Here is a 144179-nt window from a genome sequence, read left to right on the forward strand (position 1 = left end):
GGGAGGCTAATCTGATATTTACTTCCACTCATGCAAATGCACTTCATACCTTAAAGCCATGAAAGAGAAAGGAACTATGGGCCAGGAGAACCCTAGGATATTTGTGCTATTTTGTTAATTTGTTGCAGGATATTCTACAAGATCTGTTCTACTGGGTACACAACAGGCACTGATAACAACTTCCTCAAAAAGGTTACACAAGCCATTCTGGTATGCACCAGTAGTAGCTATACCATAATTGAATGTACATCAATATCACTATATGAGAATACTGTATAAACAAGAAACTGAATTGGTATCTCACAAATAACATATTACTTCTAAGAATATGTAAATGCAAGATCCCAAAGTGTAATAATGAGTTTGAGCTCAGGCTAAGAATGCAAAAAGCCCAACAAAACATGCTTCTTCTCTTAAAACATAACTAGTAAATTTTATGTCAACCTCAAGTTAAATTTTATTGAAACTAGGCTGAATTAGAACACATTTCCAAGCCCATTATATTTATGTAAGATGTTGAAGCATGCAATGTGCCAATGACTGCTGTTTGAAACCTAGTATGAATTCTGTATGTTCTTTGCACCCTATTTTAATATAAATTAACAACAGCACTGTAATCACTAATCTTGTTATACGATGTGATTACAAAGGTCGCCAGGAAAAGGAAAATAAGAAAAAAGAGAGAGATAAGGAATCATATGAAATACCTCTCCAATTGAAACTGAGTAATGCAAGTGCCTATAATGTTACACGAGGCGATAATAAAATTTCCATCAACCAAATAATCTTCAGCATCCTATAAAGCTTCCACTTTGAATAGATGTTCTCACTTCTCAGCATTGGTTGATGAGTATTCAAACGCAATCAGTTTGGACTTATGTATCCAACTGTGAGGTCATATTGAGTAATTAGCCACTTGCTTATCAACAATAATTTAGTGATCTACAGCTTCTATAGAAGACAGTCATTTGGATCCTCCTCGTCAGAATCAAATTCAACCTGCAAGTGAAATGTTACAGATTAACAACCACTTTAATATCTGAGAGGTTGAAGCTGACCTTAATATTCAATTGAAGGCATAATTGAACACAGCTTTTGTAAGTGAATTTAATTGATTTACTTGAAGATTCAAATCAACAATTGAAGTCCATGAAGTAATAAGAAGCAATAACAAAACCATCAGCTAAGGTATCGGTATTAATTATTAAATGGTCATATAAATATAAAAAAAAAACGTACATTTTCATCTTTAAACCATTTCCCATGACCATCACGCTTCCAACCTGCTTCGATAAACTTGAGCTCTCTCTCCCGGCGCTCCCTCAAATCCAACTGGTGTTGTGCAACCATTACGTTATTTGATTCTAGCAATGGAACTGAGCTACTTTCACCAAGTGCCGATTCTGCATTTGTGGCACCCTCCCAGTTGAAATTCACATTACAACTTCCATTTCTGGACTTCTGCGGAGGATTCGTGTTGCTAATTATCTCAGAAGTGGCCTTCCTTGTTTGTTGAATCAGAGGTTTACTTGCTAATCGGACTTTTTGGGCATAAGTACTAGAGTTGTCAAACCTGGTAGGGGATTCCGAAAATGCTATTCTCTTGTTGATCTCATATTGTCTTGACAATTCCTTTTCCTTCAGACGTGAATCGGCAGCACGATGGCGCGATCCCTTGCGGTGCATCTGCAAAATAACACGGAAACCAGCTTACTGTAATTGTGATTGCCCAAGGTGCGCCACAAAATTTATCATGGAACATTACACAGCAACCAAAAGCATGTTAAAATAGATTGATAAGTTGACAATGTATCTGACTGAGGCTTCAATCATGTTATCGGCCATCTTTCCTACACAAATTCACCTCATTCAAGAATCAAGTAATCTAATTTCCAGAATAAAAACCCATTGTAAAGCAGAAAATGACAAAACATTTCTTTTAGAACCAAACACACCAACAAAGAATACCAGATTAGAAAATATGGACAGTGTTTCAAACTATATTCAAAACGATAATTAAAATAGAAATCTGTTTGGTATCACTGAAACTCCAGACATGAATCATGATCACTGTCTCGCTTACCCACCCAGATTTGCCAAATTATAGGGTTCTTCTACTAACTGAAAAGCACATGAAAACAAAACATGCTTTTCAGGACCAAATGCCCCAATTAAAAAGCTAGAACAAACTCTGGATATTATTGCAAAATACATCCGAAATCATGAAAGAAAATTTTTTATTAGGGTTTACGGCAGCCTCAACATTCTACATCAATTACAATCGAGACCAGGAGATCACCAATTAACGCCATTAATTTCGCAGACGTCAGTTTGTAAATCTACGAATAACAAATAAATTTTAAACAAAACAGAAGAAGTAATGAAATTCAAAAGAGTTGGGAATACTTACGGAGAGCATAAGAGGATTGTCGAGAATGGGATTGTGTAAGCAGACAAAGCAAGCAAATTTTCCGCTCGAGAGCTTCCTGTAGGAGGACGCGTCGACGCCTTCTACGATGAGATCGTCCACTCTCCTCTTCCTCTGTTGAGCCTCTCTTGCCCAACTGTCTCCTCCGAACACACTCATCCTTTCACTTCTCTCCTTTCGTTCTGATTCTGTCACTTCTGGGCGGTTTGTTTCAGACTTTCAGTCTGTTCTCTTGATCATGGGCCAAATGTATCAACAGATGGGCTTCCAGCTTGAGGGTCAAGCCCAACCCGGCCCAACTTCAAAGTACACGACGTCGTTTTAATTTTGGTGTTGCTGCAGAATTTAAATTTAGAAAGGAAAACACGAACACAGGCGGTGAGAATTCACAGAAAGGGAGAGGGAGAGATGGGTCCAGCGAAGACGGTGCGTACGATATCTCAGGAGGCGTTCGATGAGGTGGTGAGGGAGAACATGGAGGACCTTGGAATGGACCCTACCGAAGCGCTCCAGGACGCCATCGACACTCTCACTCTCCAGGGCGTAGATCTCTCCGGGATTGTGACTTGTGTTCCAGGAGAAGGTGGTGTCCGAGACAATCCAGTGATTCAGTGCTTGGACAGATTGAAGCAAGTCGACTCTACTATTAGTGCTACTTCTAAGGATCGGATCGCCGATAGCAATCTGGATGAGTTGGTAGAATTGCTTGATAAGCTCAGCCAGTTGTGCTCCCTTGACGGATCTGGAAATTCTGCCATAGCCACTAAGAATGGAGGCGTTGAATTACTTTGCTCCCTTTGCTCTAAGATCCCAATGAAGTCCGAACTGGTTCTGGCCTCGGCCTTGAAGTCACTGGCATCGGCAATTCATGGTACGAGAGAATGTATCTGTATGAAAATTTGATTAAGTTTGTTTTGCATGTTGTGATGATTATGTTCAATTTGTGGTGTCAATGTTCTGTGGTTTGCGGGTTTTGTTGGATTAGTTTCTCATATAGATCTATCTGCTATGTTTTTGGCGTATGAATTTTTAAGCTACCAAATGATTAGGATTCAACTTTTTGAAGCTTTATGTAATGATGCAAAATGTGAATTTCATGTACGCCGCACATGTTACTTTAACCAGTAGAAGTGTTTCTGGCCTTTGTCTTAACATAGTTCTCTAAATTTGTTAATCATCTGCAGATGTTCAAAGTACAGAAATATTTCGAAAAAGTGGTGGACCGGCAATTGTCATTGGTATCCTAAAGGATGGAAGTCAAACTGTAGAGATCTTGAATTGTGGTTTTGCCATTGTTGCTGCAGCTGCAACCGGCAATGAAGTTCTAAAAGAGTTATTTATGGAACTGAAAGTTGATGAGCTTATTTTGGATGCACTGAACAGACAGAACCAAGATAGCATCCAAAGTGTATATGATGCTATACGTGTTCTGTTGACACCTGATGACAATCGTGTGGTGGCTTCCCAAGTAAGTATCGTAAATGCTAACCATGCAATGTTCATTATATTCCTTGTATTGTATATATAGGCGACCTTAGCAGGCCTGCAGGGTATGACATACAAATTTATTAAACTATTTACTGCTTAAATGTGCCTTTATAAAACTATGGTTCTTGTTGGGTGACAAATTGTCACTGACAATTCTTCTTTTGAGGATGAGTATTGAAGCCTGGTAGTTGTTTCAAGGCCTCACAATTTTATTAATCATCATGTTTTGACAGTTTTTCATACTTTCCAATTTAAGTGTCCTCTTTCCACTTCCTCGAAGCAATTGTGATTTGTGACTTCTTTGCAAATTTTAGGTTTTTGGTTATGCGCGAAGATTTGGAAAAATTGGAGTTGCAGTAGCTCTTGTGGACTCACTACGTTTAGGGCTTGCCTCACCTAGCCTAGTATCTGCAAGCATCGCTTTAAAGGCTGTTGCCGTCAATGTAAGTTTATTCGAAATCTGGTGAGATGTTAACATTCCAGCAATGTTACAATTATTTTTAGATTTGTAATTTATGTGTTAGTGAGAGAACATGTTTGAGAGTTATTGATCCTTGTAAAGTTCTTGTAGATCTTGTATAATTTTTACAATTTAATGTGTAAACAATGTATGAATTTTTATGTGGTATGAAAACAATTACATCCCACCTTCAACGTCCACCTTCTATTATATTCTTGGAATTTTCTTTTCTTTTATTTATCATCTCTGGGAATATTTTTCACTTCACTGCAGGACGAAATATGCAAGTCAATAGCCGAAAATGGTGGTATTGATGCGGTTCTCAGGTGTATTGATGACAGTGGTGACCAAGGCAATGAAATTGTAGCCAAATCATGCTGTTCTTTGTTATCCAAGGTACAAAGTTGAATAAAATAGCTGCTCTGAGTTTGATAGTGTAGAGAATGAGAGAAAGTTCTTTATTTTATCTGTGCCCGTCATTATTCCATGTAAATTCTATTTATCACCATCTACTTTTTATATTGCTTGGTTATCTAACCAACTTGGAGGTACACTAGAGACAAGTCCTGGATGCTCGCTCTAATCTGTATTTGGGTTTCAATGGGTTTGAGATTTTAAATTGATTTTATTTCAGTTCATCATCACTCTAAAAAGTTAAAATTAATGGGCATTGAGTTTTATGACTGTGTACCACAGTGTGTTGAGTTTTGTTTAAATTCAAGCATCTAGGGCTTCAGTTCGGAGGATCCTTAATCACTTGCCCTCAGCTGATACATTGTATTCCCAGCAATTTCAATTATGACCACCACAAACATGTTGCAAATCTGACGTGCTTTTTCCTGTAAATGTAACTGACAATTACTGGTTTTTGAGCATTTAAGAATTCGTATTTGTTTCTTCTTCCATCAGTTGGCAGGAAGTGACACAAATAAGAGTGCTATTGTTGAAAAGGCTGGTCTTGACAGGCTAATCAGACTCTCAGCCAGATTCTCTGATGACCCTTCTGTCCTGCAAGAGGTGAGGAACCTGCAGATATTAATTCCATGATCACTCGTGTTTTTCTTTGCTGCTATGTGAAGAATAACAAATTGATCCCTTGCAAGTGAGCATTATTCGCTTTACAACTCTGTGCCACTTCAAATGCTACCTGCAGTGTATACAAAAAACTACTACAATTTTTTTGTTCACCTTTTGTCTACGGAAATATGATTCTTCAGTAGGTTCAGTAGGTTGTGTCCACATGTAGGATGCTCATGATGTTTGTTCAGTGCCACTTCAAATGCTACCTACAGTGTAAAAAAAACTACTACAATTTTTTTGTTCCCCTTTTGTCTATGGAAATATGATGTAGGTTCAGTAGGTTGTGCCCACATGTAGGATGCTCATGATGTTTGTTCAGCTGTATTGGAAAAATCCAGCGAGCTTGATCTGTTTTTTTATTGGACATTTTATATCAGCTGTATAAATGCAATTCCAGTACAAAAATTAGAGTTGTTGTTTTGAAACTTTCATCATGTTATTAGGTTATGTCCATCATTGCTGTAATCTCATTGAGATCTCCAGACAATGCTGCCCGTGCCATGGAGGCTGGAGCCGGAGATCTTGCTATTCAAGCCATGCAGAACTTTCCTGCTGCACAGCAAATGCAAAGGAGTGCCTGTATAATGATCCGGAATCTTGCTGTCAGAAACCAAGAAAACAGGCAAGGCTTGTTCTTAAACATCTACTGTGTGTCTGTATCTCATCTTTCTGGAATTCTTATTGGCATCCCCATTAGCATATGCACTATCCTTTGAGTTGCTTGAAATGCTTTCTATCGTGAGACCATATTTTCTCAACCACTTCTTGAATGACAGAACCATTATGCTCAACAATGGCATTGAAAAGATAATCAGGAACGCAAAGGAAAATCATCAAAGCTGCAAGGATGCTGCTTCTGATGCCCTGAGGGACTTGGGTCTCAATAACTACAATTCATAGCTTACGCCAAAACTTGTAACTACTAATATCTTTTGGCTTTTGCATCACATATCTCCTATGGGATCACCCTTTTTATGTCCATTGACTGCTTGACTGGAGTTGATTTTTAAAGTTTGATATACCATATCATATCTAGTGTGTTGAATGGTTGCAGACAGTTGAAAGTTGAAAGTAGGGCTGTTCAAAAAAAACCACCAAAATCGAAACCGAAATGACTGATCGGTTTTTTATAATACAAAGTTACACATTTCTCCACTAAAAATCAAACCGAACCGACAAAAAACCAACCACGAACACCCTTGGTTGAAAGTACCCAAATGAATAGTGTTTTTTTTTTTTTTTTTTTACTTTTCATAAAAAAAACAGTTGATGCTCTGCTCTAAAAAAGCTCTTGGAAATACCACATTGGAAAGATCTCTCAAAACACAGGCAAAACATTATTACAATTGACTTACAATAAATCAGAGTTTCAAGGAAAGAACTGAGAAATCATAAAAGCCATTAGAAAAAAGAACAAATTGTGGTGGTGGGGATAGGGGACACCGTAAAGGAATGATGGCGCCAAAACCATATTTGAAATGTGATTGACAAAAAATTCCAACATCAAAGCACAAAATATTCAGTATGCATAAAATAGTCTCTGAGTCACCAAGCAAAAGCAAAAGCATAAGAATTAAGTCCAAAATTTTGTCTATTTTATAGACAGTCATTAAACCGCGGCGATCATTTCAAACAAAATGTCATTTCAGCAGCGAATTCATCAGCCCTATCTGGTTCTGAATTTCCAAAGCTATAATCCAGTTAAAACTTGTATCAAAATTGGTTCAAGCCTCCAAATCTCAACGGTTCAATTTTGTACTGCGGGTTCCACAGCTTGAAGCAAACCCTGAAAAGAGGATTAGCGGAAAATCAGAAACACATAAAACATGAAGCCTACGGTAAACTAAATGTTATTCTCATGCTTGACCGGCTCATGAATGATATCCAATCAACCAGAATATAAAGCAAAATTCACCACTTATGAAGAGGAAAAAAAATTATTTAAGAATTTTTGCATATCAAATGCCAAAAAAAGAGAGAAGAAAACATATTTTTAGGCTTTGGCATGCAGTTAAGAAATCAACCTAGCCTGGATGTTGAGAAAGGGGAAAAAATCGATATGCCAATGCTAAAGTCTAAACATATAGGTACATATCTATGAAAAAGTTGGCAGAACGAGTAATTAGTAAATTCAATCAGTTTAACTCTCCAACCCATAATCAGTCTTCACCTAATCAGATGCTTTCTTTCTTCGTATGGTTTTATTTTTCTCCTCAATCAATAGCGCAAAAATTGCAGGGATTTTATTCAATTTCTGCAAAGTGTTTTGCTTGATCAAAATCCTTATTTATCGTTCATTCTAATTACCAACTTTGTCTCACATATTAACCATTTATCTCGAACTGAATTTACACATCAGAGGAGTTACTTATGCAATTGTGATGGCAAATATCAGGTTATATTCTAGAAAGGTATCAGGCACATGACTCCTTCAATTAGTGCATGCTCCGGGGCTTGCAAAGGCTTAAAGCAATACCTCACCCCCCCTCAAAATGATAGGCTCGTAAAGTTGGAAAGCCAGAACCATTTCACATTGGGATACAAGTTGCCTGTAACCGAGTAAACAAGCCAGGAAGTGATTCATAGTATCAAGCAATTGAAAAAAATGATTTTCAAGGGAATTCGACTTACCAACTGCTAACAAGTGCTATTGGAACATTTTACGATATCGCTTCTTCTCCTCATCATGTCTATTGGAAATCTGTAACAAGTTTTCTGTTTGTTACCCAGACAAGCAAAGGAAACAGAACTCTCAAGAAGTTAAAAGCATAATCTACCAACCTTCTTCTTAGCAGCAGCAAACTCTTTTTTTATTCCACCTAACACAGACAAGTTGCAAAGTATGCTCTTAGAAAATCTCATACATTACAACGGTAAGAGGATAAAACTCACTCAGTCATACACACATACATGCACGCAAATATAATATAACAAATAAGAATGCAACATGAAAGTTGTGTTTTTCAGTGTTTGCACCATGAAAGCTATCAAATTGATGAGTTAATGCTCATAAAGTCCACAATACGGAAACTTAGTATGAGGAGATTTGCCCTAAAGAAAAAACAAAATGAACCCACGAAGGTCTATTCGTGCTCAGATATTAAATGATCAAATTTGTTAAAATTTACCAAGCATCAGAGCTGCAACTTATAGAAACAGCAAAAGCTTCAATGTTTTAAGTTATTGGCAAAGGCCTCAGTCAAAGTTGTCACTTACCATTACTTGGCTCCAATTCCAATGCCTTTTTGAAGCTTTCAACTGCAGCATCAACATCATTTAATGCCATGTATGCCTGATAAATAAGGACAGTTGGCAACTTGGCATTAGTATTGGAATAGAAGATGGAATACCACTCAACAAAATTCATGAATAGCTACGAGAAAATTTTTTTTAAAAAAGATCTTAACAAATAGAGGCCAGAACAACTGCCAAATAATCATTGAACACAAAAATTAGGGCACTTCAATGTAAAGACAGCAGAATTTTTATCCGCTTAAGCATGCCTGAACTTGAACAAGAATCTTCCAAATGAGGAAGAAAAACAAAGCAAACGCTCAAGTTGAAAATCTGAGAGCAATTAGAACCAAACAAGCATCTGTTTTTTTTTTACAAAATAAAATATCTTAATACCTAATATATGGAAAAACTAATATGCTCTTATTGAAATCCGGATCAACAGGAGATACTAACCTGCCCTTGACGAAACAAAGCTTTAACATTGTTTTCACCATCACGTATTGCAAAATCTGTATCTAGTAAAGCTCCTTTAAGATCCCCCAGCTTTAATTTACAAGCCTATAGCAACATATCTCAAACAATTACTATATAGCGAAAGAGAAAAAGAAAAAAAAAAAAAAAAGGAGGAAAGTTATGCTTCTGGCTTATTATATATACCTATATACTTTTTCTATTAGAAAGGCAAAACTATAGGCCTGTTTTAGCATGTTTCCAAGGTAACTAGTTAGATTGACTTTAGAAATGTTACCCAATTTAGACGGTAGACACCAAGGGATTGTGACCATATGGAGGATGGTTTCAAAATGAAGTGGGCACAAGTGTCATTGCAGATTGACTGGAATTTCTATTCTCAAGGACAGGGCGCTAGGTAAAAAAATTATGGTGTAAAGATAAATTTGCTAGACTCGGAATCTTTTACATGTGAAAATGGAGAGGAAGGGAACTTAATAAGAAAGGGCCCTCTCCTTGGTCAAGTCTTAGCAATGAAGTATATTACAAATGACTTATATGATGACAATCCATGACTATGTCCAAAGGTGAAATTCTTAAAAAAGAAAAAAGTTCAAGGGGAGGAATTCAATCATATCCCATCAAGAAATATGACAAAAGAAACCTAGCAAATATGAGAGAAAATTCTCGCATCAACTCAAGTTGTTTAAATTTATCATAATTTTACTTTTAGGTTTTGTGACAATTTTAATCTCAAGATTTGCTTGTCAGTCCTTCAAACATCATGACATCATATTCGATCTTTTCATTAAATGAAGCAAATTCTAGCTTATTCTCCTCACATGAGTTTCTAGATATCAGAAACCAACATGCTCATAAATTTGAGCTAATCATTAACAGACACATCAAATGATGTGGAAAAATTAATTTAAAAGAAATTGAGAAAAATATACTTACAGAGCTATTGGTGAATATAAGCGACTTAGTCTGTCTCAAACAAGAACTCTTCTCTGCACAGTCAAGGGTGGAGGTTTCGGATATTAAAATCAGATAAATTGACACCTCAAAATTTGGTGAGAGTAGCATCACCTAACAATAAAAGTAAAGGTAAACAACACCCGTGCAAGAGACTTCCGCAGTGGGTAAGATCGGGAACATGCAAGATATATGCAAACCTTACCCCACATAATATGTGAAGAGACTGTTTCTAGGAATTGAACCTGTGACCTCTAGGTTGCATTCCTACAACTCTACCACTGAGCCACAGGATCACCTAACAATATGCAATTAAAATAATCTACACACTAATGACAAGGTCCACCTTCATCAATCCCTTCCTTTTCCCAGCAGATATCCAGATAGCGCAAAGCCTTCCTGTACTTTCTAAGAGCCATTTTGTAGTCCTGTTTCTGCAAACGAACAAAAAACCAAACAACAACTTATATCCCTGCTAAAAAAATTTCATCCAAAACTTTTACAAGGCATATCTAGGTAGGTCAATAGAGTAGTAAACATTTAAGATTATAACAAATAATATGGCACCCATTACCTTGAAATGATCATTTCCATGAGCCTTGATAGATTCTACAGCCTCCATCCACCAAGAGAGGTCGTTAGAACTCTCATCTAGGTCAGCAGGCCAATCCGGATATTCATCACCATCTTTAAAGAAATTACTGATTCCATCATCTGTCCCCTGTGGAATTTCTCCACAATCAGCAATTACTACATCCACACTGGGACAATCACCATCGCCACCTGTAACGTGCTCAATTGAGCGAACAACTCCCATTCCTTTAACAACCTTCCCAAACACAACGTGTTTTCCATCAAGATGAGAAGTGCGGGTTGTTGTGATGAAAAATTGAGACCCATTAGTGTTAGGGCCAGAGTTGGCCATGGATAACATGCCTTTCCTTTCATGTTTAAGCTCAAAATTTTCATCCTCAAATTTCAATCCATATATAGATTCTCCCCCAGTACCATCTCCAGCAGATATATCTCCACCTTGCACCATAAACCCTTTAATCACGCGATGAAAGCGGCATCCCTATCACAAAAACATAAATAAACGGCTATAACCATATACTAAAGTGAGCCTCCAAAAGGCAGTTAAGACCATTATATACTAAAGTAAGGCTCCAAAAGGCAGTTAAGACCATCTGAGAAATTCAAAAAGGCAGAAATTCCTGCTTGTCTAGATAAAGAAAAACAACTTTTTTTTAACAAATGAACAAACCGAAGAATTTCTCTAAAAGGAGATCAAGGTCAAGAAGAAGCACATCTGACAAAATGAGAAAAGTAAAGAAGGCACAACTTTTGTCAATAACAAACGAGAAAGGAAAGCAACACGAATTGATGAACAATAAAGCAAAGGTCAAGGATATCACAGTCTTTTCATGGCCCAAATGAAAAACCCACCTTGAACCCCAGATACAGACATATACATACACATGTATGCCTAAAAACAATACAGTTACATGAGCATATACACAGTCACATGCATACATAAACATTAAAAAGATACAAAATTTGAAGTCAATATAGCAATATACATGTATAGATATAGATAGAAAAACCTTGTAATGGAGGGGGACACCAGTATTGGGGCCAATGCCCTTCTCGCCAGTGCAAAGAGCCCTGAAATTCTCGGTGGTTTTGGGAACGACGTCGTTATAGAGCTCCACAACTATCCGTCCTTCAAGTTCCCCTCCGATGCTGATGTCCAAGAAGCACCTCTTCCTCTCCATCGCTCTCTCTCTCTGTCTCTCTCTTTCTCTTTACTGAAGTTTCCACTTCCTCTGCCTCACAAGAAGATACAGACGGACGGGAAGCCTAGCCGCGTTGTGTTTATATTTGATTTGAAAAAAAGTTAGGTCAGGACTTAGGTCCCTCGTTCGAGTTTGGTGCTCGACTGTTTGACCCTTCATTTTCTTAGATGCCCTTTTAATTTATTTATTTTCTTTACAAACCCGGTCGGTTTCGATCGATTTTCTTTTTCGGTTTTTTGACACAAATTTAACTGACCAAATGGTCAATTTTTTGTTAGTATTTTGACTATTTTCGGTTCTGTATGGTTTTTAGTGGAGAAGTGTATATTTAAAAAAAATCAATCAATCGGTTCGGTTACGATCAGTTTCGATTTTAACATTTTTTAACCAACCCTACTTTTTTGTTTTGTAGTATTTTTTCTTTATTTTTACAATTTCTTCGTTTTATAATTATAGTACAAGTACAACTAATCGTTTATGTACAATTAAATTACAACTAGTTAAAATAGTAGCCAAATATGTTTTTAATTTGATAAATCACGATTTTTTATTATTATCATTGGTGGGGTTTACCATGAGTAGGATCGGTTGATTATCGACCGATGATCCAACCGACCTTAACTTAAATCCAAAACCATTACTGACCCTACTTTGTGATCGGGTAATGGTTGTCGACCAACATTGTTGGTTGGTCGATGGGTACATCCAATCTTTTTGTTTGATAGATTACATTATACGCAATACTGATACTGATACAGTATACACGTTACACTTACTGCTTTTAACAGTAGAAATACTTGACTCAAGAAAAATAAACTTAAAAAGGATTTTTTTTGAAGAAAGAATAAATATTTTATAATCACTAATCTGTACAACAAAGTGATAAACCTCAAACTCAAATTGACAGGTTCTATTTCAGTCTAGGGCACATATTGTAAAGAGAGTGAGAGAGGTTCGTGCTTGGCCTTGGCTGTTGGCTTGACTCTTGCTTTGCTTGAGCCTTGATTCCATGGCTTGGGCTTGGGCTTGGTCTAGTTTGAGTATTTTGGAATGAGAATGTTTCTTATTGCTGGGTTTAGCCTAATTTGTGTCCATATTTGTTAAGAAATTATTTAATATTTAATTTTGGCAATTACCAAATCGACCCATCTCTACATTGGTCGGATAAAATTATCGGCTCGACTGTGTGAATCAGTTGATGGTTGACAATCGATTGGCTGGTAATGGCCAGTAAAACTGACCCATGATAAGCCCTAATTATTGGCTAAGAGTGGGGGCACCCCAAATTTTGAAAAGAAAATATACTTCGATTTTTTTATGGTACAAAAAATATATTTGACCTAATAATAATGAAACAATACATAACAATAATAGAAACCTTCATATTATCCATTCTATTATTGTTAATATTAAACAACAATACATGACAATATTTATTTCATCTTTTACATGGTCTTTAACTAGCTTTCATCAATTTTACTATGTATTTATGTTAACCTTTTGAGTTATTTTATGAGCCCAAATATCAGAGATAAATGTACATCGATAAATATCATTTTAATGAGTTGCATTATTGTAAAAAGGTCTTGAATTTTTTTTTTAATGTTAGCCACCCGAATCACTTCATGACTCTGCCCCTACTTAAGAGGATGCTTGAATGTTAGCGAAATTTCAATTTTGAAAAGAGTACACTATTTTTAGTTTAAAGTTTGAGGGGTTAATACAATTTTTGATCACTGAAAGATGAGGCATTTTCCAATTTGGTCACTAAAAATTGAAATGTTTCAAGTTGGTCATCTAAAGCTTTTATTTGTTTCAATATAGTAACTCGGTCAGATTTCACAATTTTTGGGCAATAAAAATGCTTATGTGGCATATATAATTAGTAAACTGTCCAAAGAAAAATAAGATAGATCCATAATTTTTGAGCTCCATAATATTCATAATCTATGTGGCATGCCAACTAAGCATGCCACATAGATTACTTGTCAAAAACTCTATATTTCACATTCATTTCCCCGCTTCTCTCTCATGAAGCAATTTTTTTTACTTTTTTTTTTTGCAGCTTTTTCTTCTCTTTTTTCTCTCTGCATCATTCAACATTCTCTCTCATTCTTTTTGCTCCTCTATCCTCTAAGATTTCATCCCTTGTTTTGTTTCTCTCTCCTCTAAAATTTCATCTTAATGTTGCAACAATCGACGAGATTAAGTAACGGTGGTTTCTGGCGATTACACAAGCTGTGACGATGTAGAGTTGTTGGTTGTTTGATTGTTGTTGGTGTATCTTCTCCCAGTGGGTTATTACGCTGTGCAATTGGCAATGCATTTAGCCCATCGCAATTCTCAGTTGCGTATTACACTGTGCATTTGATAGTGCATTTATCTCAAATGAGTATTACATTGAGCAATTGACATTGTATTTATGCTAACACTGCTATTACAAAAGAAACACTATATTTTATTTCATTTTCATAATGTAATAAGGCACCATGATTAATTACATTGTCCGAACACTCTATTGTTACCAGAGAAACTTGATAAAAAATTATCATTATTTCACCACTCTACATGCTACATAACGATGACATAACAAATTCTAACAATGAAACCGAGTAATAGACTATATCATGACATTAGACTTCATTGTCACCAAATAAACTTGAACTCAATACCCCATCTTGATAAATTACATTTCTTCTTGATAGTGTAATTAATTTGGGATAGTGTAATAACGCACTGGAGCATACTTTCGTCATGGGTCTCCATTTCTGGTGGCCGTTTAGGTTGATGAAGGGTTGGGCTAGGTGCTCCCGACCTAGGGAAGTCCGTTGGTGGTTTCGGGTTGACAAACAGACACCGAAATCAACTAGATCGGTTTTTTTGTCCGGCAAGTACCCGTAGCTTCAAGGTGAATTTCTTGCAAAACCAGTGACTATTGACGGAAAGTGGTGGTTGGGATTTGCTACTGGTGGTCAGACGCTTCTTTTGACGGCAGTGGCGGTTATATTGATGGCTGAACGTCGGAGATCCGTTGTTGGCGGTGAGAGAAGGAGAGGAAATGTCTCTAGAGAGAGAGGAGATGGAGAGAGAGAGAGAGGAGAGAGAAAAAGAGGTTTGATTCTGAGTGGAGAGAGAAGACTAGATTTGTTTTGATATAAGATTTTTTGAAATTTGAAAATACCCAATCAGCTATCCACTCAGCTAGACATTGAGCATGTCATGTCATTATGACCCCTTATGTACACTAATCCTATGTATGAGTATCACTACCGTGGTCCAAAATTATAAAAATCTGACTGAATTACCATATTGAAACAAAATAAAAATTTTAGCTGATAAACTTGAAACATTTGAACTTTGAGTAACCAAATTGAAAAATACCTCATCTTTCAGTGATCAAAAGTTGTATTAACTCAAAGTTTGAGTATTGGTGTAAAGCATGAATAAAATGGGGCAATTTCATGAATGTAAAGAATTGGGTGGCTAAAACATGAAAATATTTGAAACTCAAGGGAGGGAATGTAATAAAAAAAATCTCCGAATTTATAGTGTTACGACCTGTGCAAAGAAGGTATACGGAACGCAAATCATGGAGGAACACGAGGGGCATGTATGGTGGAGTGTCCTTTCGGCCGTCGTTCGTGCGTGCATGCGTGTCTTGGTCTGCCTCAAGAGTCAAGATCTTGTCCTCATAATTGTGTTTTTTTCACCATTACTCGACACAATAACACAACCAGAGTTGAAATTTGGAACTACTTGTTGAAAGTTAGAAAGTATATGTAGGGGTGGATAAAAATTCTACTCCAGATCGGACAATATTACATGTTTACAACGTATTTATGTAATTTATATTGAATTTCGTAAGTATTTAATTGACCCCATTCGAATAATTTATGATTGAACTTAATTTAATCCGACAGAATTTTGTCACCCCTAAATATATGAGTCTTTTTTTTGATTTTTATTTTTATGAATACTATTGATTTTCTTATTTAGTTTTCTTTTGACAGGTGGACATGATAAACCCATCACAAAGAGGGGAAAAAAAAAAGAGTCAAACCTCTCAGAGTTTCACCCAGGCAATAATTTGATTAAGAGTAACTATGCGACAGGAAAACGACATGGCTCCAACAAAATTGTCTGGGGAGAAGAAATGGCCATGAATTTTTAAGATTATTATTCTCTTTTGACAATTTATGAAATGTCTATTAATTTATATCCAATTACTATCCTTATGAAATTAATCCCTTTTTCATCTTCTTAGCCGACTCTGTCTCCTCCCTTCCTCTACCTACTCTGTACTGTTAACCTTCGCATTTGCGGTGCCCACTCAAAAATCTCTCCTCTAAAAATACAACTTTTGGTCACTGAAAGATGAGGCATTTTTCAATTTGGTCACTCAAAATTGAAATGTTTCAAGTTGGTTATCTAAAGTTTTTATTTGTTTCAATATAGTAACTCGGTTAGATTTCACAATTTATGGGCAATAAAACTGTTTATGTGGCATATATAAATAATAAATTATCCAAAGAAAAATGAGATAGATTGTCGCAACCGGGGTCACGACGCGGACCAGCGTTGGAGGATGAAAAATGTTTAGAGTCGCCATCAATTGATTTAAGGTGCAATTGGACACCATAAAGACCTGCGAACCAGAGAAAAAGGGTAGGGGATCGATTGAGTGTGGGGAAGGTGTTAGGCACCCCACAACTCCCGTTTGAAAACGGTTACCCGGATTAACTTAATGGCTATCTCTTGGAAACTTGCTCTTTAGAAGATATAATTGTTTTGAGAAAAAGTTTGTATGAAAAATACTATCAACTTATGATAGTTTTGGAAAAAGGGTTTGAAATAACACTATCAACTTATGATAGTTTTTGAAAAAAGGTTTGGAATATTACTATCAACTTAGGATAGTTTTGGAAAAAAAGTTTGAAATAACATTATCAATTTATGATAGTGTTTGAAAAGAAGGTTTGGAATATTACTATCAACTTTTTTAGAAAAAAAAAAGTTCGAATTATTACTATCAACTTATGATAGGTTTAATGAAAATACCCTACCAACTTTTGGTAGGTGAAATTTTAAATAACAACTTATGGTATAAATAATTATTTAGGAAAGTGTCATCTATCAATTTAACCTATTATTGCCAATTTATGACAAATTCATAAGTGAAATCAAATAAGACCCACAATCCAAATAAAGGGAATCAACTTATGATTTCCTTAATTGAAATGACCTACATTCAATTTTAAACTCATATACTCATAATAAATAAATAAATGTCCAAATAATTAATGTCCAAGTCATACATGTCAATGTGAATGAGATTCCTAACATACGGGTCAAATATACATACATAAAATAAAAAATAAAGAATAACCCAAATAAAATCCTAAAATTACTCAAGCTCTAATTAATCCCGACCCAAATGGAGTCCAACTCGATCCAAATGAAACCAAGCCCGGTCCACATTTAAAAATGAACGAAAGAATAGTCAACGTTAGATGCTCAAATACAATCAAGATTTTAATTAAAATTAAACTCACCTTTCATGGGATTCACACGTAAATATTAAATCTCCTATTATATGCATATAAAATTCTCTAAATCAGACGTGAACCGACTTCAAGGCAGAATTCTTTTTCTAACCAAACAACAAACTAATCAATATACACAATTATATGAAAACCAACAATCTAGCCGAGACATACAAGTCTTCTAACAAGTCCAAAGTAGCTTTAATATTCAGATTTATATTCCAATAACAAACAAGCCAATCGATCCAGAGAAATTAGAAGCAGACGAGCATATGGAGGTCCAATACAAATTCCTTTCTCATACACCACAAACACCAGCAGATACCACAAACACCACACAGAGTCCAACCAGCATATTATAACTTATTTCATCATTACTAATCTCACATGGTAGAGCATCGAACCACATACAAAACAAAATCAAAAGTGACATATTATCTTCGGTGTAAAACAGAACCATGCTAACAAACGGTAACTCACGAACAAACGGTAATACACAAACTGCAAATCACAGCAAAAGTTATTGGAGGATAACACAGGAGATAGTACGGAAGATGACGAAGAACTTAAACCATGCTAGCAGAAGAAACAAACAATACCAAAGCATAGTAAAACTATCAAACCATCATAGCTACTTTTAGTCCCCCTCCCTCGACTTTCTCTCCTTTTCCTCCCAAAACCCTTTTTTCTTTTCCAATTGTCTTGTGCGGCTACTCCCTCTCTCAATTCTTCCTCTCTCAAACGTGTGTCTATCATCCTCCCTTAGCTCCCTTATATAATGCCGTATCACCTCACACAAAAACCCTATTTCTACTTTTTTACCAAAAAGTCCCCTTAAACCTTATTTTCTTTTCTCTTTAGAAACCCTAAGAAAATTACCCTTTTTGTATTTTTCATTCCTTTTGCAAAACCTTAAAAAAGTTGTCACCTTTTCCTTTTTAAGGTTTTATTTCCCAAAATCTTTTAATTTCTTTTTTTTTTTAGATAATTTATAGGGTTTAGTTGCATTGGGCTTAAGGTTGAATTTTTATGGGCTTATGGTCTAGAAACGAGCTTTTGAATATCCGTGGGCTTGTGGGTCCAAAAGTGGCTTCTTGAATTTTTATGAATTTGCGGTCTTAAGAACGGGCTTTTTCATTTTTTGTGTTTTTCTATTTTTTATTTTTCTGGCCGGACGAAAACCAGTTACTACATAGATCCATAATTTTTGAGCTCCATAATATCCATAATCTATGTGGCATGCCAAGTAAGCATGCCACATAGACTACTTGTCAGAAACCTATATCTCACATTCATTTTCCCGCTTCTCTCTCGTGAAGCAATTTTTTTTACTTTTTTTTTTAGCATTTTCTTCTCTCTTTTCTCTCTCTTTCTTCTCTCAACATCATTCTCTCTCATTCTCTCTGCTCCTCTCTCCTCTAAGATTTCATCCCTCTTTTGCTTCTCTCTCCTCTAAAATTTCATCTCAATGTTGCAACAATCGACAAGATTAAGTAACGGTGGTTTCCCACGATTACACAAGCTATGAAGACGTAGAGCTGCTGGTGGTTTGATTGTTGTTGGTGTATCTTCTCCCAGTGAGTTATTATGCTGTGCAATTGGCCCAGCGCAATTCTCAGTTGTGTATTACACTATGCATTTGACAGTGCATTTATCTCAGACGAGTATTATATTGTGCAATTGACAGTGTATTTATGCTAGCACTTTGTTGTTACAAAAGAAACCCTGTGTTTTATTTCATTTTCACAGTGCAATACGGCATCATGATTAATTACATTGTCCCAACACTCTATTGTTACCAAAGAAACTTGATAAAGGATTATCATTATTTCACCACTCTACATGCTACATAACGATGACATAACAAATTCAAACAATGAAACCTAGTAATAGACTATATCATGACATTAGACTTTACTATCACAAAATAAACTTGAACTCAGCACCCCATCTTGATAAATTACATTTTTTCTTGATAGTGTAATTAATTTGGGACAGTGTAATAACGCACTGGATCATACCTTTGTCGTGGGTCTCCATTTCCAATGGTCGTTTCGGTCGATGAAAGGCTCGGCTAGGTGCTCCCGACCTAGGGAAGTCCGTTGGTGGTTTCAGGTTGACAAACCGAAATCGAAATCAACTAGATCGATGTTTTTTGTCCGACGAGTACCCGCAGCTTCAAGGCATATTTCAGGCAAAACCAGTGACGATTGAAGGACAGTGGTGACTGGGCTTTGCTATTGGTGGTCGGGTGCTTCTTTTGGCGGTAGGGACGATAATATTGGTGGCCGGACGCCGGAGATTCGTTGTTGATCGTGAGAGAATGAGAGGAAATGTCTCTAGAGAGAGAGGAGATGGAGAGAGAAAAAGAGGTTTGATTCTCAAAAGAAGAGTGGAGAGAGAAAACTAGATTTATTTTGATACAAGATTTTTTGAAATTTGAAAATATACCTAGTCAGCTATCCACTCAACTACACAGTCAGCATACCATGTCATTATGACCCCTTATGTACACTAATCCTATGTATGAGTATCACTACCGTTGTTCAAAATTATAAAAATCTGACCGAGTTATCATATTGAAACAAATAAAAATTTTAGATGACAAACTTGAAACATTTGAACTTTGAGTGATTAAATTGAAAAATATCTCATCTTTCAGTGACTAAATTGAAACATTTGAACTTTAAGTGACTAAATTGAAAAATATCTCATCTTTGAGTGACTAAATTAAAACATTTGAACTTTGAGTGACTAAATTGAAAAAACATTTGAACCAGAGTTGAAATTTGGAACTACTTGTTGGAAGTTAGAAAGTATATCTAGGGGTGAAAAAAATTCGGTTCCAGATCGGACAATATCACGTGTTTACAAAGTATTTATATAACCCATATTGAATTTCGTAAGTATTAATTAATTGACCACACTCGAATTAGGTGATACTTGAACTCAGATTTCAGATATATAACTTATGATCGAACTTAATTTAATCCGATAGAGTTTTACTACCCCTAAATATATGCGTCTTTTTTTTTTAATGTATACTATTGATTTTCTTATTAGTTTTCTTAATTTGAAAATTTTGGTTTGTGTGTCTAGATTATAAGGACGCTTTGCATACTTTGGTTTAGATGCTTCGGCTAGCTTCACTGTTTATATTAGAGCTTCACTGTGTTAGTGAATTACCATTAAGTTTTTCTCATGTTACCTGCTACCTAATATTTGTGGAAAAGGTCAGCATGACAATGCATTTTGTATTTGCTATTGCTTGTCAGAAGCCATGTTGTTGAAACTAAATCAACTATACAGTGACAAGGATATTTGGTGTTTAGGATTGGATACCTCATCAATGGAAACTGGAAAGGAGATTGGCTAATTGGCAGAATTGGTGGTCAAGGATGAAACACTTGTTTGTTAAAAATTTTTCTATTTATCCACTTATTTTTTTTTGTCTCTTTACTTTATAAAAATGTATGTATTGGAATATTGGGTCGGGTTCCCACTATAAATAAGAGGGGTTGTAGAGGGTTAGATATACGTTTTCAGAAACACAAAATTCTCTTGTTTTCTCTCTCTCATCATACTCCATTATTGGTGAGATTGAGCATTTACTTTCTTTTGCAATTCTAAGGGTTTTTGTGCTGTGGATATTTCGGATCTAGTCTAGTACTGTATCCGAGACCTGGGCAATCCTGATGTACAAGAAGATCAATTCCGCAGGTGGATTTCTTGTATTGGTATTCTTTATTATTCTACATTGGTATCGGAGCAAAAACGGTTGAGCCTAACCAGGTTTTTTACAGCACTTTAAATTTTGATGTTTGATATTTGTTTAGAGAAAATCATGTTAGGATTTATTTTTGAAAATTCATGTTAATATGTGCATGTTTCTCTAAAATTGTGTTATAAATATCAAACATTGTTTAAATTGTATGAAATTTTTACTGTAAATACTTTGACATGTTATGTGATCACTGTATAAATTTCGTACAGTAAAAAGCTGTGTAGAAAGATATATTGCAAACCCAAGTTCTTTGTACCCAAAACTTGTAAAATTCTTATAAAATCATGTAGATCGAATTAGATATTGATACTAGTATGTGTAGAAAGATAATTTTATTAGCTTTTCAATGACATATAGTATGCTAATTTTGGATCTCTGTATAATTGGTTATGATTTTTTGAAATTTTGTTTCAAATCTGTTATTTTTGAAGAAAAAATTCAGATCTGGGTCTGGAAGCGAGTGGGTTTCACCCACGATCCAGACGGGGTTAGGTGAAAATTTTTTTTCCAGATTTAAAAAAAAAACTATGACTCGGGCTCACGCGTCTAGCAGTCTCACAGGAGCGTGCATGTCCCACAAACCTCCAAATTTTATGAATTTTTTTAAAATTCTTAAAATTTAATTTTCTATAATTTTTTCATAATTTTTGGAGTACGATAGATTATATTTTGACTCATTTTTGGATGCACGTGACGGGGTATTGTAAGTGGCAGAGTGGCCTAGCTCCACGATCCACTGAGATTCAGCCCTATGTCGCTCCGATTCGTCCCTCTCCACTTATTCCAAATCAAACGAATTCCTCCCTCAGCCATATACTTATCTCGCTTTTCAAATAAATTGGACTGAGGTTAGGGATTATCAAGTCATGCGTCACTAAGGCATGACTTGCGTGCAACCAAGGTCAAGTCACTAAAAATCTCAACAAGTCATGAAGGCATGACGTGACACCAAGTCCCAAAATATACACCAAGACATGGCATGCCACCAAGTCCCAAAAAATAGACCAATGCATGGGGTGCCACCAAGGCCCTAAGAATACAATGTTGGGGCATGACGTGCCACCAAGTCCATAAGAATACACCAAGGCATGGCTTGCCACCAAGTCACCGAAAAAATAGCACCAACTTATATCAATCTCACTTGAACATTTGAAATTCCTTGCCACAAAGTCACCGAAACCACTCAAGTGGCAAAAGGCGTGCCCCAGCCTCTAAAACGGTGAAATCGGCTTCAAGGCATTGTTGCAAGCATTCTAGAATGCACGAGACGTATAGCATGCATTGGTACGCGAAACAAGAGAACGTTGCCTTTGTAACGTGAGAACTTTTAAGTTTGGAAAAAAATGGTGACAAGGCATGCCATAGCCCACGAAACGTGGAAAACGACTCCAAGGCATGCCATGGCCGTTGGAACGTGAGAACTTTGAAGTTTGGAAAAAATGGCACCAAGGCATGCCATAGCCATTGGAACGTGAGAACTTTGAAAATTTTGAAGGTTTTGAAAAAATTGTGCCAAGGTCGTTGGAACGTCCAAAATGGCACTGAGGCATGCCAAAGTCATTGGAACGCGAGAACTTTCAATGTTGCAAAAAATGGTGCCAAGGCATGCCATAGTCGTTGGAACCTCCAAAATGGCACCAAGGCATGCCAACGCCGTTTGGAACGTGAGAACTTTAAAAATTTTGAAGATTGAAAAAATTTGTGCCTAGAAGGCATGCCATAACGCACAATGACACCAAGGCATGCCAAAGTCGTTGGAACGTGTGAACTCCCAGCACGCGTAGTGCAAGCCTTGCGTTGGATGAGAGTTTTGCGCTGATGGGATAAAATGGGGGTGACTACACTTTTTCAGAAATCCATATCTCTTACTGTCAGTCTGAGAAATGGACTTAAGGCATATATATATATTATATAGAGGGTATTGAGGTTAACCTTTAGAAAAATGCATAGTTAGGTGTAAGGGGTGGTGGGTTGCCCTTATTCCACACATCCTTAATCGTTGTTAAAATTCTAACATTACAATCCCATGCACGACTCTCGTAGCTAAGTCCACAAGCAGAAATAACCAGAATGGAGAGCAGGGGATGTCCTCTATTTGATGAACTGAAGTGTTTGAGCCACCTATCAAAATATTCAAAGGATGGGATGGTTTTATTTTCGGGTCCTACTATATCATGTGGGGGAACCTTGTCACTGTAGAGCAGAGGATGTTTATGTCCTCAGAACACTTGCAATGGTGTTATTTTGTCTGGGCCAACAAATATGTATGGGGTTTTGTGTTTTGCTGATGTGGTTGTATTGAGTTTTGTGTTTTGTTGATGTGGCTATATTGGGAGATGTGTTTTATATTGAAAGATTGTATTTTGGTGTAGTATTATTGGGGACAACATGGAGGGCATGAGAATTTGTTGGCCACCATGTTGGGTGGGAAGGAAAATGTATAAGAATTTGTGTTTTGTCGATGTGGTTATATTGGGAGATGTGTTTTGTTGATGTGGTTGTATTGAGAGACGTGTTTGCCTTGACTTTTTATGTAATAGAAGTGGGACCCAATATAAATTTTTGCTGGGCTAGTAAATTAACACTACTGAAGTTGCTCTCATTATACTGTTGAACACCACATACATGGGTTAAAATAGGACCATCTTAAAAAAATTGAAAAGAAAAACTTAAAACCATACATTAACAAGACTTGAACCATACATTAAATGATTCTTTTAAAGATCAAATTTTGGGCAGGCTCTTTGGATCCTGGCCACCACATGGGAAATGGTCCAATGAGCATTTAAAAAAAAAAATCAGGTGGATCCAACAACCGAGCAAAAAGTTATGCCCTTACAAAGTTTTGACCCATGAGACTGGATCCGGACCCGCGTCTCGACCAGTTCATCAAAACGACGCCGTTTTTGTCGACCCACAAAATAGGAATAACTATAATGGGCCCGCCGCAACACGAGGGCTTCCATACCTCACTAACCCAATGCCTCCTAAAACCCTCTTCGCAAACAAGCCCAAGTCTAAAACCCACCCTAAGAAAATTCATAACCCCCCATCTCGTCCTTCTGTCTGTCTTACGGGCTCACTGCTGTTTCTGGAAGTCTTCTCTCCTCTGTGTGATTCTCAGCTATGTTCCTTATTGCTTCAAAGTTAGCTTCCTCCATCAGGTGAATACTACTTTATCAGTTTATTGTCGATTTCACCTCCATTAATTTCGCAGTTTTAACTTCTCCCTCTTTGTTGGTTTGTCCTTGTAGCGACTGATATTTATTTCTCCTTGCTTTTTTTTTTCGACAGTTCGTCTACTTCGAAGAAACTGGTAATAACTGTTGCCTTTTCTATCATTCATTTCTAATTCAAGTTTGCAGTGCAAGTCTCTATTATATTTGTATGTCTCTTTTTTCCGTAATGGAAGGTTAAATGTTCCCGATTTTTATTACATTTTCACGGTAATACAATCTTCCTAGCAAGTGGATCTGCTTTGTTGATTTAGTGCTTCTGGGATTTCTTCTTTGGGGTGATTCATGATCATATGCTTTCGCAAATGAGAGAAGTGATTCCTGATGCGTTACTCTTTTTTGTTGGCCGTGTGAATTATGAAGGTCTGTGGCAGGGTCATATGCAGTAGAAATTATGCTGTGAAGGATATCAGTTTTGGGGTTGGGGCTCGTGCAACTATGCTTCAGGGTGTCAATGAGGTTGCAGAAGCTGTAAAAGTCACAATGGGACCGAAGGTAGTTGAGTTATTATTGGTTTGTTGTTTCTTTTGTCTTCCTTTGTTTTACTGAGAATTTGTGGTGAACACCTTAATGGAGTGAACTTATTAGAAATTCTTGTCTTCTGGAGCTTTATATTTTCTAACAGGTTGGAGGTGCTAGTGAGGCAGAGGTTGGAGAAAGGAAAGATAGAGTAACTGATGCTCTAAATGCTACTAGAGCAGCCGTGGAAGAAGGAATTGTAGCAGGTAAAAGTGATGTTTATCATTTGGAGGTTTTGAATAAGCACTCGCAATTACAACATAATATGTTTCATAGGTGGTGGTGTTGCTCTATTGTATGCCTCAAAGATTCTAACAAGCCTTCAAACTGAAAATGAAGACCTGAAAAGGGGTGTCCAGATAATTCAGAATGCTCTCAAGGTTTTGCGGACTTTAAAATTTTTGTTTGCATTTTCTCAAGTGTGTATATTTTATATGAAATTTTAATTGTGATGTTAACCTTTTGTCTTAGGCACCTACATTAACAATAGCTTCGAATGCTGGTTTTGATGGCACTCTGGTTCTGGAAAAACTACTGAAGCAAGATGATCACAATTGGGGATTTGATGCTGCAAGAGGTTTGTTCTCCAAATCTTGCATCATATGCTATGTTAGCAACTTTCTTTGACCTTCTTTAATTTGTGCACATGCATATATGATCCACTTCTTATGTTTTTAGTTTTTTTTGGCCCTTGATAGATTAAAGAATAAAACTGCCTCATACCAGCCTTGGTTAGAATTAGAATTTGGAAATTCATTCTTCAGAAAATTTCAATTTGCATAACTCCCCATTTAGCAAGAATCCAATGCTTATTCAAATTTTTGAACTCCATAGTATAGAACATGACTTAATTATTTAAATCGTACATATTGCCAATTGCTTCCTTGCATTGAGCACTTGAAATTCATACGTACTTTGTTTAGTTGACCAACTTGGCACTATCCTTCCAATTGTTGAATTGGTGACATTTTCTCTAAAACAGGTGAATATGTTGACATGGTGAAGGTTGGAGTTATTGATTCTCTCAAAGTTGTTAGAACGGCCTTGGTAGATGCTGCCAGGTGAAGATCAAATTCTTTTTATGTCAAGAGATGTGATTTCTTCCTATGCTAAACTTTCTGCTGTTATATTGCAGTGTTTCTATGCTTTTGACAACAACAAAGGCAACTGTTGTGGACCATCAGGATGCTAAACAACCTCCTAGTGGCATGCCGGCAATGGATGATATGGGCTATTGAGTTTATCGACTTAAAACTCTATATTCTTTGTACTGTAGGCAGCTGATGCATTGTCAGCAATACGACTGAATGTCGAGGTTAGTCAGAATTTTGACAGTTAAAAGTGAGGATGCAATGCTTTATTTGGGTATGATTTATTTCCCCTCAATTAGGTAAGCTGTTAGTTTGGGGGTGTGACATTCGAAACCACCACCTCTAATGAGGTGAAGTTGGCTTTAAACCTCTCAACTAAGGGGTTGGATTCCATGTCAGAAATTATATATAGATTATGGTCGCCAAGGTGAAGTTGAACTTTCAATATGGAAAAATTGAAATGGTTTTCACCAGTTGGAATTTGACTTGAGTTTGTCAATTTAAATGATTTCCAACCAACTTATCCACTCTACAGGTGGATAAGTATCACAGTATCACAGAAACCCTTAAATTAAAAACATATTTAGTATTTATTTTATGTGCTAAGTATCACAGAAACCCTTAAACTTATCAAAAAGAGTCAATTCAGTCTTTGTGTTTTTTTTTGCCAAATAAGCCCTTCAACTTCAATAGACGGTTCATGTTTGCTTTTCCATCAGTTTGTTGCTAAAAAGAGCTTAAATGGACTCCATTTGTTGACATGTCTTTTAATTTGTTAAAAAATAGTAATATGTGTATTTACTAACATGGCATATTAGAAAAAAACTAAAAAAAAGACGAAGGAAAAAATTCAAAACCCTCACAACCTCATTGTACATAAACAGTCACCGTATCTCTTCTTCCTCACCAAGTAATTCTCTCATTGAGTTCTTCAATTTTCTTGTTCTATAAGTTCTTCTTACATCGGCTTCTTCGTCGAATCGTCACATGATTTCATTTCAATATGGTACATCGATTTTGGGGCTTTCGATTTTAGGTGTTGTCGATCCAACTTGACTTTCAATTTACAAATCTGAGTGAGGTCATTGGAGATGGAAGGTGGTTGTGGGAGATGGGTTTTCTTCGTTGTTTCCCAGTACGCTTGAATTCTGGGTCGAGTTGTCTCTCTAAGGTTGTCAGTAATGGGGGTATTGAAGAGTGAGGTCATCGGAAATGGATGTTCAGGTTTTTATAGAAGATGACATATTTTGATGGAAGCTGGATATCTATTATTTTGTTGGTTCGAATAGGGGTCGTTTGATCATTTTTCTTAAAATGCAGGGGTTTAATTGAACCATAAAGAATACTTTAAGGGCTTCATAGATCCTAAAATAATATTTCAAAAACTAGTGAAAATTATTAAACTCACTAGTTATACATAAATTATACTAATAGTGCTCCACGGACTTCTTTGGACCGTCTGTTAAAGTCTAGGAGTTGATTTGACACAAAAAAAGAAGAATCACGGGGGTTGAATTTACCCCTTTTTAGTAAGTTTAAATGTTCATGTGATATTTATTCCTTATTTTATCAATCATTCTTGCGGTTCGTTACTATATGTCAAGCAATCTATTAATTTTGATGGATGTTGACTTTAGACTTGTAAATGAATCTTTATTGTATCCAACAGGATATAGTCATATTCGGATATATTAGGTTAAGTTAAATCAAAACCTAATATGTAACCACAAGGGGGGCATTGTTCTTAGTGAGAATCGAACTCATGATCTTTTAAATTTTTACAGTTTAACCCTAGAGAGATTCAATTTAAGGTAGTTCCTACCTAACCATCGCCAATTTGAAAGAATAGACAAGGCAAGCATGGCTTCTTAGAATATGATCCTTAACTTGTCAAATATGCATGGTCATCATGAAATATAACGTAATTGCAATATACGGACGAAGATTAGCTTTACAGTCCAAAAACTTACTTTTACTAGATAACTATATATTAGGGTAACTTACAAAACAAAACCACAAATTATATTTTTTTGCATACATATTTATGCTTATAATGATTTTATTTATGCTTATAATGATTTTATTTATGATTGATATGAAGCCCCGATTGAACATAAACAAGAGCTTTTAAAACACACTACTTGAGCACAACATCTGCAATGGATATCAAAGATGGTCATATGAGAAAATCAGAACTTCCCTAGGACACTCATGCCTTGAGCCTCTTCTCATAAAATTCAAGGAACTCTTTTGGATCAATCTTTGTTGCCTTGTAGACATCGATCTTGTTCAACTCCTGCACAAAGGGAGATTTATACCCTTTTTCAATGTTTTAACTACAGGTTTTGCTCATACAAAAGCAGCAGTAGTATAAGTAAAGTAATGCTTGTAAGCTATTGAACAAAATCCATCAAATACAATGATGAGCGTGTATATATATATATTGTTCTACCTCAAGGGCAGAGCAGCAGGTTGAAATTTTACTCATTGCTTTGCACATAATGTAGCTTAATTAAAAGTTTGTCAATGCAAGCATCAATTTATAATCGCACCGGATAATCCAGTCATCCTACAAACATCATAGAAAGGTTTGTAATTTACCTCGAACCACACACCAAGTTTAGGCCTCCCAGAAGTAAAATCATAATCGAATACGGTTCTAAGCACGATGTCAAATCTCTCCACAAATGTTATGTAGGCTATATCCACCTGTAGGACAACAGTTTTCATTTATAAATCAGGGAGAAAACAGCTTAATTCATCTGGAAAAACATAGTTTAATACATATTAATAGTTACCAGACTCAATTGGCCAAGGAAGAATGGACCATCCTCAAATTTGTGAAGAGCATTTTCCAAGTAATCGAAAGAAGCAGCTGCCCATGCACAAATGTTAAATGATTATTTTGTCAGTTGATTGTCCATACACATGACAAATACTGTCAACTTGGAAGTTTCAAGACAAACCAGATTCTTTTACTGGGTCTCCCCTGAATGCAGTGAACACATCTTTGTTTATTTTATCAGTGTAGGATAACAGCTCTTCCCCAAACTCTTTCTTCGCAGGATCCTGCGACAACTCTCACACTATTAATTAACATCTCACATCTCACATCTCAGCCCCCGCCCCGCCCCCGCCCCCGCCCCTCCTCCCCACGACACACACAATCATGTTAGCGATACAGTATATATATACTTACCTCAGGGAAGAGCTTAGGTCCTTCAAAATTGCTGTCAATGTATTTCAGCAAATCTATACTCTCTCCAATGACTTTTCCATTGTGTTCCAATGCTGGCACCTATCCCAAAAGAAAGATTGAAGAAAAATGTTCTTCAAGTTACTGAAAGGAATACGCTTTCGTAGCTCCGTTAATGATCATAAAACCTAGATAACATATGAACATTCATAGATGACAATGAGCAATTCAACTAGCCAGAAGTTCCCCATGGAATTAGGTAAAATAAAACAGATCTCCTAATGGAACTAAAAAGGACAAGTTACCTACTCCAAACATCATTAGAAAGTTGCTGGAAGTTGTATAAAATTCTGAATAATATTCCATTTCCATCTTTTTAACTTAAAAGAAGGAAAAGTGCTTCTCCCATGAGAGTGAATCCATACCAGCGGCTTTTGCTCATGAACAATAGGCTCATCATACAACTTTTTGAAGGATCCACAAATTGTAAACCATGCTATAATCATCATTAATTTATCTAGAAAAAAGTTTACTATTCCTTGATTCAGGGTATTCAGCTGCACGTACAGTAATCACCAGAGTCACTTGGGCATAAAACAAAATCAGCCCTTTTCTGTTACCTTATTGACAGGGTACACTTTCTCCTTGTACCAAGCAGGTCTGTCTTGGAGGTTTAGAGGAACCAACTCAATTTTCTCTTGCAACCCCTGAAATGGAAATTAAAAAAGAAATTACACATAATTCTGGTTGATGGGTCTTAAAAGGACAGGTAGAGTAGAGAGAATCAAGGCTAGGAAACCAACTTTGTAGTCTCTGATTATCCAAGTTCGCTGTGCATACGGGCACGAGTAATTGGTATACAACCTTTGCAACACAAATAAGAAGAAAAATCAAACAGAGTGTATTAATAGACAAAGGGACAACAGCAAAGCAGGGCGTAGGAAAGTGAAACCCTACCTTGTAGTTCCATCAAAGAGGGGAGGCTGTGGCGAAGACGAATCCAAAGGTTTAGGAAGAATCTTGCTCACGTCTCTGTAAATTATAAAAACAGAATGAACAACAAGTAACTTGAAAACCCCAAGTACTCAGAGAAATTGATCATTACGCAGAAGCCATTGTCGGCAGTGGGTCGTCTGGTCACTGGTGCTGGGAAGAGATTACTAGAGAGAGAAGCGATCGTCTGAGATGCAATGTAGCGGGCGATTTGGCTCTAATTATAGAGGGACCCTACAACTTTTTTCAAGCTGGCCTGCAAACTTACGCCAGCCCTGACGATAGGTTTGGTGTCATTTGACCATTTCAGGCTTTCAGCCCTTCTAGAAGAACCGGTATTTGTGATGGGAATCTAATCTGACGCCATTCAGGGCTTGATTAGTTTAATTTTCATTTTTCCAATCCAAGTAACCCCTGAGTCATATAGTTTGCTCCTATGTATGTATGTATGTATGTTGTCCCATATAACCTCCAAGTGCAATCATTCGCTTAGACAGACGGCTTTGATTTTCGTTCTTGTTTGTAACATGTTACAAAAACAGTGTTAGAATGTAACAAAAACACTCTTTTGTTTGTGTGATTAAGGTTACAATGTACCTGGACACACTCCAGATTCATTGAACATGGTCACTCGTTAGGACAAATCATGAGACTATGCTTAAAAGGAAAGTTTTTTTTTTGTTCTTCCTATTTAGCCCCCTCACACATTTTAAATCCCCATGTATTATCCGCTCAAAATATCTTCCCAGAACAACCGCTTGTTTGGCAAGGCGTCTGGGTCACCGTTATCGCTGTATCGATAACTTTATGATTTTATTTTTTGCAATAATAACATGATGATGTTATTGTTTAAAACAGTAACATAGAAACAACAATATGAAAGAAAGTCTCAAATTCAGATGATTTCGGTGACAGTTTGCTATATCATCACAGCAGTTAGACTCCCTTCATTGAGACGCATAATGTCCAGTCAGATTTTGTCCAAAATGGACACTGTAAAGGGTGACCCAAAATTGGTACGTTTTACTCGTGTAATGTTATTATTTCAAAGAGTAACATACGATCTTAAATCTGTAATAATATTGAAATATTATTATTACAGATCTGACAAGACGTGTGGGTCAGTGTTATCGCTGTGCGATCCGTTGATGTCCACCGCCTTGTCAAATGACAAGGCGTTTACAACGGAACCGTTGTGCATATGACAGCGATTCTGTTGCCAGCGAAGAAGCTCTCGATTGGAGCTTCTTAGCAAGCGTTTGACATTTTTTTATTTTTTCTTGAAAATAATTAATGTGGGGTCCACATAATTAAAAGAAAATCTGTTTGCCGTGGTCCCATTTGGTTAATACTAATATATAAAATTAACATGGCCCATTTAAATAAAAGGAAAATTAATATATTATAGTATTATTAACGTGTATGACATTTAGAAAATTCAGTTACAATTTTTTTTATTTTTAAATTATTTTACAAATTAACTTTTTTTTATTAATATATACATTATAGTATTATTAACTTATTTAGGTCAATTAAAAAAACTTAGACTATAATATTATTAACTACTCCAATAATCATTTTAATTTTAAAATATTTATAATATTATAATTAAAATTAGTTTTAATAATAAATTATATTTATTAGACTAAATTTAATAACAAAATTTAATATAAAAATCATAAAATCTAATATTATAATACTTTAATTCAACAGCTTTTTCGTTGGCGTCAGTTTTTATTTTACCAAACACCTCACAACATATTTCACAGCTTTAAACTCAGTTTTTTTTTCCACAGCTTTCTCATTAGCATTGAAAATCAATCCAATTGCTTTACCAAACGGACCTCTGATCACGACGCAATAGCAGCGACATTATTATATCGTTAAAAAAAACACCAGATCCATAAAACAAAAAAAACCAGATGACGTATTGCAAACCGAAAGGTATTTTGCTACTGATATGGATTTAATTGCAAGCACACAAATCGCACAAATAATAAAGAGATGAGTAAATTATCTTTTCCACTAGGGATGTGTTGGCAATCAAGATCAATGTCAAACTAGTAACAACTATGCAAATTGGGGAAACAGATTCGAGATTGATTTTGTTTTTAAACTAAACTAAAGCAAAAGAACAAAGACAAATCAAACACAAGTATGAAATCAAGGAAGGAAAGCACTAGGGTACTTAACGCCACCTCACCTATCCAATTCAATTCTCTTGGTCCCTTAATCCCTAATTCCTCTTTTATACTTCCTCAAACTCTTATGTCGTTTTCAAAACAAGTTGGGGTCGTTTTGGCTTAAAAAAAGTGAATTCGGAACTTTTTCGCGAAACTACGCGTGCTGTGAATAGTACCTCTGATCGATAGCGAATATTTCCGATCGATCGGAAATACAGTCTGCCTCCACGAGTTTTTTAGTGTTTTGGCAGGTCCGATCGATCGGGAATGGCTCCGATCGATCGGAAATCAGTTCTGGAGTCCAAATCTTCATTTTGCACTCTTTTCCTCCCTTTTTTGCCTTGGCACCTACAATATACAAATATAGTTTTCTTAGGCAATATCAACTCTTAATTAACTCAAAATGGGATGAACTTATGTGTAAAGGATGCAAAAATGTATGTATATATTCGGCACATCAAACACCCCCACACTTAACCTTTGCTCGTCCTCGAGCAAATTGAGAATGAATAAAGGAGGGAAAGTGTATTTTCCGTTAAGCTCAAATGAAAAATAAAACAACTAAGACCTACTCTAAATAAGCAACTAATCTATGCCACTTTCGTAGCGCTCACGATGACACTTAGCATGTGCCACAAGTCATTAAACCCTTAGGTGCCCCTAGTAGGAGGAGTTGTGTCTCCTGAGGGTTTACCAGAATGATACCCACAAACATTAAACAACTTCAATGCCAAAATTCATGTCATCAACAAGAGTATAAAATGGATTCTCAATTGCAAACTTATCCACACTAACAAACCAAACATTATGGCATTCAAACCAATAAAAGCATTCCTTCAAGAATCTTATCTCATCCACTTTGCTTGTAATTTCAAGAAATGATGCACATAATGGATTTCACTTGATATTTGGCTTCAAAGTGACATAAACAATGACCATGAAGTCTTCCAAGAACAATAAAAATCAAAGAGCAAATACAATGAGCATTTATTCAAACTTCATTCTTATTCACATTTCTTTTTCTTTTTCTTCTCAAAGGTGACTTGTGCAATGTTCAACCTCCTTAAGCTTTCTAAATGACCCATGTAACGAGCTTTCGACCAATGACTCCCAATCCAGTTGGCTTAGGGCAATAGGTAACAAGACACCCTAACGGATCTAATTACCCGAGTCAAAAAGGCTACGAGGTTAAACTAGTCACCAAGGTACTCTAACATCCATTTCCCACACTTAACCTTTGCTCGTCCTCGAGCAAATTGAGAATGAATAAAGGAGGGAAAGTGTATTTTCCGTTAAGCTCAAATGAAAAATAAAACAACTAAGACCTACTCTAAATAAGCAACTAATCTATGCCACTTTCGTAGCGCTCACGATGACACTTAGCATGTGCCACAAGCCATTAAACCCCTAGGTGCCCCTAGTAGGAGGAGTTGTGTCTCCTGAGGGTTTACCAGAATGATACCCACAAACATTAAACAACTTCAATGCCAAAATTCATGTCATCAACAAGAGTATAAAATGGATTCTCAATTGCAAACTTATCCACACTAACAAACCAAACATTATGGCATTTAAACCAATAAAAGCATTCCTTCAAGAATCTTATCTCATCCACTTTGCTTGTAATTTCAAGAAATGATGCACATAATGGATTTCACTTGATATTTGGCTTCAAAGTGACATAAACAATGGCCATGAAGTCTTCCAAGAACAATAAAAATCAAAGAGCAAATACAATGAGCATTTATTCAAACTTCATTCTTATTCACATTTCTTTTTCTTTTTCTTCTCAAAGGTGACTTGTGCAATGTTCAACCTCCTTAAGCTTTCTAAATGACCCATGTAACGAGCTTTCGACCAATGACTCCCAATCCAGTTGGCTTAGGGCAATAGGTGTTAAGACACCCTAACGGATCTAATTACCCGAGTCAAAAAGGCTACGAGGTTAAACTAGTCACCAAGGTACTCTAACATCCATTTCCTACCTTTTTACGCGAAACTCATTGCTTGCTAGGCAAGAGACCCGGTTACTCAGTAGAAAACTTATGAAAGAAACCACTTATTCATAAACATAATTTTTTTTTTCTTTTTTCTGGTGTTTTTTTATTGCTCAAGTAGTGCTACTTAGAATCAAATTGATCTCAAACAACCACAAATGCCAAAGTCAAGTCATATTTCACACCCCACAATCAAGTGTTCCATATTCACAAAAGCACAATGGATAAAACAATTTTCAAGATAGGAAAACTCAATTGGAAAGAATGTCCATAACAAGATCCATCAATGCTTCAAAGATCACAAAATTCATCCAAATACACTCAAGAATGACATGGCATAAGGCATTTGAAGTCAAAAATTTTATTTTTTTACAAAAACTAGAAACCTAAATTCCCACCCCCACACTTAAAATATGCAATATCCTCAATGCATGGAATAGGTGAAAATAGAAATAAAAGGATAGAGATAGAACAATAAAACCTGGGTTGCCTCCCAAAAGCGCTTGGTTTAAAGTCTTCAGCCCGACTTCCCTTTGTGAATTCAACCGGGATCCTTGAGGGTTGTGGTGTAGACTCCCCTTGATGGCTTCTTAGGATTGACATTTGATTGCTTAGGTGCCATGCAAGGAGCATAAGCTTTCATCACCACCATTTCCTTAGGATATGCATTTTTCTTCATTTTCTTGGTCTTTCTCTTCTTCTTTTTCTTCCTCTTCTTTTTCTTCTCCTTGAGATCTTCCACTTGAGACTTTTGCACTTCAATTTCAGCTTGGGTGGTTGCCTTGGGAATTTCATACTTCACTTTGGAGTCTTGGCCTAGTAGAACTTGAATCGGAATATAATGAGCTTCATTCTCAATAGTCTCGGGAATGACCATGTCAATATGCTCCACTTGGAGGCATTGTTGAGAGACCTCCTCGTGCCTTCTATTTCCAAGCACCTTAAAAGTGATTTGGTCACCTCCCGCACCTCTTAAAGTAAGCTTCCCTTTTTCAACATCAATCAAAGCTCTTCCGGTGCTCAAGAATGGCCTTCCCAAGATTATGGGAGTAGTAGGATTGACCTCCATATCCAAGATAAAAAAATCCACCGGGAACATAAGATCACCCACCTTCACTAAGACATCCTCTACTATGCCAAGCGGGTATTTGATTGATCTATCCGCCATTTGTAAGGACACCGTGGTTGGACTAATCTCTTTCACTCCAATTTGCTTCGCAATTGACAATGGCATCAAATTGATGCTAGCTCCAAGATCACATAAAGATCTTTCAATCAAGGTGTTTCCAATGGTGCACGGGATTGTGAAACTTCCCGGATCATCTTGCTTAATTGGGAGCTTCCTTTGCACAATGACACTACACTCTTCGGTCAATTGTATCTTTTCATGCTCCTTCAATCTCCGTTTCTTGGATAAGATCTCCTTCATAAACTTGGCATAGCAAGGAATTTGCTCTAAAGCTTCGGCAAAGGGGATGTTCACTTGAAGCTTCTTGAATACCTCCAAAAATTTAGAGAATTGATCATCATTCTTCTTAGTGCTCTTCAATCTTTAAGGAAATGGAATTGGAGGCACATAAGGTTTGACTGGAGGTGCGGGGAGAGAACTATCAGGCCAATCCAACTCAACTGCATATCGTGTTTGTATATTTGGATCATCTTCTGACTTTTCAGCTTTTTCTAGGATTGGCCGATCGATCGGGATGGGGTTCGATCGATCGAAAATGCCCCCTGGACACTTTTCATCTTCCTTTTCCCTTGTTTTGCTGCACGCCCCCTTTTCCTGCAAAATTTTCGCCTTTTCGGCATCAAGATCATCAACATTTTGAACTACCTTACCAGTCCGAAGAGTGATTGCCATGCATTGCTCTTTGTCCTTCCCTTTTTGATTCAATTCCGGTTGCCTTGGCAAGGTACCTCTTTCTCTAAATGACAAATTGTTAGCTATTTGCCCCATTTGTACCTCAAGATTCTGGATGGAAGTTCCATAGTTTTGCATCAAAGTTGCTTGAGCTTGTAGAGTGGCATCGGTTTTGCTTATGTATTGCTCCGTTCTTGTCATAAATTGGGAGGTATGAGTTGTAAGTGTATCTAGGCCTCCGGCTAGCTTTGAGAACATCTCATCAATATCCCTCTTCTTCTCTTGGGGTTGCACTAGATGTTGAGGATTTTGCACATTTTGAGTATTGCTCCAAGAGAAGTTGGGGTGATTCCTATATCCCAGATTGTAGAAGTTGGAATAAGGATCATTGCGGGGTTGATTGAAGTTGCCTCCACCAATGGCATTCACTTTCTCACCAGAGTTAGAAGAAGAAGCAATAAGACACTCCCCCGTAGGATGGCGTCCACAAGAATAATCGCAAGAAATGTAGGAGGGTGTGTTGTGCATAGCATGTACTCCTTGAGCTTGATTTAGTGTCAATGCCTGAATCTTCTTTGCCATAATAACCAAGGTAGACATAACTTCATCATCTCTACAATTTCCCCCTTGCTTTGGATTCCCCCTCATCGAGGACCAAGAGTTAGTGGTCTTGGCCACTTTATCAAGTAATTCCCGAGCCTCCTCTTGATTTTTGGTCATAAAATAACCTCCCGCAGCCGCATCAATAGTCTCCTTAGTATGCATGCACAACCCATTATAGAAAGCTTGGTACACCACCCATTTCAGAAGTCCATGGTTTGGGCAACTTCTAATAATGCCTTTAAAGCGCTCCCAAGCCTCATAAAATGATTCAATATCCTTTTGGGCAAAGGACATGATATCCGCCCTAATTTGCACCGCTTTGCCCGGAGGAAAGAATTTCATCAAGAATTGTTCCGCCATCTCATCTCAAGTGATGATAGAATTGGGAGGCAAGGACATCAACCACCCTTTAGCCTTGTCCCTCAAAGAAAATGGGAATAACCTCAACAAGATAGCATCCTTAGAAGCTCCGTTAATCCCAAAAGTAGTGCACACATGCAAGAAAGAACGAAGATGGACATTGGGCTCTTCATTAGGAAGACCATAGAAAACCACCGAATTAGAGATAATGTTGATGATAGTCGGCTTGATCTCAAAATTAGTAGCATTGATAGGAGGATAGCGGATGCTTGAAGGATTTGTGTCCCAAGTAGGCCTAGCACAATCCTCAAGAGAGCGAGGATCAAATTGCCTAGGAGGGTTTTCAACCGCTTCACCACCATTTCTTCCATTAGCACCTCCACCATTACCATTACCATCATTCACATTTAAAGCTCTACCAAGATCACCAACATTCCCCCTTCCTTGATTGTCTTCCATGCCTTCCATTTTATTATTAATAAGCTCCCATCTAAGATTGTGAAGAGTCCTTTCAATCTCCAAATCAATAGCAATTAATTCCGGATTAATAGAACGTCTTCCCAAGCTCATACAAGAGAAAGAATTTCTGCAGAAAAATAAAAACCAATTAACACAATTGAAAACCTAATTTGACACGAAAAACAATTGCCTCAATCCCCGGCAACGGCGCCAAAAACTTGATATGGATTTAATTGTAAGCGCACAAATCGCACAAGTAATAAAGAGATGAGTAAATTATCGTTTCCACTAGGGATGTGTTGGCAATCAAGATCAATGTCAAACTAGTAACAACTATGCAAATTGGGGAAACGGATTCGAGATTGATTTTGTTTTTAAACTAAACTAAAGCAAAAGAACAAAGACAAATCAGACACAAGTATGAAATCAAGGATGGAAAGCACTAGGGTACTTAATGCCACCTCACCTATCCAATTCAATTCCCTTGGTCCCTTAATCCCTAATTCCTCTTTTATACTTCCCCAAACTCTTATGTCGTTTTCAAAACAAGTTGGGGTCGTTTTGGCTTAAAAACAAGTGAATTCGGAAATTTTTCGCGAAACTACGCGTGCTGTGAATAGTACCTATGTTAAAGGGTGAGGAGGTCGGGTGTTCGACTCTCACCAACAACCTACCTTACGAGGTGATGGGTTGGGGGTAGTGGCCTATGGTGCCTGTGATGCTGTGTCGGCGTGTGCAGGCGTGCCCGAGTCTGGGTCTGGCACGTGGCGCAGTTGTCACATAAAAACTGCCTTTTTATAAATTTCCCTGTTGCGCAGCCACGGCTGTAGCGCATACCAGGTACTTTCCAGGATCCATGGTCCAGACAGCCCAACCCATCACCCCCTCGAAACCACGGTTTCGGCAAGGTAGGTTGTTGGTGGGATTCGAACACATCACCTCCCACCCTTTGACATAGGCCCCTCAGGCACGCTATGCCACCAACTAAGCCATGGCTTAGTTGGTAGCATGGCGTGTCGTTGACTCCTATGTTAAAGGGTGGGAGGTCGAAGGTTCGACTCCTATCAACAACCTACCTGTGTCGGCATGTGCAGGCGTGCCCGTGTCTGGGTCTGGCATGTGGCGCAGGGGAGGGGTTGGGCTGTCTGGACCATGGATCCTGGAGAGTACCTCCTGCGGTGCGTCCGGGGGGGAAATTTATAAAAAGGCAGTTTTTATGTAACGGCCCATCCCGAAGGATCCAGCCGGGCCCATGGACCGCTACCCCCAACCCCTCTCCTGTGCCACGTGCCAGACCCAGTCACGGGCACGCCTGCACACGCCGACACAGGTGGGTTGTTGCTAGGTTTCGAACCCTCCACCTAACCTTTAACATAGGGTCCGAAGACCAACTATGCCACCAACTAAGCCATGGCTTAGTTGGTGGCATAGTTGGTCTTCGGACCCTATGTTAAAGGTTAGTTGGTGGCATAGTTGGTCGTCGGACCCTATGTTAAAGGTTAGGTGGAGGGTTCGAAACCTAGCAACAACCCACCTGTGTCGGCGTGTGCAGGCGTGCCCGTGACTGGGTCTGGCACGTGGCACAGGAGAGGGGTTGGGGGTAGCGGTCCATGGGCCCGGCTGGATCCTTCGGGATGGGCCGTTACAATTTTTCTGTCACAAGGACTCTAAGTTCATCATGTTATTACTTTATGTGGATTACATGGCCCTAGGAGGAAATAATATAGAATTCATAAAGACTGTTTGGAAATACATACAAATTATTTTAAGATCAAAGACCCAGGAGAACTTAGATACTTTCTAGGATTTGAAATTAACATAAGCAAAAATGGTTTGATTGTTTGTCAAAGAAAATATACAATGGATTTACAAATTTATTTAATGTTAAAATTAGCCATCTCCCACTGATGTGAATGTTAAACTTATTGAAACTTATGGTGAGTTATTAGAGGAACCTTTACATTATAGGAGGATTATAGGAAAACTGATGTACTTGACCTTAACAAGGCCATACATTACATATGCAATGAATAGCTTAAATCAATTCATGACAAAACCTACTGTCCAAAGAAACTATGAATAAAGGCCTTTTATATGCTAGCACTAACAAAATGCAGGTTCAGACTTATCGTGATGCGGATTGGGCTATATTCATAGCCCCAAAGAGATCAGTCACGGGATAATCAAACAGCGATTCAAGAAGCAACACACAACATCAAGGTCTTCTACAGAAGCAAAGTACAGGGCAGTTGCAGCTGCCATAAATGAGCTCATCTGGCTTCACAATCTCTTCAAAGAATTGAAGATTTTAGTTGCCCTGCCCATGACTCTTCGCAGCGACAATCAAACAACGATTCACATCACCAATAACCCAGTCTTCCATGAGAGGACTAAGCACATTGAACTGGACTTACATTTCACTCGCAACAATATTTAAGAAGGATTATTAAGGTTAACATACCTCAAGACAGATGGTTTTGCAACAAGATTTAAGAAGGATTATTGTCTTTAAGCCATCTCCAACAAGTTCAACATGATCAATTAAGTAGAACATTCTCAACTTAGGGGGCTGTTAGACATTGAGATGGTTTTGGTCTCCATCTCTGATATCTCGAAGTCTCTGGAGTTTGTGTTTCTTTAAGCATATGGTGCAGCCCAAGTTATTTGGGCTCATGGGCTTCAAGTCTTATTGTTTCATTATTGGGCTTATTTAGTTCTTTATCATATTGTTTAGGGAAGCTTTAGTCACACCCCGATTTTTATTAAGTGTAACCCGACTTTGTTGACTTTGCTTTGACTTTTTCTTTTTTGAAGGCATGCTCTTTACACCCCACCCCTCACTATCTCTTTCTTCTTTCTCACGAGCACCCATAACCAACCATGGTGTCGTCGCTGTCCAAGCACCAATTGGGTAACCATTACCACCAAATTGAAGCCCAAGCCACCACGAACTAAACTCGACCAAACCCGATGAGTTTTGTCCACCGTAATTGCCGACATCACGTTCGAAAGTCTATGGCCACCACGAGAAAAGTCGTCCGATCTGGACAATCTGGCCACTGTTGGAGGAAACTGACACCACCTTTGGACTCCTCATGACAAGAGGCTTCCATTCCAACCATTTTTCGGTGAAGACATTGTCGGAAATTGATGACCCAAGTTTGATCCCAAACAAGCCATTTTTGGACGATTTTGGTCTCAAATACCGACTCTGGGATAACTATGAGCTGAAATTTCACGTTTCCAACAAGCTTCAACTCGAGAATGACCCCAATAGATGATAATATGGCAGGCAATGGCAGATCTGATTACAGGGTGTATTTGTACAATGTCTCAGATTTATGTAGTTTGGGCGTATTTATAAAAGTTCAGAGCTTTTATGGGTTACTATTAACAAGGGGTGTATTTAGTAAAAATCGGGGTGTGACTTGAGCTCCCCTATTGTTTATTATGAGCATCCAAGCCCATCTTTCTTTTTTGTTTAATGTTGCCTAAACGACACAATTTTTTTTTTCCTGTTTATGATTTGGCTCCTGTCTTGTCACGTCCGATTTTCACATGGAAAGAGGACGGAGGAAATGATAAAAATATTTCGGGATCTAACGATGGATGTGGCGCAACATTACATAGCAATGGCACCAACTTTTTGAACCAATCCCTAACATGAAAAGTGTCGAAAAGTGGCCCAATAGGTTATAGAAAGCAAACGACCTATGTCGGAAAGGGAACTAAGTAGAATTCAAAGACGACAAAGATAAACCAGATACGACGATCCACAAATGATGCCTGCCAACAAATGATATAATATGTCATCAAGGTATGCTCAATCCCAATGTAATTATTTCAATAAAATAAATGCATTTAAACCAATTACGAGTATCTCAAATCTTGATATTAAAACCATTCTTTAGTCCTACCATGATCCTCTACCAATCTTTCACCGGAAACAGATCACCAGTTATTTAAGTACACCTAGCAGGACATCCGGAGCCTTAACTTAGGTATTGGAGTATACAATTCCATGCACAATTAAATTGAGGCTATGGGTTAGTAGTGATAACCATGTGTACCTGATCATAGATTCCCAAAAGAGATTTCCGGAGAGTCGTCGATAATGGAGCTTAAGATCTGAGCAGATTGTGGGGCAGAGAGTGCCAGCCAAAGACATAGAGCTTAACCTAGTCTCTTTGGTGTGATTATAAAAGAAAGAGAAATGCAGCATTTATTCATGGGAAAAGCAAGTAATTCAGCTAGTATAATTTGTTCAATCACGAAATATTTATGTGAAATTAAATATTCATTAAAGAGAAATAGTTGCATAACGTTTTTTTTTGTTTATAAACACACACTTTAATAGTTTTTAAAAGGTAACAGAATTAATCACATTAAATTGACAAAAAAATTAGGATGTTAACACGAGTATAGTTGTAATATTTTTGGTGACGTGCCTGATAGAATTCTGTTAAATTCTCTTGAATTTTCACATTAAATTTATATTTTTTTTCCAAATTTGTTTCTTTTCTTTGAAATGGAATCTTCACTAATGATCACATTTATTTCAGTGATGATCATGATAGCCTTTAAAATCTTTATATAATGAAAAACATACAATTTAATAATCTTATTAAGGTAACAAAATTATCATGCTAAATTAACAAAATCAAACAAAATAAACCAAAATTAAAAACTTTAAAAGTAAAATAAATTTCATCTGTACACGTCTAATTCTGAGTTTTCAATCTTGCTAGTATGACGCCATAGAATCTCACTAAAATTTCTGTGAGTTTCAGTATTACATTTATGTAATAGATAACATCCCTAAACATTGATAGAATATTCATACATAAATGAAATATTAAATAAAACATTTTAAAAACACAAATGTAATAATAAATGTTTATCCATAAATTTCACAGTTGTTATCATACATAGTATGTTTTTAGGACACACTCCCAACACTCCGTGCTTGTAATCCTAGCAATTTCACCTCTCAGGACTCCTTCGTAACACGTTAACGTAACGGTGAACCAAGAATTGAAGAAACTCTCTCTTAGGATGACGCCGAGAATACAGAGTAAAGGAAGCCATGAAATGACAAAAGGAGGAAGAATCGAAGCTTCACAACGTGAAGCTTTTAAGTGTACAGCCAATTGGAGGGAAGCTCATTCATCAGAAAAGACAAAAGGAAGTATCTCCTTACTTTGAAGAGCATGACCAATAAAATAACACACCCAAATTCCTTCTTAAAAAGAGGAACCACCTTGTGCCCAAAGAGTCAGGCTAGCACTAGTTGATATTATGGGTTTAGTTACCTATATGGTAGCTCCCACGATATCCTCATGACTTTCCCAAAATCATGGAAGGATTTGACCAAATGATAGAAGGACTTGGTTTGCAATTTAAGAGGATTATTATCTTAAGTTAATCATGGGCTTAGTCATACTCAACCCATATATAAGCCCATGTAAGGTTTTGGCCCAACCCATACCTTAGCCCATGTAAGGCTTTCCCACCAACAAACTTGAGTGCCCTTGTGCCCAAGTTCATAAACTCACTCTTGAGTCTTTAATGTGGGATTGGGTTCACGACACCAACTTATACCATTTCATATGCACACTTTTGGGATCAATTTCTCATTCACTCGATAATGATTTTTGTAATGAAAATGTACTAAGTTCATCTTTGTTCGAGATGTACGTACTTAACTGTGAACCCGTCCCTAGGGCTGGGACCGGGTCGGGTCGGTTGATTATCGGCCAATTATCGGCCCGACCCGACCAACCGACTTTGCATAAATATGAAAACCATTATCGGCCCGACCTTTATGGGTCGGGTAATGGTTGACAACCGACAAAGTCGGTTGCTCAATGGGTCGGTTGATGGTAACAACCGACTTTCAACTCATCATATATAAATAATTAAATATGTAATTATCTATTAAGTATTAATTGTATCAAATATAAATTAATAAAATGAGGAAAAAACTAAAAGCATAATTTTATTAATTTAACTAATAATATGGTAATATATATTAATTTAACTAATAATATAGTTAATATTTATACTTTTATATTAATTTTTTAAAATAGTCGGTTGGCCGATAATTATCGACCAACCGACTTTAAGGTATTTTAAAAACCATCAACCGACCCATTTATACATGGGTCGGGTGATATTATCGGCCCGACTTTGTGGGTCGGTTGATGGTTGATTATCGTTTGGCCGATAATGGGTCGGTTGACCGGTAATGGCCGATAAAACCGACCCAGTCCCAGCCCTACCCGTCCTAATTGATATGTGGGTCTCACATTTAATTGTACACAAATTAGGTCCATTACTAAACCAATATCCAACATTTCATCAGTTGTAGATTTATAAATTTGAGAGAATACTATCACAAGGCTTCGTTCGTTTTCCAATAAATCAAATGTATAATTTTCAAGTGTTTGTTACAAAAAAAATTCTCAATATAATATATTTGTGTACTAGGATTTCAAAATCTAAAATATTAATGGTCACCATATCAATATCATAATAAAATTCGCATTGTCTTTTTTATATATTTACTTTTTTTAAATTCACCTAAAATATATATTAAAAAATTAACTATTTTTCCTCAAACAAATTAGGAATTTTTCTAAAATTTGACTCTTTTAGAGACAAACGGGATATTGGTGAGGAGTTGGTCTTTGCTTATATATTTATCTTTTTAAAAATCACCTAAAATATATATTAAAAATTAACTATTTTTCCTCAAAAAAATTAGGAATTTTACTAAAATTTGACTCTTTTAAAGGCAAACAGGATATCGAAAATGATAAGATCCCAACAATTGGTATCTTAATTATTTCAGTTGCTGCGTTGGATGTACAAGATCTAACACTATGTTTGGTACAACATAGGAATGGGAACGCTAACGGGAATAGGAATGAGAACAAGAACGAGAACAGGAACAAAAATTCCTTGCATTCCTATGTTTGGTTAGTTAAGGAATTCCCCAAGGAATATGATTTCCCTATATTTGGATGTAATGATTCAACATGGAATGAGAATAAAAATAATGATTAAATTAATGACTAAACATTCCCTCATTTATATTTAAATGACTAAATATCAGGGTTTGTTTTTGTCTTTTCAATACTAAAACACAATTCCTACTTGTTTGGAATTGGTGGTTCCCTAAGTCGAAAAGGAAAAGTTAAATTCCAAAGTTAGTTGAAATATATCATTCCATTCCCTTGTATATTGTATAACCTGTTAGAGATAAAGATAAAGATAATATTGACAATAGATAGATTTCCTTAACTTGTTATACCAGTATTTGTTACACAACTATACTTGTTATCCTCCTATCACTTGTAATAACTCCACTAAAGAGGTGGAGGATTCAGTTGTACACTTGCTATATATATATATATATATTATGATACAACGAGTCTGGATTTTTCACCCAGAACTCTTCCACATATTTATTTTATCAAACTTGGTATCAGAGCCTTTCATAAGCCAACCCTTTGCCATTTTTTGTTCCTAATGGCTGCTTCCAATTCTTCAGGTTCCAAAACCAACGAAATTCCCATTGCTTTCGCTAACACTACCACTCTTGCTTTACCAAACACTACCCAATTGGTATCAACCAAACTTGATGGTACAAATTATTTGGCATGGATGGCTCAGTTTCTGCCATTGCTACGCATTTACAATCTTATGGGGATCATTGATGGCTCGGATGTTTGTCCTCCCAATGCAAGTTCATTGATGACGTTGCTCATGCATCAGGTGATGTTAATCGTTCTTTTTCAAACTGGCAGACAAAAGATCAATTACTACTCACCTGGATCAATTTTTCCTTGGATTCATCTCTTGCTTCCACCATGTATGGCCTAACTACTGCCAAAGATGTGTGGGCAGCACTAACAGCCATGTTTGCTTCGCCATCTCGTTCTCGAATTTCGCATCTCAAGCGACAATTGCAATATATCCAACAAGGTTCCTAGAACTGTACTACTTATTTGGCTCAGGCCGAACTTCTTGCAGATCAATTAGCAGTTGTTGGAAAGCCCCTTGATGATGAAGATCTGATTTAGTATGTCACAAATGGTTTGAACCCTTCCTTCACTCCTTTTGTTACTTCACTATCTTTTGCCGTGCATAACAGTCCTACGAGCTTTATGGATTTTCAAGTGGAACTGTTGAATCATGAGCTCCTTCTTGATCAACAACAAACTCATCCTTTCACTCTTGAATCTGGATCTATTGCATTCTACAACCACAGGAATGGTCAGCGCAAACCACGCACTTCCACCTCAAACAATCAGTCCTCTCAAACATCTTTCTCTAAGGTAAGTTCACTGCCAAATGTGCCAGGTAATGAAAATCCCCGTGAGAAGTGTCAAATATGCAAAAAATTGGGTCATGCTCTGGATTGCTATAAGAGGATGGACTTTTCATACTAAGGAAGACGATCGCCTAGTGAACTTGCTGACATGGCTGTTGAAGTGAATGACAGATTTATGAATAGTCAATGATTTGTAGATAGTGGAGCCAATACTCACATTACCACATATGCCACAAACATTGCCAATCCGCAGCCATTCAATGGTACTGATGGTGTGTCTGGTGTAGGTAAAGGTCATGCTCTTCCCATATCTCATATTGGTTCATCTCTTATACGTATTGATACATGTTCTTTGACACTTAAAGACATCTATCATTGTCCACAAGCTTCTGCCAATCTACTTTCTATCAATAAATTTTGCTTGGATAATAATGTCTTTTTATTCTAACTGGCTCTGGCTATATTGTGAAGGACATGCAGACAGGAATTGTGCTTCTTCAGGGAAGAAGTGAGAATGGTCTTTATCCTTTAAATTTTCATCAGCTTTCAAGAAATAAAATAAAGGGTCTTACTACCTTTTTTGGTGTTCGAACAACTTCTGTTATTTGGCATTCGCTTCTTGGGCATCCTGTAGCGCCCATTGCTCGTCGTATTTTTACCAGTCAACAACTTCCTGTTTCAGGTTCTCATAAAATTTATGATTTGTGTGAGTCATGTCAACTTGGAAAAAGCAAGCAGTTACCATTTTTTGATTCTACTAGCAAAACGACTAGACCATTGGAATTACTCTACTCGGATGTTTGGACCTCCCCAGTTCCTTCATCAAGTGGGTGTAAATATTATGTAATTTTTGTTGATGACTTTAGTCGTTTTTGCTGGCTTTTTCCAATGATTAATAGATTTGATGTATTCTCCATCTTTGTTAATTTCAAATTGTTAATTAAAAAGCAATTTTCTTGTTGCATTCAACAATTTCAAACAGATAATGGAGGGGAATAAGTCTCACATAAATTTAAAGATTTTTTTACTGCAAATGATATTTTTCATCGGTTGACATGTCCATACACCTCACAGCAAAATGGAATTGTCGAGCGTAAACAACGACACATTGTTGAAACTGGTCTTACTTTGTTAGCACAATCTGGTCTACCTTCTTGTTTTTTGGGTGGACTCATTCCTAACTTCGGTTTATTTGATCAACCGCTTGCCAACACCAGTTCTTGAACATAAGACACCCTATCATATCCTTTATCACAAAGATCCGGACTATAAATTTTTAAAATCATTTGGGTGTCAATGCTTTCCATTATTAAGAGCATATATAGGTCACAAATTATTATTCCGAAGTACTCCATGCATATTTGTTGGGTATTGCTCTCAACAAAAAGGTTATCGGTGTTATGATCCTAAGTCCCAACGAGTTTTTATTTCACGAAGTGTTGTCTTTGATGAAAATAGGTTCCCTGCCAACGAGACGTGCATTCTCACCGACTCTCGTACAAGGACAGTTGCCGCAAATGCTGTCCCACTCATCTCCGCGCCAGCACTTTCCTCAGGTACATCTCTTGATCATTCTAATTCTAGTCTTCATTCACCTTCTCATCACTATACTAGTATAGGTTCAACTCCATCTGACCATGATTCAAGGTCTTTCCATGAGCCAACATGTACTGATAGTCCACCACCACTTCTTCCACAGGTAAGCTTGAACCCTCCACGTAGACTCCACTCTACATGTGACCGAAGATTCGTCTCTAATACCTGACACCTCTCATGACCATTTGCTTACCCATAACAATTTGGACTCATCTTTACCCGAGGACTCCACTTTGCTTGTGCCCAATAATCAATCTTCAATGCATGACCACTTTGACTCTCTTATTCATGACACCTCCTCCTATGCATTTGCGTGACACCTCACCATCCATTTTAGATGTTCATCTACCCACCTCCACTTCCAATTCTCCTATCCACCACATGGTTACATGGTCCCAAACCGGTAATCTTAATGTTGAAATGTTGAGACGGGTTCGCCCAATGTGGGCTTGAGCCAACAATTTACATTGGCCCAATATACAATATATATGGATAAGAGAAATAATCCTATCTAGATAAGAGGTATGGATTAAGGTAGTCATTTTCTATAAGGACTTGTAAAGACTACTCCAATTCATATAGATATTGGAGACTCAGTTCTAAATAAACTAGAACTTTTCTAAGAGTTCTAGTAGGACTCTCAATATCTCCACTATAAATAGGGGGTGTAGAGAGATAGAAAATACTACACCAAAAATTGACTGTTCTTAGTCTTTTTTTCTTCTCTTATGAATATTATATTCTTGGTGATACGAAAGCTTACTTTTACAAATTATTGAGGTATTTGTGCTGTGGATATTTCGGATACAGTCTAGTACCATATCCGAGACCTGGGCGATCCTGTTATACAAGAAGATCAATTCCGCCGGTTGATCTTTTGTTATTCGGCCCTTTTTTTTCTTACATTGGTATCGGAGTTGATAAGGTTGAGCCTAACTAGGTTTTTTTACAGCACTTTTCAATATTGATATTTGTTTAGAGAAAAGCAGGCTAGAGTTTATTTTCTGATTTTTTATTTAGAAAAATCGGGTTAATATATACATGTTTCTCTAAAATTATGTTATAAATATCAAACGTTGTTTAAATTGTATGAAACTTTTACTGTAAATACTTTGGTATTGTTATGTGATTACCGTATAAATTTCGTGCAAAAAGGAACTCTGTAGAAAGATATATTGCCAAGACAAATTTGTGACACCCGAAATCTAATAAATTCATATAAAATCGCACAGATTGAATTAGGAGCAGAGGCTGATATGTGTAGAAAGATAATTTTATTAGCTTTCCAACGACATATTTGGACGTCTCTGATGTGGGATTGAGATTTGAGATGCTGTGTGTACGAAGGTTTCACTTTTCCGGCTCTGCTTATCTCTTCTGAGCCTAAAAGATGCTTTTTGTTTGGACTTATTTGGACCAGTATGACCACTTGGTTTGTATACTGAATCTTTGTCAAATTTCTAATGACTGGGAGATAGATTTTGCGGCAAATCAGCTAGCACATCTTTATGAGATTTCCCTAGATTCATGGAGCTATTTAGCACAATTTATTATTTCTTCACTCCTTTGTTTCTTCCATATTTCTTCTCTTGCTTTTTAGTGTCTCCTTTTCTTTTACATTACTGTCTGATGGTATTACTATTAAACGCTCATTACCACTAATGAATATGACATGTTAAAAAGTATACAAATTGTTTCAAAAAAAAAAAGTGATATATATGTGTGTGTGATTGATGCGATAACTGATTTTTTTTTTACATATATATATAATATAGAGTCATATGCAGGGTTGGTGACCTTAATTGTGTTTGGACTAGCAATGAGAGGTGGCTCAGTTAGCAATCGGTTGAGTTAGGCATATGTGTATCGAAGATTCGATTTCAATGAGAAACACATTTGTCATGGTAGTTCAAAAGAAAAAAATTGTGTTTGGACTAACTAATGGACTGCTTCTCGTTGTTGGCTGGTAGTTTTTACCAGCCATTTCATTCGTTTGAACTCCGCCTAGTTTTGTAGTTTCTCTCCTCATTTTTTTTGATGGAATTGTTCTTGCAATAAATAAAGAATCCTTTGGAGATAACATAATCTCTTATTTGATTTGATCGTGATATTATCTTTAACACAGATGAGACCTAACAATAATTAAAAAACAAAGAAAGGGTCAGTCAAATTTATGCTAAAGAAATTACAATTGGACTTCTCACAACATGGTCACCATTAATCCAAGTATACCACCCGAAGGCATAATTGTCTTTGTGATGCTCCTTAGCAATGGCAGTTGGAGTCACTCGAATGGTGAAATTCTTGTTTTGGCCAATGTGATCAAAGTACAGAACATCAGGAAAGGCTTCCACAGAGATTCCATATGGCTGTTCCACCGTGAAGTAATAAACACACCTTGGATTCCCAACATTAGTGACAGTCCTTGAAACCATTACCATGTCTTTAATATTGGGGAGCGCTAGTGATGGGTAATTGAGATTGTATAGTGGGACTTGATCTTTGGGACACTTGAATGTTGGGTCAAATTTACTCAATCCATTGATATTTTTCAACCCTCCACTACAAAGATAGATGAGATAGTTAGTGTAGGAGCAGTCATATATTAAACCTGGATCTACAGCTTTTACTGGTGAGACCTGACCAGACCCAAGTGTAAAGGGAGTTGCAGCAACACCATTAGAATCAAGTACTAAAGAATCCATGTTGTTTTTCATTGACGCTGCAAGGTGGAATAGACATGAGAAGAACGTACAAGAAAAGTGTTTTCTATTAGGACATAAATGTAAATAAAAATAAAAATACTGATCCATTACATGTAGTCATTATAGCAGATTTTATAGCCGCACTACTCCATTTAGGATGAATTGCTTTCACAAGAGAAGCAATGGCAGCCACATGAGGGGCAGCCATAGATGTCCCATAAATAATATTATACTTGACTCTTCGATGATCACTTAATAACCTTGTAGGAGATGATTTCTCACTCCATGCTGCCAATATATTTAAACCTGGAGCCACTAAGTCAGGCTATATAGAAAGAAGCAAAATTCAGACATAGATATATATATTAGCAAATTGACAAAAAATGAAATGCAAGGAAAGAAGAAGAATACAATCACCTTAAGAATATGAGGATCAACCATACTTGGACCCCTAGCACTGAAGTGTGCTATTGACGGTGCCGGTTTATTGTGCAACAATGTCTTTGCTACTCCTATAGTTGCCTTTGCATTCTCACTGAATTTGATGTATATACCGACTATCAACGTATCGGAAGCCGTTAATGCAATGGCTGGAAGAAGATGAGTTTCGACTATTAATTCTGAACCCATTGTTGGATTATTCTCAAAGATGAAACCAACACCTCCGGCTCTTTTCACCTCAGCGCATTTTTCCACTGTCGAACCTGGTAATCCTGGTCGATTACCACACAATACTATTTTTCCTGTAACTTTTTGGGGTGAAAGAGTACCATCAAGGCATTGTCTGCAACGGAAATTAAAATAATGGATATGATTTGAATAATTATTTTCTTCCTGAAATTCGATGCAAAACGCACATATCAATATGAGTATGAAAATATATTACCCTTTTACATGGTGGGGAACATCGGCATTTTCAACATCTCCTGCGTATACTAATGGGTGCATATCTTCTAATGTGTATGGACTCACGGTTTGCCCCTAATATTTATAATGTTAAATAATAGTCATTGCAAATGACGCCATATGATGGTAATAAAAGAATGATAAGGTAAATATATTCCAGCTAAATAAACTCTCACCGTCAATTCCAATCCGTTTCCTAACGTAAGCGGAGCAAGGAATTTGCGATCTATGCTACTAGCACCCACAGTGATAATCCAAGGTGCCACATTTACCACTGTTCCTGGGGTAGGGCCTGAGTTCCCAGCAGCACACACCACTACAATGTTATTTTGTATGGCATGAAGTGCACCAATTGCAATACCATCTTCATCATAAGGAGTATGTTCAGGCATGCCAATAGAAATACTCAACACATGGACACCATTTGCAATGGCATCATCAATGCCTGCCAGTATGTCAGCTGAAAAACATGTGAACTTTCGTGCTATTGGTTGATTAGGCATAGTCCAACATACTTTGTATACGGCAAGGTGCGCCTTTGGAGCTCCACCAGATGCAGTCCCAACACCAAATCCACCCAATGCTGCCGCACCTTCAACACTTCGCCCAACTGCTATTGAGGCTGTATGTGTTCCATGTCCATCCCAGTCACGCGGTGAACGACTGTCCTCCGAGGCATTTAGTAGGCCGTGATCTTGTTCGAAATTTTTAATGTAGTACCTTGCTCCGATGATTTTCCTAATGATGTATCAACTATGTATGTGGTGAAAAGAAAATCTGAAATATGAATTAAAGACAAACTATATATCCATTGGTCACTGTCAAATTGATCACCTAGAGATTTGAAATGCCAAACTGACCTACTACAATGTGAGGAGTTAAAATCGTCTCCATCTATTGGACAATCTCCCTTCCATGATTCTGGAATAGGGTCCATCCCCTTATCATTGAAACTCTTCGATTCTGGCCATACACCTTTTTCATTAAAGTTGAAAACATCATCTGGTATTGTTTTACTAAACTATAGAAACAAGATGAGTAGAATGAAATGAAAGAAACAATCCATGTTACCGCTATCTATGATCCCAACAATAATATCCTTGCCGTATTTAGATTTCGATAGTAATTCTCTTCCAGAGGTACTTAATTGGTTCCAATCATACATGTTTTCATCTTCTAATCCATCTAACCCTAAGAAACTCCATGATCTTGTAGTCTGCAGTGAGTATTTGTTTGCATCACTACGAAAAACAGATACAACTTCATCTATCTCTATAAAACATCAACATCCTTTGTTAGAAAGTGAGAGAGAAACTAACTTCTTGAAATCCTACACGTTATGTTTACAAACCTGATAGTTTTGAGGTTTCATCTTGTGTAAGTAATGCAGCAAAACCATTGATGCTATGCTTATAGCTATAAATAAGAGAACTTCTTGCTTCTTCTTTAGTTTCCTTCACGGATGAAAGATATAAGAGATGCATCTCTTCTATTTCATCCAATGTTTTGTCTCCTTTGTGTGCTCCAAAGTATACGATGTATACCTGTATGGATAGTCGCAAAAAATGATTGTGATAATTATTCTATAAAACTTTTCTGCAACGTTGTTAAGTAGATGATGTGACAAAATAAGAAACATAGAAGAAAGATACCTGCAGGTTCTTCAGACATGAGGCTAAGAGAGGAAGGAGAATGAGAGAGAAAATAAAAGTCAGCTTCATAGTTTATCTTGGTGCAATATATGATATTATTCTTGAATTTATCACTATATACAGCATCATGTGGCCAGTCACTTGGTTGTATTCTCGTTAACAAGAAGTCATTGTGCTTTGTATACCATGAAAGCATCAATGACATTATTCTTGTTTTTTGGAGTTGTTTTTTTCCAAAAAAAAATATTACCTGCCTGTTTAGCAGGGCGACTCCGCCATGTCAAACAGGCAATTTTCGTCAACGGATCCGCTAGCTAAGGGAGCTTCTTTTGCAGTGGTTTTCACCGTTGCAACTTTTATTTTTTAAAATTTTTTTAATGTGTAGGTCCCATACTTTTTATATAAAGTATTATTATTTAATGATTTAAATCTAATTATTTTTTAATAAAATTTATAAATTAATTATATTTATGCATTTATAATTATTATAACAGTAAAGTTAATATTGAAATAAAATAATTAAAATTTAAAAATAAAAATAAAATATACTTTTAAATTAATAATTATACTTCTAAATTAGTAATTATAATACAGATAAATAGCTTAATTTTTATATAAAAATATTTAATAATGTATACCTAAAAATAATATAAATAAAAAAATATATTTATTTCATTACATTTACTAACAAATTTAATATATAATTTATAAATATAATATTATAATACTTTAATTCAACAGCTGCTAGCATAAGTTTTTAGTTCACAAAACACCTCACAGTATATTTCACAGCTTTAAGCTTAACTTTTTTTCTACAGCATTTTCGCTAGTATTGAAAATCAATTTTTCCGCTCTACCAAACAGAGCTTACATATTTAGGCTCAGTTTGGTAGAGCTGAAAGATTGATTTTCAATGCTAACAGAAATGTTGTAAAAAAAAGCTGAGCTTCTCCGCTTGTGGAGCCGCCCTACCAAACAGGCAATTAGGTACCAAAACAGCATCATGTTTATTCTACTTTGTGTAAATAAAAAAAATCAATAACATCAAATAAAAAGAAATAATGAAAAGGAAAAGATTGAATAGAAGATAAATAAGAGTTCTATCAGTTTAACTATATTAACATAATAAAGTAATAAATACCATTTTTTATAAGCATTATAGTTATTCTATTTTGTGTTACCATCATCAATTCCTTTTTTATTTTGTGTAAATATAAAGTCATTTTAGATATAATAAACATCAAAGAAATAATAAATAATAAAATGTAAAAGATTGAACATAAATTCAATTAGACTTTAAATATATCAAAAGAATATTGCCTCAAAAATAATAGAACATATACTAAATAATAATTAAAAGAAAAAAATCATAATAACCTCAATGTTTGCAACAGAATCCTTAGCCTATTTTTATTGTCAAAATAATGACGATTTTCGTAACAGTGTCAATCGTAAAAAAACGCTATTGATGATATTTTCAAAAGCGTCAAGCGTTTTACAGTAAAAAAAGACCAAATTTTATTATATTATTTAAATATGTAATGGATGCTATTTTGGAAAAAAAAAACTGTATTTTGAGATCTTGAAAACATCAACGACATTGTTCTTGCATTTTGCTATGTTATATAAGAACATGACAAATTATTATAAAAGATTTACGCACGATTAAACTTAAAAAAAACATGGCACCCCCTCTCTATTTTGATGGCACATGAAACAAAAGAAATAACAAGAACAAGAAAAAACAACGAAACAGAACAACACTATCATCTACGAAACAGACATGATCGGAATCATGATTAAATATAAGAAGCCCAAAAATTTAGAATCTTTATAGTCGTAGGCCCATAACAAATTATAAAACTTACGAGTTACTAAACAATCTTAGCTATTCAAGTTTTTACGAAATTGGGCCCTCTAGGCTTGGCCTCTACAGCTATTATAGCCTTTAGCCATTTGGTCACATAATGGTGCGACATAAGATAAACATACTTGCATAGTAGACATCAGAGCAAACAAACAAAAAAGCCGATTTCACCACCAAAATATGAGCCCATACTCGAATTTTCCGTAAGCTACCCTGTCAGCTCAAGTCATTAAGTACAAGCAATTTACAAGTGTTTAAATATCTATATGCTGGTAATGTTTGATGACATATAGCCTTTGTAAACTTTGAACAACTGATGAGAACTAGTCTTCTTCCTTTGCTTCTCATCTTCCTTGATATCTTCAATCAATTAGTTTCTTCTATTTTATAACAATTGCACTTGTGTTTTTGCAAAATCCTTTTTCTAGAGTTGTCTTCTATATCCTACCTTCGTTTATGTCATGGTAGATCCTGAATTTAGCCATCATGCCTCCAGTCCTGAAATCAAGTCTAAGAAATCATTGTAAAGGAGTGGATACTCATCAATACTCAATCAATTTTACAAGCACCAATACATGGTTTTGGTCCGGAGCATTTTTTCTTAACTCTTTTTTTTCCTAACTATTTCTGTGATTCTCCTTAACCACTTTATCTCCTCTGTGGCAAACAATTTCCTTTTCAGCACCCTCACTCATGGAACACCTATTTCAAGACTTCCCCTATCCGTCTATGGCTTGTCGAGGACCCACGTTATGGGTCATGGTTGGGTTACTTGTATCCTCATCAAGAAAATATGTGGAAGGAATTAGGTATCCAGATGGTTCCTCTACCTCTGTACCTCTCAGAAAACAAATCTTTCTCAGGTAGAGGGTGTGGTCAGTTGACGTGTTGAGCAACATCTACTCTATATCTACCTCTATACTATCATCTACCAAGATTTCTTCCTTTACTGAATATCACCAAGCTACTTCACCCATTGGTGCAAATATTGATTGCTACTTTTCTTTTGCAGGGTCCTCCCATGATTCCTCCAAAGGAAACAATGGTCATGATATTGAAGTTGACTCTACTGTATTGGTGCGGACTCATGCTACACTTAAAAAAATTGGAAAGAGTGTAGCCAACAATCTTTTCGTCAAAAGAGCATGTGTTGAACAATGCCATAGATCAGCAAAGAGAACTCGTTTTGCTAGTGGTCCACCCAAGGTTTAGACATCGGAATGTAGTTTTGGGTGTATCTTTTGTTTCTATGAAGATATGGTTGTAACCTGAATGTTCATCCATGAAGGATAGGACTTTATGTTTCACTGCTTGGTCCACCAGCATGTCTACAATAGACATAGGATAATTGTCCTATGGCGTAGCAAGATTCAGGTTCCAAAAATCTATGTAGACTTTGATTTTCCCGATTTTTTTCATTATAAGGATGATGTTAGATAACCATTGCACGTACCTTGCATTCTATTGAACCCAACTTTGTTAAATCTCTCCAACTCAGTTTTTACCAACAAGGCCACTTCGTTTGACATCCATCTAGGAGACTACTTGTGTAGTTTGTAGCCTTCTTTGATCGATAATCAATGCTCTATCAACTCTCTGGAGAGGCATGGCACCTCCTTGTACTCCCATGGAAAGCAATCTTAGAATTCCTCAAGGAGTTGAATCATTTCTTCTTTTATATCTAAGGGTAGACTGATCAACAACGGTCTTGAAGATTATTCAGTGCCAAGATTGATTTCATCCAAAGGATTTTAAATGTCATCTTTCAAGTCATCTAATTTCGCTGTAGTTGCTTTAAGTTTTCTATTTGGATCGCATAATCTTCTGGTTGGTTTTCCTCGAAGACTGATTCTGCTTCATTGACATGGGAGTCCGCTTAGAACAAACTCTCCAGATGTTTTTCTACTAAATAAGAGGTCATCTTCTACATGGTGACCTTCAAGGCCCAGGCCTGTTCAATTTCTATTGGTGGTCTCAACATCATTGACTTCTTATATGATAGGGGTGATTGACCTACAAATTCTTGTCATTAAAGGGCTGAAAATCTGAGTGTGGATCATTTTTACCTCTTCTAGAGATGAATCCTTGTTGAAATTAACTAATTTGGGTTTGTCATGTTTGTCCAGGTCTGTCACTCTGAGATTACCAATGTCTTCGTCATACAGCTTTACTTCTACATAATTTACTGGCGCCAAAAATGGATTCTTGTATTCCCTGATAACTTCTTTTTCCAGAACACCATGCACTGATGCAGAAAGGATGAAACCGCCATTCAAGAGTAGATCTGGTCTCTTCCCAACATGAGATTGTATGTAGAACGCGAGTTGATCACAAAGAATAGAGTAGTTATGGTCTTATTGCCAATAGTGAGTTTCACAGCTAGAATGCCTTAAGTTGTATATATACCTTATACAAAGTCTAATATAGTAGCATTAATGAAAATCAAATCAGACTCTTGCCTATCAATTTTATGCATAGTAGACCAAGGCAATGGGCCTGCTACTGATCCATTATCCACCTGGAGCCTATTCACCAGTATTCCATCCACATGGCCTAGAAGATAGTTTGGCCGTAGGAGCTGAATCATGTTAAGTGTTGGTTTTTTAAACATGGCATGGGATATTGCCTTATCTTCTGAAGTTGTATAATCTTCCTCCTGAATAAACACCAATGCTTGGCTTCCCAAAGACACTATGATATATACGTTTGCTACTAGAATAGCTTCAAGAAGTCCTATATCTTTAGTATGAACATAAGTCATATTACATGCGAGATCCTTGGAATACATCTAGTTTTTAGAAAAGTTTCTATTCTTGCCCCTCGAGCCCTGTTTCTGCTACATAGTAGCCTGACGCTTTAGGAATGTTATCCTCTTTGAGTCAAGTCTGTCTTCTGAGTTTCCTATTGGTATGAACTCTTTTGTTGAAACATAAGCCTCATCTATTGGAAATTGAGTCATTTGCATAAAAAGAGACTGAAAATCGATCCAACCCAAGGTCAAGGATAAGAAGTCACCAGCAACGAATTGCATACCTTTTTCAATGAACTGTTTAGACGGGATCTAGATAGGTCTTTTAAAGGGATGTCGGGAACCCTTGGTAGCGTTCCTCTCCTTTTGTCATTTTTTCTATGATCTCTTCTTCTGAGTCTTGGTGAGGATGGGTCGATCCTTTGGATATTGGACCTTTACCCAAATATATAGAGGAGGAACTGGAGGTTTGACCATGCTAGACTTGGTTTTTGAAAAATGATAATAGACTGACTTATTAATGTATCTCGTAATATCCTTGATCCCCTTCCTGTTGACATCCTACTTAAAGAAGTTAGAACCTTTTGAATTTATCTTTCTTGTACTAAACTTGCCCCCGAGCCTCAAGCTTTTGACTTATGGAAAGAAACCTTCAGTCATTTCCCTGAAGTTAGGATGAATCTTCCTTCTCTAGGAAGAGTCTATTTCTGATCGAGTAGTATGTGCCCACATTCTGAACAAAATCTTGGTCCTCTAAAAGGTTCTACCGGTAGTCGCCTATAAGAAAACTGTTGATTATGCTAGAACTCCTTAGAATTTGGTATCTGTATAGGAGGTACCATGCGTCTATCTATCTAGTACTGGAGTCATTACCTAAGAAAGCAGTAAATATTTGTAAATGAGGAATCTATGTTTGACGCAGACTGGTTGTAGATTACTCTTCATCTTCCTTTCATAGCCTTCATGGTGATCATGGTGGTCTTCATATCCTGTTTTCCTGACATTTCCTTGATATATTATGTCATGGGAGATTGTGGAGAACAGTCTCATTGCTGGTTATTTGAATTGTTGGGTCAAAAATCTTTATAACACAACTTTCTCATGGTAATGGTCATCATGGTGAGTAGGGGTATGAATCGATCGGTTGGGTCGGTTATTTTAAATTGGAACACCTGGGCAAAAATTTCGATTTTTTTGGATATAGAAAACCAATAACCAATGGTCACGCTTATCTTGACATGAAAACTGCCCAACGGTTTTCGGATTTTGGGTCAAACATTTGGGCTTGATACACTAAAGTCATAAATAGTGCAACCTAATACACATCCAATATTCATAATCCAGAAAAGCAAAGAAAGATTGAAATACTAAAGTCCAAAAAGGATTCAAAAATCAATGGTACATATTGCAATTATTATAATAATATATTTAAGTATTTAAGTCATTAGTAATAAGAAATTATTAAGAATAAAAAGATTTATAAATTTATAAGTATAACTGTACATTTGTAAAACTTAAAACAACAACTTTAACTTACTTAACTACATATATATATATATATATAATATTTATAAATATATAATTTCGGTCGGTTTGTCTCGATAAATAAAAAGTCAATGAAATTTTTGGTTATTTTAACTTAGCATAACTGATCGGTTTGTTTTTACTTACATGTATCATATGAACCGCCCAATCGGTCAGTTTGGTAGGGCGTTCGATTTTTTCTTTAATTTTCACAACCCTAATGGTGAGAAATTTCGGGTCGTGCTCCTTCTTTAAGGTTGATGTGGGAATACTGGGAACTTGCATCTTGCTCCACTTTCTTGGATTGTAAGTCTTGTACTTGCGATTGAGGGAAAATGGCTTACAATCGTCATATTATTAGTGCTCCTGTATGCTTGAACGTGGAAATGTTTCTTCTTTTTCTTAGGGTAGGAAGAACATGGATCCGGTCTTTGGTTGACGTGCAGTCGTCGGAAATGTGTTTGACATATTTTAAGGACGTATAGGCTTCAAACACCGGTTCATCCTAAACCTTTTTTGCACTTATCCAGCTAAAATTTCAAGTTACATTTAACACACTGTTTTAAATCAAAATTAAAGCATTTATGACAACGAATCCCTTGTTTGTAACCTTTTAGACATCACTCTTCAGACAATCCCAATTTTTAGTAACTGTCTCCTAAATTTTAGCTCATATAACACTAGATTTACCTACAAAATGAACAAACATTAATTTAAATCTTTTTGTCCTTGTCACGTGTCCATTGGTGGTTTGTTGACCATAGTCAATTGCGGGCTCCATGCTGTCACGTGCAATAGATGACTAGAGGTTATTTTCGGTACAAACAAACTCTTAATACTAAAATGATTATAATTCTACCACTATATTTATAGGGATAATGCTTGAGACCCCCAAAAGACCCCTATTTAATATGGAGTGTTAAATGTGAAGTGGACCATACATGTGTGTTTTTAATCAATGTCTATTTTAATGCAACATAAATTTGGGGGTCACATTTTGGGGGTTTTTAGCATTGCCCATGGCTTTGGTAGCCCAAGGAGCCCAAGTCTAGCTGGCACTCATGTGGCATTGCCATGTCGCTTGCCAAACTGGATAATTTTGAAATTCAAAAACTTCACTTTCTATTATACTAAACCCTACCATCCTCTCACTCTCACGTCTCCTCAACCTCAACCTCCTTGTCTTTCACTCTCTTCCATTTCTCAATCTCTTTCTCTCTCTTAAGATCTTCTCCTCCGGTGGTCGTTTTGATGATAGAGAGCAACCGAGATCTCTCTTAATAAACTTATTTGTATTTTTTGTATAAGTTGTCCTTGCAATGGTTGAAACTGAGAAGAGGATGTCAAGAATCAAAGCATGGGAGGAGAGTGAAAAAAAAAACAAAGATGAGAACAATGAGCTAGTTGTCATTTACATCTCTAAAGATGAAGATGAAGATGATATAATAAGAAAATTGTTTTTGTCATTTCTCGACTCTGTCATTATTTTTTTAGTTTGGCAGAGAGAATATAGATTTTCTTCTGTTATTTTTATCTGTATTAAAGAAGAAAATTTATAGTGTCATTAGAAATGGAACTCTCCCCTTTGTTTTATTGTGTTTTCATATTGACCAAGCATTTATTTTTCATTTCAGGCATTGATCACTAATTTCATATTTCGCTATTCCATTGATTTTAAACAATGGATTTAGCTATTCCATTGATTTAGAACAATGGATTTACCCAAGTGAATAAATGGACAAAGTTGATGTCTCTTTGTTCATGCGTTAGGAAGTATTTTGTATTTTCTATACAACTTGAGATCGAGACTATCATGATTTTGGGCCATCCATGTTTGTCTGCTGAGATTAGCTTAATATGCTGAAGAAAATAAAGAGTGGAGATCAAATAACACTCCATTTGCTAAGAAAATCTAAAGCAAAGAAAATCATTTTGTCTTCCCTCTGATTGGCCTTTGAGATATGTAATTATAGATCTTTTGAATCCGCAACACAATCGACAGATATTGATTTTGATGAATAAACAGATCAGCCATGCATATGACTTTGCTTAAGATCATCACCTTAAAACCAAAAAATGGCGTGAGTCCTTGATCTTTGTTTCCTTTGCACATAAACATGAAGTGTGTTCTTAATTGCATTTCAGCTTTTAAATAAATTTATTTATTTCACTAATTTTAAACAATGAACTTAGATGTTCAACTGGTTCAAAACAACGAATTTAGATATTCCACTTATTCAAACAAATGGATTTAGTTGTTGTTCCACTGGTTCATCACCATGATCGTCAATAATTAAAATGATTTGACGAACAAAACAAGTCAAAATCATCAAGGAAACCACTAAAGCAGTAGTACTAGTACTTGATGAATCCTAGTAACTACATCCCCAATGAATCTCATGATATTGGTGTTGCAGAGTTGTCAAGTTTGCTGCAGTCTTCACCATTATGTCTTTTTAGGAGCATAAATAGCAGCAGGGCTTCTACTCTTCTTCATGTTTTTGGTCATGGGTTTGGCATGAGCTTTTTGTTAATGATATTACCACTAAGTCAGTGGACAAGTTCCTTGAAATTGAAGACATCGGGTTTTATCACGTAAGCTCTGACAGTGAGGGAAAGAGAGAAGAGATAGAGAAAGAGAGACCGTGAGGATGAAGGGGAGGGGAGAGAGAGTGAGTATTTGTGTAAAATTTTCAAAATTCAAAAATTGTCCACATATGTAGGGGTCACCATTTGACCCGCAGCCTAGGCCCGGCCCGAGTCCAACTTAGGCATGAAATTACATTGGGCCTTGGCAGCCCGATCGTATGCCTCGGACGAGCCTAGGCTCCATTTCTGGGGCCGGACTCAGCCCGAAGCCTAACACCTCTAGCCAACTTTGGACTGGCCAGAGCCCAAAGCTCGGCTTGAGCCCAGCCAATAGCACCATACATTATTTTATATATATATATATATATATAATATTATATGTATATATTATATATATTATACATAGCCGGCTCTTTGGGAAGGCCAGACAGGCAGTTGCCTAGAGCCTCTCATAGAGGAGGGGCCTCACTTTTTATTAAGTTGTATAGTTTTTTAGGTGTGTACAGACAGTATAGTGTATTTACCAATTGAATAATTGATACAACAAAAAAAATCCTAATATATTGCTATTTAAGAAAATAAGCCCATTAGCCAAAACACAAAATGACACGCCATCACATATATAAAAATTAAAAAGCATAATTTATTGATCTAGAACTTTGATTGATGTGTAACAAATCAAATCCGAACCGTACAAGTGAGGGTCATAATTGTAAAATAAGAATTAAAGAATTGAAAGAACACCAGTAAAGACCAAAGAGTAAGCAAACCTGTTCCGCACTTCCGCTGTTCTCGTCTTATTGAAAAAGGGTTTTGAGAGAGTCAGAGATTGAAAGAGAAGGGAAGCCTCCGGTGACCAATAAATCACCTATTATATATTTCTATTCTTTTGGGCCTTTTGGCACACTTAATTAGAAATTGGTAAATTGTTATTTGTTTCTCTAAACCCTAATTTCCTTTTTCTTTTTTTTTTGTTAGGTTTGTGTGTCATTGGGAAATCATGACAGGTAAAAGAAAATTCGAATCGGGAAGTTCGAAGAGGAAGAAGAAAGAAAGACAAGATAAACTCACACAATCTCTCACGGGATCTATGAATAGGTATGTAAAACCTATAAATATGCTGTCGAATTTAACTGAGAGTACGACTACTGGTGAAAGTTTTCCTGAGAATGTGATTGTGAATGATGAAAATTTGAACTCCGAGACAATTTTGCACACCAAAAGGCTAGAAGAGTATCAACCTTTTCTTCTTAGATTTAGTTTAGCGTTTTATGATTTCATTTGATGTAATAAATTTATAAGCTTGAATTGCTTAATTTATTGGATATTGGTGATAATTTATGTGTTTTCAAGAACTAATTATATTGCATTTTGGATTAATTAGATATGATGGATTTCATATTTATAAAAAGAAAAATATTTTGGGAGATGAGGGCCTCATTTTCTTAACTTGTCTAGGGCCTCCAAAATGCTAGAGACGGCCCTGATATTATATAAAATATATGTACATATATATATTCCGTCTCACATGAGGGATCCCGCATCCGCTTTAACTTGCGGGACATCCTTTTCCATTCGTTAGATCAATCAAATGGTTACAAATCACCACTACCCTTTAAGGCTTTAAACGTTTTTTTGACCCAGAAAAATAGCAAACTCGATTTTTATCTTTCTCCTTCATCAATCTACAGCTAAATATGAAGACCTGATTTCTTTCTTTCTCCTTCGTCGATCTACAACAAAATATGAAGACCCGATTTCGAATTTCTATCTTTTTCTTTCGTCGATCTACACCATCTTGTGTGTATGGACTCGAATGACCAAAGCAATGACAATCTTCATCAAAACCAGACCCAAATGATCGAAGCAAGGCAGAGTCGACTTACATCTTCGTCAATTTACACCATCTTCATCTTGAGACCCTTTTGTTAGGAATTATTCATCGATTTACATCGTCTGTTTGAGGTGGTGAGGGGTTCTTCGTTCAACGGCAGAGTCTGATTTGTTATGTGCAGTGTTAGGGATTTTGGGCTTCTTTGAGTGATGGAATTTTGAGTATTTTTGCTATTATGAAAATCTTCCTAGTTTAGGGATTTTATGATTTTTGACAATTTTTCTATTAGTTTTTTGTGCGATTGGATTGTGAGTGGGGGGCAGATATTCTTGCAGTTGAATCAGAAAAGTATGATTTTCATGTGATTGTAAGATATCCATAAGAATAGGACTCATTTTTGTTCTTTGATCTATTATTCTTTGCCTGAGTTGTGGAATTGCTTTGCTTTGTTGATATTTCCATGTGATTGGATTGCTGGTATTGCTTTGTGCAGAGTTAAGGACAATCACTAACACCATCAAGAACAATAATTTTGTTTATCAAAAAACATATCAAGAACAACAATTTCTCAATTTGGTTTCACTCTTTGAATCTGAACAGAGATCTTTACTACAAGAATAAGCTGGCGACTAAGAAAAAGACTCGAACTACACAAACAGAGCTCCATAATTCCCAATTTGACAATTGCTATATGACAGATACATCAACCACTATCTGGAATTATATAGATGTTGAAAAGGCTCATGTGTCTTCTAAACAACTCAATTTCTTGATCATATGACCAAGCAGACATCAATATATGAAAACAACCTCTGAAAATAACACTATTGATAATAACAAATTAAAGTAACTAAAACCACAAGTACACAAGTAGTAGTAACTAAATGCAACATAATGTCATAATAACAAGTCCAACAAATTTTCCATGTTCAATACCATTGATACAGACATAAGGGAAGTCCCCTGAGACTTATCTCAACATTCTTTTATATTTTCTGAGAAGCAAAATTCACAGCTCAAGTATGGGATCTTAAATAGCTGTCAAACCATCATCAATCCATTAGGACTTGGAGTTCATGTCTTCCTACAATAAAAGAAACCAAGTTCACCTTATCAATCATTACAACAAATAAATATAAATAAAGAATTCAAGGCATGCATTATAATTTATTGAAAACTCACCCATTATGTAGCATTGGACAATTCCTTTTATCATGTGATTGTCCTGCTAGCCCGCAGCCATTGCAACGTCTAGGGTTATTCTTCACGGACATTTCTTTACCTCCCTTTAACCTCTTTCCACAACCTTGTCCGGCTCTTGATAAACAGGCTCTGAAAGAGCAACACTTGGAATAGATTGTTGTCCATCACTTAAGGACATGGACTTGATCTTGTTGTGAACAGACTCAAACAATTCTATTGCCAATTCACAAGTCTCGCGACTCACAAAAGCATCATCAATTATATTTGATGCAAGTTTATGTAAGGTATTGTGATATACAACTAGTGAAGCATCACAATTGACTCTCTCACCCGCAACATTAAATGGACTCAATGATTTTGCAGCCTTAGTCCATCTACGTAACATATACACATCCAGCAATGGTTTTGCCAATTGAATCCTACTAAACGTAGCCAATATATGCCGACAAACAATGCCACAAGACTCAAATTTCTTGTAACTACAACTCATGTAATTCGTAGCTTTATCCTCTATTACTTTACGTACCCTTCCATCACCTCTCTCATCTCTATGAACATGATACATGCATTTATCTATAATATCATGGTCAACTGCTACAATGTAAGCCATGCTTTGGTACAATTCTTCTTGAAATTTATAAAATATGCTCTGTGTGTATAACTCACTTGTTTTCTTCTCTATTGGGCACATCGTTTTAAGGATAGGGTGCTCGTTGACATCTTTATGATCAAGAGCTAACTCTTGATGTCGTTGGTGTTTCAATGCTCGAGTAAATCTCACCACAAAATCCATCAAAGTGTTTTTCTTAGACACAAATTTTTTGAAAAATGAGTGACAACCTTCCACTCGTTGACTACTGGACATGCCTACAAGAAAATAAGCAAGAATTCCATCAATAAAGCCAGCAGAGAATGTTCACATGCAATAAGTAGAAAAGCAAATCATTATACCTGCAGAGAATGTTCCATTAACATAAGCAGGAATCCACTTATGTCGAATATCGTACAACCCTTTCAACCACTCATTGCCAGAAAAACCACTGTGCTGAATCACCCTAGACCATGCCACTTCAAATTCATCTGGACTCTCAGACTCCCATATGCATTTATGGAACTCCGTGTAGTGTTCTTTCCACTTTATTGCATCTAACTTCTCTGAAAACTTGCTCAAGATATGCCACATACAATATCTATGCACAGTGTGGGGAAATAACTCACCAATAGCTCTAGTCATAGCGGGATCTTGATCAGTTATAATCATTTTCGGAGCACCTGCTGGCATAGCGGCCAATAATTGTTGCAAAAGCCTTAAGAAAGATTCTGTTGTTTCGTCACTTAAAAATGCACATGCTAAGAGTATGGTACGCCCATGATGATTCACTCCAACAAATGGTGCAAATATCATACTATAACGATTGGTGTTATAAGTGGTGTCAAAAACCACAACATCCCCAAACGCAGCATATGCTCTTCTGCATCCTGAATCAGCCCAAAAACAATGAGTGACCTTGCTTTCAACATCCATTTTAAAGGTGAAAAAGAATTCAGGATTCTTGTCCTTTTCTGCCTGAAAATACTCATATAACATTTGAGCATCATGTCCTGCATACGACTTCACTTCGTCTCGTCGAGCATTGTAAAAATCTTTCTCGATGCACCCAATATTTTCTATACCTCCAGCTTGTACCTCCAAAATACTAATTTGTTGATGTATGGGGATATTCGCAGCAGCAAATTGTTGTGTTAGTGCCTTTTTTGCATTTGACATGGAACGATGAGACCGTAACATATGCACCTTCCTTGGTGTTGTAAGTATATGATTATGGATCGCATGAAATTGGGTAACAACAAAAACTGGCTTAGAAGTTGACTTCACAACAATCATCTTTGCCTTACATCCTTCTCTAGTTAAACCACGTTTCCTAATACAATTAGATTTTGAACTTCCTTCTTCCCGAATCCCTTCTTTGAAGCAAACGAATTCCCTTCTAATAAATTCATTAGATTTGTTCCTCTTCGTAGAAGACAATCGAACACTAAAACCAGCCTCCCTAGCATATTCATTGTAATAGTTTTGAGATTCGTCAAATGATTCGAACTCTTGTCCAACTTTTGGAATTTTTTCGCACACTACATTAGGAACATAAGTCTGCATATTCGATGAGGAAGAACCTACATCTCCTTGTGATACATCAACAAATTCAGAATCCATGACCATGTATAAATGTGAAATGCAGCTACCTCTGTTTAAAAAAATTTATATCAGAGGACCTAGAGCTGTAGATAAGTGCTGTGTGAAAATCAAATGTGGAGATAAAAAACCAACAATAGGAACAAGGGAAGACAACAAATGAAACCTTGAAACACAACAACATTGATAACCCCCAAGATGGCAACAAACAAGATTCCATAATGTACCTGGATATGTTGTTGCGAAACTTGCTGTTGTAGAACGGCAGATCGAGAGTGAGAGAGACAGCCGCTTGAGTGAGAGAGACAAGCAGATCAGATGGGCTTTGGGCAGATCGAGAGTGAGAGAGACGGCCGCTTGAGTGAGAGAGACTGGCAGATCGAGAGTGAGAGAGACGATGGGTTAGGGGATAAACATAAAAGCTTATATGGACCGTAAGATTGATCTAACGGTAGAAAATTGTGTCCCGCAAATAACTGAGCAACGGGATCCCTCATGTGAGACGGATTGTATATATATATATAGATAGTGCACTGCCTGTGCACTGTCTCTCTATTATACATACAGGCAGTGCATTGTCTGTATATGTCGATTATATATATAGACAGTGCAATATATATAATTTATATGGATGGCAAAAAAAATCGATCCGAGCACTATCCGCAGGGTATCCGATCCGTGTAAAACTCGAAAACCGATCCTATAGGTTTTGGAAATGGTTTTGGTTTTGGTTTTGGTTTTCAAACCCGTCATGGTTTAGGGTCGGGTTTGGTTTTTGATGCCGGGTTTAGGGTATCCGAACCGTTTAATAAAAAGATCCATTATAGTAATAATATTATAAATCATCTATAAAGGTATACTATTAGGATACTAAATTATAACATGATAAAACATATTAAAACGTATATATTTATAGAAACATACTAATAAACCTATAAATTAGACTCATTTGAATTATAAAATCATAATTAATATAAATCATACTCAATATTAATTTATATTAACATAATCATCAAAGAAAAAAATAAAAATATTAAAAGTTAAATGGTAAACGGGTACCCGATGGTAAACGGTTCCGGGTTTGGAAATTTAAATGGTTTTGGAACGATTTTGGTATAGAATATCTTAAATGGAAACGGTTTTGATATTTCCTAATTGAGAGGGTACCCGACCCGTTGCCTTCGCTATACATATACATACACACATATATATATATATATATCACAACTGCAAATCTATTATGTATATAGACCATGCAGCTGATATATGATATATAATACATATATAAATATTAAATAGTCAAAGTCGGGTCAGACTCGTCCCAAAGGCCCGACTCGAGCTTGGGCCTCATTTTGATGGCCAAACCCTGGCCGGCTTGAAACCCGATGCCGACCCCTACACATATGATTGTTGACATGGGCATGCCGCATGGGATTGGACTGCCTGGGCTACTACCTAGCGGTATTGTTGTCCTAAAATATATATACACATAAATCAGATACAATATTAATTATAATTTATACTTTTATTCACACTTGCAACCCTTTTAAGTTTTAACTAGTTTAACTAGTTAAAATAAATTCTAAATCATAAATATTTGCTTCTTCCTCGTCCCCCAATTTATAATTTTAAAAATAAGTGTTCTGATTCTTCTGAATGATGTCGAAATTCCCCATAAAAATCGACCAAAAAAAATGAACAAAAAGAAGAGGAAGAGATGAACAAAAATTAGACAAAATTTCAAAGAATTCACTGCACATACATAAACACTGACAAGTATAACCAAAGAATCAAGATTGGTTTGTTGTAGTTCCATGTCCATGTGAATTCTTTCGCTCTTGCTCTTGTACGTGTTGTTTCTGTTCATGTTCTGTTTCTTGACTTTCTTCTTTAATCTCTTGTTGGGTCTGCTCCACCGGAGCCTCCTCAGCAGCAGCACCACCACCACCATCAGCTGCCGCTCTTCGGGCCAGGGTAGGATTCAAGTCAACCCTCCCTTCAATGCAAGAGGAGCAATTTCGCTCTAGCCAGCCCTCAAAATCGTACTCTCCATGACCGAAAACTGGGCGACCCGAACAGAGCCTTCCAATCATACCCGCTATGACTCCGAGTATTGTGATTACGGCAAGAACAGCAATTAAGGGTCCAACCGACCCGCGACCCGTATGGGCTGTGTAGGCAGATTGCTGGGAGACGTCAGTCGGCAGCGGCTGTAGTTGGTCTACGGGTGAAGACATGTAGAATCAGTCCAATTTGTGTGTATATATGTGGGTCTTGTTGAGGGTTTTTGATGGGTTTGATGGACTTTTGGGGTATTGGGAGGTGTTTGGGGAGTGAGAAAATTAACAGGTGTTGCTAGAAACTTGTATTTGAATTTCATAAGCTGGTTTTAATGACCAACTCAAAAATGGGTTTTAATCAAAAAAAAATTTTAAAAAAAAAGGAAAAAAGTCAGTGAGATTTTGTGTGGTGTGATTAGCGAGGAAAAGTTTAGGACTCGAAGAAAATGCAACTGTGTTGAAAGGTATGAAAATTCAAATTATTTGGGTGATAACCTAATGTTGAATCTTTTTGAGGTGAAACCGTATAAAGTTAGAAGAAGGTCGTGAGTATGATAGTTATTGAAAACCATACATTTGTTACTATGTGTTGGTATCCTATCCGGATGAGAACCCTTACCCTATTTAAATTTTAATAGTTTAAACTTTAAACATTAGGAACATTTGATAAAATTAGAAGGATGCAAAGATTTCATTTGGTAGCTACATGTTAAATGTGTTTTTCAAGCATTTAGGTTTAAGTTTTCTTAATGATCTTGAAATGTGTTTACTTGGGTGAAGATCATTTTCATGGTTGATGATCCAACCATTCACCCCTCTTTCTTCTATTCTTTTTTCCTACTTTTATTACTGAGTATTGACAGAAAATGATATATCACAGCACCCATCAAAAAAAACTAAACTGTATAGATGGCATAACAGAAGAGGCAAAGTCATTAATCATTTTAAAGTTGTTTTGTAGGCACTGGATAGGAACGCTTTCTATGAACAAAAGGTCAAAAAGCTAAACCATTCAAGTGGAGGGGAAAAAAAAAAAAAAAAAAGCTTAAAAAATTTGTCTACAGCCACTATCTAAGCCAAACAGAGTATATATATCTCTGAGACTCTCAGTGATGTTGCTCATTATGATAATGATAGTTCATCAAACAATATATATATGTATGTATGTATGTATATCTTGGCAGATCCAACTGTATTAAAAGATGGCATGTTTGGGGAGAAGACAGAGATGTGTTAATGGTGGGATTTGTAGAAAGATATCATGATAAGGCATCTATACAGCTTTTCTTTATCATCCTTTATTGAATCCAAGCACTCCTTGTCGGCTTCTTTTTTTGAATCTAAGTGCTTTCTCAAATCTCAAAAGTAGACCTTTTCATTTATTTATCATATCATCTTCCCAGTTTCAAAGTGTAAAGAAAACAAATCATAAAATTACAATGCAACAAGTCCTTCAGTATTTGTGGGGTTTTGGATTCTCAAAATACTGAGAAAACCAGAGCAAAGTGCACTAAAACCTGGTATCTAATAGACTATCATAAAATGGCATCATGCCCTGCATTCAGATATGTGATTAAACAATGATGCGGAGGAAGAGGATTTTCACAAACATAAGGTACAGAAGTTCCATACATAGGCACTAACCCAGATTTACATTACTTTAGTTAGTTTACAGACCCACATTTCTTCCTAATTTGACCATCTTTCCCTGTAAGTATCCCAACATTACCAAGCCTCATCATTGATGCTGCAAAATCGCTGGCGAAAAGATACGGGTACATGCTATATGACTGGACTAGTGCAGCAGTATTTGGATCCCCCATCAAGGCTTGATCAGATCCAAGAACTCCTCTGTTGTTCACAAGGCTAGTGTAGTACAAATTGTCAAACCTGTAAACACTTGTAGAGTCGAGAGGAGCAAGATTGCTGTTCGATGAATCTTCCTTAGGACACATGCTTTGCAGGTTTGTGAGGGCTGAAGTCTCAAGTGTAGGGTCAGGCTGGCCACTTTCCTTAAAGTTGAAAAGCCTCCCCTTGAAGGTGAAGCATTGAGCAAATCCAATGGTATGTGCACCTATGATAGACAATAAGTAACTTTGTAACTATGCACAAAATATATAATTGGAAATTGGAACTTAAGATTTGGGGTGATGAATTCACGCTGAGATTAAATCTATTGCATTATGTTTTTCCTAACAACTGAGCAAGAGTACAACACTATGTTCTAGTAGAATATGCATGCACCAACTCAATATATATACTGTAGATGACATGGTTTTCAAAAAATTGAATTTCAACTAGGGCATCAAATTCAATCTACAACAAAATCATAATAAAAAAATTATAGTTTACTATAAAAGCATCTTAGCTAAAGTACAAATACTCCGGAAAATCTGCCCTATGACTCGAGAAATAGAATTGAGTAGAAAGAGTGACTACGAAGAACCTGAGAGGACTACAACATCCTTCATGTCAAGACCCTTGGAAGTGAACTTTGCAGTGATGTTCTCTAGAGGCTCAATAGGAGACGGCAATTGGTCATTAGCTGCCTTCTCACTTGCAGTTACTCCATCTCGTCGGCCTAAGGGAATGGGCCAGGAAGGCCCTCCTGACTGAACAGGGAAATAGAGGGGAGAGAAGGAAGATAATTTAGAAAACATTTGATAGAACAAAAGGTTGCCAGGTGTTTTACGTACCAAAACAACAGCTTCTTTTGCAGCTAGAGTCAATATATCAGTACACGAAACAGTTAATGGACAAGCTTTTTCAACATCAGTTTTGATGCTGTCAATGACTTCATATCCTCGTGCCGAGTTACGGTTGGGGAAAGCATTCTTCTCCCCCTTGAAGCCATTTGAGTCATCAAGAAGTATGGAAGCATCGCAACCCTATACCAGAGGAAATTGCTGTAAGACCCTCTAGTTAACTGCTCTCCACTAATGCAAAGTTTAGTGAACAATGATCAGCATTATTCAACAAGAATCATCGTCAATAACAATTGTCAACAATCAGCGATGTTCAATAATAAATATCTTAATTCTCCTTAAGCTCCCAGTAGTTAGCATCTAGGGCTATAGCATAGTCAGTATAACCAAAAAGGTTACCAAAAATAAAACATTTTTCTGCAGAACAAAAGCAGATGATAACAAATACAAGTTTGTTAAACTAATAAACTATCTATATCACATCATAATTAGCAGTAATAAAGTATCTATATCACATAATATTAGGTTTCTACCAAGTGATAACAAGATGGGATTGAAACATATAGAAAATGCCATATTACATGAGCTGGGATTCCAGCATCAGGGTAGGGTGTGTTTATGGGTGTTACGCTTGTCTAAAACTTAGGACGAGGGGACCCAGCATAATATTCTAAAATATTCAAAGCATAAAAAAAATGTTCTTGTTATCTAGCTTATCCAACAATCATCTTCAGTATCTAAAAAGGGTGCCCTGGACCTAACTTTATATACCTAGGTTTCAACCCAAAAGACTAACCTAATAGGATATTGCCCAACCAATACAGGTCTCATGTGAGATCAACACACTCAATATTAGTGACCCTTTTAGGGACACATGCCATGTCAGAATGTCAGATAGAGATCTTATACCCTGTCAAAGTATATTCCGTAGATTTTTGTTTTCTCTTGCCTTCTTGGAATTAAGAGTAACATAAGGAGACATGAAACTGATTGTGAGAAGAAAGGAAGCAGAATTCAAAGAAATCACGTCTTTTGGCTTAGTTGTTGACAACCTTGGGGTTTATATTCCAATAAGTATGACAGCAGTTTGCACTGTGAAAATTCAGAATCTAGACAAAAAAAATATGACAGATTGAGAAGTAATACATTCACGAAACAATCATGAAAGTGTAACCGGAGAAGGGAGGCAGCCATCCTGTTGTCATTCTTGAAAGCTGCCCAAACACCATACTTAACAATCATAGGCAAATGGGGGCACGATTTATCATAGAAACTGTAATCAAGCTGGCTGTAATCAAGCTGGTTATAAGGGTATGGAAAAGGAGCAACACAGCAAAACAAAGACAATACTAAAAAAAAAGGAGTGACAGAGTATGATAAGGTTTTGGGATCCATAGCTTGACTATATGAACAAGTTATAATTCAGAGCTAATCATGATGACCGCTGCTGGGCCTTGGGTGATTTATAAGCAAAGGCAGGGGAAGATCAGAATGGGCTCATTGGCTAAGCTCAGAAAGTGGGAAAACCACCATGGCCGCTTAAGCCTAATTGCCACTCATGGGTCCATAAATTAGCAGTAATTCAGAAGTGGCAGGCACCTTATGACATCATCCATTAACCTATCGTGATTTACTTTTTACAGATAATTAAGGAAAAGGAACATTACTGACATAAACTAATGCCTTCTGTATCAAAATGTCAAAATTGAAAAGTAATAGTCTTTAAAGCAACTATACATAGTCTAATTCTTGATACATTTGATCAAGGCTTCCTCAAAAAACTTTTTGCATTTAATAACATGATGGTTTTGGACAGCTTTTTGTTGAACACTTTCACACACTTTGCTAGAATATAATTTGAGTGGAAACTGAAAGACAATGAACCAAACTATAATTTCAGATAATATAGTTGCTGTCCACTTACTTTCAGAAATAATTTCTTATGCTTTTCTCGCAATGTGATAGCTATGTAAGAAAAGAAGTGTCACTAATGAAGGAACCAATAAACTTACCCTATTGATGCACTTACATTTGAACTTGAAGACTTGAAAGTACATTAACCAATATGGAGTGTACAGATGGACAGCCAATAGCATCATAAAATAGTCTTATAAAGCTATAAGCAATGAGAATTACATTCCACATAAAATAGACAAACGATAGAATGCATTAAATTAAGCAAGATTGATACAGGCTAGCTCATGATTGGCCTTTCATATATCAGTTTGATCATCACCAATATTGAAATGCTGAATTAAATATGACATTTCAAGAATATATACTCAATTAGTCTTTGGAATCATGTCTAAGTCCAGAGTCAACAGGTTCTAGAGCTTAATATCAGTAGTTTCTATTGCAGTCATAACCCAAGAATGTCTTCCTACTTCCCTGGGAGATTAGGTTGTTGAAGAAAATGCACCATTTTGATAGTATATTGGGAGAGTACTGATTTGCAATAAACTTTGAAAAAATATTCCAAATTCTAACATCCATTAAGATAATTCTATACCAAGTGCTTTAAATTATTTTATTTCACAAGTGAGGATGATTAACTGATTAAGGATTGAAAAATGATTCACGTGCTCAAAGACTGTATAGACCATGACTAGGATCTCACGATAAGATGGCATTCAAATGACTTCTAAGCAGGTCAACTTGCAAAAGATAAGGCACAGAGATAATTTACAAAGTTTCATCAAGTATTATAGTGGAGATACAAGTGTAACTTTAAGTCAGGCTGATTAAAGATATTTCTACCAGCACTATCCATAGTATAATATAGTAGCACTTTGTAGTGCAGCCATTTTTAGGAAAAAAAATATTTTCAGATAATGGTAAGAAGAGCTGCACTACTTATTCGTTATAATAACCAAATAAATCTAACTAAAAGGTAAACAACAACAGCGCACAAGAGTCCCGCGATGCGTCTCAACGTTTATTAGTAACTTACGGAAGTTCCTATCAACTTATTTTTTTTTGGTAATTGAAGTTTCTATCAACCACGAAGCTTAAGAAGAATACGGAATTTAAGTATGAACATAAAAGAAAATTCATATCAATCATACAAGTTTTGTGCAGATATATCCATTAGATCACATGAATAGTATAATTGCGGGCTTTTTATGATTCTGTGATACCAGAGGAGAATGTACATGATGAACGCAGAACATACATCCTCATGGATTAGTGAACAGCGAAACCATGGAGACTATTGTACTCATATGAGTTTTCTCAATTAATATAAGAAATAATAGATGCATATTTTAGTCTCATGCTTGACTAGATTTCATTCAAAAGGCATTCATAGATTGGTAAAAGTTTGTATAGATAGAAAAAAGTTGCAAGCTGACTACTCGTGCAGTCCCAAGGCTCAAAAAAAAATCTCAATCATGCAAAAGATTAAGAAGAAACTAAAATGGGCAGTCTAGAGGAGTTGTGGGAACATAAAATCAACATCATACCACAAGCCTGATGCCTGCCAGAACCCGAATCATCAGGTGTCGCAATCCAGCCCACCTTGATCCACACGCACCACCCTAAGCCCGACGCCTGTCTGAAGTAACATTGATAGGCATCCAAATCCAATACACCCACTCAGATGCGAACCCTCGTCCACACGCGACGCCACCATGGCTGTGGCCAGTCGAAAATTCCATAGTCTAATTTCACACACAGGGAGTCGAAGTTCAAACACTCCAAACTTGGTGGACATGCAAAGATCGTGCTCCGAGTACCAATTTAAAGCTTGAAAAAACAAATCAGACACTACGAATAAAAAATTTATGCAGACCCAAATTGAAATTGGATCAAATCAAATCCATTACAGGAATGTTTTCTTTAATGCTTGTACACAATCCACAGGCAACAAGTACTGACCAGTTTCAGAAGGATTGTATCCAAATTTTCTCGCCAGGAACTGGAAATTTCTGCGGTCAATTCAGCAGGTGTAGGGCCAACTATTACGAAGAAATCTCTATTGTTTCAAACTTTCAATGACTGGAAAGCTGTTTGCCTGTTTCGTAACTTTCGTTCGCCCTCCATAGAAGTCCTGTGATTATGGGCCTAGCCTCAAACTAACATTGGCAAACTCTTATGAGCTAACACCCAACCGGCCAACTCCTCTCAGCTCTCACATTATGAAATAAATGGGCCCGGCCCACTTGATCAAAGTTCAGGGTTTTGTCAGCCTCACTGTAACATTGCCTGTCCATAGTCCATATATATATATATATATATAAGATTCAGGTAATGGTAACCACCTAACGTCCTGAGCTCACACATAGTGCTTGTGTTCTCTTGCATCCTCCTCTTATTTCAAAACTTGGTGCTAGTCTTCTTGGGTTTTGCCAAGAATACTGATATATGGAAAGCCAATAAGCCATTGAGTACATTTATAATGCAAAGCTGGTAAGGACTGGACTGGGATATTGTGATATGTTAGGCTAGCAAAATGGTCCTAATCTCTCTATGTAAACAGCATTTACATGGAGAGATTAGACCCATGACAGTCCATTGGGCTGATTTTATTCCCACAAGTGTGCTAGAAACTGAAATGCAAAATGTTCTTTCTTTCCTCTAATAAAAAGTGCCTTAAAAAACACAAAACAGAGAGATTACAACAATAAAGCAACTGAACGTTTATCGACTATGTAGGAAAATTCCAATCTTGACAAGATATTCCTGCAAAAAATTCACTAAAATATGACCATCAAGACAAAAAAAAAAGGACACATAACAGACTATGATCTTGATTACTAAAACAGATTGTACAGTAACAACGAGGACGGTGTCAAGCCTGAATCACCAATAACTCGCAAATCATGTCAATCGAGCGAACACATGGTATTTCCATGTACGGACTTGGTAGGAATTGAATCTATAACCTCCTAAGAGGAAAGACTCTCACCTAACCAGTTAGACTATGAATAATATTCCTTATAGAAAGAGCTTACCTTTCAATCATTTTCACACCAAACGATGCATACCATGTATATTTAAAATGTGGACCTATCAACGTGGGGTCTCCTTCATAATTCATATCGTCTACAAGATTCTTCTCTCTATTATTTTGCTTGTGAGGGTGACTGTTTTGTCATGCACCTCCATGTAAGGATTACAATTGATTGTGTTTTTTTAAGTGGGATATGATATGACTTGATTAGGTTGAAAGAAAAGAAAAAATGTTTGGACTTACTTTTGATCAATTTGACTAATTGAGAGTTTTTCTTTTTGGAGAAATTGTATGAATTTGGGAGATCTTAAGTTTGATTATCAATGGGATTAATATTCTTTTGGTCACGCATTAAATTTTGACCTAACTTATCATTTATTTAACAAAAGAAATGTTCATGTTCTCGATTACCTAAAAAAAATTTGTTTGGAGAATAGATAATTGGGTCAAGTAGTCTAACACCGACAAACTTCTCTCTTTTTTTTTGTCCTCTAATTAGTTGTAAATCTTTCTTAAACAAGATATTAAGATCCTCTTTGAATTCACTTTTTAAAAGAATAATATTTTACATTGGAACCTTTTCTTTTTTTTTCATTACTTGATTTAGAAGATATGGAATCTAGAATTTGGTGGGGTGTCAAAATCATGTTTGGTAAGCCTTTCGTTTCAATCCAAAGTTCCAAAGAGACCCAATATAGGAATGATAAACTAAATCCCCTTTATGCGAAATGCATGCGGAATAATAATGTCAACTGTATTAACATATATCGATAAATTCAGTTTTTTACCATCAAGAACGCGTTTTCTTGGAAGGAAAACATCTCGTAATAATTCGTAGTTAAGCATCCCTCTACGAGAGCACTATTATGATAGACGATCTCCTGGGAAAGTAAAGTCGTGCGGATCCAATGTATCTACGAGAATCCGAAAACCCAAAACAAACAATATAGTTGATGTGTATTACATTGAAAATTCTAGTAAACAGCTTATTTACATATGCATTATTGCATATGTACATTGATTGATTGAGATTGGACATAATATCACAAGGAATATATAGAAAAATACCATTACCATTGTTATCTTCAAGATAAGTAAGGATCTTATCCTGTCATTTTATAGTACTAATCAAACACTACTATCACCAGCCAATATCAACATCACATTGATATAATTATCAATGTCTCTGTCCATCCCATCCCTCACAATCAAATACTAACAATTACAGTCCAGAACCTAACCTGCCATTAAAAGACATGAGGAGAGACCTAAATGGCAGCATCACACAAACAGAGAGATTGTTATCTTTAAAAGAGAATATGCCCTGCTTCCTCTCTCTTTTTATCTGTACTGTATGAATAGATAGGAGAAAGGTGTAAGATCAGTAAGTTTAGTTGAAAAGGCTTGACAGATCAAATAGGTACCTAAAGGAAGGAATCTTCATAGAATGGCTCATATCAAGACCATCAATTCAAAAGAGAAACAGAAGCTCTCTCTCACAAGTAATTCAATGGGGAATAGGAGATTTGGTCCTTCCATTCAAAAACATGGTTCATCATACTCTCCAGATAGTTCTAGTTCTTATATCAATGCCGATTTTAAAAAAAAAAAAAAAAACGAAATTTATGAAGGAAAGCTAATTCTGCAAAAATTTCACATCCTCACTCACTCTCTCTTGCTCTCTCATTTTTATATAATATGTATTATTTCTCTAGTCACATAATCCTGCCATGTATACTCTTTATCTGCAAAAAATCATGTGAATGAACTCTCTATACATCGACTTTTTCGGGTTTGTGAACATTAGCTCTCCAGCTATAGCTCTCAGATTTTTCATCTTCATCATCATCCATGCTGTCATCTCCTGTGAAGTTCCTAGTGTTCATAGCAAGCTGGAGGGGACCTTCGGGAGAACCCGACTGTGAAACCTTTGAGGAGTCACCACACTGCTCTTGTTTGGACATCCATAAACCCCCTAAAACAACTACAGATTGGTTTGCAGGGGCAGTTGAACCAGTAGATGGCACTCTTCGACCATGAAGACGGAATTTCTGTAAGGAAGAAAAATTTTCGGTCAATCATTGCGAGAACAACAGAAAATTAGAAAAGAACAATCATTATTATTTTTTTTGACAAGAATGAAGCTAAAAAGAATTGCTCCAACAATGTGATGATTCGCATAATCAGTACAACAAGGATAGAAGAGGTGGTGGAAATCTAAGTAAAAACACACCTGCAAATGACTCTTGACTTCATCATTGGTCAAGCCATCAACTTCCATAAGTTCTCGAATCTGCTTTGGAGTAGCTGCTGCAGAGAACCATAAATTCATGTTAGGTTTTGATGGTAAGAGTAAATTGAAAAGTTCAACAACAGCTAATCATCCAAAAGGTTCATTAATTCAAGCTTAACTATACCCACAAATTCATTAGCAATAAACAATACAATTCTCCTAATTTCTTATCCTCACTGTCTCAACAATTCCAACCAAACAACAGGTAAAACTTCTCCGCAATATATGTCTTGACATAGAGGAAAACACTACAAGGCATCAAAAACTTCTCATCTTTACGTTCCACTTTTGGTTAACACTTTCTATTGACACATGGCATATACATCAGCAACTAAGCACATTTATGCTATGCAAGATCCCAATTTTCTATCAGAAAATTAAAAAGACATTGTCATTGAACTTTCTTTGAAACGGAAATCCATTTCATTGACTAACCATGTGAGCCCCCAAGTTGCTGCAAGGCATTTACAAACCGGCGATGCAACTCAGGTGACCAGCACCTCCTTTGCTTCCTAGAGGTCTGCTGCTGTGGTGGTCGTGGTCCATTTCGAGAATTTGTCTGCAAATAGGGGGCAGAAGAGGTGATTGTTCTGCTACAATTGACTCTTGTCCCCAAAGAACTTAACTCCTCTCTGGGACTCTTGATTCCTGGGGTTGACAGAGAAAGCCCTTGTACTGGAAATTTCTCCTTACCATCCTCCTTACCAACCAAAACATTGCAGGACTTAAATGGCATAAAAGACCTTGCACCTCCCCTGTTCTTACAGCCATCAAATTGATCCTCTTTCGCAAAAGGACTCCCTCCCTTGTTTCTCTGGTACAAATCAAAGAGCATATAGATAAGTTTCAGCATTACATTCAAATACAGATCATTTCCATTATTAGCAAGTCATGAAATAAATTGGTCAAAAACTTTTGACAAAATGATTGAAGCTTAGGCTGCTTTCTTTGCTTGCTTAATCAGTCGTATAAGTACCTTTGTTTCTGATTTGGGATTCTCTCTGGGATCACATATATCAGGGTTCCAAAGCTGAACAGTGCTCATCCAGTTTTTCTTGTCTTTGGAGTCCTTTTCTCTTTTGATTGCATTATCAGGTTGGTCATCAGAACTATCCTTCTTCAACGGAATGAATTCTTCCAACACTGGTTGGATATTTGTTGCAGTACATTGTATTGACTCCTCCTTCAAAGTAAAAATTGCTGCAACCATAACCATATAACAATCAAAAAACACAAACACATAAACAAGGACAACACCAAAACCCTCCCATTGATCAGAATCATCAAGCACCAACAAGAACTATCAAGCAAACAAACAAGCAAAAGAAACCCATTGATCCAAATCACCAAAAAGCCAAACAACCCATTTGTCAAAACCTCTAAGAGAAACAAACCCATCAGTCAAAATCATCCAAAACAAAAGAATTCATCTCCTCAGAACACTGAACACCCATTACATAATCAAAGTTTTTTGCCATTAAATATTTCATTTAAAAAAACGAACCATCATTCAAGAGCAGCATGCAAAGAGGAAGCTCGCGCTTAAACGCATGGATCTTCTTCATTTCTTCCTCCAATCCCTTGACAAATTCATCAAGCCTCGACACCCTGTCCGAAACGTTTCCGATCACGGACACCTCCTTGAGGAAATCACTGATCGTTTTGGGTACAAAAGTGGGTCTTAAATCCAAGCTCAGTTCCGGCGGAAGCGAACCCATTTGCAATAGATCCTTAATTCCTCCCCTATATATATGAAAAAATATCTCTCTCCCTCTCAGACTCAGATTCTTCTCCTTCCTCAATTTCCTCTGTTTGTAGAAGACAATCTAACAACCAGAACTGTGAAACGAAACGAAACAAGGGAGTGATGAGAAACGAAGAGATCTGTATATATAGAGAAATAGATAGATTGATAGGTATATAAATATATGTGTGTGTACAGTGAGGAAGGCAAGAAGTGATGGGAGAGAAAAAGTAAAAAAGTGGGGGTTTTTTTTTTTTTTGTTGAATAGTGAATAAAAAACGCGAAGATTCTGTTTGTGGCTTTTGGGTTATAAAAATCAATCTCGTGTCACCGCATATTTTATTTTGTCCCTTCAATTTGGATAAATTCACTTATTTTCTTTTCTAGATTTTACCTTTTATTTTATTTTAAATTTTCTGTTGAGAATAGTTTTTTTTTGAAATACCACAAAAAATTATGTTTATAGTTAAAATCGAACCTTGGACACACATATGTTTATGGTTGAAATTGAACCTTGAACACACATATGTTTAATCAAATCGATTGTCAACCAAGCCAACTCTCGTTGATTCAAGTATGCAAAGATTTATCAACTTCTCAAACTCTCTCAATTTTTCAAAACTTTCTTCACCAGCAATCATATTAGAGGAGATAGTTCCACCTCCTCCCCTTTGTTTTCTTTCTTTCTCACGGGGCAGTCATATTTGCCGAATAATTTGAGTTCTCTACGTGTTCTATCTGTGATATTTCTCGATTGACAATATTAATGCGACAATAAAGAAGAAGATGATGGTCGATCTCTTTCGATCTACACCTAGATATGCTTATGTTTCCAGATCTGCTTTGATGGTGCCTGAAATTGTCAGATCTGTCTTGGACACTGCTTCAAACTTATGGATATGGTTATACAAATGTAAGTTTGTTGTTGCAATCCCACCTCAGTTGTGAAGAAAAGAGTCATATGTTTATTTTGCATGTTTTCGTTAGTTTCTCTAGAGTCGAATGCTCTACTCGGTGTAGTACCATCTGTGTCCGTTGATATCGGTGGTGTTTATTTTGTTTCGTTTGTTGTTGGGTCTTGTCTTGATGAGTTTCGTATATCGATTGATGTGGTAGTCTGTATTGATTTTTAACTAATACACCTTTTGACCTTTTCAATAAAAAAAAATATGCAAAGATTTTAGGAAAATCTTAATTATGTTTATTTGATTTGGTTTTGACTTTCAAAAAACAACATACATTGAAAAACCTAAAGTGGAGATGACCTTTTTCGGTCCATAAGTGATAATTTTAAAAAATTGGTAAAAATTTCTAAACAAAACAGTAAAATATCTTGAATAAATTAATTTGACTAACAACAAAAATCCTCCTTTGTCAATATTTACGTGTTAAAAAAAGTGATTTATAGTCAAATAATGGAGAAGTATTTTATATAATAACATTCTCTTTTTCTTTTTTCTTCTTCAATGGTTTTTTGGGTCAATAAGAAATAATTAGTTTCTTTTACAAGAACAACTAGGCCACCAAGATAGAATGTGACCAAGGCATGTCTACACTCATTGGGATTCTTACACGTGTAATGTGTGAGTATATATATATATACCTTTTTATACAACATTTGGCTTTACACATTCTATCGATATCTATTAAGGGATCAAAAGCGATAGGGATTCCAATAAAAAACATCTCAGTAGTGGATGTGTCATACTCTGATTCAATCACAAGGTTTTGTGGGCCCTACATTTACAATAATCAAGGGACAAGATCCACTATTGAGATAACTATGATGTTTTTTACTGGGATCCCTAACATTTTTGTTAACGGATTCTTATGTGCTCATATTTCAAAGGGAATCGCCGTTTTTGACCTTATTTAGTGGATCACAATAGAGGGAATTTGATCTCTTTTTGTTGTTTTCATATATAATCCAATCTCTTGTTAGTGCGTCACATCTAAGGCATCTAGGGTTTTTTTTTGCACTATATGTAATCTAAAGTTGGTTAGGGAATTTTATTGCTTCTTGAAAGTGACAACATGTACCTCGAAATAATTACCAGCCGTTGATGAAAATATTTGTATATTATTGTAAGTTGACACGTGTCCCTCGAGATGGAGGCTAGGCAATTTTTATAAACCCTTATAAAAGAGAAGTTAGGAGATGTTCAACATTTTAAAACAAATGAAACACCTTCCAACTTACTTTTCTCCTATATAAGTGTGTCAAGTCTTAAAGCCAATAACCTTTCAGTCTTGTTGGTTAAGTCGAATATATTCAAATGGGGTGATATTCAAATTCGAGTTCCCACCCCTCCTTACCAACCCAAAAAAAAGTGTGTCAAGTCTTAAACGGTTACCAGCCCAACGACTCCCATCTTCAAAGCATAATGTAATAAAAAACATCATACAACATAATATACTTGATACTTGTAATACGAAATAATAAGGAATTGAAAATCGAAACTTTGCGAGAGCCTCATATCAGAGTTCGAATCCTCGCACAGCTATTATCATATTTTTCTTATAAAAGAAATTAAGGGGTTTGTTTGCATTTTCTTTGTGTAAAAATAAAGAAATTTGATTTAAAAAAATGAAAACTAATACAAAACACTAGAGACAAACAACTAATTTGCAATATTATAGACTATTAATATCATTGTTGTTCAAGGGTCCATGGACAACATTCAAATTATTGCAAATTGAACCAAATTGAATGAGGGTCCAATAATGCTAATATTTGCTACAAAAATTTCTAAAAACACAAGACAACCACCATCTACACATTTTTTAGAATGAGATAATCACATGTTTTGGCTCCGCGTTTTGAAATTAAACTTAAATAAGCTCTTTCTCCTTGAGCATTAGTTTGGTGAGAATTACAAGTTCAATTTTCCACATTAATACCATACAATTTATCAAAAAAAAATTAAACCAACTCCCTCACATAATGTTGGTCTCATATGATTTGTTTATTGTAATTGAGAATTTCTTTTTTTTTAACTGAAAATGATATCATACAAGTTTATCTTTTTAACATTAGATATGAGTATAAAATCAGATTATTATGTTCCTCGGGCATAGACGTTTCTCAACTGATATGGACATAATGATATTACTCTCAATAGAAATCGAATCGAAGAGCTTCCAAATATATACGGTTAGACGGATAGAGATTTATCATGTGATTGAGAAATGCTGAACACCAACTTCAAAATGGTTGGTGAGTAGTCGGTTGTCAAAACACTAGGAAATTAATTAAGCAACAAAAATAGTAGATGAGCTTAGAGATAAGGAATCTTAGAGATGTGTGGGTCCCAAAATTCGATCTTGCCTGAGATTTCAGTTTCTTTCTTAAACATAGACTACTAGAAGATGCCTTCAATTCCCCACCTTTCTTCATTTTCTATATTTATTATTTTATTTTTAAAAAAAAGGACAAGCATTGACAGCCATTAGATTCCAACTTCCTCTTCTTCCATACAACCAAGAATCTTTCAAAAACAATGGGAATTGGGAATTGGGAATAGTATCCTCCTTCTAATTTTTTATTTAATATTTTACATTTTATTCTTTTTTTAAAAAAAATTTAATTTTATGACAAATATGAAATGGTGCATGGAGTAGTCTGGCTTTTAGACTGGATCCACTCCGGGTTCCCGCATATCCACAGCTTTTGTCTGATCAAAGAATCTATGCATCAGCTTCTCTAGCTGTTGCCAATAATACCCTTTACCATTGCTGTCAATTTATTTCAAAATATACATTTTTTTTTTAATTTTAACCCATTTGGTCAATCTCATCAATTGCCATGTATTTTGTTCACTTTTTCTTTAAGATAGGAAGTCCATGTAAATTTAGAGTGGTTGGATTGTCTCATTCTCTGAAAAAGTCTTTGATATATTGGGTTGTATAAATTAGATTTTGGACTCCGCAATTCTATGAGTATATAATTTATATTTATTGACGGATAAAAAATCGGACAAGTTTTAAATATTAAAAAATAAAATTTGGTGTGATGTGATGTGATGTGACATATCTATCAAACCATTGAATTCAAATTATAAACTATTCGATTTTAAAGAAATTATGGAGCCCCATATTTAGGTGAACCGGTGAAGAATATAGAATCCAACTTGAACCTAACAATTGGAATGATTTATCTCTAAATTGTTTACTTTAACAGTCGCGTTAGGTAGCCTATATAGTGATAGTCCATGGGAGTGTAAGTCTCTTAAACGAAATTTTAAAACGTTTTAACTCTCAAAATTCATGTTAGATTTTTTTTTAAAAAAATTACGTATTCATAATCAGTGCATAAAGCTCTTTCTAACAAGTTCCATTGTCGATGAGTTTTAACGGTAAATCTTAATTCCATTGTTTTTTTCAATAGATTTTGAATTCAGAACTAAAACAATGAATTCGAAACTATGCTTTAAAAAACAATGGAATCTATATTAAAACAATAAATTTTGGACAATGAATTCTGGGATAAAAGAGTGCAATAAAGTTATTCCATTGATTAAATCAATGGAATAAATCTGTTGGGTTTCCATGGTGTACATGTCATTTTCATTACTTTAATTATGACTAATGCACATAATTATTATTTGCATGGAAAAAAATCCAAAAAACTTGTGGGAGCACGATCAATCAATTTTATTATGGAGAGAACCCTATATAGATATGTTCAATGTATCCAAACTTAAGATCTAGAAATGACAACATATATATATATATATAAGACATGCTAGGTTAAATGATTATAGGGAAAATTGGTAATAAGCGCCTCACTTAAAAGTTTTATTCCAATAAAGACACTTTTAAAAGTTTTATTCCATAAAATTCATAAAGTTTAAAACATTATTTCATAAAGGATAAAATGCTAAAATATATGGTTTTATTACCTAAAATACCATCATCTTCATCCTCAAACATGCCACACTCCTCCTACATGTGATTTATCTCTGACCTCCGTCGGAAGCTTCGTCTTCTCCGCCGTCGGAAGTTTCGTCTCCACCCCTCATGACTTATTCGACAATTATATGGCATTTTTAAGTTATATTTCATCCATTTTTTTTGTATTGAAACTAGATCTACTCATGCTCATCACGAAGCTTGTAGATCTTGTTGTTTTTCTTCGATATGTCATTCAATCATTATTTTATGGTATTTTCTATGGTGATTTTCGTGGTTTTTAAGTTTTGATTTGAGATCTACAGACCGCAAGTGATATGTTATCGGTTTCGATTAATTTGATATCTGTCATATGCTATATGTTTTGCCAAATGTTATCTGTCTTGTTAAAATGTTATATGTCTTTAATGAAATGTTATCTGTTTGAAGTTTAAAAAGGACGAAAACATATCACGTGACATATCAGAACATATTCGAAACAGATATATTTGCATATTCAGATTCGATTTCAGAATAATATTGATAGATATAAAACAGATATAATATTGACAGATACAAAACATATATAATATCATATACTGAAAATAGAACAATGCCTTTTCATGTTCATTCTCTATTTCTCTCTCTAGATCAAAACTTTACTTTGAAGATCCGTCTCTACCGAAAGTGAAAGAAGAATAAAGAGCCCTGATCTCGATCTTAGTCACAAGGAGGAAGAAAAAGAAGAGAAATGTCGATCTATGTCGCAAGCAAAAGAAGAAGAGTCGATCAAGGAAGAAGAGAGCAGAAGTAGCGAAGAAAGAAGAAAGAGAGAGGCGTCGAAGGAAGGAAGAAGAGAAGCGCTGAAGAAGGAAGAAGGAAAGAACAACGTGTTTACAATAGGAAAGACATTTTAGTCACCTAACAACATTTGTACTTTTTTCTAAAATTTTTCCTGGTTTGTCCTTGGTGGGATGTAAATATTGTTTTTGTCCTTCTACCTAATTTCCCCATGATTATATAACACAAACTTAATCAATAAAAAATTTACATAAAATACACAACTAATCATCAAAACGGCTGCTAAGCTAATTAAACCTAATCACATAGGGTATAAGTAGAGGGGCATTTGAGTCAGCTTGTAAACTTCATTATAAGTAGTCAAAGGGAATAAGATTCTCTTAATGATGGCATGGAATTGAACCCACTTCATTAGCTTCATACACACAAAAGGGGGGGACTTGACCAATTTTAATAATAATAATATATGATGATGCCCAAACCAAACAAAACGTACCAACCATCTCTCTCTCTCTCATAGTCATACACATGATTCTCTTTATGGAATCCAAGAACTAATTGGTATCATGTGTTTTCATACACTTTATCGATCCTCCAAAATAAACTATATTCTTACACTAATTACTTTTGTCAAATTATTAGGTTTTCCATGCCTTGGTAATATATGCCAATAATATCCCAATACCCTTTTGTATATTTCATAGGGTAATATTGTCAATTCATGCCACTTTTAACTCAACCGTTGTCAAGACTACAATCCCACATCGGTCTTTCATAATCCAATCTAGTGGTTTATAAACAAAGTTCATATTCTCTCACATTAACAACGCGTTTAATTAATGAAAGGTAAACTCAATTTCTCTCAAAAAACATTCTAACTTTATGCAATTAACTCTTTCGAAATAGACAATTTTGTTTGAACGTGTAAATAGGGCCAATGTGTTCCACCCACTTGTAGTAAAAACTTGATGTGGGTTTGCATCGAAATTCACAAAAAGAAATTCAGTGAATGAATGTACCAATATATATATATATATGCATATCACTTTCAACTTTCAGGAAAAATTGAGTTGAGATACCTTATACAAGAATAAGAGCTTTCGAACAAGACATACATATATATTCCACAAAGCAAATTTCACGTGATGACATGCTTCATATATGTTTCATGGCATTGATTGTATGGTCCTCCCTTATCATGGTGGAGTACTATTTGGGTATCCTTGTCAACAAGGAATCTTTTTTTTTTTTTTTTTGATAATGGAGAGTTTGATGCTCTTGTTTGTCATTTAGGGTTTGGTGAGTGGTTTTAATTATTCCAACATCATCATCATTTCCTCATCTTTCTTTCAAGGAGTGATAGAAAGTCTGTTAAAACTTCTATTTCGGTGTAAATATTTCTTTATTGGGGATCCTTAAACCAATAGATGAAAGGGGCTTCTTTTTTTTTAATGGAGAGCCGATTCGAACTCTGATTATCATGGTGATACACACCATCCTTACTACTTCAATTAGTGGCTCTGGTGTAGATTAGAGCGACCTTTTTGAAACGGAGACGTGGATTTGAACCTTGGTTATTAGGGTGATACACACTATCCTTATCACTCCAACTAATAGTTAGGGTGTAGATTAAAGCCGCCTTTTTGAAACAGGGATGTGGATTTGAACCTTGATCATTAGGGTGATACACACTATCCTTATCACTCCAACTAATAGTTAGGGTGTAGATTAAACCGCCTTTTTGAAACGGGGATGTGGATTTGAACCTTGATCATCAAGGTGATACACACCATCCTTATCACTCCAACTAATGACTCGGGTGTTAAGTTAGACACTAATGATGGTGTTAGAAATTCCAATAGGGAAATAAACCGAATAATATAAAAAAATAGAAGACATGATCATCTTTTGGTGTGGAAATCTTGCTTGCATTTCTTGAGAGAGAGAGCACCAAACAATTAAATCATGAGTTTGGTAACATGCCATCCATCTCCACCTCCTTCCTTATACATACTTGTTGATAGGCATCATCTACAGTATAATGATAATTGTTCACAAAATGTTACAATCACACATCTACCACTACTCCTGTAATATGGACCAACAAAAGATTACTTTAAAATTCATCATATATATATATATATATATACATATATAACTACTGTATACATTCAATTGACATTGTACTTCAAAAAAACAGTGAAGTCAAGTAACTTTTCTTAAAAGAAAGAAAAGAAATATGGGTTAATACTAATATCTCGTATCAAATTGACATAATCCAATTAAGTGGTATATGAGTAAAAATCTAAAGTCTTGAGGCCACATATATGGTACCCGTTAAGAAGTTAGGTCATATGTTCGACCAAAGAGAATAGAGAAAAATATCTTTGTGTGAGTTTAGTATTGTCGTTGCACACTCCGATTCTCCAAAAACACCTTTTTTTTTTTTTTTTTTAACTTAAGAATCTCAAAAAATAAATTTGAGCGGATTTTCAACCGTATCTGAATGCCACACACCTGGCTTTTTTTTTTTTTTTTTTTTTTCTTTTTGGGTTATAAAAAATAATGAGGGTAAAAATATGAAACGTGGCTGAGGTGGAGAATCGTAGTGGGGACAGGGGAATCAATTCGCCGCATACGGAACGGCGGTGCTTTTAACAATTTCTGTCCGCATATGGTGGGTCCCACTCCAAAAGATTCTCTTTCTTTTTCACAAAAAGGTGCCGTTTCTCTCTCACAAATGTCTCCTTCCTTCCCTTTCCTTTCCCAACCCATCCACGCCCTTTCTTTTTTATGCATTGACGTTTCTACCCTTCTCACAAAACAAAACAAATATGTCTTTTTTGCACACTTTGTCCTCTCCCAAATCTCCACCACTCATCTGAGGATATAACAAAAGATCCACACCGACCGACCACTGTAAATGGTTTCTCCCATGTGCTAAGATTTAAGAATATATCATCAGATTCAGACCTTGACTTATACATCAATGGACTGCAAACAAGTCTTCATGACCAAACTAACAACAAGTTTCAAGCACCCGAACCGCTAATTAGAGTGGTAAAGATAATGTGTATAAAACTGATGATGATGGTTTAAATCCCTTCCTCCATTTAAAAAAAAAAACAAGAACTTTCAACTTTGACATTCATCCAAAGTAACAAGAAGTCCTTCACATGCTCACAGAAAAGGTTTTACAAATGCATAACCTCCACTTATTACTTGATATTCTCCTTCACGCCAGCCAAATAATCAATGGTCATAATGCCTCGGCAGGGAAAAAAATATATACTCAAATGCACACATTTCTCACATTTCTACCCATACCAGGCGATGAAATAAGTTATTCTGAAATAAGTTAAAAGAGGCACAGCAGATAGAGTCTAAAAGCAGTGTACCACTGTCACATGAATCAGAGTTATTCTTCAATCTATGCTCTTATCCAAAAACCCAGAAGTTGATGGCTTGAATTAAATCAGTATCCTCACAAGGAACGCTTGCTCCTGTACCTGTCTTCTAACAGTGCATCAATCATTTTCCACATATAGGAACCATTACTGACTAGATAATAATTCTCTGTAATGTAAACCACACACAAGGCAACCTTCATACCACATTCGTTCAAACACAAAGCATTGGAAAGTAAGAATCTGATGCTCCACTTAGAGTGACCCAAAACAATTTGGATGATCAAAATATTAATTAAAAGGTCTTTTAAAGGCTAATAAAAAAAAATTAAAAGCATTTTATAAGCAGGACGACCAGATAAGATAGTTGGTTTGGCAAGCACACACCACCCCATTGCTGCTTTGCGTTATCCAAAACTCAAAATCTTTCACTTCCAACTAGGGTTCAAAAGACTAACAGTGGGCTACGCACTATGAAAAGCTAAATAGAAATTTTCATTCACCTTTTACTTTTATGTGCAGCATTGCGGTAAATTCTGTTAGAATAGCCATTTATTGAATTTCTTCATGAAAATGGCTCAAACATGTTATCAAGGAATATAATGAAACATGCAATTTGTTTATTGCTTAAATCACTGCAATAGTATATGCAAAAAACTTAATGTGCTTATATCTGATGTAAAGGAAAGCACCCATATCACTAAAATTGTTTCTGTTATGGTCAACACTTACATTAATGTAAAATAAGCTGTATGCAAATATCGCCACAAAGCATCAACTTGATGAAAAATGTGATGAAGCAAAGTGAGCTTCTCGTCTAATGCGAACCATGTAATAATAGAAGAATTTTCTAACCTAAAACCTTTGAAGATTGAAGAACTTCGGATCTACTTTGATGATAAGACAAGTGCTACACATGCTTTGAGTCTCTAAAGTTATATGGATTAGTCAAGCAGTGGCCAGCATGCATTGACAAACAGAACTTGCAATTATTTTAAATAAGTTGCTTTTGCAACAGACATATGTACAGATGCCTTTTTGGCACCGTCCAAGCTTTATAACACTCATGCACTTAGAACAGGATGATGTTAAAATCTATTCTACATTCAAATAAATGTCTAAAGCCCACCAGTTGGATAGCACAAAGGATACCATCACAAAAGATATGAGGGGGCATAAGCATGCAAGAGAAATAAATTATGTTGCAACAGATTAAACAGTTTTGTTGACCTTGTGGTCCCTGTCCAACCAGTGCAAAGCAGACTTCCTTTCATTTAACCACAAGTGGCCTTTCCACTCCTGATTTCCTTTTTAAAGTTTAAAAGTAATGGCACAAGAAAGCCTTAAACATGTAAAAAAGATTCAGTAAATAATAAAAAGGGAAAAGAGGAAGAATGAACTGCTATGGGACTAGCAGCACAAACAGCTAGAGACTTCTCAAAATCATCCTATTTCCTTTATTTTTTTAGAATGCCTTTTCAATTAGGCACAGAGGCTACCATACTACAGAATGCAGAGGAACTAGAAGCAAAATTGCCAAGATCCAAGCGGCTTACACTAAAAATATGCAGACACGCAAAGTTCCGTTTTGCATAAATGAGCAGACTGTAGAAGCTTTATACTGAGAATCCACTGAAGAAGTCAACTTCAAAAAGCTCTCTTAGCATACATTCTCATACTTTTATCCTCTATCACATGGGTCCTATACTCCTATAGAAACAAGCAGAATCTTTCAAAAAAAATAGAAACAAGCAGAAGCTGCGGTAAGACATACAATACTAAAAAGATGATGAAGATTATGCAATGCTGAAACGTACTAAGAACATCTGTGTCAAGTACCTCAGACAATTCCAGAGAAGAGTAAAATTCTAAAAGAAATGAGAGGATAACCTACTCAGTCATAATATAAAACACTATGTACAGTGAAAACCAGCACAAATACTAGACCATCACTAAAAATTCAATTTTAGATTTCAGGAATAGATATCATTCAATTTCGGACATCCTGCAAGCTTCAACAATAGTCATTAGACAAACTAATGAGACCTTCATATTTTAAACCTGTTTTCGCTACAAATTGAAAATTCTAAAAAGAAAATAAAAGCATTCAGTTAAAAAGCTACAAGGAAACATCAGATACTAAGTACGAAGCTACTACTTGAAACTCACCTAGTATTAAAAGTAGGATCAAACCCAATTTTTTTGTAAGTTTTGATCAGCCCATTTCAACATGGATTTGACCCATGTTCAGAGTTGCTAATAGGCTTGAAGCTTTTTACATGCTAATATACCATATGAGTCATTATAGCCAACACTATCATTGTACCTTAAATGCCTAGAACCTATCAGCTTCTTCTATTTATTCAAAAAATTTCCTCTCTAATTCATTTGTGAATGATGACGTATCAACAATGGCACTAAGCCTGCAAAAAATATTTTTGAGCACATTCAAAGAGCCTGTCACTATACATGCTTAACAGATCAAACACGTTACAGCTACAAACTTGCAGGTAAGTTGAAGAGCACCCCTAGTTCATAACAATGGGCCTGCAGATAATCTTTTTTTATATACTCCGACATTCTTTGTGCAACATCAAGCGAACACTATGTGCCATCACCACAGTATCTACAAGAATAGAGACTTGCAAAATTCTAACAAAACAAACAAAAGATGGTTTCTACTCCTCACCCTTTTAGATTTTACAAAAACACACATAAATTGTCTAAATAACCAGAAATACCACTTACTACTTAAAGTCAATTCAAACTTTCTGTATACAAAGGTTAATCTGCTGGTTCAAGTTTTTTAGAAACAAAAGCAGCACATGTAAATACAACTATCATTACAACACATTATTATCTACCAACAAGTTCAAGAGTTCGAAAAAAAAAAATACTCACGAACATCCATGGCATCTTGAAAGTATCAGAAGAACTTCATTACTGGTTAAAGTATAGGAATAACTAAAAATATATATGCACCTTAATATTCACAACTTGGGAAACCCCATTATGAGACAAGGAACAGGTTGAGTTTGCAAACCCTGGTTTCTAGAATGCAATTTACTCATCCAAGGGCACAAGTTTCCACCATCGTCAATAAGCCAGTGAACTACCAAGTACCAAGCAATTGCAAGCTACAACATTCAATTGTAATTGACATTATCCTATGAATTATCACCACCGTCATCAAATCCCTTATCATCGGAATCAGATCCACTGTCAAAGCTTATGTCTCGATCTTCTAACCTATTATTATCCAAGCTTTGACCCCCTACTTTTAGGAACTCTTTTAAGTCCTCCAAGATATATGGTTCTGTCAATTTCCAGAACCATGCAGAATTGCTCCCAATAAAACCTATCCAGAAAATTTTCCCCTTTCTCTTAACCCGGCAGTCCAGAGATTTTGCCCTCAAAGTTTTAACAATGTTCTCCACACCCTCACCGTTTCCCCTCAACTTCAACAAAATATCTCCTGAAGATGTTCTGTGGCCCCCATACATGTACCAGTATGCAAGAACTTGTGGCGATAGCCACCTATGAATTAATTTTGGTATTTGGAGCTTGCCTTTTGGCCAAAATTGGTCTGCATAGAACCCAAAATACGAATGTGAGATAGTAGAGAATCTATCTGGTATATCATCACTGCCATCACTAGGCTTACAAGAAGGATGCAACCACTCATGGTATTGATCATGCAAATGCCTCTTAAGTACAGAATGGATTCCAGAACTTTCATCGAACTCAAAACGAATCATGTGATTTTTCCTCCCTTCATCTGATTCAATTACCAAGCCGCCCATTAGCAAACCTACTAAAATCTCACGTTGTTCTTTGCTGAGCTTCATGCTTACTGGCTTCTTGACCTCTTTCCTGCTCAAGCTGAGAACATATTCCAACTTTTCCATCAATGGGGAATCAATATCATACTTCTTCTGGCAAATCAAATCATATATCTTTTCTGCCTTCACATAATCTCCAGAAGAGAGGTACCCTCTTAATATGATGTTGCATGATTTACTGTTGACATTAATTGCCTCATTGCTACACATTTGATTGAAGATGTCCTCAGATTTTTCACGATGACCCACCTTCACCAAGGAATCCAAATATATATTATATAAGTTACGGTTAGGTTGGCATGTTCTGAGGCACTGGGAGAAAGTTGACTCTAGTTTATCATGTAAGGATAAATTCAAGTACATATTCATCAGGTCAGTGAAAGATGGCACAAGAGGCTTCATTCCAGTCTTTATGAACTCCTGCATCAAGGATTCTGCAAGTTCGATTTCTTGAGCTTGGCATAAAACCTCTATGATTTTATGATATGCTGCAACATTAGCAGAACCGAAACATTTCTGCATCTCTCTAAATATCTCCAAGGATTTCATGGATTTCCCAATCTTTCCATAGACTTCAATTTTATATACAAATGCCTGCATTGGTATAGCACCATCAGCTCGGAGGAGATCAAGCCAACTTCTTTCAGCTTCCTCCACATCACCATCCTTCGCACAAGCTCGCAAAACTGAGACAATCACATCTCTGCCCTCAGCTATTCCAGCTTGTTGCATCTCTTCCCTAAGTGCTGCAATTCTTTCTTTATCTATTGCATCCTGATAACTATGTAGCCAAATCAGGCCACCATAAATATCCCTGTGTATCTCAAGTCCAGAGGTTACCAAATTATGAAAAATAAACTCAGCCTGTTTAAGGTAAAGTTTTGAAGTACCTCCTGGCTTGCTCAGGAGAGCTCTAAAGAGAGAGTTGTGCAAGCTCAGTCGGGGCTGGTAACCGCCCAGCTGAATCATCCTATTGTAGATACCACATGCTTCGTCCAGGCTACCCTGAACTGGGGCACTTAGATATGCAACAATCAAAATATGAAATGTTGATTCACTAGGCACACGACCCTGATTGATTATGTCATCAAATATCTCCCGGCACTTGGAGAACTTTCTCTCCTTACCCATGTAATCTGCTAACTTGGTTGAAAGAGCAAAATCAAATCGATACCAGCTTTGCTGCATCATCCATTTGTATACCTGAAGCATAACAAAGAACACAACTCTAGTTTAAGCCCCAAATCCAAAGAGTAGCCAAAATATAAAAAGGTTCACTTTCCACAATAAACCAAACAATGCTGCAATGCTGCGAGTTCAAATGCATGAATCAACCAAAAATATAAGTACTCAAATGAAAAATGGACCAAAAGGGATTTATCGGAAGTTTACCCTAAAACTAGTCTCGTTCTCGCGAATACGCATGCAATGAACAGCGAGATAGGTGGCATCCTCCTGCCTCAACCACTTGCGCTGCGCATTAAGAGTCCTAACAAGCGTGCCCACCTTGTGCGCAGGAAGCTCCTTACACAGCCAAGCCAATCTAGCCCTCCTCCACTCCTCCGGTAGCTCATCCAGCTCTTTCACCTCCAGTGCCGGAATCTGTAGGTGCTTCAAATCCGCACCTGCACTGCCACTTTCATCGAACTGAAATTCCTCACCCTCTCTAATAGCAGAAAATTTCCAATTCTCCTCATCCTCATCCTCATGTTCGACGAAAGTGCTGGGCTGTGCAGTGGCGGAGGAGACTTGAGAAGATATACGAGGTCTGGTTGCTGAAAGAGGGGAAGAAGAGAGAGAGCGAACAATACGGAGGCAATTGCTTCGGGGATTGCGGCGGCAGTGGATAGATAATGATAGGGTAAGTGAGCGGAGGAAAGAGAAGGAGAGAGGAGAGAATAGAGAGGCGCGCATAGGGAGAAGGAGCTTTCGTTTAGTGTTAGTGTTCGGAATCAAGATAATAGAATTGCAGAGAGAAAGTTCGGTGGCTCCGCCGCGAAGAAGCATTTCCCGGAGGCCGGAGGGTCTAAGCCTTAATCGGAGGCGGGGATTTGGCAATGGAAAATTTGTAAAAGTTGACCGACTCTAAAAACCAGTTCCGTAAAATGACCCCATTTAAAAAAAAGCCGGATATTTGATTTAGATAATTCATTGAAGATCAGCTTTATATGAAGCTCAAAATTTATTAAGTGTACCCCATTTTTTATACACCTCGGATAAAAATATAACATTACGTAGTGTACCTCTTTTCTATTTATTTGTAAAATAAACCACTTACACCCCTCTTCTTCTCCCTCATCCTCTCCTTTGCAATAAAAAATCCAATACGAATAAGCATTGTAGATGACAAGTGTGAACAATCAGGTGCAGAGTCCAACCCCAAAAAATAATCAGGTAGTCCAACCCTAATGGAAAATAAAGACCACAAAAAAATTACAATAATTTTGTAAAATAGGGTTCAAATCTCATGAAATAGTTGTATATCTGGAGCATACCGACCTCAAACGCCAATTGCAGATCCGACCTTTGGCCAACCAGAAGTCACAATGCCATATGTGGATGACAACGACAATCGCTGGAGATTTCTTCGTCCAACCAAGAGTCATGAAGCAGTTACAAACCCTAATAGTTTTCTAGAGGAAGAAAGAGATTTGGGGCTTACAAGCAGTCTTCCCCAAAGAAGAACTCGTCGTCTCCGTCAAATACGGACTCGTCGTTGGCCATCTCTCCATCGTCGACGTCTCCGTTGAGGGTATTTGAAGGTTTCAAGGGTTTCGACATGATGAAGGAGAGAGCATTTTCGTGAGCTTTTGGGGTACACTTAATAAAACTTGGGGTTCAAATAGTGCTCATCTTCATTGAAAGATCAAAATACCCTCAAAAGTCATAAAACACCCATTAAATCACATAATCCTTTCATTTCCCGGGAAATTTGTAAAACTGACCAACTCTAAAAACCTGTTTGAAAAAACGACCCCATTTAAAAAAAAAACCAGAAATTTGATCTAGATAATTCATTGAAAGACCAAAATACCCTCAAAAGTCATAAAACACCCATTAAATCACATAACCCTTTCATTTCCCACGGTTTTCTTTCACTTTCAAACACTGTTCACCCGACCGCTGCTCAACACGAAGCTTTCCATCTTGGAGCATCATTTTTTGGAAACTCAATCGACTTCTTCTTCTTCTATAAGTATAGTACGATTTAAACACTGTTCACCCGATCGATGCTCGATGCGAAGCTTTCAATCTTGGAGCATCATTTTTTGGAAACTCAATCGACTTCTTCTTCTACAGTAAGGTTAGTACGATTTAGGTTTTTTTGGTCGAGCAGTAGTTGAAATATGGTATATTTGGATGATTCTGCGGTTGAGCAAAATTTTTTACTTGGTCGAGCATATTTTATTCGTGGTCGAGCAACATTTTTTATTTGGTCGAGCATGGTTTTTTCGTGATTGAGCATATAGTTTAATCCGTGGTCAAGCATGTTTTTATTTGAGGTCGAGCAAATTAAAAACCTGGTCGAGCATAAATGTTTTATGTTGGTTGAGCATCATAGTTTAATTCGTGGTCGAGCATTAGTGTTTTCATCGTCGAGCACGTTGTTTTCATATGGTCAAGCATTTTATTTTTTATGGTCGAGTTTTGTTTTTCTTTGGCACAAAATTAATAATTTGTTTTTCCCTTCCATATAGGGTACAAAATGGAGTATCAAATCAAAGAGATCAATCACTTCCCAGCAAAGGTTACTATTTTTTCAAATATTTCAACAACCATAACAACATTAGACATAAGCTGAGTGAAGAACAATTGCAAATGTTTAGGAGTGTTTAGGAGATCATGCTTTGGCATGTTCCTAGGTGTGGGTAACATCTCTTTTTCAGGGCAGTTGGTTCATCGACTGCTGTTACTGCAAGTTGCAACCCCCTCTTCAGATTCTGGGGTGACATTTAACTTCAAATTTGTTGGAAAGTTGACAACATTTTCTTTCAAAGAGTTTGCTCTTGTGACCGACTTATTATGCACTGGTGTTCCAGAAGTTTCTTCATTGATTGATATGTCTCTTCATAGGATAGCTAAAGAGTATGTTCCCGGAGTTAAAAGCATTAAAATGAGCATACTGGAAGGAGTTTTTGAATCCTTCAAACCATCATCTGGAAATGAAGAAGATTCTTTGAAGCTAGCCCTTGTTTATTTTGTTGAGTTTGTGTTATTACGTAGGGAACGTGGGAGGAATATAGATCACAAATGACTAGATTTGGTTGATGATTTAGATGCTTTCAACAAGTATCCATGAGGAGTTGTGAGCTATGAACGTAGTGCAAAGTCATTTGCATTTGCAATTGCAATGATAGGTTGTGTTGAAAAATACAAGACACACAAGACTAAGATGGAGAAGTACAACCTTTATGGATTCCCATTAGCATTCCAGGTAATAAACATGAATTTAATTTATGGTCTAGCATTTGCAATTTTTGGTCGAGTATTGTTAATTTTGGGTCGAGCAGTTTTAATATTTGGTCAAGCATAATGAATTAATTGGTCGAGCATAATGAATTTATTGGTTGAGTATTGTGTTACATTTTCATTTATTTGTTTTTATTGTTAGTTTAATTTTTCAAATGATATATTTTGTAGGTATTGAGTTATGAAGCAGTCCCACTAATCGGGAGGTTGTACGCTTCCAAAAGCGTCGAGGTTCGAATTCTGTGAATTTTGAATTGGAGTAGTACTGCAACTCCTGAGTCCACAACTCTTGTCAACACAATTTTCAAGAAGAAAAACCTTGTAGTTCATTCACTCGTGCCAACTGAGTTGGAGTTGGATCAAGAATTTTGGACTTCTGTCAATATTGTGAATGAAAGCGTGGTGTCTCTTTGTAAGTATAATTAAAACTTTATTTTATTTTTTTTAAGATGTGGTTGAGCATATATTTCAATTGGTCTAGAATATTCATTGTGTGGTCGAACATTTTTTATTGTCTGAGCGAGCATTTTAAATTTATTCTATTTATGTTTTTATTATTAGGTCGAACATATATAATTTTGTGGTCGAGCATATTCAATTTTATGGTCGAGCATATTTATGAATTTGCGTTGTTTAATCATTTCAGGTTCAGGGGGATATATGAGGTTGATAAAGTGGTTGATGTTCCAACTAAGGACACTAATACAATGGACACTTCAGATGATGTCATTGCTGCACTAATGACATTGATAAATAAATACTTTTCCTTTAAAAAGATGGACAAGGACTTTACGGGTGTGGAGGAGGTAAATGAGTCTGAGGTGAATAGGGGGGGTCTATGTAAGAAATAAGAATAAACACCAAAGGAAGCCCGAACCACAAAAGAAGACTCCATTTACTTACCTTAATGCCAAGAGAAGGAAATTGACCATGGAAACAGATGAAGTCTCATCAAAGCCCATTTCTGTTGAGGATAATGCCTCAACTTCAACATCTTTACAATTGAAGGAAAAATGGCCAAAGCAATGGGCACAAGATTTATATGAATTCATGAAGGATGAGTCAAAAGATAAGACAAATATAAGTTGACCTCCTTGTGAGGTAGACAAGAATTTGTTTAAGGAAGCCATCCAACATGATACTTGGTTAAATGACAAGGTAATTCTCTGTTTTTGTCATTTAACAAATAAAAGTATGTTTCCATATATATTATACGATAAATTTTAATATTCAATTTTTTATGTAGCACCTTGATGTGGCAATGTACCTCATACGTACAAGGATTTTGAAGTATCCTCAAGTTTTCAAGAAGAAATCTGCAGTGCTTGACTGTTTGTTATTTGAAAGTCGATCAATCTTTGTAACTTTATTTTTATAAGTCGAACATCTTTTGTTATATGGTCGAGCATGTTTTTCTATTTGGTCGAACAATCATTTTCATATGGTCGAGCTTTATAATTTGTTTTTTACCAGTTGAGTATCTTTTGATTTTTGGTCAAGCATAATTTTTATTTGGTCGAGCATTTTTTAACTTTTATGTGATAGAGAAATTACTTTTATATGGTCGAGCATCATTATTTAGTTTTTACCGGTCGAGCATCTTTCGATTTGTGGTCAAGCATGATTTCTTTATATGGTCGAGCATTGTTTTATTTTCCTTTTTACTAACTTCTATTTCTCTATATTGCAGTCTCATGTCACTACCAAATATGAACTTTTGAAGGATAGTGTTTTCACGGATTATGTAGTTGGGCATAATCAAATTCGAGCTGTCAATTGGGGAGAAGTAGACTATATATACTTTCCAACCAACTTCAATAGTCAACATTGGGTCACAATTGAGTTGATAATGGCAGACATGAAGATTAATGTCTACGACTCATTAGCCAGTATTACAAAGACTCCTACGATTTACCAAACTCCGTGAAGGAAATTTAAAGCCATGGGATTTTCAAAGGATTCCTTGCCCTTGATAGATTTGTAGATAAGTTCATTAAATAAATACCAATATTAAGCTAGCATATTATATCCTATTTCATTAATCACTAACCTATTATATTTTCTTCAAACAGTGGAGATTATGACATGTTTGTGATCAAATTCATCGAAGTTTTAATAGTTTGGATGGATGTAAATTTAATAAAGCAGGAATACATGTTTTTCTATAGGCAAAAGTTCACTATAGAGTCATGGGGACAAGTATTACCTTTGTAAAATTTAATTTCTAATTAAACATTTGGTATTTGTAAATACATTGTATATAAATGATTTTGATAGTGAATTGTTGGCAACTGATTATAAAGTTTTTTGCAACACATAAATATGGACTCGATGTCACAAGTGGTGGATCCTGCTAATATAGCTTTGCAAGATCCCTCTCAAGTTTCATGGCTCGGAGCTAAGCTTTAGAAGAACTATCTACTACAATATAGCTTTATGTTTCTTTTGTTCACTGTGTCAATTATGGCACCAATCTACTCCTTAGGTGAAGAAAACTGTCTGCCAACACTGTATCATTTGCCTGAAAGTGCCTCTTGTAAAAAGAAGCTTCTTGTGCTTGATGTCAATGGCATTCTTACTGACATCGTTCCTCATTCTTTGAAACTTGGCTATATATTGAATTTCAAAGGAAAATTGGGTAAAAACATATTTTTTAGATAATTGTTTCTAATTAAAATGTTTGAATTTGATCCTCTTATCATACATCAAGTCTAATTTGATTTTCAAATGTCATCTTCAGTGTTTAGGAGACCCTACTGTCAAAAGTTTCTCAAATTTTGCTTTGCAACATTTGAGATAGGAATTTGGTCAAGTAGAATAAGGTGATCTTCAATCTTTGACCAATTATAGTTTTTGCTCTTTCTATTAGTCTTTTTTGTATATTTTCATTTGTTCACATTATTCCTTGTTCAATAATTTGCTGCCAACTGTTAATGCTCTTTTTGAAGAGTCTCAAAGCAAGTTGCTTTTCGTTTTTGTAAGCATTTCTTAACCTTCTGAAGGGAACTTAGTTAGGATATTGATAATTTTACAAGTTCCATAATCAAGAAATGTTGCTTACATAATATGATATCCATAATATACGCAGGATCAATCTCGTTGTACTAACACTGGATTAAATACATTAGAGAGTAAGGATAAACCCCGCTTTCTCAAAGAGCTAAAAAAAAGTGTGGGAGAAGTATAAGGAATATAATGTAACCAACACCTTGTTCGTGGATGATTCACCATATAAAGCATTAAAGAATCCAGTAAGTTTTAAACTTCATTCCTGGTTTTTTTTTTTTTCTATTTGGGGAATAAGATTTGTTATATACTCTTGATCTCTTATTATCATAATCTAAATAGCTTTACTTGTCTTCATCTTTTATTATCATAATCCCAATAGCTCTACTAATCTTCCTTAGTGTCAATATTTCATTGTTTAGGAACATATAATTTATTTCCTAAATCGTACAACCACATGAATGATAATGATTTTTCTTTAGGTAAGCTATGCTCTAGACTAAATCTACATGTTATCATTATTTTATTTATTATTATACTTATGTAATTTCAAATATGATTAAATAACAGGCGATAACGGTGATAATCATGTTAGACAGGAATTGTAATTTCTATAGTAAGATTATCAACTAGGGTTAGATAGTAAGTAATGTTATACTAATCATGTTACAAACCTGCATCGAGAAAAGGGCAAAAAAGAAAATAAGTCAAAATATTTGATTGTATAATGTTATTATTTCAAAACAATAATATTATAATATTATTTATAAACAACAACAATATTACTGTCATTGCATGTGAGTATAATGCCAATAATTTTTTATTTTTATTGACATTGTGTGAAAAAAGTAAATAGATGGGAATTAAAGAACAACAAATTTTTTAAAAAGTAAATCAAAATATTTGATTGTAGAACATTTTGGGTTAATACAACATTTAATCATTGATAGATAGATCGTATTCCAATTTGCACACTAACAATGAAAACTTGCCAATTTGGTAACTTGTTTAAGACTATCTTAATTGAATTGTGTTATGTTTTAAAGTATTATTATTTTTAGACTACCTTGATTGAAATATCAAATATGTTAGGTTCTAATGTATTGTTTTGGACTATATTGATTGAAATGAAATATATATTATATATATATAATATAAAAATTATACAACGTGTCCTCAATGTATCATTGTTCTACTTTTATTAAAAATCACGTATCCGCATGTCCGTGTTCGTGCTACATTGGTCTCGTACTTAATTTACAACTGTCTTGATCAAGGCATGTAAACAATTGGGAAGGTCAAGCATCGAAATCCGATTATATGTATATATGCTCAATCACATTTTGGCAACTCCATGATTGTCTCAAAAGGGTTCTTTGCCTGAAAATAATTGATGTTCTCGTTTTCAATCGTCGTTGTACAAACACACAATCGAGTTCTTGATCAATCCTCACTTGATATATGCGATGATTTTTGTATATGGACTCCTCTCAGGTAAACTTACTCATCTGACATTTTTATTGCATACAACACAATTTATGCAACCTAGAGAAAAGTGTTAACATCTTAGTTGTTGCCCCTAGTATTTTTGGTTTGAAATCAACATGGCATGTTGGGGGTTATGCTTCTTGCTCATGCCACTTATTTCAACAATTAAATGCATTATGTTTTAATAAAATGAGACTCAGATGTTTTTTGAAAGAGAATGTGTACCCCTTTTATTTGCACAAGTATATTATGCAGTTAATTTTTTTGCGTCATTGTTGGCACTATAACTCCTTCGCCTTAAAACCATGGAGATTAAAGAAGCAAAAGAGGGAGATTACTCCATAACTAAAATGTAAACATATTTATTTTCATGCAAAAGATTATATTGGTTCCTGACACTTATTTTATAAAATTAATTCTATGATAATTAAGTTGTGTTTTCATTTTTTTGGCTAAATAATTTTTGCCAAAACACTATTTGTTTATGTATGAAATATTTCTGGTGCTCTTCTTTTCATCCAAGATAACTTTGATACAGTTAAGAAGTCAACAATATTGCATCTACATGTAACAAACTTTGAATAGTTAGGCTTCTAAGAAGTGTTGCTTGGCTTTTAAGAAGTTGTATTGTGCTGCATATGTAGATCATGGTCGATACTATATGCAAATTGATAGTTATTATTCTTGTACATTCGAAGGAGTATTTGGGGCTCTTCATTTGTCCCCTGCATTGAACTTCCAAAGGTTGCGAAATAAGTGCCTCCAAAAACAAACAATCACCTATGATGTATCACCTCCAGATGCTTAAGGTAAATACTAAAAGTCTATAATTATCGTGCGAATTGAGGGCATGCGGTATGCACTATTCCATTAAATGGTTAAAATTGTAATACGTTACTATAACTCAACGATAAATGTGGTAGGAATCCTATCTAAAACCTTATTATTCAGTATCGTACGTGCGTTACATAGTCAAAATTATAGTATGTTATTGTGGATAAATAAAATGACACATGCATGTCAGATCAACATGATACGTCACATGGCATTGAGAATAGAATTGTAATACTTTCTTCAGGAAGCATCGTGCTAGGGATAAAGAGGTGAGAGAGAGGATAAGTTTTAGCCTTGTCGAGGAATATCCCAACAAATCTCAAGGTAACATACATCCAAAGACGTTCAAACTCAGGAGATCATGATTAGGGAGATTTGATCCTACCATGACACTCCATGACGATAAAATCAAATGCATTTATCTCCTCATCTATTTCAACTTCTATATAAAAGAGGTTGAGGATTGAGCCAATGTACGCTTTATTGTTCTCTGATTCACTTTCATTTTCACTTTCACTTTGATTCTCTCGGAGGAGTATTGACTTGAGCGTTGGAGTGTCCTCGATCCACGAACGGTAGCATCCTCCCTTGTTCTTGCAAGATTTCTTGGAGGCTTGTCACTCAGTCAGCCATATCAATAATAGCTGAAGTGTGGGTCGTCTGATTATTTGCTTCCACAATTACTATAACTCAATGATATAATGTCATCTCTTAATGTTGTAGGAATCGTATCTAAAACTTCAGTATTCATACATGAAGCACGTAGCGTTGGTATGCATTTAGTAATTACTTATTTGACTAGTGTTGTACCCGTGCGATGCATGAATAATAAAAAAAATTTACAATTTACACTGAAATGCTTAATCATTGAAGAACCAACACATAAAGTGGATTTCAGAAAAATAAATACATAATTCTATTTGGAATAGAATATTGATGTAGAATGTTAAATAGGGATTGAATTAGAGGTATAAAATTTTCTTGAACACTTAACAAAAAATTACAGAGGAAAAAGGAAAAATATACCCAAATAGCAAGATATATATGATGACTACCAATGACCATATGGAGACACATACAATATTCACTTTTTGAAGTTATTCCGCCTTGAGAGAGGTTTTAAAGACACATAATCAATAAACACAATCCAATAATTGGGTCAATGAACTACTCAATAAAACTCAATCTAAAGTTCGAGGTCGCCAATAGAGATTGCTCACACTCATCCAAAAAAAGACCATTTTCATGGACCTATATAAATATAATATGTGAACGGAGAAAGAAGTATGTTTAGACTTAATGTAGATGTGCATAATTATTCTTGTGAGTTACCACATGGAACCACCAATGGCTCTCCATTCATTGGATAAATATCATGTATCTTATCATAGATTAGTTCTCGAAATAATCCAATGTGTATTACCTAGTTCTCTTCCTCAGATGTTGAAACTTTGCCAACAGTAGCATTGGGTTGATCCAACAACCTCAAATTCCATACTAGTATGATCAGGATTAAATCTCACTCTCTAATATGCCCAACCCATTCGTGACAACTTCTTCATTTTCTTTCAAACAAAACCGATTCCCTTTCCAAGCATCAGAAATAATTGCAGAGTGCCTCGAAACGGACTCCACATCAGCAGCTGTAGTGCCTCGATTTCGATTATAGCTACTCTAATTCCGTCACAGAACCTATAGTTCTTAATTATTCATTCGTGGTTGGTGGAAACTAATGATAGTTGTTTCACGTCGAAATTCTGGGCTAAATATGCAAGTGAACAAAGGCATGAAGCTATTATGGACCTTAAAATACACATATCCGGCCTAGTTGGGCCGACTTAAAGCAAATATAGATTTGATCCAAGGAACATAACAAAAGTCCATGGACCTTCTAAATAGATGGATAGAGGCCCAGTTAAAGGCATGAAGCTCTTTTGGTTATGGACCTTGAAGTACAAAAATCCGGCCTACATGATTAATACATTATGCAAGTCAATCAAATTTCTTTTTTTTTTTTTTATACTCAAGATTATATATTTCTCTAGAACTTGCTTTAAATTGTTTTAGACGATATTAATACATGTGAAGACATGGATATGATTAAAGCATTAAAATGAAAAAAAAAAGAATATTTTCTGTTGGTGATTATGAAATTATGGGTTGATATTGTTGGACTTAATTTTGGTAGTTACTTACTTGGTATCTCTAAATATGGTACTCTCTATGGGTTTTTTTTTTACCAGATTTTTTTTTGATACAAGTACAATTACAATATACGACACACCATCAGATCAAGCCTATAAAAGTACAGGTGTCAACAGGTCCCACGAAAGAGACACAAATCAAGCCCACGCAGGGGCAGACTAAGCCCACACACCTCCTTGTAAATATTCGGAGGAGCTGAGACTAGAACCCATGACCTCAGTCAGGGACATGCAAAGTCATTGCCACTCAACCAATGGCTCATTTGCTACTCTCTATGGTTTTTTATTCCTGTTGCAATAAATATTTCATAAATTTCTTGTTCTACCTAGCATTCTTAAGATTTATTCTAAAATAAATTTTATTATTTGTATTTCAAACAAATTTGATACAACTAAAAAATATCAATCAGTTGCAAAAAAATTTTTAATTATTGGGAGACATTGCTCTTTTTATTGATTCATCATCAAGATTGTGAAAAAACTACTTTAAACATGGTTATGTACACGTTTCTGCCAAGAAAATAAATAGATGTTTCATTATCAATATAGCATAAGCACAATTTTATGTTCATTCTCATAATTTTATAGGTGATACACATGTTTTAAATAAACTTGAAAATTATCCTTTATCTTAATTTAATTTATAATTTTAAAATTTAAATTATAATGAGAATTGTAAGATTCTACACGATAATAATGATCACAATCAAATTTGAATTTTTCATCATCTTAGTCATAAATGAAAACATACTTAAATTTTGTATCCTTTTTTTCTTCTAAGAATTAATTAAAGAACACATATTTAAAATGTGAATATATATAACTATTATTATATATATAATATTATATATATAATTTTATGTTAAACACTATAACTGTGCAAAGTGTCACCTCTATAGAAACTACTATTCTGTCTCATTTTATTCTACTCATTTAATAAGTAATATTACTAATTTTAGTTCTTATCATGACTTGGTTGCTTGATCATAACCGTAAACATAAATTTTAATTCTCAACAAATCTATCATTCATGATTATCTTTTCATTTTCGTTAAATAATAATTAAGCATCTTTAATCTAAATCATGTATATGTTGATATACATGAAACCTTAATCATAAGTCACAAATCAACCAATATGTATATAATATTAGCGGATAATGAAGAAGATTAATTAAACACTAATTAATAGACCACCAACTCACTGTTAATTGAAGTTGGATTTAGTTTTAATAAATAGTTTGATTATCTTTTATCATTATTTAAATCATAATTTAGTAATTTACTGATTTTTTCGTCACTATTTAAATTAATATGATTATCCTTTATCTCCATGCAAATCATAAATTGATAATTTCAAATCAAGATAACCTTAGACTAAAAGTAAAAAGTTTCAATTTTTTAATCATTTTATCTAGTCTTGGTTGTTTGGTTATAATCGTAAATATATTTGAATTGTATATAATTAATTAAATGTAGCTATTTGATAAAACCTATAACAATCATTCATAATTTAGGAATCTGAAGATTTTTTTGTCACAATTTAAATTAATATAATTACTCTTTATCACTAATAAAATCACAAATTGTTAATTAATTACCTCCATAATAAATTTCAAAATTTTCATCCTTTTAGTAAAAGCACACATGTTTTAAAGTAAAAATTTGATCATGATTAGTTATGTAAATATAACTATCTACACACTATTTCATAATTTAAAAGTTAAAACAATGTTATTACTGATTAACGTCTTAGTCATGTGATATTAATTGTATTTGAAATTTTGATCCTTAATCATTTTTAGTTTTTATCCTTATCAAATTATCAATATTTTAATATAATTTTTAGCTAATATATATTTTTTACAAATTTCACAATATAATAATTATAATCCTAATAATTGTTTTTTGAAATTCTTCGCATGCATAATATCCTTTATGATTATCTTCATCACTGTAAAAATCATGCTTTAAAATTTTTAAATTTAGATAAATTTGTTGACACGTCTACCATAATAAAAAATTTAATCTTTTATAAATTTTATTGACTTTATTAAAAATAAAGTTTGCGGGTTATAATTTTAAATAAGAAATTCAAATTAAATTTAAGAATTAGTTAATAAAATTTAAATATTACCTAGTGAAGTGTTTAAATATTGATATTGAAGATATCAATCAAATCATATCCAAACAACTCATAACTACTTTTTAATTAGAATTAATTTTAATGCGTGTAATCAAATTTCTTTGATAACTATGCAATGTGATAAAATCTAAAATTAATTTTTCTACGAATTATGGCACATAATCATTTAATTTGAATTTTATTTAAGCATTTAATTAGCACTAATAGGGTAGACTGTTGAGTGTATAAACGCATAGTAACACGAGAAATGGATTTCATTGTTTGGGGTAAGTATTCAAATTTTTTTTTTTCATTGATTTATAAGATACTAAGAAGTTCTACTTTGAAATTCTAAAAATTATGAAATTTAGTTATAATATCCAGGTTCCCATGGTAGAAAGCCTTAACAATTGTAATGACTAGTTGCATGCCCGTGCTTTGCGAGGCATATAATTAGTTTAGAAAATAAATATTTTTGATAATTTTTTGATACTTTGTTACCATGATGAACAACAAAGCTTGAATTGTTGAATGGAGATAATTGTGAGATGAACAAATAACTACAATACATTTTTCTTAATATGCTAAGAAATAATTTTTTAAGAGGGAGCTAGAAATTTAATGTATAAGAAAAAAATATGTTCAAACGTTGTTTTTTCTCCAAAGTGGCAAAGATCATCAAAAACATATGTATGAACAACATTCTATGCATAGTAGTATTTATGCACATTTAATTGATACTTAGCTATTACTTTTCATTGTTTTACAACTTTTATCACTTTTTGTTGTTCCTAATAGTATTTGTGTACATTTAATTAGTTTTCATTGAAATAACATTGATTTTCCCATAATTAACATCTTTAATATTATATTTATTTCATTTTTTAACGTCTTTAATCTTATGTTTATTTAATTTTTGGTGGGTTTTTATTATTAGTATTGATGATTTTCCTATAATTAAGGGGAAACTTTTTACCCCTCTCTTTGTTATTCTCCACAATTCAAGGGGAAGCATCCCTGAGGCTTCCATTTTATGTATATAAATTGATGATTGATATTTACTGCATTGCCATAAAAAATAGTGATTAAAACATGCTCTTTCTTACTAAACGGTCCAGGATTCAACGAAAAATAACATTTCGTAAATATGGTCTGAATTTTGTTTTGAGCATTTTGTAAAAAAATGTGAAGTGTCTTTTACCTTTATATGATGTATGATTTTTAAAAATTTCATATTAAATAAAATTATATTCAAATAGGGATAAATGATATTGATATTATAATTTAAATAGTAAAATATTTTGATTTTTAATTATAATTATAATTAAAAAAAATTGTGCGTTATTTGGAATTTGGATATGATTTGAACCTTTTAATATAAATATTTAAAACACTTTACTAACTAATATTTTAATTTTGAAAAAGGTCATAAAATTTGTTATAATGAATCATAAAAGTTGTTATGCAAGATTTTAAAAAACAACTATTATAATTAAAGATTAAAATATGATTAAGTATGATAATCATAAGTAAGATAATCATAGGCCTATCCAGATTCTTTTTCAGGATGTTACTTGAGATAGTATGAAGGTTAAGTGGAAGAAAAGCAGGTTTCATTTTGAGGAAACGTGGGCGTTGGAGGAGGAAAGTAAGGAAATAGGAAGGAAGTTTGGGGTCTAGATGAGGTGGATAGGAGGCCGGAAGGTGTTCGGGTTGGATTTAGTAGGTGTGCCGAGGCACTAAGAAGCTGGGGGAGAGGAAAATTCTATATTGAAAAGAAACAGATTAAAGAAATAGAAATACGAAATATTTTCCTGCTAAGGCCTCTGAGAGGAAAAGGCGGAATACGATTATAGGATTGGAGGATAATGGTGTACTGATAAGGATGGGTTTTTTCAGGTAGTGGAGGGTTATTTCACTAATATTTTTGAATCTTCCCATCCGACTAGAACGGAGTTGGATGATGTATTACAACAAGTAGTTCCTAAAGTTAGTGCTGAGATGAATTCTACTTTGGAAAAAGCCTTCACGGCAGATGAGGTTAGGGAGGCTTTGTGGGATATCCATCCAATTAAGCTCCGGGTATTGATGGAATGCCAATAATTTTTTATCAAACATATTGGGATATTTTAGGGGGGTCGGTGACGGAAGCAGTGTTGGATATCCTAAATGCTAATGGGGATGTTAAGGCCTGGAAGCGCACTTTGATTCCTAAGGTTAAAGAGTTGAGAGGGTTAATGAATTCAAACCAATTTCCCTTTGTAATGTGGTCTATAAAATTGTTTGCAGTACGATCACAGACAGATTTAGATCAATGCTTGATGAGGTGATTGATGATTACCAGAGTGCGTCCGGGCAGACTGATAACTGATAATCTGTTAATTTGGTTTTGAATGTATGCACTAGCTTCAAAATCATAAAGGGGGCAGAACAGGTTATGCAGCCTTGAAACTTGCCATGAGTAAGGCGTCTGATCGGGTCGAATGGGATTTTCTTGAGGCAGTGATGTTACAGTTTGGATTTTCTGATAAATAGTGTTGCTTGATTTTGAGGTGCGTGCATTCAGTTTCATATTCCTTCCTAATTAACAGTGAAGTTGTTGGTTCAGTAATCCCTTACAGGGATATTAGGCAAGGGGATCCTCTTTATCCATATCTATTTGTGCTTTGTGCGGAAGGCTTATCTTCGATTCTTACTCGAGCAAGGTCTTCTGGATTCTTTAAAGGAATCAAAGTGGCCCAAGCCAGCCCTTCAGTCTCCTACTTATTTTTTCCTGATGACAGCCTGATTTTATGTCGAGCGACAGTAGTTGACTGTTCCAAGGTGAAGTCTTGTTTAGCTTTGTATGAGAAGGCTTCAGGCCAGGTAATTAATTATTCAAAGAGTGCTCTTTCCTTCAGCCCAAATACTTCTTCACAGAATGCTACTTTGGTGAAGACCATTTTTGGTATCACCGTCGTAAACCGGCATGATTTATATCTGGATTTACCGATAGTATCTTTGCAGAATAAAAGGGTTCAGTTCGGGTATATGAGATATCGTGTAATGAAGAAGATTAATGGTTGGAAGGAGAGTAGGTTCTCAATGGGGGGAGAGAGACTTTGATTAAGTCTGTGATTCAGGCTACCCTACATATGTTTTATCCTGCTTTCGGTTGCCATCAGGTATTTGTAATGATATTCAACGGGCGTGCGCGCGATATTGGTGGGGTGGTACGGAAGAAAAAAGGAAGCTACATTGGATGAGGTGGGAGAAACTCTGTCAACCTAAGGCGAAAGGAGGAATGGGGTTTAGAGATACATCCAGTTTCAATAAAGCATTGTTGGGAAAGCAGGTTTGGAAACTTCTTGAAAGACCGAACTCTTTGGTGTCAAGGATTTTAAGAGGACAATACTACCCACATGGGAATGTCTGGCAAGCCGATTTGGGTAGTCAACCCTCATTTACATGGCATAGTCTTATGTGGGGTTGAGAGTTACTAGGTCAAAGTACTCGGTGGGTGGTGGGTAATGGAGAGGAGATCAAGCTTTATAATGATAAATGGTTTCCAACCCCCCGATCTTTTACTATTGTGTCACCTAAGAGTCTTCCTGTGGATAGTGTTGTGGTTGTATTACTTAAGCAAGATGGGACGTGGGATGAGGCTCTAGTTAGAGCTAACTTTGTCCAGTTTGAAGCAGATATTTTTCTAGGTCTACCTCGACCTTCGCGATGGATGCAGGATAGGATGTGTGGCAATGGGTGTGGTCTAGGCAATTGCCTCCAAAAGTAAAGGTTTTTCGGTGGAGGGTGTGCTATTTCAGTGTACTGTTGTGAAGCCAGCTTGGAAAGCTTGTAGATTATGGAAAGATTTACATCAGTCTTTGAATGGGAGCTTTATCGACTGTTTAATGAGTTTGAAGACGACTTTGCCTAGTGATGATGTCAACTTCTTCATGATGGCTGTATGGGAGGTGTGGATTAACAATTTAACATGGGAGTGTCAGTCACACCCCATTTTTTTATGAAGACACCCTTGTTAACCGTACGCAAAAATTTTTATAACCACACCCAAAGTACACTAAAATTGTAACTTTTTAGAACTGCATCCCAATGCATAAAACAGAGAAAAAAAACAGGGGAATTGGCTTCTTACAAGAGAAGATGAATATGTTCTTTCAATTCTAAAGACTCTTAACTTTTTTGGGTACTGGAACCAAATTGATTGAGTAAGAAAGAACAACCCCAAAACTTGCTCTTCTGCCTCTATCTGTTCATCACTTGAAAGAGGTTAATCGCTTCCTCGCCAAGATCCTCACGAGCATACCCTCCTATAATTGAAGTAAATGTAACCATAGCTGTCCAATACACCACATCTTTTTCTGGCATTTGATCAAATGCACAAAATGCACTAGTAAGACAAATACACATTAATAATCGCGGTCCAACTAACAATATTTAGCTTCGACATTTTGTCAAACACCTTGCGCACATCGGTCAACTTGCTTCGACAGAGCCAAGCTTTAGACTTCATTGAAGGGGACTCACTATACAACTATCTAAGCAAAGTTACACCACTGAAGCAGTGTATTGTTTTGTAGCCAAGGCTATTCCAACATTGCTCCTTGAACTGCTATCTTGAGATTGGTCCGAACTGGGCAACACCACTTGTGAGTTGGTTCATTTGGATCGAGCAACCATCTTTTCTATATTACTTGTCCAGCGCAGAAAGTGTCTCCAACCGATTCATCTGTTCAGTGTTCTCAATCAATTGTCCGTCACTTCGATGCCGGACATCCTCTTTTCGTAAAACCCGTCGTTCACCTCCGATTTCTCTACAACCTCAATCGATCCATCATCTTTGGGAACGACACCGTCCTAAATGTGAAAAAGAATCCCTTCCATGCTTAGCGGCGTCCTAGACCTCTCGTCCTGGAGGAGGAATCTCACTCGGTTTTCTTCTTCGAAATATGTTGTGTGTGGGGTGTTAAGAGCTCCACTTTAAAAAAAGACAAGGTAAACACAGTCAATCAAAGTCGGGGTATGAATGATAAATTTCAGGGTGTGATTAAATTTTCCCATTTAACAGCCTTGCCTCCCAAGTATGGGCCGCCTTTCTCTTTGGGCTTTGGCTCACCGCTCATGGACAAGAAGTTCAATTGATCTTTTTGGCTAGAATTTCACTTTAGTTCTGTTTTTTCTTATAGCTTTTTATTTAGTGCTCGCTTGAATTAATTTTTTTGAGAGTTAAGTGAGTAGGAGTAATTTCACCTTGTTTTGATTGTAGAGGAAAGAGAGAAGCGGGGTGAAGGAGGGTGGAGCTCCCCTTACTTAACTCTCAAACTCAACATTTTGTAACCCTTCAATTTGGGGGTTTGTAAGGTAAGAGAAAATTTTATCTATCATTTCCTGAATCATCTATAGAAGTTTATCACTCATTTCAACTTTAACGATTGTATTTTTGTAACTCACATCTCTTATATTTGCTTAACTCTCTTTTAACTCTACATTCTATTCAAGTAAGGGTGAGTAAATGTACTCCTCCTCCCACTCGCCCTCCCTTAACTCTTCTTACTCTTGACTTTTCAGTCCAAGCAATGTCTTAAAGGTAAAATTTCAAACTAGTACAACTTCTGTGAGTTTTGGATATCTAGGTCCATCAAAAAAACTTGTGTCCTCTTATAATTGGATTTGGGGGCTCTCAAATTCGTCCAAATTTGAGACTGTCAAATTGCCCTTATCTCCACCGTCCATCTAATCCAAAGATAGCAAATAAGCCACGTGACCTCACTTCTCCCAAAATTCATGAAGATAAGAGGGATTTTTTCCACGCAAAACTTTTAACGAAATTTGAGTTGATAACTAGTTGACAATGAAACAAGATACTATACGTGAGTCATATTAGAATGAGCAACCATCTCAACCTGTAATGGGGAACATTAAAGGGATTAAGAAGCGAGTAGTTGGTCGTAAGGGTGGAAAACGACCTTCATCTTTTCTGAAGAGGCAACTAAAAGGAAAGGGAAAAATAACCTCAAAAAATATATCCAAGGTATATGTTTCATTGTTCATATATCCTCCATATTAGACTTTATTATTGTTATTCATAAATTGACACTAACCTTGAAAAATGTTTATGCAGGACGATACGTCTTGCTCTCAAACTCTAACCAATAACATGGATATGCAATGACAACTGTGAATGCCAATTTCAACATGTGAATCTCCTTTGGTGCAGGCCTGGAACCAGTTTCTTGGAATTGTTATCAGTGAGTTTATATACATAAATAAAATTTTTTATCAATGAGTTTATATTATGTGTGTGAGCTTCATGGAGCAAATGACTTCATGGATTCAACTTTTATAGGGACAAATATTTAATGATGCCATTCAATCCTCCCAAACACCATATGACTTCATGGATTTGCAGTAGCTGAAGTGGAGATTAATATGAGCTAAAGATTTTGGTTTATTTTGCTGCTGTAAATGGAATGAATGGATATGAATTTTCCATCTTTGATAGCTGGGATTCTGTTTTGTAAAAGGATGTTATGCTTTGCTCATATTGTATTGCCTTGTGGGCATTTATGTATATAATGTGAATTAAAATTCATTGATAACATCGGTGAGTTTGGTAAGCCTATTTGATTTCATACTGAAAACAAATACAAGCTACAAGCATAATGTTCACTAAAGAACATAGTATACAAGAATAGCAAAAGTAATGGCAGCAGCGGAAATAGAAACCCAACAGTTGCAATCAAACAAAAGAAATTTGTCATCTGGAAATAGAAATCACCCAACAGTTGCGATCAAACAAAAGGAAAGTGACTCAATAATTTTTAATTAGAGATTAAAACCACAATTGGTACATACAGCTAAATTCGTCCAATACAAAGAATTTCTGATCTTTGGATGGGGTATCACCCAGCAGATACAATCAAACAAAAGGATTAACCCATCATAAGAGCTAAAAGACCACAATTGCATCGCCTTTAAAGGAAAATATGGTACTCGATATGGATAGTCCCTAACCTCCCCCCTAAAAGATGGTGGTCGAGGTGGAAAGCCCTTTACCTCACCTCTGTTATAAAAGTTGGTGGTCGAGATGTAAAGCCCCTTGCATCACCTCCGTCGGAAAGGATGATGGTCGAGATGGATAGCCCCTGCCTCACTCTGTCGGAGAAGATGATGATCAAGATGGAGAGCCTTTAATATCGCCTCTCTCGGGGAAGATAATGGTTGAGATGGCATCTCACCTCTGTCGTGATAAGATATGGAGAATCCTTGAGCGGAAAGTATGTTGGAAGAGAGAAGCAGGGTTCGGATATGACGGAAGAGAGAGAAGTAGAGTTTGAAATTTGAAACTGTAAAAGTAAAATAACCTTAAATTTAGACAGGCCACGTGGCTTATTTGCTATCTTTGCATTAGATGGACGGTGGAGATGAGGGAAATTTGAGAGTCTCAAATTTGGACGAATTTGAGGGCCCCCAAATCCCCTATAATTCTCATAATAAGCTAATTATATTTTTAACCTAGTTATAACTGCTTCCCCACGAAAACTTCCAAGTTCTTTTACTTCTTTTTTCATGATCAGCCAATCCTCCTCATAGTGCCAACACATTTAACGAATACTACATCTCATCTAGTTGACGACTACTGAAATCACCTCCACCATCGAGAAAAGGGCAAAAAAGAAAGTAAGTCAAATATTTGATTGTATAATATTACTGTTTCAAACAGTAATATTATAATGTTGTTTATAAACAAGTAGTAGTATAATTGTGTCATTGTATATGAGTATAATGCTAATAATTTTTTATTGTTATTGAGATTGTGTGACAAAAGTAAATAGATGGGAATTAAAGAAAAACAAAATTTGAAGAAAGTAAATCAAAATATTTGATTGTATAACATTTTTGGTTAATACAATATTTAATCATCAAAAGATACACCGTGCTCCAATTTGCAGACTAACAATCAAAGCATGCCAATTTGGTAACTTGAAGTTCAAAATTGTGCCAAATCGATAACTCGGGTAAAATTTTATTGTTTTGGGCAATCAACCTGCCTATGTGATAGAGTAACAGGTAAATAGTGGTCCCATTTTCATGACATGGGAAACGACGTTGTATATATGGCAAACGGGAGTGACATGGAATAACTCACAACTAATCTACCCAAAAATTTCCAAATCCCCTCAAATTCATTCAAACACAAATCTATTTCCCAAACCCTAGAACACAATTCCTCTCTAGTTCATTTTGAACTTTAGTAAATTTCTACTCGAGTTATTAGTTTGACACAATTTTGATCTTCAGGTTATCAAATTGGCACATTTTATCTGTCAGTGTACAAATTAGAACACGACCTATATTTCAATGATGAAATATTGTATTAACCCATAATATTTTGTTTGTTCATTATGTTTTGGTTAGTTTTATTAATTATTTAATTTTTATTGAATTACTTGTAATATTGGAAATGCATTGGAGAATCTTATTAAATCTAAATATGGAAGATTATAGAAAATTTTCCTTTCCTCTGAACCTGCCACATCATCAATTTAATCTCATACTTAATTGATAGTTCTCTTAATCTTTAATATGAGAGCAATTGCAATGGTATTTTTTGCTGAGACCAACAAAATGCATTGGAGAATGTGTTTTGTTGATGTGATTGGGTTAACAAAATATATTAATACAATGGTGTAAATTTGATGGCTTGATTTTTGTATAATAGAGGTGGGATCCAATATTGATTTTAGTGTAAAATGTGTATGTGTGTGTTGTGGGGCCCAGCTATGAGCAAACATATGGGCATTTGAAGTTCCATGCTCACATCTTTTGCCACAGCAAAATGATGCCAATTAATTGGTATTGTTGGAGCATGAACATTTTTGATTGCCTATTAAAAATACACTTTTTACAATCCATGTCCCATCAAATAGCAACACTCTTCGTTGTGGGAGATTGGGAATCTCGGGAGTCCAAATGTTGTGTACATTTAGTGGGAGGCATGTAGACGATTGGGAAGGTCAAGCATCGAAATTCGATTATATGTATATATGCTCAAACACGATCCGACAACTCAATGATTGCCTCAAGAGGGTTCTTCGCCAGAAAATAATCAATGTTCCTACTTTCAGTCGTCGCCGTACAAACACACAATCAAGTTCCTGATCGATCCTCACATGATCGATGCGATGATTCTTGTACAAGGACTCTTCTCAGGTAAAGTTACTTATTTGGCATTTTTACTGCACGCAACACAATCGATGCAACCTAGAGAAAGGTGTTGAGTGTTGACATCTTGGTAGTTGCCCTTGGTATTTTTGGTTTGAAATCAACATGGCATGTTGGGAGTTTTGCTTCTCGCTTATGTCGCTTATTTCAACAATTCAATGTATTTTGTTTTAATAAAATGAGACTCAAATGCATTTTAGAAGAGAATGTCTACCTTCCCATTTATTGGCACATGTATGCTGTGTAGTTAATTTCTTCGCATCATTGTTGGTAGGAGGCAATCTTGGTGGTAGTTAGACTAAAGCTTTCTGTAGTTAATTTCTTTGCATCATTGTTGGCACCAAAACTCCTTTGCCTTCAAATCGTGGAGATTGAAGAATCAAAGAAGGGAGATTCCTCCATAACTGAAATGCAAACATATTCATTTTCATGTAAAACATTATACTGGTCCCTAACACTTATTTTATAAAATCAATTCTATGATAGTTAAGTTGTGTTTTCATTTTCTTGGCTAATTAGTTTTTGCCAAAACACTATTTGTTTATGTAGGAAATATTTCTGGTGCTCTCATTTTCATTAAAGATAACTTTGATGCAGTTAAGAAGTCAACAATCCTTAACAAGCTTTGAATAGTTAGGCTTCTAAGAAGTGTTGTTTGACTTTTAAGAAGTGGTGTTGTGCTGCATATTTAGATCAAGGTATGTACAATATGCAAGTTGATAGCTATTATTCTTGGACATTTGAAGGAATATTTGGGGCTCTTCATTTGTCACTTGCATTGAACTTTCAAAGGTTGCGAAATAAGTGCCTCTGACAACAAACAACCAGCTATAATGTATCACCTCTAGGCGGTTAAAGTGAATACTAAAAACTATACTAACCGTGCTAATTGAGGGCATTCACTATTGTGTTACATGATTCAAATTGTAATATTTTACTATAACTTAATGATAAATGTTGTGGGAATCATATCTAAAAACCTTATTATTCAGTATCATACGTGTGTTACATAGTCAAAATTGTAATATGTTATTGTGGATAAATAAAATGACACATGCTAGGTCAACATGACATGTCACGAGTGGCATAGGGAATAGAATCATACTACTGTCTTCAGGAAGCTTCGTGCTTGGAATGAAGAGGTGAGAGAGAGGATAAGTCTCAACCTCTCCAAGGAATATCCTAACAAATCTCAAGCTAACGTACATCCAAAGACATTCAAACTCAGGAGATCATGGTCAGGGAGATTTGATCCTACCGTGACGATAAAATCAAATCCATTTATCTCTTCATCCCTGTCCATATAAAGGAGGCTGAGGATTAAGTCAAGGTACGATTCATTGTTCTCTAATTCACTTTCACTTTTACTTCGATTCCCTTTTAGGAGTATTGACTTGAGCGTTGGAGTGTCCCCAGGCCATGAAGGATCGCCTTCTCTCTTATTCTTACAAGATTTCTTGGAGACTTATGATAGGAAAACACTGTTCGTATTGAATCAACAAGACTCAACACAGATATTGCAAGCTAAGGGAAACCCTAAGCAGATAGACACAAGATTCTTTTTCATTGATACCAAAAATAAAGGGAAAAGAGGTTCATATAACCCTCTTTCATAACAAGCCTTAACAGGCCAAACTAATAAACAAAACAAAACACGACCCACATAAGCCACGACCCAAGCCCACAAGCCAATTGGACCCGAGAAGCTTCCTAACATTCCTAGGGCTATGCAAATGAAACCAAAAACCGGTAATCAGACCGGCCGGTCCGTCTGGATCGGTTGGTTCCCCCTAGAAGAATAATCTTGTCCCCAAGATTGTGTGTGAGGAAACCTTTCCCACATACATGAAGCTTCTTCCCAGGTAGACTCGTCTACTGCTAAGCTTGCCCACTGCACCAGTACTTGCAATTGTTCTACTCCTTTTTGTTTAATGCTCATCTGTTCTAGAAAACGCAGTGGCTCCAATTGCAAGTCACCTTCTTCATCAAATTTGGGGAGTTCCTGCATTCGAACCACCTTCCTGCCAACCACTTTTTTAAGACAGGAAACATGAAATACAGGGTGTACTCGAGCACCTTCAGGAAGTTTGAGCTTGTATGCCACCATACCAATCCGTTTGAGAACTTTATACGGACCATAGTAGTTAGGTGCCAACTCCATGTTACCCCGCCTTTGGATAATATGTTGTCGATAAGGTTGTAATTTTAAAAATACGCAGTCTCCCACGTTAAAGCTCCTTTCAGTGCGATGTGAATCTGTAACTTGCTTCATGCGATTTTACGCCTCCACCAAATTTGTTTTCAACTGTCGTAACAACTTATCTCTGCTCATCAACTCCCCTGCCACTACTTCCACTCTTACGGTACCATATTCATACGTTAATACAGTAGGAGGTTTTCTACCATAAATGGCCTCATACAAAGTCATCTTGATACCCAAATGATAGGAAGTGTTGAACCAATACTCTGCCCAAGCCAACCAACGTGTCCACTTCTTAGGGTATTGTCTTGAAAAACATCGAAGATAAGTCTCGAGGCAACGGTTCACAAATTCAGTCTTGCCATCGATCTGCGGGTGATAGCCTGAAGACAATTTCAACTGAGTACCCTGATATTTAAATAGTTTAGACCAGAATTTACTCACAAATACTTTATCGCGATCACTAAAAATCGACTTAGGCACACCATGCAATTTAATAACATGGTCAGTGAAGACTTGTGCTACTGACACTATGGTGAAAGGATGTCTTAAGGCATCAAAATGGGCTCATTTTGAAAGTCGATCCACCACAACCATTATAATTGTGTACCCATTCGATAGGCAAAGCTTCAATAAAATCCATGGTGAGTTCGGACCATATCTCTTCAGGTATGGGCAAGGGCTGCAATAACCCAGGGGACCGTATATTCTCATATTTCTGTCTTTGGTAAATATCACACTCAACAATATATTGTTTAATAAACGCCCGTACCCTTGGCCAATAGAAAGTATGAAAGACTCTCTAAATGGTCTTTTTGTAACCTTCGTGTCCCGTTATAGGGCTATCATGCAACTCATATAGTATTTTCTGCCACCATGGAGTAGTGGGACTAATAACAAGTCTGTTGTTGTACCTCAAACACTCCCCTTCCACAGAATAATTTTTTTCCAGAAACGAAGAATGTGACAGTTTCCCTTTCATTTCTCGAACCCAGGAGTCGGTTGCCAAATCCTTTTTTAACTCCTCTAACCAGGTGGACTCAACTCGCGACAAAGCACACACTTCCTCCCAACACCTCCTGACGAGATAGTAGGACTGCCACAGTATTTTCCACTCCCTTGCGATACACAATCTCGAAATCATATCCAAGAATCTTGGTAATCCATTTATGTTGCAATGGTGTATGAGCCCGAGACCCCAAAAGGCGCTTAATACTTTCATGATCCGTTTTGATGACAAATTTATGACCAATTAAATAAGGCCGCCACTTGTTGACAGCGAAAACCACCGCTAAAAGCTCTTTCTCATATGTGGACAAACCCAAGTGCTTGGGAGCTAAATGTTTACCAGCAAATGCAATAGGCCAACCCCCTTGAGTCAACACCGCACCAATTCCCAACCCACTACTAGCATTCGTTTCCAGTACAAACGGCTTAGTAAAATCAGGTAAAATCAAAACAGGGGTGGTTGTAATACCCCATCCTAATGAAAGAAAAGAAAAATATAGAAAAATAAAATAAAATGAATAAATTAGATTTAGTTATAAAAAGAATAAAATTGTAGGGTAAAAAGAATTATTGGGAGGGTTTAAAGAATATTGGAAATATAGTTGGGGACAAATTAGTCAAAGAACAAAAGTAAATGATTTTTAAAAAAAAACAAAAACAAAAACAAACAAACAAACAAAAGTGAATAAAATAAAATAAAATTAAACATAAAAAAAAACATATGAATGGTGAAGGTCTGCGCAGACCTTCACCAGAAACATTAAAAAAAATAGTTTCTTTGCTTGCTTTGCCCTCTCACTTCAAACCACCCATTTTCCGACGAAGCTCCGGCCGGCAAGGGTTCCCTTTGGGTAGAGTCACACACATACTTCAACTTTCTACAAGAAAAGAGTTGGATTGAGGTAAAGTTTTGGTTTTAGAGTTTGAGAGCTAGATGGGTTTTGGGGTTTTTGGCTCAATGAGAGTTTCTTTGTTTAGTAACTCCAAATTTAGTTCTAATCTTCTTATATTACTAGATTCATGTGTGGTTCTTGAACCAATTCAAGAGGAGGCTTGGAATTCTTGAGTTGGTGGAACTAACAAGGTTCAAGGTAAGGATTATTGACTCAAATTGCTTTAATTAAGTTTGGGTTGGGATGAAAAATAATATTGTGATATGATTTTAATTGTTTAACCTTAGAGAATTAAGGTAGAATTTGAATTTAGTGGAAATGAGAATATTGTGGAGTATCGAATGTGGGATTTGAATGGATTGATGAATATGGGAACTAAGTGGAATTGATTTCATTAAATAGGTTTGTGAATTGGCGTGGAGTGTACGTTGCTTGTTGGTGAGAATTTCGAGTCCACTTCGAGGTAGGGATTTCTCCCCTTCTCTTCGTTAATTTCAATTTCAGAAAAGACGAGTCTTGAATATTATTTCGATTGACTCGGTAAGCTCCTTTGGGCCATTCTTTGCTTGTTCCAAAGAAAGATCGTAGCCCAATTCGTATTCATATCATTTTTTACTTAAAAGTTTATTCTTGTTATGCATTATAACCCATGAAATGCTCGGTCATAAATCGGGCATTATGTAATCTTCATGCATCATGATGAATGGATGTTATATTTATATTTGTTGCATGAATGACATGAATTGTAGGATTACATTAGATGCATGGTTTGTTCCGAGGATGGACTTGGGGTTCACGTTAGGTGTTGGATGATTTGGGCACGCGCGTGGATGATGGATAGGAGCCTTGTGATGGTCCTAGGCCATAGGATTCCCACATCGGAATTTATCACTGCATGCTAGCTAGTATGTGACGCTAGGTCAGGCGTGGTAGGTTGAGATATCACCGTGGGGCCAGCGGTGAGTGGTTGCGACCACATACGTGCCAACCTTCTCTCTAGCGATTTGAGATTGACGTGATGGATGATTGATATTTGGTTCTTGGTTTTGATTGGTTGCTAGAGAGAGAGGTAGTGCGGATGGATTCTCGTCGGCTAACTACCGTAGGGTGGGAATCTCCACTAGCTTTGGTGTCATTGGAGGCGGATATGGAGGTTTGGTTGGGTTGATCATGTGCATTAGTTTTGCATTGCATATTGTTGCATCGATTACGCGTTATTGCTTTTTTAGCCTTACTATTCTTTTTTGTATTCTATCATTTTGTCCCTACTGAGCCTTCTGCTCACCCTATCTACTTTCCCTCCCCACAGGTGAAACAGGATCTAGTGTATAGGCTGTGGATCAGCAGGAGGACGCGTGACAGAGGTGGTCTGGACCTTTGTTTATTCTTTTGTGTTTATGTGGTACATGTGTACGGTTATATACCTATGGATGTATATGTATGACTTGTCGTTTACATGCCACAGTTGTGTGAGTAGGTTATATTTGGAGTTATGTTTACGTTTTGAATGTGCATTGTATTTGGTTGGTCGGGAGTGGTGTTCTGTGACTACTGTGTGACTGATGATGATGATGAGATGTGTATGACTGTGGACCCTGAGGGTCGGTTGACTTTTGGAAGTGCTAGAAGCTATTTTGTTATTTGTATGTTTGTTACAGGTTGGGTTCCCCAATTTATGGGGAGATGCTGTCTAAATTTCTAGTGAGATTATAATGACTTGTGATGTAGCACGTGAGGTGCACGTTTTGTTATCCTTATCCTTTTCTTCACGCTCCGTGGATCGGAGCGTGACAGTGGTGCTCATAGCTGCCTTTAAGGCATCGAAGGCCTTACCTGCCTCACTTGTCCATTGAAAGCTACCCTTCTTCAACAAGGTAGTCAAAGCAGTACTAATCTTGCCATAATCTTTCACAAATTTGCGATAGTCCAGTGGGACCAAGAAAACCCCTTAGGGTTGTTATTGAAGATGGAGGAGGCCACTCCAACATACTTTGAATTTTAGCAAGATCTGGAGCCACGCGACTGAGATAACATGACCCAAATAATTGGTGTTTCTAGAGATTAGAAAAGACCAACTCCAGATGATGAACATGTTGTTCCATGCTGGTGCTATAAATCATTATATCGTCCAAGAAAACGACCACAAAATGTCGAAGAAAAGGTTGAAAAACAACATTCATTAATTGTTGAAAGGTTTCGGGGGCATTGGTCAACCCGAACAGCATTACCAAAAATTCGAAGTGACCATTATGAGTCCGAAGAGCAGTTTTCTATATGTCCGCGTCATCCACTCTGATTTGGTGATAACCTGCCCGAAGATCCAACTTGGAAAACATTGAAGCTCTATGTAACTCGTCTAGTAGCTCATCGATGATTGGAATAGGATATTTATCCCTAATGGTAATATTGTTGAGTGCTCAATAATCCACGCATAACCGCCAAGTACCATCTTTTTTGTGCACTAATAGGGTTGGAGAAGAAAACGGGCTGTTTGAAACCCGAATAAGACTAGCCTTCAGCATATCAGTAGCCAATCACTCGATCTCCGCTTTTTGAAAATAAGCATATTGATAAGGTTGAACATTGATTGGAGAACTACTTGGTAACATGGGAATCCTATGAGTTTGATCCTGTAATATCCTGATCTAATTTTACACTATTCATAGTATCTTATCGTGGTGGTTGAGGTGGAGGGAACCTCTGTGTTGGTGAACCGGTATTTGATAAAATTATAAAAATATTTTTAATAAATGGGGAATTTTAAAAGAAAATTTTTGGAGTAAGAATTACTTAAATCGGATTTAAATTGGGTTTATTACGAATTTTTGAAGTTAATTGTAACAATTTAGTTAGGGGTGTTTTTGGATAGGTGGGTGTTTTTATAAGTGAAAAATATTATAAAAAAAATTAAGAAAAAAAAATAAAAACAAATTCTTCACGCGACATTTCTTTTTCTCTTCTTCCCGTGTATTTTCTCTTTACTATTCATCTTTCGAGTTCGGCGACGGTGAGCGACACCACCGGTATCAAAAGAAGCGTATTGACGAGACGAGTCTAACCCAACTAGAATCACGTTGATCGGAGTTGTGGTTAGGGAGATATCAGAGTTTGAAGTTCCGATTTCCTCGGATTTCTTTTGGTCGATCCGGCCGATTCCGGCGACGGTTTGGCTTGTTTCAGGTACCTATGAGTTCATCTCATCGAGTTCTTTAATTTGATATAAGATTTGGCAGGTTTGGGTGGTCGGATTGCCGACGATGGGGTTAAATGGGTTTCCGGCGAGTTGACCGAGTCAGCCCGAGTTGACTCGGTTGACCGGCGAGTTGACTCGGCTGGGTACTATTTGACCCGGTTTGGTACTATTTGACCCGGTTACTATTTGGACGTTGACTTTGACCGTGACCGACCGTATTTTTACAGTATTTTCATATATCGTGTTTTTCGGTGTAGACGGTGGTCACGGTTGAGATTCGGAGCGGGTTAACTTTTGGAGTTAGGGGTTTGTCAGGGACGCGTGCTTGGTTTTAGCACTCTGATTTCCAGGTAAGGGTTTCCTTACTCTTGCATGTGACTTTAGAGTTCCGATTTTACGGACTCTGATGATGTTATGGTTTTGTCGGTTTCCGGGGGTGGAAATACGACCTGTTTACATGTTGATTTATATTCTCTGTTATTTATCACTGTTGGTATGTTTCTGTGAGTGGTGATTGGAGGTGTTGGATGTGGATGTGGTGTTGGATGTGGATGTGGATTATGGGTCCATATAGGAGCCCAAATGATCAGATATGGATTTCTGATGGATGATATATGTACATATACAGACCGGATATATATATACCGATGGACCGTCTGAGATGGGGTGCATCACAGGGGACGCCTTCTGGTGTAGGCTATGCTATCGGGATACCCGATCCTCATCCAGTTTCGGTGTGGACCTGGACTGGGAGACACCCTACGGGGATTAGGGTGGGTCCAGGGGTGATTTGTGGATGATGGATTACTGGAGATTGGTGTGGTGGTTACAGTGTTGGATAGCCTTATCGGCTACCATTTCACTTGATTGGATTGGTGTATGGATTCTGGAGACCAGTGTGGGTGGTTCCAGTGTTGTTTAGCTTTATCAGCTATTGTGCTATTTGGTTGGCTTACTGATGGATGTATATTTACTGTATTGCATACTATGCATTATATTTCTGGATTTATTATTATTTATGGATATTGACGTTTCCTCTCTACGCCCTACTGAGCTTTGTGGCTCACCCCTCTTCTTTATCCCCTTTCAGGTGAGTTGGATGTAGGTGATGGTGGTCAGCAGCGGGATGCGTGAGCTGGTGTGTAGCCTCAGGCTGACTCTTTAGTGGGTGTGGGGACTTTTGATAATGTATTTTGTATATATTACTGGGTTTGGTATCGGGTAGATATATTTTATTATTCCGCTGATGTATTCATACTCCGGTATTTCAGGTGATTTAGGTGGTGGTATGTATGGTATTTTGGGTTCAGTACTGGTTATTATACATTGTGGGAGTTAGTATGATTATTATTATTACAGTTTATTTTAGTGAGTTTAATTGTATGAGTTGGGATCAGGTTCGGGGGACAGGGTGTCCCCTGCCGGTCACGTTCCTGGGGTATAGGTACACTTCGGTATACCTTAGGAGAGAGGGGCGTGACAGATCCCATAGTCGAGGCAAGCCCGTAGGCTCTGTAAAAATGCTGGTAAAGCGCTGAATAAGGACAACAATATCCGACTCTAACGTTGGTTGCTCCTCCCTGACGCTGATTTTATTCGCAGTAGCTAATGTAGTACCAATAGAGTTTACTGCAACTCCCAGTGGCTCTGAAATTTTCAGCAATTTTTCCATTCGTTGAGCTACTATAACCTGAATTGGTGTCGAATTTATGCCAGTTATGGTCTCGTCTATGCCATTCACCCTAAACTTCATTTGCAACTGTTCAAAGTCCCACAACACCTTACCAAGAGTCTTCAACCACACCATCCCCAATATGGCATCGCACCCTCCAAGTTTGAGTATACAAAATTCTACAACCCTTTGGTATTGTTGAATTCGTACTGGTACCGAAGGACAATAACCCAAACTTCTCATACACCCCCCATCAGTAAATATAACCTCCATATCCGAACCATGCTCCACCTTATAGCCACCTCTTGTCACCCAACGAGGATGTAAAAAATTATGCGTGCTTTCGAAATCGATAAAAGCAGTACAAGTTTGATTTTTTTATAAAAACGGTGACTCTCATGGTTTGAGGTGTAGTAGACCTTCCTAAGGCTGCAAGTGATATCTGGAGTGCTTCAGGTGCACCTGGACCTATAGCAACTTCTGACAGTGGTGGAATAACACTCAGAATATTTTCAGTCGTTGACTCAGTCTCGTTCCCACATTCTTCCAACAAAAATATCGTTTTATGCTTACATTTATGCCCAACAACCCACTTCTCATCACATTTGTAGCACATCTGTTTCTTTTTCCTTTCCGCCATTTCTGTAGGAGATAGTATTTTAATGGGTGGTAATATCGTAGAAGTTTTCCTTTCCTGAACCTTGGCATTCAGATTAGAATTACTCTTAGACCACACAACCTTTCCACGTCTAGAATTCAATTTACCCTCCATACGGGTCCCTTTTGGAAGAACACCCATCTCTGGTTGTCGACCCATCTCCTTCAATGAACTTTTTGACTTGCGGTCATTCAGTTCCATCGCCTTCCTCCCCTTTTTCAACTGTTCTTGCTTAGTCGATTGTGAACCATCTGTGCATTTCTCCGGTTTGACACCAAGACCCACTACTAATTCAATCACATGTTGCATCTGTTGTTCATTCTTTTGGATTCGTAACTCAAACTATTGTTCCAGTGATTGAAACCTTTGCTATGTTTTCTCCTTCTCCACGTCTTCCTTCTGTTTTCGAGTCAAAACCATACGCAGCCGCAACTTGCCTCTGATACCAAATGATAGGAAAACATTGTTCGTATTGAATCAACAAGACTCAACACAGATATTGCAAGCTAAGAGAAACCCTAAGCAAATAGACACAAGATTCTTTTTCATTGATACCAAAAATAAAGGGAAAAGAGGTTCATATTAAAATATTTTGAGAATAATAGAGTTTGGAGAAATTGGCTTGATGCATTCTCAATAGTTGACTAATTTATTTCCTTAATATGCCCCCTCAAGATGGTGTCCCTGGGTTGGACGCCTATCTTGACTCGAAATGTATGTAGCCGTTGATGAGTGAGCGGCTTCGTGAGTGCATCAGCAAGTTGGTCATCAGAGGAGACATAAGAAACTCGAAGGGTGCCACTTTGCACTTTCTCATAAACAAAATGAAAATCTATGGAATATGTTTCATGCGAGAATGAAAAATCAGATTTGCACATAGATATGTAGCTCCAATATTGTCACAATAGACTATCGGTGACGTAGGCAATTGAATTCCTACTTCATGTAATAATGATTGAAGCCACATAATTTCAGTAGTAATAGAAGTGACTACTCGATACTTTGCTTCAGTTGAAGATTGTTCAACAGTATGTTGCTTCTTCGAACTCCACGAAATAGGACCAAGAAATACTACATGAGCATTTGTAGAGGTGCAATCATCAATATTACAGACCCAATCTACATCAGAGAAACCATGGAGTAACAAGGGTGAATTTCGACAAAGAAACAAACCATGATGTATGGTACCCCGAAGGTAGCGAAGAAGTCTCTTAACCGCAGACCAATGTTGGGTGGTAGGTCGATGCATAAATTGAGATAATTTGTTGACCACGAAGGCAATATCCGGTCTCGTAAGTGATAAGTATTGTAGACCACCAACAATGGAACGATATTCTGTTGCATCCGTAAGTGAGGTACCATCATGTAGACGTGGCACGTGATTGGGAGACATAGGCGTCTGAACATCTTTTGCATTGAGCATGTTGGTTTTCTTCAATAGATCATGAATATATTTGTGTTGGGACAAGAGAACACCATGAGTGGAGGGAATGACTTTAACGCCTAAAAAATATGAAAGGGTGTCAAGATCTTTGATTGGTAAATGTGCCAAGGGCGCGGTCATCGTTACCTGTAAGAATCAAATCATCCAAATACACTAAAAGATACATGGTTAGATGCATGTGGTTATAGATAAACAAAGAGGTATCCGATTTGGAGTTGGTAAAGCCAATGGACAATAAAAATTGTCTAAGTTCATGATACCAGGCCCAAGGCGCCTGCTTTAATCCGTAGAGAGCCTTTTTAAGATGGCACACATATGTGGGATTGTTCTTATCAATGAAGCCTGGGGGTTGACTCATATAAACATCTTCAGTTAAGTGTCCATGAAAAAAGACATTATAAACATCCAATTGTTTGAGAGACCATCCTTTGGATAGCGCAAGACTTAAGATTAGACGAACTGTGATTGGTTTGATGACAAGACTAAATGTTTCATGATAATCGATACCGGGCCGTTGATGAAAGCCTTTGGCAACAAGTCAAGCTTTGTAGCGCTCAATGGATCCATCAGGGTGTCTGTAATATCCTGATCTAATTTTACACTATTCATAGTATTTTATCGTGGTGGTTGAGGTGGAGGGAACCTTTGTGTTGGTGAACCGGTATTTGAAGAGAATAAAAATTAAATTAAGATAAAAATCTGGAAATATTTTTCATAAGTGGAGGATTTTAAAAGAAAATTTTAGACGCAAGAATCACTCAAATCGGATTTAAATTGGATTTATTATGTTTTTTTTAGTTAGTTGGATTTTTACATTTGGTGAGTGGCATTTTCGTAAAATTTCAGGGACTACAGTGAAGTTTTAAGTAAATAAGTTAAATACCCAGATTTCTCACTATTTGCAAATACACCCTCTTCCTCACAACTCTTCTCTCTCGTACACCTTTCTCTCTCCTGGCGATATTCCAATTCCGGTGACGGTGATGGCTGTGGTTGGTACCAAAAGAAGCGTATTGACGAGACGAGTGTAACCCAACTTGAATTACGTCGATCGGAGCTACGGTTAGGGAGATATCGGAGTTTGAAGTTTTGGTTACCTTGAATTTCTTTTGGTCGATCCGGTCGATTCCGACGACGGTTTGACTTCTTTCAGGTACCTATGAGTTCATCTCATCGAGCTCTTCGATTTGATATAAGATTTGGCAGGTTTGGGTGGTCGGATCTCCGGTGGTAGTGTTGAATGGGTTTCAGTCGAGTTGACCGAGTCAGGCCGAGTTGACTCGGTTGACTGGTCTGTTGACCGGTTTGACCCGGTTTGACCCGGTTTTGCACTTTTTGACCCGGTTTTGCACTGTTTGACCGGTTTTGCACTGTTTGACCCGGTTCGATACTATTTGACCGTTGACTTTGACCGTTGACCATAGTTGACCGACCGTATTTTAATTGTATTTTCGTATATCGTGTTTTTCGGTGTAGACGGTAATCTCAGTTGAGATTTGAAGCGGGTTGACTTTCGGAGTCACGGGTTGACTGGGACGTTTGCGTGGTATTTGCTTTCCGATTTCCAGGTAGGGGTTTCGTTCCTCTTGCATGTGACTTTAGAGTTCCGGTTTTACGGACTCTGGTGATATTATGGTTTTGTCGGTTTCCGGGGGTGGAAATACGACCTGTTTGCATGTTGATTTATATTCCCTGTTATATATATCATTGTTGGTATGTTTTCTGAGAGTGAGGTGATTGGAGGTGTTGGATGTGGATGTGGATGTGGACGTGGATTGTGGGCCCATATAGGCGCCCAAATGATCGGATATGGATTTCTGATGGATGACATATATACATATACAGACCGGATATATACCGGTGGACCGTCTGAGATGGGGTGCATCACAGGGGACGCCCTCTGGTGTAGGCTATGCTATCGGGATACCCGATCCTCATCCAGTTTCGGTGTGGACCTGGACTGGGAGACACCCTACCGGGATTAGGGTGGGTCCAGGAGTGTGATGGATTATTGGAGATTGATGTGGTGGTTACAGTGTTGGATAGCCTTATCGGCTACCATTTCACTTGATTGGATTGGTGTATGGATTTCTGGAGACCAGTGTGGGTGGTGCCAGTGTTGTTTAGCCTTATCGGCTATTGTGCTATTTGGTTGACTTACTGATGGATGTATATTTACTGTATTGCATACTATGCATTACATTTCTGGATTTATTATTATTATTTATGGATATTGGTGTTTCCTCTCTACGCCCTACTGAGCTTTGTGGCTCACCCCTCCTCTTTATCCCCTTTCAGGTGAGTTGGATGTAGGTGATGGCGGTCGGCAGCGGGATGCGTGAGCTGGTGTGTAGCCTTGGGCTGACTCTTTAGTGGGTGTGAGAACTTCTTGTATTGTATTTGTAGATACTATACGGTTTGGTATCGGGTAGATATATTTCATTATTCCGCTGTTGTATATGTACATAGGTGGATGTACTTTGTGGATATTATGGTAGATATTATTATTATTATTATGTCTGTCGGGTTTAGTTGTAGATTTGGGATCTGGTTCGGGGGATGGGGTGTCCCCTGCCGGTCACGTTCCTGTGGTATAGGTATACTTCGGTATATCTTAGGAGAGAGGGGCGTGACAGTGTCGCTTGATACGAAACACCCATTTACAACCTATCAAGTTTTGGGAAGACTTCGGAGGAATAAGAGTCCAAGTCCTATTACGTAAAAGTGTATTGAATTCATCTGACATTGTCGCCCGCCATTCAGAATGTTTGAGGGCTTGTGAGACAGTGGTTGGTTCAATATGGGAGGGGAAGGGAGAGTTGTGAAACTAAGCTTCGTGAGAGGTTTATGGATGTGATTTTTTGCTTTAGTTTGCATGGGATGATTGTTATGGGGTGGTGATGATTGCGGTGATAGGGTCGATAATTGGGGTAGTGACGTGGAGGGCAGAGAAGATGAAAGGTCAATCGAGGGTATACTTTGTGAGTCGCGAGTACAACGAGGAATAAGAGAGCACGCATTATCACCAAAGTCAAAGGTGTCAACCTGTTATGAGATATGAGTGATGGGGGAGGAAGAATCAGCGGAATGATTTGAAGTTAATTGTGGAGAATGAGATATGGGAGAATTAATTTTATCACGTGGTGAGGTAGTGATGGGGGGGATTTGGTGTAAGGAGGTTTGTTAATTGGAGAGATTAGTGGGATATGGCATGGATTGGGGAGGAGCCATGGGTGTGGATATTGGCATTAATGGATTGATATTTGTCCATTCTTGGAAGGTAGTATTTGTGGGACGTGAAAGGGTGGGGAATTGATGAAAAAAGGGAAAGATATCTTCAATGAAATTGATAGGCACTGTGTGTGGAAGAATAACCAAGAAAGACACAAGGTTGAGATCGGGGATCAAGTTTGTGGGACCCATATGGCAAGAGCCATGGATAACAAAGACAACCAAATACTTTTAATTTGGAGTAATTTGGTTGATTGTTAAATAATTTTTCAAACGCTGTTTACATGGAGAGATCAACTTTTAGCATACGATTAATGAGATACACCATCGTAGAAAAGGCATGGGACCAAAAAGTGAGGGGCATGTGTGCATGATGAAGTAATGTAAGCCCTGTCTCAACAATATAACGATGACGACGTTCAAAAAGGCCGTTATGTTCGGGCGTGTGTGGTGGAGTGGTGAGATGAGAGATATCATTTGTGGCAAGAAAAGTTTTCAATGAGATATATTCACCACCGTTATCCGTGTACAACGTAAGAATGGAACGATTGAAATATTTTTCCACTAATGTCTTAAAACAGATAAAAATATCATGAACATCAGATTTGTGTTTGAGATGGTAAAGCCAAATATAGCGAGTGAAATGGTCCACAAAAATAACATAATATTTATATCCATCATGAGAAACAATAGGAGATGTCCACACATCAGAGTAGAGCAATTCAAGAGTATGAGAATTTGTAAGGGACAAAATGGAGAATGGTAATTTATGAGTCTTATTGCAATGACATGAATTACAAGTTAAATTGGACACAACGGAAGAGGACATAGGCGAAGCTTGATTGGAAATTAAATGACGCAAAATATTAGAGGATGGATGACCAAGGCAATGATGACATTGGTCTACAGAGACTTTTATTGAATAAAAGGCAATAACAGGCTTTGTCTTTGGTGATGTACGCGGCCACTCATAAACTCCATCTTTAGTCGCTCCTTGCATTAGTGTTGCCCCCGTGCGAAGATCCTTCACATAAAAAGAAGATGGTAAAAATTCAACAGACACATTATTATTAGAACAAAATTGAGAAACAGAAATAAGATTCTTTTTCATGGAAGGAACATACAAAACATTATTTAAAACAAAGGAATTAGCAGAAAGTGGTAGAGTGGTTGAACCAGTGTGAGTGATGAGTAGGCTTGTGCCATCACTGATATGTATGTTCTCAGTGATAGGGTATTCAGAATGAAGGGATAGATTCTGAAGATTTGATGTGACATCGTGCGAGGCACCGAAGTCCATAAGCCATTTAGTTTCAAAGGGTGCAAGAGGGCCAGCTAGATGGGCTTGAGGAATGGTAAAATGGGCTTGGGGAGAGTAGGCGGCATTGTTAGAATGACGGTTGTTAGACCATGGCATGTATTTGAACATAGGACGACGTTTTGCATAATGACCTTGTTGGGTACACAATTGATACTTGCCAAGGTAAGGGCGAGAGTGAGATGATTGTGATGGGAAATGAGATGTGTTTGGGACAGAGTGAGAGCGATTTTTGTTATTTATTGGAGGGTGGTATGGGCGATTTTGTGTGTGTTTTGGGGATGAATTATTGAATGGTTTTTGTACAAGGTTGGCAGACATAGGCATGTTTGGAAGGTTGGTTTTCTTTCGTACTTCAAACTTGAGATGTGCTTCAAAGTTGATGAGTTTTTCATGCAACTCTTCAAAAGTGACGGGAGTTTCACGGACATGCATGGCCGAACAAAGATCTTTGTAGTCTTCATCAAGACCACCTAAGATTTTCGATGTGAGATCATCATTGTCAACAGGGTGATCCAACATGGCGAGTTCATCGGCGATGACTTTGACCTGTTGCATGTAGTCAGTGATAGATTGTGTGCCTTTTGTGAGGAGACGAAGGTCTTCTTTCAATTGAATGAGTCGACCTCGAGAAGGTTAGGCATAGGTGTTGGCTAGGATATCCCAGGCTTCACGTGATGTGCGAGTAGAGGCAATAAAGGGAATCAGATTGGGCGAAATGGAACCAGCAATAGCATTGAGAATTAATTTGTCTTGTCGAACCCAGTATGAATAATCTGGATTTGGATGGTCATCAATAGTTTGTGATGGACAAGGCCTAGATCCATCAATGAAACCCATAAGGTCATATCCTATAAGAACTGCATGGAATTGGAAGTGTCATGATGTATAATTTGATGAGGTGAGTCTATTAGAGATTTGAGTGGTAGTATTGATTGTGATAATAGAAAAAGTATTATCAAGTGAGTTGATGATGGTCGGGTGGTCTTGCTTAGAGGAGGTTTCGGAAGGACCTTTGGAGGTGGATGTAGTTTGAGAGTCTGTCATTTTGGTAGAGAGGGATCGAACTCCTGGGAGCTTCATTGCTCCGATACCATAAAAGATTTTGAGAATAATAGAGTTTAGAGAAATTGGCTTGATGCATTCTCATTTAGAGAGTGACGATATATATATATATATTTACATGATTGAGCAATGAAGGAAAGTGAGTGATTCTCTACCACTAATTGCCTAAGATACAGGAGCTAATCATGGACATAATATACAAGAGCTAATCATGGACAAAATATTTACATCCCAAAAATAGGTAATCTACAACTCATCAATAGTTGACTAATTTATTTCCTTAATACATATAACCCTCTTACATAACAAGTTTTAACAAGCCAAACTAATAAACAGAACAAAACACGACCCACATAAGCCACTGCCCAAGCCCACAAACTAGTTGGACCCTGAGGAGCTTCCTAACAGCTTACCGCTCAATCAACCCTGTCAGCAGTTGACGTATGAATCGTTTGGTGCTTTGCATCCACAATTACTATAACTCAATTATATAATGTCACCATTTAATGTTGTAGGAATTGTATCTAAAACCTTAGTATTCATATATGAAGGGCGTGGCGTGGGTATGCACATAATAATTGAATTCGAAATTAAAAAAAATGACATCATCACGCACCGCCCGTCTCCCCCTTCTAGCTCGATCTTGATCAGGGTTTCTAAGACGACGACGACAATGTGAGAGGGTTATTTTGTTTTCTCTTATTTTTATTTTGCGAAAGAGAGAGTGTGAAAGTAATGGATCGATCGGCGATCACGGTCGGTCCTGGCATGGACATGTCGATCATGCATGACAGTGATCGGTACGAGCTTGTGAGGGTATCGGGTCCGGGAATTTTGGGGTTGCAAGGCTCATGAGGGACAAGCAGACCCAGGAACTTGTTGCTGTCAAGTATATCGAGAGAGGAGACAAGGTTAGTGCTTTATTTGTACTGTTTCAGTTCATTCATTACCTTCTTATTGTGTTATTGCCATTGTTTGAGTTCAATTTGTTGGGCGCTGATATGTTGTAGTATTTAGTCCTTTCTATTTGAGGAGTGAGGGATGTTACTTCGTTTTCTGTTCATTTTGCTCGTGTTTTGCTGTCGTTCGAATGTCTTATTCTGTTTTTGGTATTAGAATTGGTCTCAATCAATTAATTTCTATGGATTAATTTCTATGGAGAACTGGAGAACTTTTAGAAGTATTCACAAGCACTGGAGAACTGATCTTTCTTTTCTAAATTTCCTTTGTAAAGAAGCTTTTCTACCCATAGTTAGCCAGATTAAGGACAGGTGATCTTCGGATTATAGATATACGCACCTTTAAACTTTGTATGCTTTGTAATGACAAAGTTTATGGTTTTGAATTTTGAATTTTGAGAAAATAGGTCAGGCGATCGTTCCTATGGAATCCTGCCTTGTTAGTGCAAATGAAAATTTGAAGCTATTTTCCTGTTCTAAATTTGTAGAATGCACCCAAATTTTGGTTGATTCAATGAGTTTGGTGTATGAAAACTCAATGAGTATGGTGTATGAAAACTCAATGTGCTTTGTGATGATAAATATTGTGCTTCTGAATCTCGAAAAATCAAAGCCAGTCCTTTGCTCCAATGAAGTCTCACTCACCTTGTCAGTGAACGAATTTTTGAAGCCTTTTTTTTTTTTCATTCAGTAGAAATGCACCCAATTTTGGCTGCTTTAATGAGTTTGGTGTCTGTCTGTCTGTCTGATGCTGGCCTTATTCTATGTAGCATTCCTAAAGTTGCAACTATTGTATAGACACTATTTGTGAATTGCAAGGATTGTAAACTGTTCAAAAGTTCTTACTGGATGAATGAGTATGATTTGAGAAGGTTTCTGTACCCCTTTTTCCATCGCAGAGTCATTTTTTTAATTTGCTATGGCTTTCACAGTTATGTTTTAGCAAACTGCACTTTTTAGTTCTTTTGCTATAAGCTACATTTTTTTTTGTGCTTTGGCCATGTATTAATGTGGGAAGGCCATTTCAGGATTTGATCCTGTGGCACCTAAGGTGTTGTGATACAACCTTACTGCTCGACCATTGGCTTGCCCTTGTGTGCTTTACTCGTTTCGTTTTGTTTTGTTTTGTTTTTTTTTTTTTGGTAGTTCTTTACCCTTCTGTTGTATTGATATTTCTCAGTTTGGCATTGTATATTGTTCAAACAGATAGATGAAATGGTACGAAGGGAAATTATCAACCACAAGTCGCTGAGGCATCCTAACATTGTCAGATTCAAAGAGGTCTGCTTCTTCCTATTGTAATTTACACCCTAGGTGAATGTTTTAGTTGACATTACTGAACTATGTGATTGTAGGTCATATTAACACCAACCCATCTGGCTTGGCTATTGTGATGGAATATGCATCTGGAGGAGAGTTTTTTGAGCGAATATGCAATGTAGGTCGTTTCAAAGAGGATGAGGTTTGTACTAATCACATTGTTTTTGTTCTTGCTTGGTCATGAATTTATTTTTGATATGTTCTGCTTTTATCTAGGTACGGTTTTTCTTTCAATAACTTATATCGGGAGTCAGCTACCGTCATGCAATGGTAAGCAAGGCAGCAAGCTAAATTTTCTAACTTTTACCTTTTGTTTTTCATCTTTATTGAAATTCAATAACATGGTGACTTGGTGCTTTTTGCTGTGTTTCTATTTGAAGCAAGTCTGCCACCGTTCATCTGAAGATTTGTGACTTTGGATACTCCAAGGTAGCAAATCCAAATTTTTGCTTTTATGCTTACATTGAGATGGAAAATTTTTATGTAGCATTGAGATGGCTGTTGAATGCTTATGTGGTTGTTGATTGAAACTTGTGAGGTTGTAAAATGATTTAAGAAATTCTTTGGATATCTTTTTTTCCTTCTGTTGTAGCATAGCGTTGATATGTGGTTATTTTAATCTCACTATTTTCATACTATGTATTGTTTGGTTCATCTTTTCAGTCATCTTTTCTCTGCAGTCTTCTTTGATTCATTCACAACCTAATTCCACCGTTGGGACTCCTGCATATATTTGCTCCAGAAGTTTTACGAAAGAAAGAATATGATGGCAAGGTAGTACTTCTACATATCGACTTGGTTAAACTAACCTGATTTCTTTGAATTAATATCTCCAACCAAAAATGATCTCACTTGGTTGGCTCTTATTTAATGTGCATATGGCGCCTTCACTGTCTTTTTGAGTGATCCATTTTTACTCTCATCTCTATATGTCAAATTGTTGATATTGTCCTATTAATGTCCGCAGCTATGGGTATCCATGTTGCCTGCAAATACTGACAATATCTTTGCCTTATATGAGTACGGTTTTTTCCTTGACTGAGTATAAATAATCTTGCTTCAGATTGAGGGCTATTTGTGTTATTCTCAGTGTGGGCTAGGGAAAAAAATCATAGACCACCAACTTATTTAAACAAGCTTCAAAACAAAACTTAGTTAAAGGAAGCTCAGAAATATTTTTTAATGGAAAATAATTTTATAGAAAGGCACTAAGAAGGTGCACAGAAAATTACAAAGAGGTCAAACAAATGGCCTCAAGGAGATAGTTACAAGAAGGGGGAGGGCTTCAAAGTTTAAATGTAGAACAAATTGTCAGTAAGAACATGTACAGAACACTCCCTATTATCAAAAGTTCTCAATTTTCTTTCTTTCCTTAAGCACCAGAGAATAGCCACAGGGACCATCTGCAGATTCTTCCTCTTAGTCTTATTGGTAGTAAGTTTAGTCCATGCCATTAATTCAGCTTTGACTGAACAAGTGAACAGTGAGGAACCCAGGGACAGAGTAGAAGAAGGAGGGCAATAGTCTCGGGATTAGCTTTGCGTAAAAGGAAACTCCGAAGGTTATTCAGCAGTTTATAAAACCAATTTATTCCATCCCTAATAAACCAAATTATTCTAAGGAAAGCTTACTGGTATTCTGCTTTGTTGTTTAGTTTGACTCTCGCCCAATCTTCCCTTCAATCCCTTGTAAAACTTTTAATGCTTAAATTTGCTGCAGTCAGAATTATTAAACAACTCTAATCTAAAAGTGCAGTTACTTTCTAATAACAGTTTTAGTGGGTCTAAGTTCAAATTTATAAAATTAAAGCCTCAGACTTTACTTCTTAAATAAAAGCAACAGCCAAGAACAATGAGCTTGAGCAGTTGAGCTTGAATTGATACGTCACAATGGCTGAGAAGTTGGTAGCGGTGTGATGGTACAGAAAAATAATACAAACTAAGCATGACAGGACATAAGCTCTGCACTGGCGCATTGGTATAGTTATTGAATGCTTGTACTAATTTCTGGAAATTGAATCCATGATTCGGATTGCAGATGTGTGATCCTGTGGTGTAACCTTGTACGTCATGTTGGTTGGACCTTATCCTCTTGAAGACCCTGAGGAGCCTAGGAACTTCAAGAAGACAATACATGTAATTTATCTCTCCATTTCATTAGCATTTGGCTCCTTTCTTATGGTTCACCTACCTTCTTGACTATCATTAAATATAATGTTTCGTCTCTGCAGCGGATTCTCAATGTCCAGTACTCAATTCCTGACTATGTACATACATCACCAGAGTGCCTGCATCTGATATCAAGAGTTTTTGTTGCTGATTCTGCAAAAGTTAGTATGCCTGCTCAATTTCTACGGCATGTCCAATTCTATGGCCCAAAAAATCCAGAACATGAAACGATGCCTTATTACACCCAACGCGCGAGCACACATTATTCAGTTGTCCTCTGTTTTATGTGTGTGTGTGGTCGTGCCCGTGTGCATTTTTGTTAGAATATTAGTGATTTCTTTGTTCCTGAATTCTGAGCTCCTGAAGTGAGAGCACTTGTCTGTGCTTTTGATACAGAGAATAACCGTTCCTGAAATCTGGAATCACGAGTTGTTTCTAAAGAACCTCCCAGCAGATCTAATGGATGATGGAACAATGAACAATCAATTTGAAAAGCCTGATCAACCCATGCAGAGTATGCAGGACATCATGCAGATAATTTCTGAAGCGACTATACCTGCAGCTGGTACCCAGAGTCTTAACCGATACTTGACTTGCAGTCCTGAGATCGATGATGAGATGGACGAGGACAGGGACTCTGATCTCGAACTTTATATGGATAGCAGTGGGGAGATGGTTTATGCAATGTGATTGTGGCGACGCCTATCAAAACGGGATTTGAAGAGAGGTGATGTTTCTTGCATGTTTGGTGAATTGCTATCCTCTATGTTGGGGCCTTTTGATTCCAGGACATGGAAGTGAGAACCTTAAGACTGCAAGTTACCCTTGTTCTAGGGTTTACGGGCTTGGAACATGCCATCCTATGATTTTTTTGTTTATTTTTGATAGGGGATACTATCCAGAATTGAGATTTCAATACTTTGTTGATTATTGTGAATACCAAACAATTAGAAACAAAAGGCGGCTCGCCTTTATAATTTTTATTCAACTCAAAATTGATATCCCTCAATGAGGGTTACATCATTAAATAGTAAATAGCATGAAACCCTAGTGAAACACTAAACAACTCATAACAGAAAATAAATACTTAAAAGTTAAGAAATAAAATTATTTACAATAAAAAAGATACTCTACTCTTAAAAATATTACTAATTGTTTCATAAACATTATACTTCCTAAAATACCAAAACAAAATTCTTGTTTCACCTTCAGAGTTTCTCACCATTGATTGAAACAAGACTTTGCGAATAATTTAAGACTTGTAATGAGAACATAAACGGATGAAACGGAAGTTTCTCGACAAGGTAGATACTACCACGTCTAGGGTCATAAAATGCTATTGCTAGCTGCCCGTCGATATCTTCCAAAAACAATCCACCATTCTTCCAAAATACTAATGGCCTTCCAATCGCAGAGATGGGTCCAATTCTCGCTTGTTTCACCCAAGTCTCCTTCAAAGCCGCCATCACCCATATATCAATGTATCCCTCTATCCCCTTCTTGTTTGGGTAAGCAATGGCAGCAAGTGATCCCTTGAAGATTGAGAGTGCCGCACGGTGATTGCAAGAATCAGAAGTAGTATGGTAATCAATCGATGGAATGCCAAAATCTGGTAGTGGCATTGTTTCAAACACTTCATCAACCATATCAAATGATAATATACAGCAACCATTTTCGCCCTTAGCCCACCAGTAATAGACTCCATCCTTGTATGCATCGTCCTTATTGGACCAAAGTCTAACATTATCAATGCCAGCTAGTTTTCTCCAAGATTCACTTTTTAAGGAGTATAACTCAATCTGGTGGATTGTAGCCCCCCCATTGCAATCATAATCAACAAACCTGAGCACCTTGTAGTCATTATTTTTGTTATCAAAACCAAAACCAAAGTCAGGACACTGGAAACTAGCTACGTTAGGCGGCTCCAATTGCGAATCAGGGAGTGTCTTGGATTCCCCTGTAGATGGATTAATAATGGTAACAGTAACATCCTCACACACACAATACAAACCATTACGAGGACCCAAAACTAATTTGAATCCGCAAAACGGCTCATCCCCATGAGAGATGGTTTCTGTGACTATAGGTATCTCATCACCATCATCTTTGATGAAACATAGTATGAATTCATAGTTAGAGCATTTATCCCTCCCGATGACCCAGAAGGAATTGGAATAAAGAGTGGTTTGCTTGTGATGGTGTTCTACGACAAACTTAGGGTCTCCTATGAGAGAACACCAAGATTTACAGACGCACTTGAATCGTGCCAGAGACTTAGCGGGAAGATATAATAGAATGTTTGTCACCAGATCTTCCGGAATATCTATGAACTTCATGGCCTCCGTAGCAGGAATTTTCTTCTGAAACAAATTCGTATTCCTCTTAATTAGTGCACCAAACATAACCTTTAAACTTTACGTTGCTTATTCATATATAATTAGTTACTTTGACGTGACAGCCGCCATATAATAACCCTTCAAACCCTAATAACTACTAACATCTAAATAGGGGAGGCTTACCGCTACAGGGGCTGCTGTGTTTATGACTCACAGTTAGAGCTGATGTGTATCTTACAAATTCAATAATGATTCACAACTATTTTATTTTTTAAATTAAATTTTAAAAATTTGTAAATTTAGACATAAATATAAATAGAAACTGATAACTTTGACCATAGTCTAATTCTCGTATACTGTGAATCATTAGATTTATAAGATAAAAACAACAACTATTAATCTTTTTCAAACATAAGTTGTTGCATAAATAAAAGTAGATTAGTGTAATATATGTTTTGAAACTAACCCATGGGCCAAAAAATTAATAATTGCCCGTGCGTTATATATGGTATTTCTTTATGAATATTTCATGTCTCATATGAGTATCACGTTATGAAAAAAAAATAAAAAATAAAAGCAAATAAACAAAAAAAAAAAACAAGCTAACATAGGAGTGTTGATTGCGAAAATCAATTTTAGACATTAGCGGAAGCGTTTTACGATAAGCTTAACATAGTTACAAATCAAAATTTTAATGAACGATGCTCTACAACCCCTATATATCCCACAACCCCAAGTATGTTTGCTTAGCATGCGTCTAAAAAAATTTATTTAGTTACAAAAAATATTTTTAACGCTGCATATAACACATACAAGATCAAGTTTTAATTTTTTGTAAATAATTGTAACATGCTTCTAAGTTTATATCTAAATAATATTAAAAAAAAATTAGATCAAGCACACAACATGGCATCAAACGGTTTAGAAAACTACCAACCTCTTCAATATCGAGCTCTTTCGCTTTCTTTTTTTCTTGAACGCAACAACCACCGTTCTTGATAACCTATGTTGTTTCCTTGGTATTACCCTTAGACTCCTCGCAAACGAGCAAAACAAAAGCACCGATTGGTAGTGAACCAAAAATCACACGGCCTCCTTGGGAAACTACCACACGGCAATTTCGAAGCCTGATGCTCGGGCAATTTGTCAAAGCCTCACTATCACTGTGGGTTTGTCTTGTATTTTATTCGGCATAGCATGGCCTAAATCGTGCTACACAAAAGCTATATATGTTTGAGAGTAAAACATTGTGTTTATATAGAATATAAATGAGTCTCTTTTAGGTTTTGTTTTACTAATCCAATAACAATTAGAAAACAAATACTAAAACTCCAAGGAAACCTCGCGGCAACCCCTGGTTTCCAAAACAATAAACCCAACAAAAAGGAAAGAGGTTGACTTCTTCTTTGATTAGGAAACTGGACTGCTGGATGTCTCGGATGTTTTTCCCATGTTACGCCCTTCAGAAAAATCTCCAAAAATATGTAAATTAAAGTTTGATGTCTTAGCTTTCTAGGGCTATCTCACACGTCTCTAGCAAAATTATGTGGAATCTTCTAGACCCACTTCTTCACAGATAGCGCAGTTCTGCCGAATCATATTTCAGGTCAACTTGTCTTCAAATTCTGGGTCAATAGGCTTCACCGAAAATTCCCAAAATATTCTCCAACATTCATCAAGGTCTTAGCTTTATTCTCCAATTGACAGTTCTTCAAAATTCTCAAAATAGACCGTTTTCCATCAAAAACCATCCAAGTGCTCGAGAAAATTGAAAATGAGAAAAACAAAGTAATAAGTCCTTTTTAAAGTCAATTGAGAGAATATATGAGCTTATCAAATACCCCCGAACCTAGTTTTTGCTAGTCCTCGAGCAAAGAAAATAAATCAAACAAATTAAAAAAAACCTAACTCACTTTCATAGGAATCACGATTACATTCAGCATATGCAACAAGCCTTTAAACCCCTAGGCTAGTGGACGAGTTATAGTCTCGTGAGGGTTTACCAGAACAATACCCACAAACATTTATTTACACAAACATATGAGAGTAATTGTGACTACATCTGTCATTTCACCTATCACGCTATTAAAAAACTTGATAGCATTTTACACCCCTGTATAAGAAAATTCCTGGATGGATAATACTCGGTTAGTCTCCTCTACGACTTCAGCACATCGATAAATTGCAATGCTAGTTGAGGTTTTATTGCCAAAAAAAGAAAAAGATCAAATTTTTTGGTGCAATTAATGTTGATCAACAGAAACAGGGATCTCTGAGCCATAGAATTAGGTCTGAGCTGGGCTAGGTACAGGCTAGGCCCAGTTTATTCAGATCATATGCGACTAATTCTTGGCTCATTTTGGTGGGCCTATGATCTGATGGGCTCATGTTACGCCTCCAAACCAATGGGTTCAATACTGGAATCCGACTACAGAAGGCCTCAACAATCGGCCTAGTAACCTATAAATAATCACTAGTTAAAATAACAAAATTATTAAGGTGAATTCATTTGAATTGATATCGCGGACTTCTCCAATAATACAGCCTCGATCCCTGCCGGCATCCCGACACCAAAGAGTCAAAGAGCACAGACCTCTTGGCTGGCAATGACATGTTCCTAGGTCCCTTTGTTTCTTACTTGATCTTTAACCCCGATTTTGTTCTTATATATACGCAGATTGTTGAAGCCATATCCTTATCACATCATATCTAACATTATTTTTAATTCTGGCTGGCAAACTAGTTTGATTTCCTCTGAACTTTGTCATCATTCATAGATTTTGTTATTGGAATCAATCAATCTATAGCTAAATTAACAAAATATCGAGAAAGGAAATGCTTAATATCTAAACCTAGTCAAGCTTTTCAAAACATTTTTTAGATTTGGACCCATTAGGCCCACGATCACCTTACCTGATTTTATTAACTTTTCTAGTAGGTAGGTAAACAACACCAGTGCACAAAGCTCCCGTAGTGAGCGAGGTACTTTTTATGGCAAGTAAAAAATACTCGTGCGCAAGACTTCCGGAGTAGGTGAGGCCGGAGATAAACAAGATGTATGTAGACCTTACTCCCATATAATATATGAAGAGATTTTATTAACTTTTCTAGTAGGTAGGTAAAACACCTGTGCACAAAGCTCCCGTAGTGAACAAAATACTTTTTCTGACAGGTAAACAATACTCGTGCGCAAGTCTTCCGTACTACGCGAGGTCGGAGATAAACAAGATGTATGTAGATCTTACCCCCATATAATATATGGAGAGACGGTTTGCAGGAATTCAACTTGTGATTTTATTAACTTTTTATGATATTAAAATATTTTGTCATTTATGTTAATTAAAGACATTCATGGAAGAAAGTATACATGGTGAGGTTAAAAGCTGAAACTAGGCAAACAAAGTCATTAATATCCAAGCACACCAAGGTACTCTGTCAATAATCACTAATGTGTGACCATATGCAGTATCTTTGGCAAAACACAGTCACCTGTTTTACCATTTGAGACTCTTGAGAAGTATTTTTTAGGCATCCAAAAGGTGCCTTTTCTAACCCAACTCCTATCAAACATTACCTTAAAGCTAACATAATTATACAAGAACCTTAGTGTAGGATAAAACTATACACTAGAAGGTTGTGAATACATCGCTCCCCCCTCGAACAAACAAAATCCGCAAACTGGCAAATTCAAACGAGAAAACTGATATGCAGGATGAAGTTGAAGTAGAACAAAGAAAGACATTAGCATAACAGAAGTTATCAGCAGAAACACTATTG

The 144179-nt window shown here is 36.4% G+C and overlaps 12 protein-coding genes, 1 long non-coding RNA gene, 1 other non-coding gene and 1 pseudogene across 17 annotated transcripts; 5 read left to right on the plus strand and 10 right to left on the minus strand.

Moving 5' to 3' along the window:
- Positions 1 to 616: 616 nt before the first annotated feature.
- Positions 617 to 2640, minus strand: LOC120016792 (sodium channel modifier 1-like). Its single transcript, XM_038869713.1, has 3 exons — positions 2411 to 2640; positions 1240 to 1686; positions 617 to 999 (listed from the first exon to the last, which is right to left on the minus strand). The coding sequence occupies exons 1-3, from the start codon at positions 2585 to 2587 to the stop codon at positions 952 to 954; spliced, it is 672 nt and encodes a 223-aa protein (XP_038725641.1). The 5' UTR covers positions 2588 to 2640; the 3' UTR covers positions 617 to 951.
- Positions 2641 to 2772: 132 nt separating this feature from the next.
- Positions 2773 to 6501, plus strand: LOC120006785 (armadillo repeat-containing protein 6). 2 transcript variants are annotated; one of them, XM_038856875.1, is made up of 7 exons: positions 2773 to 3317; positions 3613 to 3896; positions 4231 to 4359; positions 4650 to 4772; positions 5286 to 5393; positions 5900 to 6078; positions 6233 to 6501. In XM_038856875.1, the coding sequence occupies exons 1-7, from the start codon at positions 2837 to 2839 to the stop codon at positions 6354 to 6356; spliced, it is 1428 nt and encodes a 475-aa protein (XP_038712803.1). In that variant the 5' UTR covers positions 2773 to 2836; the 3' UTR covers positions 6357 to 6501. The 2 variants fall into 2 exon arrangements, with proteins under 2 accessions (XP_038712803.1, XP_038712811.1); XM_038856883.1 differs by having other exon boundaries at positions 2773 to 3299.
- Positions 6502 to 6912: 411 nt separating this feature from the next.
- On the minus strand, positions 6913 to 11995 carry LOC120004603 (peptidyl-prolyl cis-trans isomerase CYP40-like). 2 transcript variants are annotated; one of them, XR_005469561.1, is made up of 10 exons: positions 11723 to 11995; positions 10693 to 11193; positions 10465 to 10552; positions 10101 to 10153; positions 9147 to 9251; positions 8673 to 8748; positions 8238 to 8275; positions 8088 to 8157; positions 7933 to 8005; positions 6913 to 7242 (listed from the first exon to the last, which is right to left on the minus strand). XR_005469561.1 is itself a non-coding variant. In XM_038853975.1 (9 exons), the coding sequence occupies exons 1-8, from the start codon at positions 11891 to 11893 to the stop codon at positions 8104 to 8106; spliced, it is 1086 nt and encodes a 361-aa protein (XP_038709903.1). In that variant the 5' UTR covers positions 11894 to 11995; the 3' UTR covers positions 6913 to 7242; positions 8088 to 8103. The 2 variants fall into 2 exon arrangements, 1 of the variants encoding a protein (XP_038709903.1); XM_038853975.1 differs by lacking the exon at positions 7933 to 8005.
- A 12064-nt stretch (positions 11996 to 24059) lies between these two features.
- Positions 24060 to 25035, plus strand: LOC120004632. Its single transcript, XM_038854010.1, has 2 exons — positions 24060 to 24405; positions 24841 to 25035. The coding sequence occupies exons 1-2, from the start codon at positions 24094 to 24096 to the stop codon at positions 25024 to 25026; spliced, it is 498 nt and encodes a 165-aa protein (XP_038709938.1). The 5' UTR covers positions 24060 to 24093; the 3' UTR covers positions 25027 to 25035.
- A 3002-nt stretch (positions 25036 to 28037) lies between these two features.
- LOC120007313 (glutathione S-transferase L3-like) lies at positions 28038 to 30526 on the minus strand. Its single transcript, XM_038857514.1, has 9 exons — positions 30389 to 30526; positions 30241 to 30315; positions 30087 to 30147; positions 29904 to 29990; positions 29287 to 29385; positions 29054 to 29156; positions 28886 to 28962; positions 28689 to 28796; positions 28038 to 28383 (listed from the first exon to the last, which is right to left on the minus strand). Exons 1-9 carry the CDS (start codon positions 30397 to 30399, stop codon positions 28297 to 28299), a joined length of 708 nt encoding a protein of 235 aa, XP_038713442.1. The 5' UTR covers positions 30400 to 30526; the 3' UTR covers positions 28038 to 28296.
- Positions 30527 to 37125: 6599 nt separating this feature from the next.
- LOC119983428 lies at positions 37126 to 37231 on the plus strand. The gene has a single exon (XR_005464624.1). It is a non-coding gene; the product is annotated as a small nucleolar RNA R71 (small nucleolar RNA).
- A 12613-nt stretch (positions 37232 to 49844) lies between these two features.
- LOC120005931 (subtilisin-like protease SBT5.6) lies at positions 49845 to 53005 on the minus strand. The gene is made up of 9 exons (XM_038855814.1): positions 52937 to 53005; positions 52636 to 52828; positions 52356 to 52556; positions 52145 to 52259; positions 51461 to 52022; positions 51265 to 51359; positions 50796 to 51162; positions 50490 to 50703; positions 49845 to 50395 (listed from the first exon to the last, which is right to left on the minus strand). Exons 1-9 carry the CDS (start codon positions 53003 to 53005, stop codon positions 49845 to 49847), a joined length of 2367 nt encoding a protein of 788 aa, XP_038711742.1.
- An 11782-nt stretch (positions 53006 to 64787) lies between these two features.
- Positions 64788 to 66920, minus strand: LOC120009305 (protein FAR1-RELATED SEQUENCE 5-like). Its single transcript, XM_038859844.1, has 2 exons — positions 65654 to 66920; positions 64788 to 65569 (listed from the first exon to the last, which is right to left on the minus strand). Exons 1-2 carry the CDS (start codon positions 66918 to 66920, stop codon positions 64788 to 64790), a joined length of 2049 nt encoding a protein of 682 aa, XP_038715772.1.
- A 1763-nt stretch (positions 66921 to 68683) lies between these two features.
- LOC120009314 lies at positions 68684 to 69130 on the minus strand. The gene has a single exon (XM_038859854.1). It carries the CDS (start codon positions 69128 to 69130, stop codon positions 68684 to 68686), a length of 447 nt encoding a protein of 148 aa, XP_038715782.1.
- Positions 69131 to 70476: 1346 nt separating this feature from the next.
- Positions 70477 to 74070, minus strand: LOC120005644 (peroxidase 10). The gene is made up of 4 exons (XM_038855409.1): positions 72805 to 74070; positions 71650 to 71841; positions 71400 to 71565; positions 70477 to 71027 (listed from the first exon to the last, which is right to left on the minus strand). The coding sequence occupies exons 1-4, from the start codon at positions 73051 to 73053 to the stop codon at positions 70618 to 70620; spliced, it is 1017 nt and encodes a 338-aa protein (XP_038711337.1). The 5' UTR covers positions 73054 to 74070; the 3' UTR covers positions 70477 to 70617.
- A 3956-nt stretch (positions 74071 to 78026) lies between these two features.
- LOC120005679 (transcription factor HHO6-like) lies at positions 78027 to 80830 on the minus strand. 2 transcript variants are annotated; one of them, XM_038855465.1, is made up of 5 exons: positions 80407 to 80830; positions 79879 to 80102; positions 79338 to 79716; positions 78843 to 78916; positions 78027 to 78660 (listed from the first exon to the last, which is right to left on the minus strand). In XM_038855465.1, exons 1-5 carry the CDS (start codon positions 80618 to 80620, stop codon positions 78382 to 78384), a joined length of 1170 nt encoding a protein of 389 aa, XP_038711393.1. In that variant the 5' UTR covers positions 80621 to 80830; the 3' UTR covers positions 78027 to 78381. The 2 variants fall into 2 exon arrangements, with proteins under 2 accessions (XP_038711393.1, XP_038711384.1); XM_038855456.1 differs by having other exon boundaries at positions 78843 to 78919; positions 80407 to 80824.
- An 11820-nt stretch (positions 80831 to 92650) lies between these two features.
- On the minus strand, positions 92651 to 95754 carry LOC119980123 (pentatricopeptide repeat-containing protein At2g15820, chloroplastic-like). The gene is made up of 2 exons (XM_038822787.1): positions 94979 to 95754; positions 92651 to 94789 (listed from the first exon to the last, which is right to left on the minus strand). Exons 1-2 carry the CDS (start codon positions 95591 to 95593, stop codon positions 92912 to 92914), a joined length of 2493 nt encoding a protein of 830 aa, XP_038678715.1. The 5' UTR covers positions 95594 to 95754; the 3' UTR covers positions 92651 to 92911.
- Positions 95755 to 120879: 25125 nt separating this feature from the next.
- LOC119981254 lies at positions 120880 to 122692 on the plus strand. Its single transcript, XR_005464086.1, has 4 exons — positions 120880 to 121047; positions 121162 to 121236; positions 121441 to 121501; positions 122348 to 122692. It is a non-coding gene; the product is annotated as an uncharacterized LOC119981254 (long non-coding RNA).
- Positions 122693 to 134150: 11458 nt separating this feature from the next.
- Positions 134151 to 139043, plus strand: LOC120005708 (annotated as a pseudogene).
- Positions 139044 to 139274: 231 nt separating this feature from the next.
- On the minus strand, positions 139275 to 140468 carry LOC120009320 (F-box/kelch-repeat protein At3g06240-like). The gene has a single exon (XM_038859865.1). The coding sequence runs from the start codon at positions 140466 to 140468 to the stop codon at positions 139275 to 139277; it is 1194 nt and encodes a 397-aa protein (XP_038715793.1).
- Positions 140469 to 144179: the final 3711 nt, after the last annotated feature.

Source organism: Tripterygium wilfordii, chromosome 2 (genome assembly GCF_013401445.1).
Source record: "Tripterygium wilfordii isolate XIE 37 chromosome 2, ASM1340144v1, whole genome shotgun sequence".
Classification (NCBI taxonomy): Eukaryota; Viridiplantae; Streptophyta; class Magnoliopsida; order Celastrales; family Celastraceae; genus Tripterygium; species Tripterygium wilfordii.

Excerpts from the sequence above, each read along its gene's own strand:
- LOC120016792 (XM_038869713.1), bottom strand. The coding sequence starts at position 2,587 with ATGAGTGTGTTCGGAGGAGACAGTTGGGCAAGAGAGGCTCAACAGAGG. Across the intron at positions 1,687-2,410 it reads ACAATCCTCTTATGCTCTCC|ATGCACCGCAAGGGATCGCG; the intron begins GTAAGTATTCCC and ends GTTATTTTGCAG. Across the intron at positions 1,000-1,239 it reads AATGGTTTAAAGATGAAAAT|GTTGAATTTGATTCTGACGA; the intron begins GTACGTTTTTTT and ends TTTCACTTGCAG.
- LOC120006785 (XM_038856875.1), top strand. The coding sequence starts at position 2,837 with ATGGGTCCAGCGAAGACGGTGCGTACGATATCTCAGGAGGCGTTCGAT. Across the intron at positions 3,318-3,612 it reads TGGTACGAGAGAATGTATCT|ATGTTCAAAGTACAGAAATA; the intron begins GTATGAAAATTT and ends AATCATCTGCAG. Across the intron at positions 6,079-6,232 it reads GTCAGAAACCAAGAAAACAG|AACCATTATGCTCAACAATG; the intron begins GCAAGGCTTGTT and ends CTTGAATGACAG.
- LOC120004603 (XM_038853975.1), bottom strand. The coding sequence starts at position 11,893 with ATGGAGAGGAAGAGGTGCTTCTTGGACATCAGCATCGGAGGGGAACTT. Across the intron at positions 11,194-11,722 it reads GTGTCCCCCTCCATTACAAG|GGATGCCGCTTTCATCGCGT; the intron begins GTTTTTCTATCT and ends TTTTTGTGATAG. Across the intron at positions 8,158-8,237 it reads TTGCTGCTGCTAAGAAGAAG|ATTTCCAATAGACATGATGA; the intron begins GTTGGTAGATTA and ends AACTTGTTACAG.
- LOC120004632 (XM_038854010.1), top strand. The coding sequence starts at position 24,094 with ATGAGACTGGATCCGGACCCGCGTCTCGACCAGTTCATCAAAACGACG. Across the intron at positions 24,406-24,840 it reads AAGTTAGCTTCCTCCATCAG|GTCTGTGGCAGGGTCATATG; the intron begins GTGAATACTACT and ends TGAATTATGAAG.
- LOC120007313 (XM_038857514.1), bottom strand. Across the intron at positions 29,386-29,903 it reads AAGTGTACCCTGTCAATAAG|GTGCCAGCATTGGAACACAA; the intron begins GTAACAGAAAAG and ends CTTTTGGGATAG. Across the intron at positions 28,797-28,885 it reads TCCTTGGCCAATTGAGTCTG|GTGGATATAGCCTACATAAC; the intron begins GTAACTATTAAT and ends GTTGTCCTACAG.
- LOC120005931 (XM_038855814.1), bottom strand. The coding sequence starts at position 53,005 with ATGAAGCTGACTTTTATTTTCTCTCTCATTCTCCTTCCTCTCTTAGCC. Across the intron at positions 52,829-52,936 it reads CATGTCTGAAGAACCTGCAG|GTATACATCGTATACTTTGG; the intron begins GTATCTTTCTTC and ends CTATCCATACAG. Across the intron at positions 52,557-52,635 it reads TGAAACCTCAAAACTATCAG|AGATAGATGAAGTTGTATCT; the intron begins GTTTGTAAACAT and ends GATGTTTTATAG.
- LOC120009305 (XM_038859844.1), bottom strand. The coding sequence starts at position 66,920 with ATGGTCATGGATTCTGAATTTGTTGATGTATCACAAGGAGATGTAGGT. Across the intron at positions 65,570-65,653 it reads TAATGGAACATTCTCTGCAG|GCATGTCCAGTAGTCAACGA; the intron begins GTATAATGATTT and ends ATTTTCTTGTAG.
- LOC120009314 (XM_038859854.1), bottom strand. The coding sequence starts at position 69,130 with ATGTCTTCACCCGTAGACCAACTACAGCCGCTGCCGACTGACGTCTCC.
- LOC120005644 (XM_038855409.1), bottom strand. The coding sequence starts at position 73,053 with ATGGATCCCAAAACCTTATCATACTCTGTCACTCCTTTTTTTTTAGTA. Across the intron at positions 71,566-71,649 it reads CAAAAGAAGCTGTTGTTTTG|TCAGGAGGGCCTTCCTGGCC; the intron begins GTACGTAAAACA and ends TTCCCTGTTCAG. Across the intron at positions 71,028-71,399 it reads GGATGTTGTAGTCCTCTCAG|GTGCACATACCATTGGATTT; the intron begins GTTCTTCGTAGT and ends TGTCTATCATAG.
- LOC120005679 (XM_038855456.1), bottom strand. The coding sequence starts at position 80,620 with ATGGGTTCGCTTCCGCCGGAACTGAGCTTGGATTTAAGACCCACTTTT. Across the intron at positions 78,920-79,337 it reads GCAACTTGGGGGCTCACATG|CAGCTACTCCAAAGCAGATT; the intron begins GTTAGTCAATGA and ends GGTTCTCTGCAG. Across the intron at positions 78,661-78,842 it reads AAGTCAAGAGTCATTTGCAG|AAATTCCGTCTTCATGGTCG; the intron begins GTGTGTTTTTAC and ends TCTTCCTTACAG.
- LOC119980123 (XM_038822787.1), bottom strand. The coding sequence starts at position 95,593 with ATGCTTCTTCGCGGCGGAGCCACCGAACTTTCTCTCTGCAATTCTATT. Across the intron at positions 94,790-94,978 it reads AGAACGAGACTAGTTTTAGG|GTATACAAATGGATGATGCA; the intron begins GTAAACTTCCGA and ends GTTATGCTTCAG.
- LOC120009320 (XM_038859865.1), bottom strand. The coding sequence starts at position 140,468 with ATGTTTGGTGCACTAATTAAGAGGAATACGAATTTGTTTCAGAAGAAA.